At 46.5% G+C, this 121,172-nt stretch overlaps 5 protein-coding genes across 14 annotated transcripts; 2 read left to right on the forward strand and 3 right to left on the reverse strand.

Moving 5' to 3' along the window:
* Window positions 1–560: 560 nt before the first annotated feature.
* Window positions 561–14,510, reverse strand: MVK (mevalonate kinase). 3 transcript variants are annotated; one of them, XM_005236520.4, is made up of 10 exons: window positions 14,355–14,510; window positions 14,107–14,254; window positions 12,956–13,103; window positions 11,525–11,680; window positions 8,458–8,561; window positions 7,374–7,419; window positions 6,499–6,589; window positions 5,906–6,022; window positions 2,586–2,739; window positions 561–2,240 (listed from the first exon to the last, which is right to left on the reverse strand). In XM_005236520.4, the coding sequence occupies exons 1-10, from the start codon at window positions 14,430–14,432 to the stop codon at window positions 2,089–2,091; spliced, it is 1,194 nt and encodes a 397-aa protein (XP_005236577.1). In that variant the 5' UTR covers window positions 14,433–14,510; the 3' UTR covers window positions 561–2,088. The 3 variants fall into 3 exon arrangements, with proteins under 3 accessions (XP_005236577.1, XP_055653733.1, XP_027641164.1); XM_027785363.2 differs by having other exon boundaries at window positions 2,160–2,284; XM_055797758.1 differs by lacking the exons at window positions 11,525–11,680; window positions 12,956–13,103; window positions 14,107–14,254; window positions 14,355–14,510 and adding an exon at window positions 10,178–10,467.
* On the forward strand, window positions 14,492–19,442 carry MMAB (metabolism of cobalamin associated B). 2 transcript variants are annotated; one of them, XM_055797761.1, is made up of 9 exons: window positions 14,492–14,670; window positions 14,885–14,961; window positions 15,075–15,168; window positions 15,522–15,579; window positions 16,451–16,523; window positions 16,903–17,000; window positions 17,328–17,392; window positions 18,417–18,476; window positions 18,869–19,442. In XM_055797761.1, the coding sequence occupies exons 1-9, from the start codon at window positions 14,507–14,509 to the stop codon at window positions 18,954–18,956; spliced, it is 777 nt and encodes a 258-aa protein (XP_055653736.1). In that variant the 5' UTR covers window positions 14,492–14,506; the 3' UTR covers window positions 18,957–19,442. The 2 variants fall into 2 exon arrangements, with proteins under 2 accessions (XP_055653736.1, XP_055653737.1); XM_055797762.1 differs by having other exon boundaries at window positions 14,660–14,792.
* A 5,133-nt stretch (window positions 19,443–24,575) lies between these two features.
* UBE3B (ubiquitin protein ligase E3B) lies at window positions 24,576–49,436 on the reverse strand. 5 transcript variants are annotated; one of them, XM_055797755.1, is made up of 29 exons: window positions 49,299–49,435; window positions 48,471–48,626; window positions 48,302–48,406; window positions 47,594–47,763; window positions 47,381–47,501; window positions 45,997–46,056; window positions 45,504–45,608; window positions 45,307–45,403; window positions 44,707–44,792; window positions 43,961–44,043; window positions 42,927–43,032; window positions 42,150–42,270; window positions 41,339–41,516; window positions 40,768–40,937; window positions 39,004–39,171; window positions 38,010–38,181; window positions 37,126–37,244; window positions 36,370–36,484; window positions 35,867–35,966; window positions 35,158–35,277; window positions 34,642–34,818; window positions 34,439–34,549; window positions 33,705–33,842; window positions 33,210–33,275; window positions 30,757–30,815; window positions 28,962–29,144; window positions 28,429–28,540; window positions 27,971–28,063; window positions 24,576–27,486 (listed from the first exon to the last, which is right to left on the reverse strand). In XM_055797755.1, the coding sequence occupies exons 4-29, from the start codon at window positions 47,752–47,754 to the stop codon at window positions 27,295–27,297; spliced, it is 3,213 nt and encodes a 1,070-aa protein (XP_055653730.1). In that variant the 5' UTR covers window positions 47,755–47,763; window positions 48,302–48,406; window positions 48,471–48,626; window positions 49,299–49,435; the 3' UTR covers window positions 24,576–27,294. The 5 variants fall into 5 exon arrangements, with proteins under 5 accessions (XP_055653730.1, XP_055653728.1, XP_055653729.1 ...); XM_055797753.1 differs by lacking the exon at window positions 48,471–48,626 and having other exon boundaries at window positions 48,302–48,385; window positions 49,299–49,436; XM_055797754.1 differs by lacking the exon at window positions 48,471–48,626 and having other exon boundaries at window positions 48,302–48,385; window positions 49,203–49,334.
* A 28-nt stretch (window positions 49,437–49,464) lies between these two features.
* On the forward strand, window positions 49,465–62,434 carry KCTD10 (potassium channel tetramerization domain containing 10). 3 transcript variants are annotated; one of them, XM_055797759.1, is made up of 7 exons: window positions 49,465–49,594; window positions 51,229–51,442; window positions 55,939–56,108; window positions 56,937–57,026; window positions 57,719–57,771; window positions 58,493–58,688; window positions 59,280–62,434. In XM_055797759.1, exons 1-7 carry the CDS (start codon window positions 49,592–49,594, stop codon window positions 59,496–59,498), a joined length of 945 nt encoding a protein of 314 aa, XP_055653734.1. In that variant the 5' UTR covers window positions 49,465–49,591; the 3' UTR covers window positions 59,499–62,434. The 3 variants fall into 3 exon arrangements, with proteins under 3 accessions (XP_055653734.1, XP_055653735.1, XP_013153904.1); XM_055797760.1 differs by having other exon boundaries at window positions 56,940–57,026; XM_013298450.3 differs by lacking the exon at window positions 49,465–49,594 and adding an exon at window positions 50,530–50,683.
* A 1,100-nt stretch (window positions 62,435–63,534) lies between these two features.
* On the reverse strand, window positions 63,535–87,355 carry MYO1H (myosin IH). Its single transcript, XM_005236523.4, has 31 exons — window positions 87,203–87,355; window positions 86,096–86,211; window positions 84,931–85,129; window positions 84,336–84,416; window positions 83,707–83,886; window positions 82,567–82,665; window positions 82,124–82,237; window positions 81,427–81,498; window positions 80,735–80,854; window positions 80,316–80,383; window positions 79,869–79,974; window positions 79,252–79,332; window positions 77,326–77,417; window positions 75,741–75,835; window positions 75,457–75,503; window positions 75,145–75,225; window positions 74,582–74,687; window positions 74,202–74,319; window positions 73,796–73,909; window positions 72,801–72,877; window positions 72,173–72,241; window positions 71,441–71,525; window positions 70,719–70,878; window positions 69,769–69,852; window positions 69,237–69,330; window positions 68,372–68,427; window positions 67,743–67,878; window positions 66,930–66,997; window positions 66,406–66,503; window positions 65,323–65,422; window positions 63,535–64,383 (listed from the first exon to the last, which is right to left on the reverse strand). Exons 1-31 carry the CDS (start codon window positions 87,326–87,328, stop codon window positions 64,360–64,362), a joined length of 3,066 nt encoding a protein of 1,021 aa, XP_005236580.1. The 5' UTR covers window positions 87,329–87,355; the 3' UTR covers window positions 63,535–64,359.
* Window positions 87,356–121,172: the final 33,817 nt, after the last annotated feature.

Consider the following 121,172-nt stretch of genomic DNA (forward strand, 5'->3'; position numbering starts at 1 on the left):
AAGGCTGGAAGTTTGCAGGCAAAAGCATCCCTGGTCACAGGAACCTGCGGCACCCGAGGCCTCCACCTTCTGCCCTGACACAGCTGGAAGAAAACCAAAGCAGGGACAGCATACTCAAACGCTCCACTGGCAGCTCAGCAACAGGAGGCCCCTGCACCGACCTGACTTGGTCAGGTGGTCTGTTTCAATCACCCATTTTAATGATGATTGACACCAGCAAATCAAAATTTTTATTCTGTTCTTTCCCTCCATATTCCTCCAGCACTTGTACTGTGACTGTGAGGCCATCTTCCAAGGAAAGCAGCTAATGAGGATCAACCCCAGACACATCGTTTTGAAGCAAAGTTTCTTCACACTGAATTTGGCATTTCTTTGTGCGAACCGCCAGCAACTACAGACACATTTAAGTGTTTACAGAGTCAACACGCTCCCAGATACTCACATTGATTACACTGTATTAGAAAATGGTAAATTATTTATCAGGCTTTCTGACTTGTGATTAGCGTAAAGCCTTTCTTGGATGCAAATTGGAATTGTAATTAGACATGTAGAAACCCAGCATCTGAAACCTGTTTTTATTGAAGCAGTGTAAGGTACTTTTTTTCCTTTTGTATCCAGCATAATTATCAAAGAACACTTTGCACGTAAAAAACATCAATTTATTAAAACCAGAGACAGTTTTATGTCTGATCAGTGAACTAAAGCTGGTCATCACAATGCCAGGATTTTACAGCTAGTACATCTCAACTTCTTGCATTTGATTTTTTTTTATTTCTGTACTGGAAGAGGAATGCAAGCTCCCACCCACCTCTGCCAATGTATTACTCAGCTTTGAATGAAGCAATTCTTGAACAGAGCTACACTTAAAAAAAAAAAACAAAAACAACAAAACCAGACAAACAGAACAATGATAAAATCTCTTTGGAAGCTATAGAAGAGGCCACAGTCACTAAGAGTCAGCTTATTACTTCAAGATACTCTGGCTTCAGAGACTTACCTGCCAATTTCCTTTAGTTCCATAGTACAACTCATTAAAATTTCAGAGGTAAAAAAATGCATTTACATTTGCTAATAAGTTTAAATGCATTTAGGTTTTGTAGTTTGCCAATTGCAAGTTATGGTCAGCTTTTCAGAAGGTGGTGGGTTGTTTTTTTTTTTTTTTTCTACTTAAAAACAATTACTTCAGACTAAAACAAATTTGTGTTTGCTCTGTCACTGACCCCTCTCCATCCCCAGTCTCCCCCCACCCTGGCACAGTTTAAGTACCCAACAACAGGCAGCATGAAGGGCATGCTCGTTTAAGACCAAAGCGTGAGAGATCCCAGAACAGCTATTGCAAAGAGAAAATTTTAAGACTGCCCTTGCCTTCAGCCACTCTCCTTGCAGGTGACAGTACCTGTTTGAACCAGACCTTAAACATGAGTAGGACCCTACTTATCAGCCCAGGCAGAGATCATGGGAAAGTGAAAACTGGTAATATCACTAGAATTGTGCTGTATCTTCCATATTAATTATCTAATTCAATTAGTAGCAGGTAAGAGCTATTTAAGAGTATTTAAAGTTTCCTTTCCACTGTGAATTGCAGTCCAGGAGAAATGGAGACCTGAGTGTCAAGCCCTGAGCTGCCAAGACGCTTTTCACCCAAAAACGTCAAAGCGCTCTGCACATCCACCTTGCCAGCCTCCACTGCCCACCCTTGCAGGACGCCAGGGGAGAAGGGAAGAGACACCGCATGCATCTGAAGCAGCAGAACCAAGCAAAGTGTCGTTATCCATGTTGGAATCCAGCCAAGACCCTCTCTTCCTGCCCCTTGGGATTAGCACAGCAGTTGAGTAAGTAAATTCAAAACAGGATTTTCAGAGACTAGGTCAAACTTGCACCTAGCCCAAGTGCAAGCAGTTGCTGCCGGGTGCTCATGGCAGCCCGCATTCCCAGCGACAACCAGGCCCGAAACTGGCTCTGCACCCACATCTAGATGCCCTCAGCAACACAGGAGAGCAGGAGAGAAGTTTCCAGGCATCAGGGCACATAAAACTTATCGCTCCGAGGATATGGTGCCAAAAGCTCAGTCTGGCCAGAGGCAGAAGCTTAACTCTCCAAGAGCGCGTGCAGCACTTTGGCGTTTAAAGACGAGGAGGAGTGCAGGGTCACTCCGGGGGCCCCGATATTGGTCTCCCAGCATTCAAATCCACAGGCACATAAGTCTCGCTTGGCTGCTTCCACGGTCAGCGGGGAGGTGTCTGCCAAGAGGAAGGCAAGAGCAGCCAGTTAGTCAGCTAGGCCACTGCAGGGAGACAGAAACAGGACATCGCACGTTTAAACACATGCCCCCTGGAACAGGGCCAATGCCCTGAAGGTCTGACACACATAAATGAACGCACTGAATCGCCTCTGTCTCACACACTGCAAACCACACTGCCAGGCAGCTCTGTGAGACGCCATCCCGTACTCGTGACACAGCTTCACATCCCACTACAGCCCTACGAGGGCTAGCATTGTAACCTTCTGGCTCCCAAACCTGACCCCACTGGCAGGGTCGTGTGGAACAGGGGAAAGATGCCCATGGCAAGCAGAAGGTTACTGACCTGGTCTCAGCAGGGTGATGCCACAGCCGCCCCCGCCAGCTCCAGTCAGCTTGCTGTGCAGGCCGTGGGATGCCGTCACCCGGCACAGCCTATCCAGGGAGGGATGGCCAGCTCCAATCACGTTTAAGTGGTGTTGGTTTATATCAAAGAGTTCCTAAAAGCAACCGTACACACAGGAGATGAGCATGCATTGTGACAGAGGCTCTTCACAGCTGTGGTTCCCTTCCCAGCGAGGTGCAGGGGAGCTGCCCTGCTTTCGCAGCCACCTCTACACGGCCATCTCATTTCTGCAGGGAGTTAGGCCACCAGTGTGTCTCAGGGCCCAGCAGCGCTGGGCAGCAAGATCAAAGCCAGAGTCTGAACTCTGCACTGCTCATCTGTCCCTGTCCCCCTCATGACTTGGCGCTGCTGCTGCACACCACAGTGACAGCGGTATAACAGCTTCTGGACCTCCTGAGAAAATCCTGATCACTGCAAGCTGCCAGCAGGCATTTATTTCAGGTGCTAAATCAGAACTCCCCGATGCCTCCCGACAGCTTCACCTCTCCCCTGTCACACGAGTGTTGAGCAGGAGACTGTGCAAGCCCCCTTGCTGGCCGTGGGAAGGGCACTAAGCCAGCATCTCTCATTCCTGGCTGTCACCCTGCCCTGCTCTGCAATCCATCCAGCATAACTAAATCCAGGGGACTTCTGACACAGCCAAGCCTGAACGGCATTGCTGGAGAGGGGACATGAAATTACCTCCCCCTGTTTGCATTGTGCAGCACTTCTCCCTCCTCGCGGGCAGGCCCTGGGCTGTGAGCCAAAGGGCCACTCACCAGCACCACGCTGGGAATCTGGCACCCAGCTCAAGTGGGGTCGAGAGGGTCCTCCCTGGGGGGGAAAAGCAGTGCAAACCACTCTCCAAGCAAGGCCGCCCTCCAAGCAGAGCTGCCCGGCTCTGGTGAGCTGCAAGCGCATCTCTATCACGCTGTCCCAGCCAGCCACAGACACCACTGCTCCTGGAGAAAGCTGCCACAGCAGCAAAGTCCAAATGGCCAAGGAATGGAGAACACCTCACAGAGGTGGGGGTCACAGCTTCTCTCCTCCCAGTACTAGAGGTGAGGAGTTAAGGGGCAAAGGGAAGCGCTTGGGCCACCCTCAGAGTGAGCCTGGAGCAGGGCAAGGAACTGACACCAGGCCCCCAGGCACTGCAGTGCCCTTCCAGCTCATCAGCACCATCAGCAGAGAAAGTTCATTCTCAAGAAGGCTGGTCTGACACCCTGACCTGATCGTCTCCCAGGCATGTGGCAGCTGTTCCTATCACTATCGCAGAGGGTGTCACAAGCAGGGAGCCAGCTGAGATGGGAGCAGTCCCAGAGAGGTTCCCTAACAGGAACCCTGTGGCTCCCTCCACCAGCCAACGCCACCAAGTGCTTCCCTGCCTGTGGCGAGCCAGGAAGAACGCTGCACACAGGGAGCAGCGGGAGCCATGCTACAGCATGGCAGGTGTCAGTCACATCACCTTCGCTCAGCTCCACACAGGTCTCCTGCCAACACTACGCAGAAATAATCCCTCTTCCCCCCTCCATTTCTGTACCCCAGAGCATTCCTGTACTGCCTTTAAACAGATGTGGGGAGGCGAATTAGCCAGTCACATGCAGAGCGCATATATCACAAGTTCTGTGCTGGGTTGGACAGACGTCCATCTAGAGCCCTCTTTATATGCCTGAGTGAGGGCACAGCACTGCCTATGATGATCCAAGACACCTGTCATCTCCTGATCCAAAATCTGCCAGGAATTGGATGACAGCTTATGACACAGTAGACTAGTTCGATGGTTCAAATACAATGCTGTCCAGAACTGCACATTTCAGAAACAGCCAAATATATATATATATATATATATATGCTGCATATAATCAACTGTGCCTCTGTGGGCTCTTCAAGCACAAGACAAAACAACAGAGTCAAGACAGAAAGCTGCTCACTGCAGTGCTGCTTCCCAGGCATTGTATACAAGGCTGTTTTGACATCTTTCACGTGAGGATCTCGAAGCACACTTCAAATTAGCCCTCCTCTTCCCTGTCCCCCAACGTTTCCGACAGCCTGAGCAATACGGCATTAAGGTGGAGAAGAATTGTCTGAAGTTGTGCTGCAGACAGCCTCTGGATCTCTCCCAGCTGATGCCAGCTCAGCCCTCATTAGGGTCAGCCCACCCTGATGAGTACAGAAACCCACCACTCCCTTGGTGCAAAGGGAGCAGAAGGACTTTGCTACAAATCCCATGGAAGACCCTCCCGTGCTTGCTGCAGCCTCAGCAGCAGCTCACCCACAAGCAGTGAGGTGCAAAGCCTGAAGCAAAGAGAAGGCTGTACCAAGCATCTGCTAACAGAGTGGCCCTACGCTGCTGCCACGGATTGAGCTGGGACAGCAGCTCCCTGTCCCACCCCAGAGGCCTCTCCTGCACCTCTGCAGCATGCCACAGCTGTGGAGGGGACAACCAACCAGCAAGAGCAAGGACAAACAGAAGTCCTCACAGGAGAACCAAAGCGAGGGAGCCAGGTGCCAACAAGGAACTGCACTGCCAGTACCAAATGGTTCTCAATCTTCCAAGTCACTTGGCATCCAGAGCCAGGCCAGGTTTGCCTCAGCTGGGACACTGCCGCGCATCCTTACCCCACGGTTGCACGAATTGGTATTACAGCGCACTCAGCACTGTAAAGAACTTCTTCCACTTGGAAGCGCGTTTCTCCCCACCACAGCAGCCTCTCCTACTTTGAACAACGCCAAGACAAACACAGATCTTTGTATGCACCTCATGCATCAATGTCAGGTCAGCTCTGGGCACAACTCTGTTATTCTCTGGAGCCAGGATGAGCACAGAGCAATGGGAGCTGGCTCGTAACCAGTCCATCACAAACCAGTGGCTGCTGGGCTCTCTGCTCTTTGCTCCAGCCTTGGCAGTGACAAAGCAGTTGCTTCACAGGCAGTGACTGCCAGAACGAGCGTGCCTGGCCTGTGGTGCAGGGAGGCAGCATCTTGGCCTGAACTCACGCCACGTTTCTTAGCGAAGGGAAACAAAACCTCCAGAGCTACAGGTCCACAAAGCACCAGACCCGCTCCCTCCCTCCCTGTGCACTGCTGTGGAGAGACACCAGCAGCGTTTTCTCTCCCTTGGCTCCAGGAAGGGCATTAAAAGCAGCGCACACAGACCATGGTTTCACTGAGAACTGAACATTTCCTGCTATCAATTTTTTCTTAGACTTAATGTTCTTTAAATGACGTTTTGATGTTCAACAGTAACAGTGTCTAAAAATACTGGTGAACAAGCCCCTTACCTCCAGCACAGGGTAATACTCTGGTGATGGATTTTCAGGCATCGCTTCCAGAACACTTTGGCACTCCTGAGAAATTGCATCAATGGAGTCCAGCACCGGGTTCATTATGGCAGGGAACTGAGAACGGGGGAAGGCAAGACATGAGAAGAGTGCTTGCTAGTCTTCCAATACCACTGTGATGAACCCAGCCCCAGCCCCTTTGAGCTAAACTATTCCTCACACCATTTGGGGCTATCCATTCACAGAAAAACCCACTGCAGAGCAGGGCAATGGTAAGTTGCTCCCACCTGCAGAAAACGGAAGAGGAGAGGGAAACAGGCCAGAGGAAGGAACTATTCTTTTTGTGGTTGCACACTGGTGATTTTTGTGGCAAGCCCTGTTAATACTGGAGAAAGGGAGGAGGTGAGCTGAAGCCCTGTTCCCAGAGCAGCTGGGATAGCAACAGATAGGAATGCAGCGATGACAGGAGGGATCTCCCAAGAGATCCCTGCAAGACCTGCAGTCCCACATGAGGAGATCTGGGCTTGTGAGGGTTATCTCCCCACCCTGCACCAGCATGCATCTCCATCCCCACGACCACGCAGGTGCTGCACCTTCAGGATCTTCTGCTTAGCACCAGCCACCAGGACCTTGGTGCTTCGAGGGACTTTTGTGTTGGTCAGCAAGATCTTCAGCATCGGCACCCTGGAAGCAACAAGAGATCTCCTTGCCTCTTTCCTTCACAGTCCTCCAGAAGCTCCCAAGGCCCAGAGAGCTACAATTTGCTCTGCCTCAAAAGACCTATTTGAGCATGACACCCAAGATAAGGAGTCCCATTAGTTTTAAAAAAGTTAAGCAGGTGCTTAAGTGCTGGCTGGGTTCAGGCTTGTTCTTCTTGGATACAAGGAACAACTGTACTAGCGCTATAAATAGGACTGTAATGTATTTACTGAAATCCATGTTTTTCAAGCAAATTTTTCCTTTGAAATACTATCTATGAGACTAGCCAGCAGTAGCCATTAACTGCTAATAGAGCAATTTCATGCACTGTGAAAGATTTTAATGGAGTCAGATTATACTTCATTGGCAGGAGGCAGAGGGAACACGCAGGACCTGGATTTGTCTCTGTAGCTTGGTTTTCACACACTCTTAGCACCAGGTAAGCAAAAAGTTCCCCCTCCCCACAATGTCATTTTCTGCCAGGAGCAGATCCGTTCCTGCTGCCCATAATGCCATGAAATTAATATTGATCCTTTGTGCTGTGTTCATCTAATGTCAGATAATGACCAAACATTTCATTGTTCCCATTTACCCCAAACCAAGACAACACTCAAGCTACCCACACCTACAGCAAAACCTGGCTACAGAGCCCTTCCGCCACACTGTTAGTGATCCCCCATCAATCTCATGCCCTACAACATCCACCCAATGCCTCTTTGACATATTCCACCCACCATATGTAAGTGTTATTTTTAAACTCGACTATTACCTCTTTAATGGTGTGATTTTTCCTGATTGGTATCTCAGGGCTCCACCTAAAGTAAAATACATGCATTGTCTCAGTACACAGCAAGCAGAGGGATAACACAGTGTCGTAAGAGACAGAAGGTCTTTCATCTTTAGAACCTCACCCAGAGCATATGACAGTAATTGCAAGAAACACTAACTAAATGAACCATGTTCTCAGACAGCATGAATCTGCCTAACCCTGCTGACTTAATGAGAGGGTCTGGCCGGACATAGTTAACCCAGTGCCTTTCCCTTTGCTCTCCTCTACTCTGGGATCACATTAAATATTTTTTAAAAGGCAAAGACTTTGGCCACCGTTAAATCTTTACTGAAAAAAAAAAAAAGAGAATCAAGCAGTGATGCCCTGGGGCAGAGCCAAGCATACAGGTTTCAGACTGGACTGAACGTGTGCACTCACGTCAGCAGCTGTCCTTCAGTATGGAATTTCATTGTCCAGAAGGAATGTCTCACTTGGCTCCTACTTATACAGAGGCACTGCGATTAGGTCTCATTAGAAAGATTATTAAAAGTCTCCAAGGACACTTCCAAAACACTTGGAAGTCTCTGTTAATTGAAACTAAATGACAGCTGTCCAACTGCATTTTCTACTGCATTATCCTTGGGACAGGATTAGGTTTCTTTGTTCATGCCAGAATGTTTAAGTATCAGTTATTTGCAGCAGGGTCTCTGCTCCACAGCACCTGCCTGGGGGACAATCTCTGGTGTTACTGCAGCCAGTCCCCAACACCCCAGCTGGCTCCAGTCCCAGCTCACAGATGGGGCAAACCAGGACAGGGATCGAGTCCCCCTACTCAGGTCAAAATGGGGACCTGAATTTGGGAGTTTCTGGTCCCTTTGCTCTATGTACCTCAGCACAGTGAGGCAACCTGCTCCGTTCAGCGACCTGCAGCAACCCCAACCGAGCCTTATCGTCTGCAGAATTGCAGCTTCTGGGAAACTGGTGAGCAGATGCCACAGCTGATGCGCAGTCTGCAGTGCAGAATGGAAACACTCTCCTCAGCACCCATATTCAGTGCCAGGGAGCAGCAAGCACACACACATACCCCAGGTACCAACAGCATTATCCACACCCGACGGATTGCCATGGATCACCCGTTCCCCTTGGAAGGCCCAGCTGTTAATCAAAGTCAGCTCTTCTTCTGTCCACCTGAAAGGCAAGAAAATTACTCCAATACACAACCAAAATCAGCACACGCAGAGTGACAGAGAGAAGCATCAGAAGCCACAGGAGATACAAAAGCGGCAGGAACCATACAAGGTACCCAGTTGCTGTAGGAAGAGCCCCAGCACTGCACATCCCCTCTGTGCACTGCACTCTTTCAGTGGAGAGTGGGCACCGCTGTGTACAGCGCCTAACTGGCCCTCGGCACTTCTCTGCATGGCAACACGTAGAAACACATTCAGCCCTGCGAGGGGAACTGGCACTGCTCCTCGGACTGATACAGCATGGAGGGTACAACCACTACCCAGTGCTCCTGCTGCAGGCCAGCAGCGAGGGAGGGAACAGATTCAGGGAGGAGATCCTAGCCCTGGCCTAGAGAAGATCAAATTTAACTGAATGCAAGTCCAGACCCATTCCCGCCCCCCCGACACTGTGTGTTACCACACATCTTGGCCTGAAATCCTGCTCACCAACAGGCAGGATGATGTATTTGTAGATGCAGAAGGCACCATGTGAGAAAAGCATAGTAAAAGTTGCATTTCACACGTGCAAATACAGCCTCTAATTGCCAGCCGCTCAGCTGCAGAAACCTCACAAACTGGGTCAGAAGTAAATCAGTTCTAACCACACCACCTCTAGCAAAGAACTTTCATTTTTAGGGATTAACTCCGAACACTTCCAAGCTGCACCGGGTGCTGGCACTTAGAGCACAGAAGGGAACCAAATGCAGATCCAGAAGGTGTTATGCTAAAAACACAAACCCAGATCTTTGTTGTCTTAAAAGCAGCCACATAAATTGGTAAGTGCTTTGAGAGTTTAAATGCTAGCACAAAGAGTTTGGTGCTGGTCAGACTCAGCAAGGGTTGAGACCCCCAAGTGAACATGCTAATTAACGGGCTGCAGCAATACAAAAAGCAAACGCAGAGCTGCCAGTTACAAAGCAATTCACAGAATGGTCAGGGTTGGAAGGGACCTCTGGAGATGATCTAGTCCAACTGTCTAGTCTAATTGCTGGCTGCAACTTGACTGCAATTCCACCACAGCGATTTCTCTCCCAGCGCCTCTGAACACGCCACTGCTTTGGGCCTGCAAGGCATGCACCCGTGCACCCACCTTCAGAACTCACCAGTCTATTTCAAACCCACTCACTTCCACACTGAAGGACTCTCTCAAACCCTGTCACTGCAAGGGAAGCTCAACACCCACAGGGAGCCAGCCAGCCCTCCCCCTCCTTGCTGTAACAAATTTAGACTGGCACAGGCACACAAATACACATCTCTGATCCTCCCCTGCCACACCGCTCGGATTGCTCTGCGGTCCAGACACACAGCGCGTGTTCCAAGCCACCGTTCAAATGGCCTAATGTATGGTAGCATCGGATACCCCAGCATTGGGGATGCTCCACAGAGATCAGAGCTGGTGCTTGGTGCAGCGAGAACGTGCATTCGACAGGTTTTTAGAATACAGGGCCCAGAACAGGTATTACGTGACGGAGCAGAGGCACAAACATGGATTTTTGGAAAGCATCACATAGTCTTATATGAAATAATGAGAATGGTCACTGACCACTACTAAGGCAAGACAGAAGGTCTGAGAGCTACCTGGAAGCTGCTTCCTTTAACTCCCCCGCTTCCCTGGGCCTCAGCTGAATGTCTTTATCCATCTCCACACACCTTTCATTTCACTTGCCAATATTTAATCTGTGAAGCATTCAGAAAAACAGCTCACACCGCCGCTACTCAAAATAGAAGCGCAGTTTGCTGTAAACCACTTGTTTTTAATCCTCTTTGAGAGGCTGCGATTCTTCTCTACACAGGAGTCATTATATCACGCTGTTCTTTTCTTGCGACGTTAAGCAAAAACCTTCTGAAGTCTGACACCCCCATCTCTCACTTACCCTCTGCATGCCAGCTGGAAGAAAAAAAAAAAGTTACACTGTATTCAAGCTGAAGCTAAGAAGTACGAGCAGGGAATGAAGACACCCTCACTGCTCATTGCCTGGTTTGGAACTGGCCTTTTATTTCTCGTGCTGTGTGACTATTTGGGAGATTTGCCTGAGCAGGGTGTACAAACTGCTCCACTCCAAGAACGTGTTTCTGGGTCAGGCTGCAAAACTGGGTTTTGCAGCAGAACAGAGCTACTCCCTCTTGCTGTCTCACTTTTAGACCCCCACAAAAACCACAGAAGCCAACCATAAAAGGTTGCACCTGGCACGAAGCACACAATAGAGGGTTCTGCTGCTCCAGCTGTGATACGCATCTTTAAGCAGAGCCTACTTAGACACAGCAGAGCAAACCAGTTTTTCAAGACTGAACTCCACGGGAAAGCAACCCAATGGCAGGAGGAAAGAAACTCCCTTTCACCAGCCACTGATAAAGGGGAAGCTCAGGCAGGAGATCAGCAGGAAATGTACCACACGCAGAAAAAAAAATCATCATGAAAATGCACAAACCCCAGAAAGGATCAACTCCTTGAGGACTCAAAGCAAAAACTGGAAGATGCTCAGGGACAGAGAGGAAATAGAGGTTAAAAAAAACGCCACATCAGAGTATGTGTGGGTTTTTTGCTTGGCAAAATAAAGCGCTTTTTTTTTTAAAAAAAAAGTATATCTGTCTTACACTAGACAAGTGAAAGGGTGGAAGTTTTATGAAGTCTCTGCATCCAGTTGCTTTTACCAGGAGAAGCAAATTGTAAACACATGATTCACAGGTCAGAGCCCTGCGACAGGGCACGTCTCTGCTGCTGGGAACACACGGCAGCGATAGGAGAGGAAAGGAAAGGAGCTGGGCTCAGAGGGCCGCTGCTGCGGCCACAGCCCAGGAGTCAGCTAGAGAGATCAAGAGAGGTGCCAGCACCAGAATTTCTGCAGCTAGAAGGAAAGACAGAGAGCACAGCAGAGCCGCCGCAGGCCATGCAATCAAAGCAGGAACACTTCCTCAGTGCGTTACCTGGCTGTGGACTCTCCCTCCTTCAGAGGGCACGAGATGGCTCCGCACACTGTCAGCAGGGCCGCTGCCAAGCAAACAGCATAGGCGGCACTTGAACCCAGCCCAGCTCCCGTGGGCAGCTCAGACCACACCAGTATGTCCACGCTCGGAACATCTCTGAAACACAAACATACAGGATCTAACACAACGAACTTGAATTCCGTCTTGAGACAACATTTCAAAGGCAAAAGATGCCAATTAGGACTGATCGCAGGAAAAGCTAGCCAAAAACTGGCAACATCAGCACATGCATACGCATCGCATCGGAGGCACACGGGCTTCACGAGTGCTCAGTTAGCACAGCTGAGTAGCCTTGCTAAGCTATTGTACTAGAACAAAGCCTTGCTGAATTGGATCTATGATTAGCACAGCTTGTCAAGCTGCTAGCAGGGGCACTTAGTAACCAAATACTTGAGCAGCACCATAAAGAGACCCTTCAAAGATTGTTGTAAACACGATTTTAAATGTATTTCTAAATGAAGCATAAATATCCCAAATCCATAATTGCAGTTACATCCCACTGGAGCGACAAGCTGATGGGGAAGATTAAAGACGCACATATCTGTGCCCACGTGCCCCTTTTCTCCACCGAATGCATCTGGGTTGTGTTACAGACCCCAGTATCAAACCCAGGACCTTTTCACTGGCTGGTGAGTGACACTGACTACGAACTGATGGTTTTGGAGCAGGTTGATGACAGCCCCAGTGCTATCACCAAGCAACTCAGAGACTGCAAAGCAAAACACAATGCAGCTACGCATGGTAATTCTTTAACCTTTGATTTCTTTGCTATGAATATTGAAATCAGGTTCTACTTGGTTTTAAATAGCAAGCAGCGCTGTATCCGACATCGCCCCAAGCACCTGTCCAGTAACTTCCACTGGTATCATCAACAGTATTGGTCAAGTTTAGAAACTGGAACAGCTCTGAGCTGCGTTTACCCCAAGTTCTCCTATTTTTAGGGAGATTCAGCCCACAGGAGCAATCAGACTTAGCTCAGACAATGAATTCACAGCTCATTTCTGCAGCAGTTTTCCTAACCTGAGCCAGGATGAAATGAGCTGTCTGCTGGAGGGAGGGATGTCTGTGCCTGCTTCTGTTGACTGTGCAGGAACAACAGGATGAACTGCTTCAACTTAAGCACCTCAAAGCCAGATGCCTAAATGAGAGCAGATGATTCCCAGCCCACCTCCTTGGGGCACCCCAGCCACCAAACAGCTCAGCTCTGAAGAGTGTCTTCTGAGGCATTCAGAACCTAAATAAAGTGAGATTCCTTGTAATTTCTTATTTTGCCTCAAAGATTTCATTTCTTCCTGTGACCTTGTAGAAGCAATTAATGGTGAACAACACTCGAGATAACATATTTATTTTGGGGCAGGAAGATAGCCTTACCCATACTTAGCTGAAATAGCCAGGCACATATAAAGAAAGGCAAGAGTAGCAAGGCTCTCGGGAGCTGAGGCTCCAGCAGCGATTCCAGCAAACTCTTTCAGTGTATCCAGCTGTTCTACGCTGGGGGACTTAGATTCATCAAAGTCAGCTATGGAAGCAAGCAGGGAAAAATTTAACACTTAGAAACCAGGAAACTGTTAAACTTGAAAGTAGTATATAGAAGAACAACATCTCCTGTTACAGTGGGCAGAAACAGACTGAGCCAATTTCAGATTTCACCTACAAACCTTCTACCTAAGGATTCATGATAAAATAAAAGCAAAATCTCCACCAGTCACTCCGAAAACCCAGTGTTTCTACGTTTCACACCTAAGTTGTATTATAGCAACTGCCTCCTTGCCTACACTTCCCAGTGCACCCATCCATCACCAGAAGGGATATTCTGCTGTGTTTCACACAAGTCTGGACTCCAAATGGCCAGGAGCAGGCAGAGCATAAGAGAACTTTTGGTCAGTGCCGAGAGAGGTTACCAATGCTCCGACTCAGCAGACTTTGTTCTGTCTTCTGCTAAGGAAACGGTGCTCATGAGGACCACGAGTTAATGCCAGCTGCTCTGGAGGGAAACAGCACAACCACCAGTCAGGGACCGCACCCAGCATAAGATGCTGCAAAAGTTCCAGTGAGGGCTGGCAAAGGGGCAGGAAAACAGGCCCTGTATCCCTGCCTTCCCCAAGAGCTCTCAACTCAGACCAGATTTGGTAATACACCTGGATGTGGTCCCCGGCTGGCTCCTGTATGTATTACAGCACTGCCTGAGCCACAGCAGTACTAGAACAAGCCCTTAGGAACCTGAACCAGGAGGACACAGCCAGGGCAAGGGCCACTCTCGGGTCCCAGAGCATCAGGCAGGTCACAAGAGGCACAAGGAGGGAGCGTGCGTGCCTGAGCCGGCAGCGTGCAGGGACTCAGTAGTGAAACACACACTGCGCGTGGTCAGAGAGACGGCCCAGCGACGCTCTGCAGGGGCAACAACCAACGCTGCGGGGTTCCAGCGGGGCACCCATAGGGGCCCCAGCGCAGCCAGAGGGCACCGAGCAGGCCCGGGAGCCCCACAGACACAGGGGCAGCGGCTTCCTCCTCTCAGCGCTTGCCTGCAAACCCCCTCCGCAGGGCCTGCAGGCGGGGGGTCTCCCAGCTCCTCACGACGCCGACGCCGGGCAGGCGGACGCGGACCCGGCCCTCACCGCAGGGCCGCAGGCGGAGGAAGGTCCTCAGGTCCAGCGCCACGGCCAAGGCCACCTACGGACAAGGAGGAGCGGCGTCAGGGGAGCTGAGGGGAGCCGGGCCGGAGCCAGGGGAGCCGGGCCGGAGCCCCGGGAGCCGGCGGCAGGCTCCTTACCTTGCCGTGCACCACGGCGTGCTCCCCATGGAGGATCACCTTCCCCGGGGCGGACAGCAGCAGGCTCCGCTCCCACATCGCCCGCAAAGCCGCCGCCACCGCCGCCTCAGCCGCCTAACTCCAGCCACGCGGACTGACAGTCCTGCTCGCCAATGGGAGCCGCGCTCTGCCCCACCCTCCTTACCCTCGAACCAATAGTCGGGATCCTTGCGAGGGCGGGACATCGGAAAGGCCAATGGGAAGGCGGCGGTGCGGAGTGGTGCGGCGCTGGGGTGACACCGAGCGGGGGCGAAGGGAGGGACGGCGGCCGCCGAGGGTCAGGGGGCGGCGGCGGCGGCGGCTACGGCGGCCGGGAGGGATGTTGCGGCGGGCGGCAGGCAGGGGGCTGCGGGGGCTGCTGGCGGCGGGGCGGCGGTGGCAGCACAGCGGGGCGGGCAGGTAGGTGAGCGCCGGGATGGGCCGGGGGCCCGGCGGGGTAGGCCCGGCGGGGGAGGGCCCGGTGCTTCCTCTCACGACCTGTGCCCCCACAGCCCCGACGGCGACCCCCCCGCCCGCGGCCCCCGCAGCGACCGGGCCCCGAAGATCTACACGAGGACGGGAGACGCAGGTAGCGCCCGGGGGCGGCGAGGGGGGGACCTCGGGGCAGAAGCCCGGCCCGACCCCAGTGGCTCCGCTGGCCGGTCCTGGCCTCTGAGCGCCGCCCCCGGGCCCTTCCCAAAGGCTTCTCCAGCACCTTCACCGGCGAGCGGAGGCCGAAGGGCGACCAGATCTTCGAGGCCCTGGGAGCCACGGATGAGCTGAGCTCGGCCATCGGGTAACCCCCTGTCCCCGCAGCCCGGCCCGCCGTGGAGGCCTAGCCGTGGCCTGCCGTGCTCTGCGGGAGCCCTGGCCCCGGGCAGGCCGCACCGCTCTCCCCCCTCCCCGTGCCCAAGGGCCTGGGGACACACCCCAGCCCCCTGCTGCGGGGGTCTTGGGGCAGCACCTCTGTTCAGAACCGCGCTCCCAGCACCCATCAGGATACGCTGTGCCCGGGTTTCTCTGGAGGGTGGCACTGACAGCCAGGAGTGGCCAAATTTCCTTAGGAAAAACACATATACAGTCATGGTCATTTTTTTAATTTTCAGCTAACTCTTCTTTTCTTTTTTTTTTTTTTTTTTTTTAACATAGGCTTGCTGGTGAATTTAGTAGTGAAAAGGGCCACACGTTTGTTGAGCAGCTTCACAAAGTGAGTATTAATGATAATCCTCACCCACTGTAGTCACATCTGTGCTATTGAAATGTATTCTTAAACTCTTTAACATTTAGACACAATGTTCCCGCTGACACGCAGGAATTTAATAAATTTAGTACTGAAAGAAATATTTAAGACTCTGACCCTTGATTGCACTCTTAAATAAATTTCTTTAACCAAGAAGTAAACTGGTAGAACAGGTAATTAGTTTGGGGCAGACAAACGTATCACTAGGTTTATTCAGACCTGTTACTATACATGGTTATGGACACAAGTCTTGTCCCATAGCCTCAGATTTGAAGTCGGGGCAAAGTAACCACGTGGGCACGAAGGCGGGTGATGTGTTCCACTGTGGCAGTCTGTGAATTTTGGTAATTAGCTGTGCTGTGCACAAGAAAGCAGAAGGAGCTATAATCAGAGATTTTAAAAAGCTTTACCAGACAGTCTCTTTAAGTATACCAGACTATGGAGAGATGCCCATTTTGGAAGTGGATGTGACATCAAGCCAGTGCTGTCTGCAGCTGTTTGTCACTGCTTTTCTTCCAGAGGTTACTGGTTTGGTGTCCTACCAGCAAAGGGATTATGTGAGCACTCCCCAGCCTGCTTTCTGCAAAGTCAGCCAGGGTGGTTTAATGTGCCAGTGAAAACAAGTACATGTGCTAATCTGGCTTCTCATAAAGCAATTAGGGAGCACTTATCTGATCCCCCCTGCCAGCAGGCTGGGGGATGATGAACAACAAGGGTAGGATCTTCTTTAATCAGCACAACCAGCTGTCGCCTCCCAGATCTTGCTGCAGTTCTACCGGAGCATCAAAGGCTGGTTAATGAAAGCGCTTCTTATTTTTGTCCTGATTGCCACATCTAGGTCCAGTGTATGCTGCAGGATGTGGGCTCCAACATCGCGACACCTCTCTCCTCAGCCAGAGGGGCTCATTTAAGTAAGCCCCACAGTATCTTTCCTGGGATAACGTTTCTTGAATCACAGCTGTCTTTCTAGACTGGCAATGGGGAGGTTGTTCCAGTATGTGGTAGGTAGAGCTACCCGAGGGCTGCTCCGCAGTGCGTGTCTGGGTGCTGAATGAAGTCACGCACGGCCCCACAGGCTGCTGCGTTCCTGTGACTCAAGCGATACAAGCTGGTCTGAGGTGCTGCCCCAACACTGACACCCATCCTCAGCTGCTGAATGGGGAGCCAGCCCTGCTGTAGCAGGAGGATTTTTTGGGGATGCTTCCTTAGGGCTTACTGATCCAAGAAATATGACAGCAGACCAAATCACTTCTGCATTTCTTTTAGTTGATTCCTCTTTTCCCTCTGTAGAACGAACGTATTTTAGTGAGAAGCCGGTTCTGGAGCTGGAGCAGTGGATTGACAGTTACTCTGAGCAGCTTCCTCCACTCAGAGCTTTCATCTTGCCAGTAGGTACTGCTTATGCCTTTCGCTGACTAGGGAAGGCTCTCTTTGTTGGGGTGAATCTGCTCTACCACTTGCTGTGGGAAAACAGGTTCTGAGACCGTTATTTGCATGGACAAACAGCAAAAGAAAAACAGAGAGAAGGACCCAGTTGAGTTAAATTTCCCCATCCTACTGCATTCAGATACCTCTTCCCAGTTGCCTAGCCGTAAGACAGGGCTCAGTTGTACGCCTGTGTGAGATGTGATAAGCTTTGCTGCAGTTACACAATGAGGTGGATGGCTGTATCTGTTGTTAGCAGACATTGATGCGCTGTTTCATTGTTGTTTCAGTCAGGAGGTAAAAGCAGTGCTGCTCTCCATTTTTCCCGAGCTGTCTGCCGCAGAGCTGAAAGGTGGTGAGTGTTGGCTGTAGTGTAACAGAATAAAATTGATAAAAGGTGATCAGAATGCTGCAATGATAGCAAGTTGTTGCAGTCAGAGCAATCAACCGTAGCTGTATTGCACTCAGCTAGAGCTCGAGTTGAGCTTTGTATGTTTGTATTAGCCAAATTCCAGGAGTGCAGTCAGCAAAAAGCAAGTCTCTCTTCCCTCCCCTGAACTGGGTCATTCCAGCTAAGAACTTCAGAAAGAACAGACAGGTTTACACTGAGATGCATCTACGTGTTCAGCTCCTATCTGGTTTGCTAAATGTATTTTGTAGGCTGGCACACATGGAAGCTGGGGCACTGGCAGGGAAGCTTGTAGTGGCTTAAGATGTTACTGCCCACACCTACCTTGTCTCACTTCTCTGTTGGAGATGAAAACTCCCCTGGTAAGGTCCATAGAAGCCAACTCTTGCCTGCTCGTTATGTAAATCACTTCCACGGAAAGTCTCTTGTCTTAGCCTGAACCTGCTCATCAGCAGTTCTAAGTTGCTGGGGATTCTTTACTGCAGCTGCTGATGTGCAGGAAGATGTTTTTGTGGATGTGCTCTGCTGTGAGAATCGCTACTCTGACAAGATACACTGGAGCAGCATGATCTTAAAAAAAACTAATCACAGTCAGTGTTTTCTTGTCAAAAGAAAGCTAGAAAGAGCTGTATACCAGTCAGGAGGCAAGGAACAGCTCTGTGCCCTCAACAAAAGGGTCCCTGTTTACCTGCAGAAAAGGACCATTATCCTGCAAACTACTCCTATTGTTGAGTGATACCCACTAATGAGTATCCTTTAGAGGAGGGGAGCCATTACAAAAATTAGTTGCATCATTTAGCCACCACACATTCCCCTTGGGGAAGTAAACAGCGTTCACACCTGCTGTGGAGAGTTAGAATGGGGACTTCAGGTGAGGTTGCGGTGTGAAGGTTGGTGCTCCAGTGCATCGCAGTCCTTTGTGCATTCAAGAACTACAAAGCTAAATACACTAATTTTTTTCTTTTTCTAGCGTGGTTCCTTTAGTACAAGCAGGAGAAGCAGATCCAAACGTGGCCAAATATTTAAACAGGTAAAAAAAAACCAACCCAAATCCCAAAGCCTTGCTCTATACTACTGAAGCGTGCCTCATGTTGTTCCCTTAGTCTTGGGATAAAGTGGTGGGGTTTTACTTCTCAAGAAGCTTCCCTTCTAGAGTAAGATGTTTGAAGTTTCAACAAGCAGCTTGTTGAGAAGTATTCTTGCAAGGCCTGTATGTTTGCAGGCACTGCTGCAGGGCTGAGGGAGTAGTCAGCTTTCTTAACGAGGGCCATTTTGGAAATCTTTTCTCGTGTGGTCTCTGCCTTCCTTCACCTGCAGTTCTTGTGCTGTACTCAGAGTGATTTGCTGTGTAGTTGTGCATTGCTGGATACGAACACACCTGGAGTGAGAAGCGGTTTCATTGCTTTTTCCCTTGGTTTCCAGACTGAGCGACTATCTCTTCGTTTTGGCGCGTTACGCTGCAATGAAGGAAGGGAAGGAAGAGAAAATATATATAAAGCCTGAACCGTAACTGGGAGCTGGGATGTTTCTTTCCTTGATCATGGGAAGCTAAATCCAGCAGACTGCTTTCCCCCGTCAAGGAAGGGAAAGAAGGCAAGCCTGGACTGGAAATGTGAGCTGCCAAGAACTTCCAGCTTAAATAACTAGGACCTTGTTCATAACTACTGTGAGGGACACAGCTCTTCTGTTCACTGGGCCTTGTCCAAATGCCTTTGTACGACACTGCAGTGATGGCATCAGAGTTAGCTTGCCCTGGGTTGGAGTTGAGGCAGGAGACTTCAAAGAACTACAGCTGATTTTCGAGCGATGTCTTCGTTTCCCTAGGCAGTGGCAGGTGCTGTGGAAAAGCTTTGACAGGACTCTGAGGAATGAAGAAGAGAAAACAATCAGCTTCTCTTTGTAAGTCATAATGCTCATATGGAACAGCAACTGGGTAGAGATTCAGGAACTCTGTCCACAAGCTTTGAAATAATAAATGTGATTTACTTGTACCAAAGGGCCCTTAACTGTCATACTTTAATACTGAGCCCAGCGTGCTTTTCTTTTTTAAGTTGCTTTCAATCCATCAGCTCTGGCTGAAGCTGAGCTGGGTAGATTTACAGGAATGCACTAGGAATTCTTTGGCTCTGGCTGCCTCTCTTTACACATGTGAAGAATGTCTGTGCTGACAATCCAGTGCGTCCTCTGCCAGGAACTGAGGCTCACACAGGATCGAGGGATTAAAGGAGGAAGGGCCAAATCATACAGGTCGTGTCAAGCTCAGTTTAGATAGCTGGGGCTAACTCCACACCCCTTTGAACGCACAGGTTTGGTCACAGCATCCCCCTCTGGATGCAGGTACCAGCTGATGGAGTAGAGCCCTCGTTTAGTTTGAGTATCTATCTACTAGGGGTGACTCAAGCCACTGAATTTGCAGATAAAGGGGCTGTGAGGAGTAGCAGGGGCTTGGTGCCTCCTCAGCTGACAGCTAGAGGTGGAAGAGAGAGGCTAGCACCCAAAGGGGCTCGTATCACACATGTTAGCAGCCACATTGACCTCGGGAGTGTCACTGTCACGGAGTCCTCAACAGGGTAGACTAGAGCACGTCCTAGAGCTTAGAGAATCTGGCTGCAATTGTCACGATGGCAGAATGCAGAGCTTCAGCAGAGCAGGCAGAAGACATCCTCTGTTCCAGCTTCCTGATGGACCGAAGAGTGCCAAAAAACCATATTCTCTATGTAAACAAGTGTGGTACAGCCAGCTGAATGAGTTAACACCTTGCTACCCACGCTGCCTAGAGAACACAGACATTTACAGTTTTACAGGCAGGTCCAAGCCACTTCCAGCTTGGAAATGTGCTTGGGAAGAATACGTATCAGACGGGGTCGTTTAAGTCTTGCCTGTGTATGGAGGAGCATCGTGGCAACCCGTGGGCTGTGAGGTGATCCACACGCATCAAGAGCGCTTGCCCTGCTCTGAAGGTGCCAATTTTAGTGGTGAGAGCTTTTAAGCCAGTCATGCAGCTTGCTCTGTTCAATTAGTTAAGTAGAAACAACCTGAAACTTGCTTCCCGAAAAAAGTCTCTGGCTTTTGTGTTAACTTTTTAATCAGATTGGGGTCAGAGTGAAGAATGCCCAGCACTAATAGATACCGCTGTCTCATTACTCACCCTTTTTTTTTTTTTTTTAAAACAGATATTTCATGCCTATTGTTAATGCACATTTTTCACAGAGTAATTTTCCAAGCCTTAGCCTGTAACACATCCCAATGACAAATGCTCTTGATTTGGACTGTACCGTCAGCTGCAATGTCACATCAGACATTTTCTCAATGCCTGCTCCAGACAGGCCATCCAGTTTTATGATAGCTCTGTCTCAGTGATCACTATTGAACCTTAGGAATCTAGAGGCTTTTCAAGTTTAATTGAATAAAATTCTTTGCAATATAAATTCTTCATGAATGCTATATAAATCAGCTCCGGGATGGATTTATAGTATTTTCTTCTTTTCCAGCTGGGGGGAAGAAATCTCACTACTGTTTTGGGACCAAAGCTAGTATTGTTTTGTTTGCAAAGAGAAATAAATTTAGCTACTACACTTAAACATGATATAGAGATTAAATTTATTAGGGTGCACTCAGCTTCCAGCTCCCTCCTGTTCCGTTTCTACCCAAAGACATCTGTGCAATTGTTTTTGTGGGGCTGAAACGGAGGGAGGCTGGTGTCTGGGGTGACCCTGTTATTTCAGTTAAGCAGGCACAGTGGGCCAGGGCTTGAATTTAGGAGCGAGCAGAGCTCAGGCTGAGCGTGGTCCCAGCCTCACGCGCTGCTGCAGCTCAGCAGAGCTCTGCAGGGGCCATGCTCAGCCCTTGGAGGGGTCACAGCGCGCAGTGTTTGTCCTCTGCTTCACCACCTTGTCATACAGTGCTCGGCGGTGTAAAAGGGACCTTTCTGTCCTGAATCCTGTCCCCCGCGGTACGCAGGGGAGCTGCTTGCCATTAAGCTGCAGCAAGGCTTGGATCCTCGGGCCCCAGCGCACCCTCTGCACTGGGCTGGGAGCAGAGGCCAGGGGTGTGGGGACACTGAGGCTGAAGCAGGGACCTTGTTCACCAGTTCAGTGAAGAAGTTCCAGCGTGGCCAAGCTGGCATCTCCTACCGATCACGGAGCAGCGTGCAGTAATGCGTGAGAGCCTGGTGAGACAGCAGGAGTGAAATGTCTCTGAAATGAAATACAGGCTTTAAAACAAATAAAGCTCCGTTGCTCTGGGTTTGTTTTTCCAAGTCCTTTGTCCCCACCCAGCAAATCTAGCCATACAGCATAGGGATTCCAGTGCCTGCACCTCATTAATATAATGGGAGGAAGGCAGATGCTTTGTCCATACTGACCGTATGCAGAGCCCAGATACATTCCTGCCTAGCAGGGTTCCTTATTTATGATTACGTTGGAGCTGCCAGCACAGACATATGTTGCTAAGGGTCGTTTATTCTTGTTTGTAAAATATATGGCTGCTCCTAGCTTACACACTGTCAAAACTGGAAGAACTGGCCCCAAAATCTCTTGCTGCATGATTGGATCAGACGCCTGTACATCTGTTAACGCTGTAGGAGCTGTAAAATGAAATAAGTTTCACTATAACTCAAGCACCTCTATTACCGCCACGATGTGTAAGCAGCAGAACTGGCTGCTGCTCTTGCAGAAATGACACAAACATACATTTTGCCAAGTCATATGTAAATTCATACGAGGCAGCATTTCCTCTGCTAATGCACAGAAGGAAGGACTCGCACGTGTGTGCCCCCACCTTGACAAGATGCGCTGGCCCCGCAGCATGGGGCTTGGCGTGTTTTGGGGTGCACAGCCCCAGCAATGGGGAGCCAGCAGCAGCCCTGAGCTCCTCCCTTCAAGCTGGAGGACCAGAAGGGACTACATCTGCCATCAGGCCATGTCCTCTGCAGTCGCACACTCCTGAAATACCCATTTTGCCTGGAAGTGGTCAAAGGAAAAACCTCCCCACCCAAACAGCTTTTTGCTACAGCAGGACCTGGCTAGAAGCGGGCACCTCAAGGTGCCCAGAGCTACTGTGCCTGCATCAGACAGAAGCAGGGCTTGTTTGCATTGAGAATCAGCCCGGTTGCATCAAGGAAAGGGCTGTCTCGGTCCCTCAGTTCCACCTCTACGGCAGCCTGGCAGAAAGTGCCCACCTCTGTGCCCCGTCCATGCAGGGCATGCACGGACAGGCAGTGTGCCATAGCTAGTGCTCAAACCATGCCAGGGTGAAGCTGCAGAGGGGTCAGTATCGAAGAATTTGACCTTAGAAACAGCCACAAAAGCGTGTTTCTGAACAACCAGTGAAGTACCACTAACGCAGGAGGCAGTGGTGCCAAGCCAGTGCCACACAGGTCTGACCACTCCATCACCTGCGCAGGTTGCTGACGTGCTGCAGGAGCTGCTGCATGCCTCAGTAAACGTGAGCAAACACAAAAATAAGCCACAGGAATACCTTATCTCCTCCTGCTCAGGGATGTGGAGACCAGAGCTCAGCACACCCTCCTCCCTCTCCACCTGAACCTGCAATCAGCTCTGGCATGAAGCACCGGCCGAGAGGTTGTACAAACCCGTGTGATCCAACAGAAGGAATACCAGTCTGGCATGAGTTGGGGGCTTGGGACAGTCTGGAGGAGCAGAAGAGGAGCAGCATGAAGAGCTACCTGCTCCCCAAACACACCTGTGCCTACCTGCATGGCAGCCCCAACGGCTGGGACCCCCCAGCATCACTCCCTGCCGGCATCGCCACTGAGGGAGCACCAGCCTCCAGCGATGCTTCCCAGCTCCGTGCCCAGTGTGTGTCTGGTCCCAGCACCACGGCCACGGTCACACTTCGCCTTCAGCCAGCCCCACAGTGTGTGCAGAGCCAGCCCCGGCAAGACGGCGTGGCGCTGGCCCGCCAGGCAGAAGCAGGCATTTTGCAGGCCTGGCTGTTTGCTGCCAGCTTTCTGCCTTGGCAGCATCTGCTGTGGGGTTTCTTTTTGCTGTTTCTGACGGCGCCATATGCCTCAGTGTCAAAACAATGGCGCTTGCACACTGACTGGGAGCCCTCTCCCTCGCTCTCCCCGAGCTCCCTCTCCCTAGCAAAGCCCGGGCACCCATGGGGTGGCCCTGAGCACCATGGTCCCAGGGCGAGCGCAGCACCATCAGCGCTGCCACACACCAAACCTGAACTTGGCGGGAAGCTGGAGCAGCTGGCACAGCTCCTCACTCCTCCAAGGATGCTTACAGAGCCCGGCAAGGGGAGGAACACCATGCCTACGTTGGTATTAACAACAAACCCCATGTTGGCTCCAGTGGCTGGTCCTTAGGGCAACTTCTACAATACAGTATTATGAAAAATAATAATAAAAAAAATATTACAAAGCACAGCCTTGCCCCACAACCTCCCATCTCCCTAAGCCTCCCCAAGCCAAAAAGCTTAAGATTCCTCGGTGTGAAGATGCAGAGTTGGCCCCGCTGGCCACCCAAGCCCAGTTCCAGTGGTTGCAGCAGAGCCTGGGGCCAGCCAGCTTTGCCACCACCCCCCAGTTCTGCCTGCAGCAGAGCTCCTGGAGAAGAGCACTCACCACACGGAGCTTCTGCGCTGCACCCAGACACATGCTGCTCTGCTCTCCTTTGCTTGGCTTTCCAACCTGCTTCCCTCCCCACTCTTCCCACCACTGGGGGTAGAGCACCACTACCCCCAGTGCCTGCCCTGAGCCAGGCTCACCACCCGCTGCGCCCAAGGAGCACCGATATTCTTGTGCATATACCAACAACCAAAGGCACAGCAACCTGGAAGTCCAAGTAGCAACTCCCCAAGCATATTCCAAGATGCAAGAAGAAAACCTTCCAACAACTCTGCCAGGTCCCTTCAGGCTCAGAGACACTCACAGTGCCTGAAGGAGCTCGCCTCTCAGGGACAACCGGGCACAGGCACCAGGAACCAGCCTGGCCAAAGGGATTTCCCAAGGGACCAGCCCCCTCCATCCCCTGTGTTGCAGCCTCCTGGCAGAGGTACCGGTACCCCAAAGCTCTGCTTTTCCCTCTGCTGCACGCTCTGAGCAGAAGCATTACATCCAGCAATTTCCCTGCCCCTTGGGAAAGGAAGAAGAGACATCCAATCATCTTACTCATACCAGGTTTATTTTTTTCCTTTTCCCTGCATTTCTAATACAAGGGATGTAACCAAGGTCTCCACAGCAGCAAGTCTTCTATAGAAAAAATAGTCATTAATCTCCCATGGCAAACCCATCCCTGCCCTACAAAGAACACCCGTGCAGAATACAGCAGTGCAGGCAGGGACCGATACACGTTCACAGCCTTCTGCTCAGGTAAAAATGTATTAAAGCCTCCCAGTCATACAGAAATCAGCTACTCAAGAGAAATTGCTGCACACACAGCCACCAGGGCGTTTATAGACAATCACGTTTTATACGCTAGCTACAAAATTGGATGTAGTGTCTCGTAGTGCAATATTTCCCGGTTTGGAGGGACCTAGCTAAGTCTGCATTAAGATCTTTTCTAGGAATTGTACTCCTGAGGAATGAAGGAAAAAAAGGGGAGCAAAGATTTTATTTTGCTGCGTTCAACAATTCGCTTCATAGAACAATCATTGTGCTCTATTTAGACACACTGTATTTCCCTAGAAGAAAAAATGAGATTGTGTGCGATATTTTAAACTATGACTGGTACAAGTCAGTGACTAAACCTCTCCACTACACAGTCACCAACTGGTTAATGCTGAAATGTTCTAGGTAAAAAAAGAAATTAAAAAATTTAGTATCATTAATTTCTCTAGACTCATAGTCCAGCATCTTGGATCCTCTGAATGCAGATATTCCCATCCTCACTAACACTTCTGATCAGTATTACTGAGTTGACACAGAAAAAGGATCCTGACATTGCCTTCCAGATGCATTTCCAGGCTTTGGTTCTAAAAAAAAAAACACAAGGGTTACTTCTCTGAAAACCAGCTGAAGCAAGACAGAAGAGAAAAAGGAAGCAAAGGCCATCTCTGTACTCTTGGCTGAATGGTGCCAAATATTTTCTGGTCTGTTTGAAATGTGCAATGTATCGTGGAGAGGGTCTAAGAGCCCAGGGAGCCTTCTCTCCATGGAGACCTGTGCTTGCTGAGCACACCTGGGGATGTGAATCCCCAGGAGACGGACTGAGGCAAGCCAGAGGATGAGGTAGGGTACGGCAGCCTTGCACTCGAGCAGCTGCTGCGAGCTGACTTGTGCAGCAAGGCTCTGCAGCCAACCTGCCCGTATGGCACAGAGGGGCCAGGGCGCAGGGTCGCCACTGCCATGTCACGTAAGGAAGGGAAGTCCAGGGGAGATACTAGCAGCCTCTGCAGGAGCTTGTTTTATTAGTGAGCAGCAACAGAGCAAGGGGAGGAGATGCCCGGTTTTTAATCCTCTCCCGAACAGGAGAACATGCATGGCTTTCCTCTGTGCCAGAAACCCAGCAGGGACAGGAGAGGACAGCAGGGTCTCCTCTCACCTGGGCTGAGGCAGGACCTGCAGCAGCACGAGGGAGCAAGGCTGGGAAGCTGCAGAGACACTTTGCAAATCACGCTCTGGACTTCGTTAGAAATAGCAGGAAGGGTCCACACCTTCCCAACACACACATGTGCACCTCCCCCGCCCTTGCCTTTCAGAACAACCTGAAAAAGCTGCCTGCTACAGGCAAACATCAGCTGTTAAAAATATAAGGCTGGAGACAAAGCGACCAAAATAAATAGTTTGGCAACAAAGCAAATGCGGCTGTTACACAGAGGCCAAGTCCTGGTTTGAAACAGCACATCTCCCTAACAAAAGGGCCTGCAAGCAAAGTGAAAATTCTATCCAAGTAAGAGGAATTTTGCCAGCAGAGGTTTCCAGAGGCTCTCAGCAGGTCGACACATTCCCCTTCCAGAGATCACAGGGGGCACCTGCCCCACTTGAGCACTGTGCTGGGGGGTGAGGGCTGCTTGAGCTCTGCGCCAGCTCCTGTCCTCTGAAAACTAAATAAAATTAAACCTTTTCCGCTCCTGAGAAAAATCAGTCAACCACCCCTTTCGTCCAAAGCACAGGCCCTGGCAAGAGCTTGGCAGAAGCACAGTTGGCTCAGCACACTGACCTCCATGCCTGCTGCTCGAGCTCTTAACCTACAGCACTCTGAAACCTTCCTGAGAATGGCGGGGTCCATCTGCTTCCATTTAACCTGCTGCTTCTCAAGACTGGGCAAGTGGTTTATTCTCTGAGACAAATGCCAAGGCCTTGCAGAGAGCAAGGGCATCAGGAAGCCCCTGCGTGGTACCTGTCCTGAGTGAACGGTGCCCATTTCATGGCACATCCAACACCGCAGCCTCGTGCTCGTCTCCTCGTGGGCTCCGTCATCTTTCTGCCTTTGTGCAGCTTTCCCACAGACTGACTTCTACCCAGTAATAAACTGAACCATCTCCTGGGAAAGGAAAAAAACCACTCCCACAGCAGCAGCTGCCCAGGCTGCACAGCCTGCTGGGGGGTATTACGGTCACTAATCTGACTGGCACTTTTAATGTTCCTTTTATGCTCCCCTGGGGTTTGCTTTTTAAAGACGATTTACGTGGGTGTCAAGTGAAGTGTATTGGGTCAGGCCCATCACCTCCTTCATCCTGGAGCAGTGCCCAAGAGCCAGCCCTGTCTAGCCCAGCAGCTCTTCCCTGTAAGCCTCTATTATCAGCTGCATCTCTCCAGCCCTCGAGTGAGCAGTCACCTCCCGTGGAGCCAATCCACCCTCTGTGCACGAAGGCTTCCACCTCCAGCAGCAGTCAGCAGCTCTGAGAGCCCCCCATTGCGGAGTCCAGGGCCATGGCAACTAGGACAGCTCGAAACCAGTGTTCATGCTGATGGCGTAGCGCAGCTTCTCCCGCAGGATGCTCTTCTTGCTGTAGTTGGGAAGCTTGAGGAGGTTGAAACACGTAGAGGAGGTTGGGAGACGCCCACCTGGCTCTTTCTTGCGGATTGTGAAGAAGCCCCGTAGCACACTGCCCAGCGTGTCACCGGTGTCCTGGAAAAGGGCAGAAACACATCAGTTCTGCACTTCTCTGCTGTGCTGCTTCCAAGCGGGGTGCCTACACACAGGGCAGAGGCGCTAACACAAAACCCGTCTGCTGGGAACAGGGAGAGTCCAAACCTCCAAGCCCTGTCCCCCACGACAGCTAGAAAGGAGCTCCTCTTGTAACTGCAACCACCATTACCCCGGCAGGGCCCCTTTCCAGGGTGCACAGGGAACAGGGTAGGGGGAACGGGATGCAGGGAGGTCCCCCAGAAAACCCCACAACCCTGGAGACGGGCAAAAAGAGCCCAAGTGCTGCTGTGTGTGGGCTTGTAGGTGTGGCCATATGCATTACGATAAGGTTGTTTTCACCTTGCCCTGTAAAGCATCTGTCTTTATGCCTTAAGAGGTTCCTGGTCAGACAGAGATGAGGAATCTGGCCAGGGAAGGAGGCCTGGCAGGGGATGCATAAGACATGAGCAAGCAGGGTGCCTACCTGATCGTCAGAGACCTCCACGCAGCGGATGGAAAAAGGAGGCTTGAGGTAGGCAAAGCCCAAAAGCGGAGGCCTGGAGCAGCTGGTAACAAACTGAAAGAGTGACGGACAGTGAAAGACAGCAGCAGTGAGAGCAGCCTGGCTATATGAGACATGCAACTAACACAGTCGCAGCAGACAGCTGCTCGGACTGGCATTTGAGTACCCCCCAGTGCAATACTCCTGAGCTTTCGTGCACAGCTCTGCCAGCCTTTGAAAGCCGCGACCTATGCAAGCCTATTCACGGGGACACAAGAGCGTTTCTAGGAACTCTGCTTCCAGGGCTGCCCCTCCGCTGAGAAGCAGGGTGCAGACTTTGAGGTGCCAAGCATTCTGATACTCTGTTAGTGCAGAAAGCACTCAGCTAAGTGGCCCAACCCCCCCAGATCGTAAAGCTGGGCTGAAACGACTGCATTTACCTTGAGAAACATGGCTCTCTCCTCAGGGCTGAAGTCATTAGCTAGGATGTCCCACAGCCAGATGATGACCCGGTGACTCCCGTGGAAGCCCCCATAGTACACCGTGTGTTTTCTGGGGAGAGAAATGTTGCAGCAGGCTTGTGTCCCACTGCAGCAGGAGGGTCACAGCTGCCAGCTGCCAAGCGCTGGAAGGATCAATACCTGCCATGAGTCGGGGTTCACTGCTACAGCAGACACTGCCAGTACTGAGCCCCTGCCAGTACTTACTGGGCACTCGATTAAAGGGAAGGGCAGAGAGAAATTCTGCTCTTAGGAATCAGTGGAAGAAAGGGCCCTTCCCTTTCGTTAGTACTCTGTCCAAGTTAGCTTTAAGGAGCATGTTCTTCAGCTCCATTCGTCTGCTCCTCAGTTTTCAATTAGGAGGAGCAGAAAGTTGTGAAAAAGTCAGTCTCCTGCAAACCTTCAAATAGCTCTGCAATAAAACGGCTTGGTTTGCTGAGCGAGGAGACCAGCAGACCAAGTTGCTCACTTACTTTAAGTCCTCAAGGTCAATCTCAGCGTTGTCACCGGAGATCAGCCGCTGCAACTCTGGTGCAGAAAACATACGAATCCATTCAGGCTTAATGATCGACCTGAATCCACTGATAAGCGCTGCTGTCTGACTCTTGATCTGCGTGTGCATCCGGAAGTGAGCCATGAGATGGATGTAGCTGATCCTGCGCGTGACAGGGAAGACAAGACGGCAGTGAGGGAGCTGGAACAGCAGGGGATACCCACCTCATCGGTGCAGGAACAAGGTTGGTGACCTGTCTCTTCAGCCCAAAATGGACTAGCACTGCCTGGAGATTCATTATACTTTCCCTTCCAGGGCCCTGTAAGAAGAGTTGTTCTGCGAGGCTGTGCCCCCACCCGCCACCCCTGGGACTGCCTGCTCATTTCTTAGAGTTGCTTCTCAACCCAGGGACTAGCTGGTTAATGATCACTTCATCAACCTTGCCCAGACAGCAACTCAGAGGGGCGCATGCATCCAACTCCTCTTTAAAGGATGACATCCCCGTTCAAGGCACTCCTCTAGGTTTGAAAAAAACCCAACTGTCTGGGCTCTGACACCACCTGCACTGAAACCCGTGGCTGCAGAATCGATACACCGAATCAACATGCCAAAAAACACTTAGGAGATTTCCACCTTCCTCCCAGGAGTATGGAAGAGGTGCACTGTTTATCAGAGGGAGGCACCATCAGGCTTCCTCTTCGCACCAACAGTCAAAACAACCCAGCTTGCTGATTCTTTCTTCATCAGCTCCTAGGCAGACACCACCACGATCACACTGACTGGGTTTTCAGCTAGGTCACCTCGCTCCGCCATTAATAGACAGGACTCTTTCTAGACTGCTCCCTCCCAACTACCAATTTGTGTGCACATCTGCACAAAAGCTTCAAAGTTTCTGCTGTAAGCGAGTGGAGCAACATGCAGGACTTTCAACTTTCTCCCTGAGCTGCCTTCTGACAAGCCAGAGAAAGATCCTTTCAAATGCAAACTCCCTGGTCAGAGCTCAGGAAGGGAAAAGACTGGGAACATCAGATTGCAGAGCACGACTAACAAAGACAAATCCTCAGGTAGGATCCAGCTTTCACTTGCCATTAAAGAGAACAGCCCCCAGATTATCAGTTCAAACACACATCTGCTTAATAGATAAGATATTTTATCCTGCTTTTATGATCACTGAAGGGTATAGAGAAGAAAAAAAAATATGAAGGGAACAAAAAGGTGGGTTTGGTTTTCAGGCTGTGGAGTTGACATTTACGATAACTATCTAAAAGCTGGTTATCTGTGAAAATAGCTACAGGGCTCAGTGTCTCCTCTGATTTCCTGCGTCTAAAGTACGACTGTCGACTACATTTGAATTCACCACTGTCTCTTCTGAAGAACAGTGCTTTATACAACTGCCACATGTTATCATTCTGAGAAGATCTGTCTGCTCCAAGGTGTCTTTGAGCATCTGTGCCCTCTATGTTCACGACTGTGTGCCTGAATTGCTTTGAATCCATCTGTCTGTATCTATCACCATCATTAAATCCTGCAGAATCTCACAGACTGTGTGCCTTTGACCTCAGAAGCGCTGTTTCAAGAAGTAAATTGTCAATTTTTATTTTGCAAATCAAATTTAATACAATTTCTGCCGATGAACTGTAACCAGTAAATTCTATTAAGATATTTATGTGCTCCTTCTACTCCAGTCTATCTCAATTCATTCCAGATGCAAGCCCAAGGAACTGGAATAAAGTATTTTGCAGTGGTGACCTTAAAAATCTAATTGCTATACTTACTTATTTTCATTGGTAACAGGAATGGTCTTCCCTCCAGGAACAAGTTCATGGCAAACAAGCTGAGGGAAGAAATGATTGTATTGCTAATTACTGCCTGGAACCACAATGGAAAGAAATGCCATGCTAAGCTGTTACCTCCCCATAAAACATTTATTTTTACAATAAAACAGTAGGATTTAAAATTTAAGTAATAATCCTGCTTCTGCCTTGAACCAGTTTCACTTAACTATTAACATAGTAATTGAACAGTAGGGAACTCTGACTCTCCCACCAGTGGAGCCAGCCCCTCTTCAAGGAAGCCTCCTCTCTAGTCTGATCCATCACTGCTGAACTGCACACAAATCAATTCGAAGAGCCTTGGGGGACTGTCACAATCCCAGGATCCAGAGGCTGAACAAGCTCAGAGCCTTCACGTAGCTCAGTGTAACAGTGCAATCCAAAGCTGTCTGCTCCACAGGTCTCATCGGGGGCCACCGGAGTGACAGAGCTCCCTGGAGTTCACTGTCCCTCAAGCTGGGCACTCAAGGCGTGAAGCAGAGAGCACTCAAAAAGTGAGACAGCTGAGAAGTATCTCCTCCCTGCCCTGCCAAGGCCTGGTGCTGAGCTGACAGCGCTGCTCTGAGAGAGCGGCAGGCACCCTCTAGGTGTTTGCCACGGCAGAAGAGTCACGACTCCTCTTGCACCAATGCTACGAGGCAGAAAGTCATCACTTGTGAAGAGTGGGCTCTGCGCTCCAGTTTTCAGGTGATTTCCAAGGTCAGAAGGGAGCCCAGCACAGGGAATGAGCTCAGCTCCCCATGCCCAAACAGAGCTGTACCTTGCAGGGACACACAAGTTCATTCAGGAACCACAGGGTTACCCCACCTGGCCGCTTCGGCATGGCCAAAGCACAAGACAGACCTGGTTTGTTTGGAAGCTTTGCATGCTGCTGCCTTCAATGTCTTACTGCTGGGCTGCTTCCTACCTTTATTTTTCAGGTGGAAAAACCCCTCAAAGCTGAAATTTCAGCAACCTTGAGGCAGCAACGAGGTGTTCAGTTCAGCCCACTGTGCAGCAGATGCAGCCTCTCACTCATTCAAAGCAGGGCTGGATCAGTACTCAGCTGTCTTCCCATCCACCCTCGCAGCTTGGCGGGTGCATTTACACTGCTATCGCTGCTATCAGACATATGCAAGCTAGGCCCAAACTAGCCATTTTAGGAATAAGAAACTGCAGCATGCAAAGCTCTCAAGGACAAGCTGCCCCAGATAAACACTCTGTGACTTAGTGGTCTCAGAGCTCTGAGCCACTGGACCTACACTGCTAACAGTGCCCGGGCTTAGCACTAGCTGGAATCTCCCCACAGAATTTGCAGCAGCAACAGAGAGGGAAGGCATTTTTATCTTATCTATCCATATTTTCCAGCTATGCACACATAGCATCACAGAACCCAGGGCTCAAGTGCAACCAAGTACCTTCAAGCCTTCATAAGGGACTGACAAACAGCCTTTTCCTCTCAAGGCCAAGAGACCTCCTGACACGCTTCAAGTTTCTCTGACAGAAACTGCTACGTTCGAAGAAAAGGAATTCCTCCCCACTCACACAGATTCTTCTTTTTAAAAAAAGAGGGAAACCAGTTATGCAGGGAAAGCAGAGAACAATGTTTCTCAACTAGAAAGGAAAAAAAACCCCTGGCAATAGAAAAATTAAGGGTCAAGAAGGCAACCTTTTTCTGCGGAAAAAGCTGTTCTCTGCTCACAGCTAAATATTGAATGAAGTTAGAGAATCCTATGGCTGAGTTCAGAGAACCTCTGAAGCTGAGCCAGCCTTTCAGTGCGGGCTTTTTTTTTTTTTGGTAAAATGAGAGCAGAGCTAAGTCCTGACCACAATCAAACACAAGGTCATTTACTATTCAGTCCCCTCAGGATTCTTGTTCAGATGGGCTACACAGAGCATCCACCTGACATACTCAGAAACACAAGTAACAGAGTCAAAAGCACTCCATGCAGCATGAGCTTGGACAGACTGCCTGACTTTCAGATGCAAAAGACCAGGTCTCAGAAAGCTCAGCAGAGAATAAATAGCTGTCTTCTGCTGGCAAGTCAGACTGCAGGTGTATTTCTCTGCTCAAAGGACGCTAATAAAAGCTACAGCACCTCTGCTCAGGAGTCAAATCTAGTTCTGCTGCCAATTGCTAATATTCACAAGCTGCCACTTCTGGCACCACAGTAGTGGGCAATGATCCTCAGGATCCCTCCCAGTGCTTCAAAGGCTCTTCCTGGTAGCATCAGCCTGACAAGCAAGGCAGATACTCCCATGGCAGAGCAGCTACGCTCTATCCAGGAGAAACAGGGACTGCCTGAGCCAGGGCTGTGGACTCTGTCAGTGCCCAGAATTCTGCTCGCCACCACCAAGCATGAAGAGGGTGTTTGGAACAAAGCAGATATAAGATCCAACACTGAATGAAAACCCACCTGACCCATCACATCTTCATCATAGGACAACGTTAAGCCCAAGTCACTGATATCACCATCATACCGCTAGAGGAACAGAGAAAGGGAAAGAAGGTCAGTGTTCAGCAGCAGGAACAGCAGTTCTGTATTTCTGTATTACTCTAAGTAATTACTGTAAGTACACTAAGTGATCCTCAGCAGGCACCAGGCACCAAAGCATAACAAATACATGACTTGCTCTAGGTTAATGGGGAGCCTGCACAAGAACTGAGGCTAAAACTTGAGATTTCCCCGATTCCCAGTTCCCAGGTTTACACCTTCAGACTCCTTTCTCATCCCTGCTTGCCCCAGTAAAAACAGAGGATGGCCACCTCTCGACTTCCTTCAGAAAACCCAGTTACTTTCAAGGAGTTTTTAAAGATGATCGGTACCCCAAAGGCATTTGCAAATCTAGTATTTCTAGCAGCAACCAGTGATAAGGGAGTTGAACAACAATAAGAAAAGTAATGCTCAAACCTTAATTGAAGTGAGATTTTTATAGAACTCTGAGTCCAAGGAGGGAAGTTCATCTACGGAGCTGTAGAAGACACTGTGGTGGTGCCCAAGTAGCTGACTCAAAAAGAAGGAAGCAAACGGTACATCCACAACTATTCCCTACAGACAACAAAAATGCATAGGTCAGGTCCCACCGCATACTTGTTATGTGCAGCATCTTTAGTTACCTACGAGGCCTGCAGGCAGATTACATGTTGTGGAACAAGTGCAAAGATGCAAGACATCGAAATCAGCTAAGAAAACCACATCCTTTAAAAACTGATTAATTAGTGGAGCAGGTGCAAAAAGACACCAGGGGAAACTCATGTTTCCTTTGAAAGAACTACCTTACATGGAGAGTGTCATTCCCTCCTCCATTTAGCCACATGTCCCTTCGTGTAAGGTATCAACAAATGGATACTTGTTAAGGGGGTGACACCAAAATAACTATCCCAGCTAGTGTCCCTAGCACTGAGAAAAATAATCACAGTATATGCCAAGTTTTACTGCCAAGATTATTTTTAATACATGCCAGAAGAAGTGCCAGGCTGCTCCACCATCAGTATCTTTATACAAATAATTTTTTGAAACTCACCTCTTCAGTAATACCTCTGCAAGCATCTGCCTCTCAAAGGCAAGGGGCACCATCACAGAACTGCATCTGAATAGTACTGTACCAACAGTGACAACTGCCTAATATGATGCTTTTGGCTCACCTCATATACAGCCTTCCCAAGCATCTTCCCTACAAACTCGAAGAGCTGTAGGTAGTTCTCATGAATGTAGGATGTTGGGGATGGATACAGCCTCTCATCACCACTGGTTGTCTGCACACAAAGAGAGATAACAGCACAGTGAGCCAGTCTGTTTCTGTCTGCAATGGGTCATCACGGTCAGCATCTGCAGCCCTGTGTCATACCTTGAACAAGTTGAGGGCAGGGTCAAACACTTTTTTAATTATCTCTTCCAGAAACTCTTTGAAAACACCATCTTGGTCAATACCAGCCTCATCAACTCCCAGATCATTCACAAACTTCACTCTGATCACTCCTTTCATGGCATTCTGGGAAAGCTGCCGTAGCTGTTCATATCCATCCTGCACAGACCAGAAGAGCCAGAGGACAATCACACAGAGAGACATATAGAACATCCATGCAGGCATGCAGCAGAGACAGGAGACTGAAATCTGCATTAGTCATTGAATTTTGTCTTCAAAAAGACCAGCATTTTCGTAGCCAAACCTCCAGGTTTGGAGCAGTCTGAACTGAACTAAGGTCCAGCATTTTCCTGTAACATGACTTCATACAAAAGCAGACAGAACTGACACTGGGTCCCTCAACACCCACAGAGAAGGTAGAAACATATTCACACCCCATACTCTTATCAGGCCAAGTTACTGGCTTGCTGGTTGGCTTCTGCAAGCCAAGTCACTCACCTCCAGCATACGTGAGCGGCGGATAGTGATGTGTGTCACATGAGGTGATGCGGAGCTAGTTTCAACCAGCCCAAGCTTCTCCTTCTCCTTTGTAACCATGTTTCGGAAAAGCAGCACCCTCTTAAAAAAAAACCAAATATAAAAGCCTTCACCTACAAGGATCCTTATCCTCCAGTGCAGCGGGGCTGCCAGATGCTCCTGACACACACCCAGAACTAGCTCCTGGCTGTCCTGTTCCCATGTAGCCCCAATAATGTCACAGCCACCTACTCATTAGAAATAGTGGGATCTACCACCTTGTTCACCAGTGGAGCCGGGAAATCCTTGAAGCTCTGCTTTGGGAGGGACAGGGTATTGACCATACTGAAAACAAAAGCACCTTTCCTATCACCACATAAAAATCTGTCATTTCTGCAGATTTGCTACCTGCAAAAAGACACTCTTCTTTTTTCTCCAAAGCCATGTCACGCACTGCGGGATGACTCTATGCAGCTGCCCACACAAAATAAGCTCTTTCTCAGTGAGAGAAACCAAGACAGTTTAGAGGAAATATACTGGGGAGAATGGAGGTGAAGGAGAGGACTTCTGTTCAACTGGCACTTCAATCACAAGCTCTGTCACAAAATGCTCAAGATGCATGTCCCTTCCATCCCATGCCACCCAGGTCACTGGCTTTTCAGCCCCCACCCTCTGCCCCTGTCCCACTCACGTTCTTGTGGGGAATGACGTGTGGGATGTACTGCAGGAGCAGCTGGGCTCGTTTCCTGTCCTTGTCCAGCTCCTGGAAGAGCACGCTGGGTTTGAGGTCCCTTTACAAAGAAAGGCACAGATTCAGAGATCCCTGAGAAATGCCCAAGTGTAGTAAATAGCTGGGGGTAGTAGAGAGAAGAAACTTGTAATGATTTCAAAAACAATTCAGGTGCTCAGGTGGATGCATCTAAGGCGGCCAGAAACACTCGAGCTGTTAGGTGCCGAGTCAGTTTTCAAAGCACCACCCTCCATGAGCAGCAGCTAACCCTTACATCAGAGAAGAGAAGCACAATAGGAGAGGTATCCTTAAACGCAAACACAGGGATCTGTTCTCACCTTGATCTCAGGGGTAGGATAAGAGTCACGCAGTTTAAAGTAAGGTATCCCAAACCCTAAGGAGAGCTGGTGCACTGGGACAAGCACACAGCTACACACGATCCTTGCCTTGAGCTGGATACTTACTTGCGTAACCAGTGATCCTCGGGAGCAAAACGCCTGCGGCAGTCCCTTTCATACAAGACCATGAGCCAGCCATGGACAGAATGAAACAGCTCCAGGGTCTCCCCTCTGGCATTCTCTGAACAAAAGGAACAAAGCAGCAATGTCCAGGCACCCTAGGTAACAGGAGTGTCCAAGAGCAACACGTTGATCATCTGTCTCACACTAATAAGGCAGGTGTATTTCTCCTAATCTCCACTGCCTTCAGAGGGAAGGAAGAGATTTTGTGCCTCCCAGAAGACAGACAGCGTCGTCTTTGATCAAAGTGAAAAAAACCTCTTAGCCACATCAAAGCCATCACAACAGAAATGGACTATCTCATCTAATTATGAGAACTGAGTTGCACCCAAATTATACCAGCATACAGATCAACACTAGACGTCTAGAGACTCTAGCAAGTCTGCTCTGCTTTGTCAAAACACTATATTATTCTTATCCAATACATGGCCCAGTCATGCTAAACTTAAGTCTTTGGCAAAAAACAACATGCCCATCATGTCTGTTACACAAATTCTTACTGGAAATAGAAAAGTGTGCTGTATGCGGTGCCAAGCACGACAGTAGCATCTGGACACCAAAAGACTGGGACATATTCTCATGCCATACCACGTAATATGTTTTTTTGTGCAAAGTAATAATTAGCAGAAGCTTCACATTCCAAAATTAATGTAATTTGTTGTTCTGAGGTTAACATCAGCTCAAGCTACTAAAAGCACTTACCTACAATTCCATCCCAGATCATCTTAAATACAAAAGAATTCAGAAAAGATGAGATGGTAACAAGCTCTTCCAGTTTGAATGAAATCTGCTCTTCATAGACTTCTATGTCATCAAGAATCCTATCAGAGAAAACAAATGCAAATGTGCAAGTGTAAATTTAATTCCCTTTTGAAATTTTCATAAAGGCGCATCATCCTTTAGCAGTAGCTCTTATTTCTATGACAACTGACACCCATGAGGATCTGAAGTCATAAACAACTAAACCTTATTTATTGATTTTGATTGATATCTGATCCTAACAGAAGACAGTATGAAAGCTCCAAGACACAAGCACAGCCAGTATTTTGTAGTTAAAAGGAACTATGTACTCATCCCCAGGAAAACTTTATCATTCAAGCTAAGAAAACTGTCTCTACTGACCAGCAAGGGTAATTTTCCATCCCCTTCACATCCTTTGTGTTGTGTGAGTCTGAGCGAGACAGCAAAGGACTTTTAAACAGAAGCACATAAGCTGGGGAGCTTTTTTGCAGCAGTATTATAACATTTTTCTTCAAAGCTTATCCGGACTCAAAGTGTTTACTTTGGACTGACACAATCGTTGCCCGTAGGCAGGAGAAGAAACGTTTCTTTCCTCTCCCTAGCCAGTGCTGTAACATTTTCTTACCAGTTCAGCCAGCTGTATATTCCTGAAGCAGCACATGATTGAAGGGGAAAGTCCTTTTGAAGTCTTTTATTTCTCAGGACTATCCAAAAAGCTTGCTGCTTTACTCTGCCTAGCTATCGTTGTGCAAAGGCAGCAATACCTTAACTATTCCTCTTGAAACTTAAGGAATGCAACAGCTTCACGGTACAAATCTAGACAGCACCCTCTGCTTGCTACCTACGTGATAAGGTGGCGGGAGCAGTCACAGAAGAGCATCAACATGGCCAGCAGCCTCTTGGATTCCTCTGTGTCATTATTCAAGCACTCCAAGAAGAGTTTTAACCCACCCTGTGGTCCCAGCTCACAGATAAAAGCCCATAATTTGGGCAACAGATCATCCAGGTAAGTGAGGCCTAGCAATGGAAAAATACAAAGCACACTCAGTAAAGCTTGCTCTGCCTGCTCATTCATGCAGGGTTAGAGAGACGAACATGACTTGGAGCCAAAAGATCCTTTTGCAAAGCAACACCTCACTTGAAGGGAAGTTAAGCGTCGCATTTGGCTCCCGAGCCTGTCTGCATTAAACAGGAGATGTATAATCACCAGGAAAGCAGAACAAAGCTTTTAATGAGACATTAACTGTTTGCACATCTGAAGCTCTTTCCCACTAATTATTTTGCAGCTTTAGAAAAGAATTAATTCCCACGATCCAATCACCATTACAGCCATCTTAAGAGATGAGAACACAAAGAACAGGGTTGTACCTGTGGTCACCATTATAGCCACAAACAAAACACCCGAGGCTCTGGACTCATTTCTCTGCTCTAGCCACCAGACCAAAACAGTGCTTATCTCCTCCTCCATCCATTCCTAAGACAGGTAATTTGTTCTTGAGACGTATGAAAGCACTCAGTGTTTCCACCACATAAAGATTAATATTGCTAGGCTTCTCAAAAACACTGACTCAGTCTTAAGTTTGATACAGAGTAAGCAAGGTTTCATTATAGGAAAACTTGCTTCAATTTGTATTCTGGAGAGTTAATGCTTGATAAAGAAGTGATGAATGTTATTGATCAGATGTACAATTCAGGATGGAACAAGCCTTCCACCCAGCTAGTCAATAAACTGTTGTCAGTAATAAAACTACCAACAAGTCAACAGAATTTAATAAGAAAAATCTATTTTTCCCCCCCTCCACATTTCAAGTGATTGGAAAAGTGCAGATGTGTCCTGACCTGTGAGTATCTGCAGGCGGATCTGCGTGAGCGTTGTGAGCGTGGTTTGGTACAGCACACAGATACTGCACACCTTCTGCACTTCTGCCGAGTCCACTCGCTTGCCTCCGACAGGCTTGAGAATGTTGCGGACAGATGCAGACTTCTGGAAAGCTCTCTTGAAAAGATCTGGTGACAGAGAAGCACAGAAGAAGTGCTATTCAAAACCATTTCTTATGCTCAGCCACTCAGCAGCCTTGCAATAAAGTGGATTTTAGCAGACTGGGTCACTCCACAGACAGGAGGTTTTGGTGGACTTTTCTCAGCACAGCGCACAGCTGCTACCAATGCAAAAGCATACTGCAGTGGGGGTCTTAGCCTAGAAACTTCACCAAAACTTGCCATCAAATTTGCCAATGACACCGACCTCTGTGGTGCAGTCAACACACCAGAGGGAAGGGGTGACATCCAGAGAAAGCTCAGCAGGCCTGAGAGCTGGGCCCGTGCAAAACTCACGAAGTCCAACAAGGCCAAGTGCAAAGTCCTGCACGTGGCTCAGGGCAATCCCAAACACAAATCCAGGCTTGGCAGGGAATGGATTGACAGTATCCCTGAGGATAAGGACTTGGGGGGGGGGGGGGGGGGGGGGGGGCTGGTTGACAAGAAGCTCAACACGACCTGGCACTGTGTGTCTGCAGCCCAGAAAGCCAACCAAATCCTGGGTTGCTGCAAAAGCATGGCCATAAGTTTGAGGGAGGGGATTGTCCCCCTCTGCTCCGCTCTCGTGAGACCCCACCTGCAGGACTGCATCTAGCTCTAGGGCCAACAACATAAGAAGGATGTGGACCTATTAGAGGCCAGAGGAGGCCATGAAGATGATCTGAGGGTTGGAGCACCTCTCCTACGAGGACAGGCTGAGAGAGTTGGGGTTGTTCAGCCTGGTGAAGAGAGGGCTCCGGGGAGACCTCAGAGCACCTTCCAGTACCTAAAGGGGCTGCCAAGAAAGCTAGAGAACGGCTTTTTACAGGGTGTGTAGCGACAGGACAAGGGGGAATGGCTTTATACTGGAAGAAGGCAGATTTAGATCAGATATAAGGAAGAAATTCTTTACTGTGAGGGTGGTGGGACACTGGTACAGGGTGCCCCGAGAAGCTGTGGGTGCCCCATCCCTGGCAGTGCCCAAGGCCACCCTGGATGGAGCTTGGAGCAACCTGGGCTGGTGGAAGGTGTCCCTGCCCACGGCAGGGCGTTGGAGTGAGATGGTCTTTAAGGTCCCTTCCAACCCAAACCATTCTAGGAATCTATGATTCTAACTGCAATAAGTAATGACCACAGGATCTAGTGCTACAAGCAGCAGCTAGAAAATAGCCAGATTACAACTATCTTATTCCAAATGCTCTTCTGCAGAATCACCATGCACCACAGGCCCAGGAGCCAGCTTCACCTTGCTTTTCACCTGTGAAGCTGGTCTCCCATCTTGCCTTGGGAAGTACTAAGTTATGCAGTAAGCACTTCAGCTACTTGAGAAACAATAAAAAGATCTGCTAAAATAAGCAAGTATTTTCAAAGCACAAAAGTAAGAGACTTGCCCCAGGTCACAGAGACATCCTGAGCAGGAATTACAAATAGGAGAGATCATATCCCCACCTAAGCAGCAGCAGCCGCTGCAAGTAATTACTCAAAGCTTTTAGCATAAGTGGAAAAGTCAAAGCCCTGTGACTCTCAGAGAGACAAAGACACACGTGCACGCACACACACAAAATAAAGCAACCCTCCAGAACTGACTCTTCATAGGAAGGCTGTTCTGTGGGGAAACTGGCTGTGTTGGCAGCTGAGCTATTTCCTGATTCTCCAGCAATTTCTTGCTGAGCACATCACTGAAGAGGATGCGGATCATATGGACTCCCCAGAGATGCTGCAGTTGCTTTGTCAGCAGAGGCATGGACTCATTCAATCTGAAAGACAAGTCAGAGAGACATGTTAGAAGGCAGGCTGGAATAAAACACCAGACAGTGATACTTCAGTGCATCTAGCTCACAGTCAAAAATGGGAGTATGCACCCATCATACAGCTGGTCCTCACAGAAGAGATGACACACAGGTTCTACATCAGGTGTAGCAGCATGGCCACTATTTACCAGTCTAATTATACTAAATTAATTTCCTCATGTAATAGTCTGTATATGAATGTAACAGTTTATGCTGTATAGATATAACCTGAAATACCCAAGAAGTTTTTCTGAATAGAATCATGCTGTTCATCTCAAAACCTAAGATACACTGCAGCATTTAAAAAAAAAAAAAAAAGAAAAACAAGAGGCTTAATCATCTGTCACCATAAGGTCCTCCTCACTTACCCATAATCCACAGTCTGTGAAAACCAGCCCAGAACAGGATGCCAGTGGGTGAGGTTGGATTTCTTTTGTGAAACGTACTTCTGGCAGTAGGAGAGCATGTGAATGAGCACACCCACAAAATGAGCTGTCTCCTCCTCAAGAACTTTATCATTCAAGGAGCCCAAGTACACAAGATTACCTGGTAGAATGACCAGCACAGCAAGACTTAAAAGAGGAACAGATGCTGCAGGACAGTGGTTACAGACATAATAGATTAAATAACTCACACTCTTTTTCAAATCCAGGAGAGGATTTCTGTGAAGAATGACTATTAGAGCTACCCTGCAGCAGCCATTTCCAGCACACACCAACCACTAAAGTGGCATGTCATTCTGGCTGCCTTCTCATCTGTACCTCACCAACACATTCTACAAAGTACTATAAGCTACAGATGATCCATGGTTATTCCAGTGTTCCAACTGTTCCTCTTGTTACTTTTACAGAAACGTGAACTTAATATTTTAGTAGCATGTCTATTTAGGGATGTTAGATTCAAGTCTGCTACGCTACGAGACTTTGAGTCCAAGTGAAAAGCTAGTGGAGATAATACTTCACAGTTTAGGCTTGATGACATGTATGCAAGAGCAAGTCTTTCCATTTGCAAGGGCCTTAAACCATGTATGCAATATCCCAAAATACATCTCAGTTATTATTTAGAAATACCTAAATAGGGATAAAAGAATTATGATACGGAGGCAGCTTGGACCCATGGAGAGAGATCTGACTTAAGACTCTCAAGCACAGCAAAAAAAAAAGTGTTACAGGCACTCACCTAACAAACAAAGAGTGTGACTTCCTTCTAAGCACACGCAGACATCTCGGCATTGTGCTTCACGACTTAGAAATAGGATGAACTTGCGGAAAAGATCATGAGATTCTATCACTGCCAGACGCTGAAAAACAGAATTTAACTGCCTGTGAGGCTGAGAAGCACCACACAGAACAACCACGCCTGATCTGCTTTCAGCAGTTTGGACTATCTTTTCTTCCTAAATAAAGCAGCAAGCTGAGACTGCTGCGCTGAAGAGAACAAGTGTTTGACATGAAGCTGTTCCAGGAAATAAAAAACCTTGCAGGTGAATAGGCCATGAGCTGCAGACAGACCTTTGCAATTGCCTGTCTGCAAGAACACAGAACGTCCATTTGGCACAAAACTTGCCTGTCTGTATCAAGCTACACAGAGGAGCAGTCACATTAAATTGGATTAGTGGACAGCCTACTAATTAGCATCACAGATCCTCTGCCACACAACAGACCGATTTTTGCTTTTGTTCTGTCTATGGTTACAGAAATGAAAGAACAATAACATGCAAAAATATTTTATTTGTTTATTTTAGGGCAGTTCAGCCCATCATCCCACTGGTGTTAATAACTTCTGTGGTATTAGAAAGCCAGAGTATCTGGAGGATGTAAGGATCAAATGCTTCCACAACAGAGAGTTGAAACTGGCAGAGAGAGAAATGCCAACACTCCGTTCCAAGAGCTGATAAAATGGAATAACAAGGGGCCTTATGTGTGATATCCTGTGGACTTTTGGGTACTCACTTACCTCAGGTGTTAGAGTAGTAAGATGAGTCATTATAGCAGGCACAGACATAATGTGGATCAGAAACGACCTCAACAGATTGTCCGAAAACTGTGCGGCAATCACAGGGCTACAGAGAGACAGATACTTCAGTGCAAGTAATCTGACCTAGCAAAGTAAGATGCAGTCTTTAATCGAGCCGTTCAGAACTGGTTGCTGATTCTACCCTCATCAAGGGGCATCACTGGAAAAAGAACATTCACTTACGCTTCTGTTATCACAGCAAGTTCACAAAATTGCTTAGCACTCAAAGGAATACACAGCACATCCGTACCACCCAGAGCACTCTAAGGGTTACACAGTTCATCTAAGTTCCCCTTCTCCTTGCTGCTGTAAAATCAGTAATTAAATAGTTTTCCTTAAGAAATTAGGCAATGCATTCAAGGACATCCACTGCTACTCTACTGAATGTCACAACTTCACCATCCCAGCAGTGACACTACAGAAGGGAAGTGGCACACAATTAACCACTGAAGTCTTAACAGAATGCTCATTTGTGGCTGCAGATTTCCAAAGTGAAAGAGACATCAGCTCTGCAAAGATAAGGTCAGGACAATGGCATACTTCTCTTATTTTTAAGAGAACAGACTGAACCATCAGAAAGACCAGCAACCAGCTCTTGTTTCAGGGACCAACTTTGCCCCTGCAAACTGAGTAACAGGTCCAGCTGCATCAGCAGTTCATTGTGAAGAGGCACGACCATACTTACTTAGGGAATGCCAGTCCCTTCTGATGGCTCAACAGAAAGACATATCGATCTCGTACTCTGAACTGAATTGCACTCCAAAGCCTAGGCTCATACGAATACTAATTACTGACTTGAGAGCATTCTGATCTGAAAAAGGATGGCAGGAAAGCGAGCTATTTGCCTAAAGCAGCTTCTTTCACCAACGATACCCTTAATGGCACAAAGAGACTGGCAGAATGAGAAGCCTTCAAAAAACACAATAAATACAACTTTGGCTGCCTATCATCCCAAGCAGCTCTGGCTGCCTTACCGCAATGCAAGAGAGAAGATGGCAGTTAAAGAGCCTTTGGACAAGGAAGGTCTGGATCTTGCCAAGCCATTAGTTAGCAAAATCTGGAATAAAAAAAAAGAAAAAACAAGACCTCCTGCAGTACTCAAAGAATTACGATTACTCTTGAAAGACGTTAAGTTTATTTTCAGAGCAGAGAAAAAGAATGCCAAAGCAACCTAAAAACAAGTTACTACAAGTAATTTGGCAGAACCAGAAGGGCTTCAGGTTAATAATGGCATAACAGAGAAACTGCAATCAAATCAGACACTCTGCAATACTTACTTCTCTAGGACCTGTACCCAGAGGGTTCCCAGGCCTTTTAAAATTAACAGGCAAGGCTCATAGCTGCCAGTAATATAATTCTCATTTAAAAGAATAAGAAAAATTACATCAGTTCCTTTCCCCAACAGAACAGTAAACAAACCAAATCCATACAATATGTCAGTAACAGAGTTTGGAAGAAATAGTCAAGACTCTTTCCTGCCCATCTCATTATGGGATGGTTAAGAAGGATTTAGATCCAGCAGTAGCGACAAAAAGGAGACTGTGTATTTGGTCTTAGGTGGGGAGACTCTGCTTTATTGCCTTGAAGAAAAGTATGACCATACACAAATCACCAGTGTTCCACAACTAGCTTCTACCTGACACACCACCACAGAGATCATAAAAGCTTCCTCAGAACAGGGACCACAGCACAGACATAACTGTATCGGCCTAAGACTGACCTGCAGCACAGAATAAAATCCCTTCTGATTTAGATGTCCCATGATGTTTGCACAGATGTGGTTCATGGCAGGCCTCAGGGTTTCACCTTCCGGGTTAAAACACTGATGTTACTAAAACAGCATCACAGCTTCACTCTTCACTTCCTTACACACTATAAAACAGTTTATCAGTTCATAAGCCCTTCCTGCACAAAGTCCTCGCCCTTATATGCAAAACCACCATTTTAGCAGCATTTAACGTCAAGTCTTGTTTAAGGTACGAGTCTCATTTCCTTACGATGCTCGTCTACCTTCTCTGTGTGTATTTCCTACAAAACCCCAGAGCTAAAAGCGTATTCCATTACCCTCTGAACACTTCTTGTGTGTGGGATTTTGAAGCATTAGAAGAATGTTGTAACAACTGTTGCTGTTCCAAGGGAAATAGCCCGTCTAATCTCAGCGGAATCCTTGTTGCCCATTCTATGCTTTGTGCAAGCACAGAAACATAGTGAACCTTTGTGGCAAGCGTGGGGAGAAGACAAGGTGCAGAAACAGCATTCCATGGATTTTAATAGCAAGTCCTGAATCAGTGGCTTAAAGTATTAAATTGGATGCACCAACCTTTTCCCCGAAGGATTTTCCACGTAGAAGTGTCTGTGAAGGTGACAAGCATTGTGAGGTGCAAATTGACCAGTCTGGAGTCTTGTAGGATGTCAGGCTGTGATATCAAACACCAGTGTTAATAAATAAATTAGCTTTGTGCCAAACTACAGAACTGTAAATGCAGGGAGACAAAAGACCAAGAAAACATTCCTTACCTTAAGCTGCTTGAGAAATTCACAGCAAAACCACAAAATGTCTTTGATCTGTTTGATCCATAAGAGCGTAAGATCCTTGGAGAGTGCCAGTGACACATACCACACCTGAGGAAGGCAGGATACAAACAGGAGCAGCATTAGCATTTGTGCTACAGATTGGCAGAACACATTACCGGAAGTTTTTGACAAAACAACCTCCCCAGTGTCCTACTGAACCCAGCAGTTATTTCTCTCCCCAGAATTATTCACTGGTCAAAGCATACCACCCACCACAGAAAGAAGTTGCCCTTTAACTCCTATAGCTGTACACAAAGTAAAAATATTAGAGGAATACTAAAGAACTTGTCCAAACTTCCACCGTGGAGTATCAGCAGTGTTCAGGGGCTTTTGAAAGCTAAAAATTCAAATATCGCCAACCTAAATCCCCGCACATAGAATTGAAAAAAATAAAATAACCCTCCCACCCCCAAACAAAAAAACACATCCTGCTGACCTTGGGCTCATTCTCAACATCCATACTATTAAGAATACAACGGCACAGCTTTTCAAATCTCTGGGAAAAATAAAGAAAAAAAGAAAAAAAAGGTGGCATTAGTTCTAACTCCAGGAAGGGCTATTCCGGAAAAGCACTAGGAACAGCTCAGCAGAGGGAGCAAAATATCTCAACAACAAATGCTCCAAACACATTCTCTACAGACAGTGCCGATGGCTCCTTCCCCGAGAGTGCACCTACACATCAGGCTACAGCTGTGCAGAAGAGTCTCCTTCTTGAACAGAGTTTTCATCAACAAGAAGAATTTCTGCCTTCCCTGCTGAACTGCCTCCCTCAATAGCATGGGCTGAAGCCAGGAAAAGCATCTTCCTGTTAGGGTTCAGCTCGAACAGCTTAAAGCTAATGAGTGCAGCGGTGTGCTTCAAATTCCTGACCATGACGGCTCTCAGCAGAACTCAGTGATCGCATCCACAACTCCTTAATTATTCTTTCAGTCCAGTTGTATTCGCCACATGCCTGCAAGTTATAAAGCCATTCTGAGCTACAGAATTGGCTTCTGTGGTTATGCTGAGAGCAGTGTCCAGAAATAGAGTGGAATCGAGCACAGTCTAGTCCTCTGCCCAGCAAAGGACTGACTCGCTGCGGGAAGGGGAAGAGGAAGTAGAACAGATGTATTTCAGCAATGCACCCAATTACTCTAATGCTTCGAACGGATGCCAGGCACTTGAGAAGTTTATATGTAATAATCACCTTTTTTTTTTTTTTTGATGCTGTACATACAGAATACTGCATTTGCAGCACTTGCACCATCATCAACAGGAGTTCAAGGAACAGAGATTAATAAAAACAAAAAAGTCACCCACCGCTGCTGCAATTTTAAATACAGCCTTTCATTTTCTAATTGTTTTCCTTACAATTAGCCGCGAGTTTCCTGGGGCAAATATCATCATCCATAGACACTACAGCAAAGGGCTTCACTCTGAAACCACACATTCAGGGCACGGTCAGAAAAGCAGCTGCAATACAAACAGCCTGCATGCTACACTGTGCCAGAACAGCTCTTTGTGAGTCTGCCACAATGTACCTGCCTGGGGAACCGAGGCAGCTGACAAAATCTGCTCAGTTACTGAAGTTGGCACGATCACCAGGAAAAGCATTCATTAAACTACACCCTGAATATGGAACTGCTACTAAAAAATTCAAGGGTTCTTCTATTTCATTCCTACAGGCAGATCTCTCCAAGGACTAGGAGACAGAGATCACATTTCTGAAGGCAAAATTTATCACAGAAACCTACATGATCACTAGATACCTAATTAAACATATTTAACATGCCTAAATATGTCCTCAGAAGAAGAAAAGCACGTCAGAGTAGCAACCTTACCTCTTTGTCCTCTTTATGATTAAATACAAACAGCAGTTTCCTAGCAATTCTGAAGATAGAAAGAGCACTTCTTTTACTTGAACCAGATTCATTTGCCCCAAAGAAATCCTCTACTTCTCTCCTACCAAAGTGGGAAAAACAAGCACTGGTAGTTAAAAATCAAGCACACCTCTCCAGATAAGAGCAAAGCACAGCAGGTAGCATTTCACACACCTTATCTCCCTCTGCAGGCGGCATCGACAGAGAAATCTCCTGATCAAAGCTTGGATCTGGACTGCAGCACGCTCCCTCTCCTTCAGCTCCCTCCGCTCCTCCCGAGCCTGCCGTGCTTTGTCAAGGAACTGGGCTTTGGAGGACTGGCTCGCACTGAACATTTTTATAACCTACCAAAAGACCAACTTAAGGAAACAAAGAATCGTTCCAGGAAACACCTGGAAAACTAGGAGCACAGTGGACAAAACACACAGGCAAGCGTAATTCTTTATATTACTTCTGAACCAACTACTGCATCCAAGATTTAAGTAGGGGAAGTGGAATACCCGAAAACATAGGAAGAAGCGTGTGTAAAATACAGCCTAGGCAAAGGCAAAGTTACTTGTCAATGGGACCACAATAAGAACACACAAATACCGATACCATTTCAGCAAAGCTCACAACCTAATATGGGCAGATTTTAAGAGAAAAAAATATCAAAAAAATCAGTGTGTTATCATTGTGTTCCACTCCTTGTACTCCAACTCCCCTTTCCAGTCTTCATTATTTTCATTTTCTTGTTTACAGATAACATACGAGAACAATTCTATAGGCAAGGATACAAGGGAAAGGGCACAAGGGATGCTCGGAAGCTAATATATTGCCACTTAACAAGACAAAATGCAGAGAGTCAACAAAAGCTTTATAAATACTTGACAACGAACTTACCTGAGGGAGTTACTTCTTCAAAAGAAGCATATGATAATCATTTATACACAAACATGATCCTCATCCACTGGCTTTGGGCAGCTCCTGCACAGATAAGCACATTACCTACAGATGATTTGAGGATTTAGTCTTTACCTCTGCAGTTCTAAGCCGTTTTGGTGAGACTTACCTCTCACTATACCCTCAAGAAAATGTTAAATCAGAAAAGCTTCAGGCAAGGACAAGTGGTACCATCGCTCAGTTGTGATCACTGGCACAGGTAGCTCCTCACACTTCAGAGTGGAGAAGAAATAATTTGATAGGTGCCAAATACAGATATTAAGGCCTGTAGGCACAGGACAAGGGGTAATGGTTTTAAACTAAAAAAGAGGGCAGATTTAGATTAGATATTAGGAAGAAATACTTTACTGTGAGGGTGGTGGGACACTGACACAGGCTGCCCAGAGCAGCTGTGGGTGCCCCATCCCTGGAGGTGCTCAAGGCCAGGCTGCATGGGGCTGGGAGCAACCTGGGCTGGTGGAAGGTGTCCTTGCCCGTGGCAGGGGGGTGGAACTAGATGAGCTTTAAGGTCCCCTCCCACCCATTCTATGATTCTCTGGAAAGCAAAGGCCAGCCTCAAGCATGCCAGGGACCTCAACACCGCCAAGACCTGAGCAGCTGCCACCCCAGAGCGAGTGTTTCCCACCTCCCCAGAGAGCAGGACCCATGAGCCACCCTCACAGCGCCAGAACCGGCCTCCAACACTTCAGGACCTGTCGCAGCTGGTAGCAAAGCGGCCACCAGAGCCCCCCCTCGGCCCCACACGCCCGCCCCACAGCCCTCGCAGGCCCAAAGCGCCTGCCGCGCAGCCCCCCCCCGCCGGGCCCCAGGCGCCTGCCCCCTCTCCCCACAGCCCCCTCACCCTCGGACCGAGGCATGGCCGGGCCCGGCAGCCCCGGCGCAGCTCCGCCGCCCGCCAGCCCGAGGCCCGCAGCCCCGTTGCCCGGCAGCCTCGTACCCCGTGTCCGCGCTCAGGGTCCGGCCGGCAACCCGCGCTGCCGCTGCCGTTCCGCCCGACAGCTCCACTCGGCTCGGCACAGCCCGAACAGCCGCCTCAGGGCCCGCTGCTGCCTGGCCGGGCCGCGCTGCACTCCCCCTCCGCGCTGGGCCCGGCCCGGGGAGGCCGAGCGGGACAGCGGAAGGGTTTGGCAGCGCACCCGGGCGGGGGCGGAAGTGACGCCAGCGGGACGGAAGTTCCTCCCGCCCCGGCGCTCCCGCTCGCTTGGTCCGTGGGGCTGCGCGGCACCGTTCATGGTGAGGGGGGGCCGGGGCGCTGGGGGCGGCTGGGGGGGGCCTGGCCTGGCCCGTGGGGCTGGGGGGTCTGAGGGAGGCTGTGGGTAGCGGGGGCCTCGGGTGGGGGCCTTCGCGGGGAGCGGCGCGGGAGGGGGCGCCGGCCTTGTGCGGGGTGAGGTGAGGGAGGAGGTGGGGATGCGGCCCTCGGCGCGGGGTGCACGGGGAGGGGGGCCGGGGCGGGCTTTGGGGGCGTTCGGTCCCCGGAGGCGAGGTACTGGGAAGGGGGCGGAGGTTGCGGGGTGTGGGGGTGGTCCAGCCCCCAGGGTGGGGTGCTGAGGGAGCGGGGGGCAGGCACAGGGCTCCTGGGAGGGATTAGGCTCCCAGAAGTCGGGGTGCCAACGGTCTGGTTCTGATGTGGGGATGGTCTGGTCCTTAGCCAGAGGCCGGCATGTTGTGGAGAGGGCAGGTCAGGGGGGCTCGGGGTGCAGCCCCGGGGGGTGCCTTGGGGGTGGCAGGGTGCGGCCTGGTGCGCCGGGTCATACTGCAGGGCAGGACCCTGCTCTGGGACCCCGGGTTGGGCTCCGGGCCTGGCGGTGGGGTGTTTGGCTGCTGGAGGGATCCAGAGTGTGGAGCTGAGGCTGAGACTGGTGCCTTTGCACTCCGGAGAGCCCAGGGCCGGCTCCGTGGCAGAGGGCATGGTCCTCTGTGGCCATCTCTGCCTGATCCGCTGCCTCACCTTCTGAAACACAATGTGGACACGTAACTACAGCTCTGTTCAGATTTGCCATATGATAGTTCTGCTTTTCATGACAAGTGGAGCAAAAATCATTCAGTACAGGAGTCGGCCAGCGTTGTCTGGAAGTTGTAGGACTTGGGTCTGCCTGGATGGCAGAGCGATAATCATCCCGTCCTGTCACGTTTTGAGGCAAAACAGTTAACTGCAGAGATGCAGCTTGATTAAGGATTTGTTAGCTGCTCTCAGAGCATTTGCGGTGCTAAGCTTATATGTTCCTGTTACAGCGTGTGACCTTGTTAGCTGACTAATTAGGAGTTAGCTGACCAAATAGGAGTACGACTGGAGTCCACTTTGTCTGGGGACTGCGAGCAGAGGTAGTAGGGAATGTTAGACATTGGGGTTTGGTGTGCTGAGAAATGTGGGAGGGCAGGGAAGAGAGTGGGAAGTTTGTGTGTGCTCTCTGTAGAGCCTCATATGCTTTAAGGAAAAAAAAAAAAGCCTTAAGAAAATCTGTGGATAGTCTTCATTTTAACACGCAGGAATCATCTGCTCAAGCTCTGCGTATTGGGAATTGCCCAATTGCATACCAGATTACTGATGAAGTAAGAGCTTAAGCTTTAGAAGTTGTGAAAGAAATGAATGCAGTTTTGGTGGGAAAGTATTGGTTTTTGCAGTGTAAAAATACTGCTCAGCATTCACAGGGTTCTTTGCTGGTCTGGGTAGTTTATGTCACTGACAGAAAGAAGACACACTTAAACATCTAAAAGATTTGAGAACTTTACAAAGAGGCACAGAGGAGCCAAGGCTGGTAATGCCCAGCACATCTATGACTACTTCTGTGTAAAATAACCAATGGTAACACGAAGTGGGGTGTCATGCAGTGGAACTGCAAGTCTGACTGGTAATTCCTTGCTTTCAGGAAGAGATGTCGGGAGAAAGTGTGGTGAGCTCAGCAGTGCCGGCGGCTGCAACTCGCACAACCTCCTTCAAAGGGACGAGTCCGAGCTCCAAGTATGTCAAGCTGAACATCGGCGGTGCTCTCTACTACACCACCATGCAGACCCTGACCAAGCAGGACACCATGCTCAAGGCCATGTTCAGCGGCCGAATGGAAGTCCTCACGGATAGTGAAGGTAAGGGGCTGTTCCCCATGTCCCTTGCACTGGCTTCCTTTTCAGTGGAAATAGGGCAGAAGGGCTTGGAGAAAAATGTTAGAGAGCAGAGAGTGGCACCTGTATATATTTCTACATCTTATTAGTGTTAAAACTCATAGCTTGTACAGCTGAGAAAAGATGTGGAACAGAAGGCACATATGACTTCAACAGTTGAGTAAACAACAAAAAGGACAGTAAGGACTCCTAAGGCTTCCCATCCAGATAGCATGGGGGATCTTTTTCTTTTGAAATAGTAACACTAAAGCTCTAGAGCATATGGAAAATGGTCGGGCTAGTGATTGAGAAACTATGAGTCAGGACTTGCGTATTTACTTTGAAACTCAGAAGTCAGTTCCCTCATCTTGTTTTCTTACTTTAAGTATAAAATTTGCCCTGAACATAGGGGAAGGGTTTATGAGGTAAAAGCTGATATTTTGAAATGAAACTCTTTTCTTGTAAGAATGTTGATTGTTAGCTTCACTAAAACAGAACCAGTTGCAAAAATTTCAGAAAGTTTGCTATAGTATTACAATAAAAGGAGAGAATGAGTAAATAGGTCTCTCCACATTATTTAAAAATGTGTCTGGAAAGAAGGAATGTGCATTATGTCAAACTACAGTCTTCTAAAGGAGCAGCTCAAATACTTCCCTACCAGATACGTTGATTTTATCTTCTGCTGACATTCTATAAAACATTGTGATTAAATTAATAACATAGCTAAAAGGTGTTTGTGGTAACTACAGCTGGTAGCATAGTTTTGTATCGGCGCTCTCATTTGTGGGAGTGTCACTGAGTTTAATTGGAAGCACAGTTTTCTATATGCACTGACGTTTTGCCCATAACTATTTTATGGACTTGGGTATCCTGTCTTTAACAAGAGCTATTGCATCGCTGAGCCTAGAGGTACAAAACACCTCTTTTGGGACTGGTTAATTATTTTAAAATTTCCTTTGAACTTGCTGAAAGCATAGGAAATGTTGTATGTGGTTAGATGACTTGGACTTAGTTTTGAGTGCTTTAGAATACTCCGTGTTTAGAGGTCATGTGGAACAAGTGATGAATTTAGTAGGGCTTTTGTGGTAAGCTTTCTTGAGATAGGAGGAGGTGGATCTGGAAGAAAAAAATGTAACAAACACAACTTAATGATCTGAATATTCCTCTTTTAGCTACAAGTCCTTATATTTAAGCTGGAAAAGAAAGAGCTGCATTGTTCCAGGTGTTATACCATGCCTTTTTAAAGTTTCAGCTGCTGGAAAGCAGTAACATTGGCACTTTGGTTTGTGGGCTCCCTCGCAGGGATCTCTGCAGGTTGCATAAAAAAGCCAGCCTGTGGGTAAAATTGCAAAAACCCCCAAAACCATCAAATGGGAATCGGCACCCTTACTGGGAAGACTGGAGGGGTGTTCTAGTGGAAAGGTTTTGAACCAGTTCATTGACCTCTCCCCTTAACTTCAGGCGACTCCAGAAGTATCCTTCTGTCTCGCCCTAAAGCTGCTGTGTGTTTCACAATCGGAAATTCCAGATTAATTTTGGAAGCCCACCCTGGTGTGGTCTCGGGGCTTCCTCCGGGCATCCTGGGCAGGTACCGCAGCAGGGCTGGTATATCGCGTTCCTAAGGCTGAATCCATGTCAGCGCAGGTACGTTTTGCTGGAGAGCAGCTGGCAATATTACAGCAAATACAAGGCTAACTGGAGTTTAATCTGCTAAAATATCATGCTTGAGACATAAAATCACTAGTTTATTTTGCTGTGAATCCCACAGTGTCTGTGTGGGATTGTTCCGTTTAGCTGGTTTGTGTTTTAATAGGAATTCGATACTTCCTGTATGTTGTAACTGAGACACTCCCATTGCAGTAGTTCTTGCTTTATCTCCCCTTGCCTGGTGTGATGCTGGAAACTAGGACAATAGCATTATAGCTGTTAAAGGAAACTCTTTTTATCTGAAATTCTTCAAAATACTGCTAACTGGTCACACCCAAAATCTGGCACAAAACAAAGTGTTTCTTAGGAAAAGCCGCCAGACTTGAAGAGAAATTGGAAGGAGTAAAGTTTTTAAACAGTCTGTGGAATGTGTCACATGGGGTCCTCCTCTTTGTTTAGATGCATTCTTCTGACCCCAGCACCGGTCTCCCCAGCTCTTTCTCAAAGCTTAACAATTACGACATGCTGCTAGTTGGGCCGCAGGAGAACAAACTGGATGGAGTTCTCTGGTGGTGGGTGGCAGATGATTATTTTCAGCTTAGAGATTGTTCATGAACTGTAGCAAATCAGCATGTTTTGAAAGTGTTATTTTTATGTTAATGAGGAGATAGAAGGATGTGAGTTTTCCAGGTGCATCTGTTTCCAATTTTCTTTTCTGCAGTCTTTTCTGATATTTTTTTTTTCACCCCCTCACTCCCCACTGCTGTTAACCAGTTGATGGGGATGCATGTTTTTCATTCAGCTGCTAGTAAGACTGTTGAGCATCAGGCACTCTTCAGTGTCAGGCTACTGTTTCATCTGTCAAAGCTTGGTCAGAAAATGTAGTCTGCTTTAGTTTTGAGTGTTTGCGTGCTGTCCCTGAGATTTCTTGTAAAACAAAAGATTAGTTTCCTAGAAGTCAAATGTGTGTACATGCAGTTCCTGGGTTAGGTATTCCTGTCTCAGTAAATGGACCACGGGACATCTTTGTAACACTGCAATTAAAAAATAGCTTGAAAAGTCTATAGCTGGAACTCACTTCATAGGCTCTGCGCAGCCGTGACTGAGTGGCAGCAGGGTCGCTTTCCTGTGAGTCATCTCACTTTGGCTGTACACTTGGCTGCTTGGTTAAAACAGGAGGTTTTTTGAAAGCTGTTTTAGCAGTCACTTGTATTTTGCAATGCTGCTTGAAATATTTTCTCATCCCTCCCTTCCATGTGAAAACGAGCAATTCTGCTTTGGTTTCGCCATCTGTAAACAGAAAGTTGCAGCAGATTTTTACAGCCTACAGAGGGAATCACAGCAGCCATAATAACAAAGAAGTTTGGGGATCATAATTCTGCTCTCAGCCTGCCCTTTACTGCCTTACATCTTGGTGTACTCTAGTAAACTCTGTCAAAGGCTGCATTTGTGGAATATGGATGTCCTTGGTTATTACAGTGTCTTGTGCTCCCTCTTCTCTTGAAAATGGGAGATCTTGCTTTACATACCTCTGCATTGACAAATGGGCTGTTTTCCGCTCTGGGTGGATAGGTATGCTGTGTTCATTAGCTTGGGTCAGGTCTTTCGTTCTTTGATTTCTCTGTCTCTAGTGCTCCTGCCTCCAGCTTTCTAGTTTGTTATTACACTCTGTAAAATTACAATTGCGAGCACATGTTGTGTTTCATGTAGACAGGAGGGTAATGAGAGAGATAGAAAGCCTGTAGTGAACTGCTGGAGAGTGTCTCAGTTTTCCACGGAACAGCATGAAAGGGCTGTGTTCACTTTCCAAATTAAACCAAATGTTCAGACTTTAGTAGTAATTCCATTCATGCAGAACATACAGGGTCTGCTTTAACCTACTTTCCTTATTTGTCCAAAATATGACTCCTTCCCCACAAGCGTTTCCTTGCTGCATTCCTGAGCTGCAGCCTGTAAGAGTGGCCATCTGTTCATTTATGGAAACTCAAACCTCAGCATCGCTAGCATTTCTCAGGGTCCAGCCTGATTTCAGGCAACAGACTGGCAGCAAGAGGTGAAGCATGGATCCTTTCATCGCCAGCTAACTGGAAAGCATTTTGGTTTTAGCTCTGTTTTCTTTTCTTCACACCGTTGTCAGTACATAGTCGTTGCTTGTGAGCTCCAGGGCAGGGGGCTGTACATTACTTTCTGCTTACGCATGCTGTTGCTTCGTGCCTTTCAGCAGTTTAAGACATTATGCGAGTAACCACTTTGTTCTACCACATTAATGCACTTTGGGAATATACGGATTGAAACGGTGTTTGCCATGACACTGCCAAGTCTGTGCTGCCTTTCTCTTGCTGTGACCTTTTTGCACAATTGCTGGATCACATTGGTCCCCACATTGTGTTCAAGTACAGCAACCTTGAGATGTTCAAGTCTGGTTGGCTTTAGTAAACCGGCTGTAAGAAACAGCTACAGGTGTATGTAACAGGGCCCTAAGAGAGAAGGCAAGAAAATAACTTATCAGGACACAGAGTAGAGGGAGAACCGAGCTGGCTGGCTTGAGAATGACAAGTAGTCATTCCTCTGTTGCAGTTAATCATTTGTCAGTAACTGGGGAGCTGTGAGAAACAAGTGAGCTTCCTGCCGTACTCCCTTATACTCTGTGCTTGAAACATAGGAGGTGATAAATTCCCTGTGCTTTCTGCTGCTCTGCTCACCAGCTCAAGCAAGGAACTGGAGTTCGTCTCTCTTAGCAGGAACCTGCTTGGTACCACAGTCCCAGGGTGGTGTCAAGGCCTTTTCCACATTTGCCTCTGCTTCTTCTGTACTCTGGTCTTCCCTGTCCCTAGGTTGGATCCTGATTGACCGCTGTGGAAAACATTTTGGGACAATACTGAACTACCTGCGTGATGGGGCTGTGCCGCTCCCCGAGAGCCGCAGGGAGATAGAAGAGTTGTTGGCTGAAGCAAAGTACTACCTTGTCCAGGGGCTGGTGGACGAGTGCCAGGCAGCCTTGCAGGTAGGTCACAGTGCTAAGGAGCAGTCAGGTTAATTACTCTGGCTGCAATGACAGGTCAAGAAGAGGCGCGACTGTTGTGGGTGGGAAGCAGCATCTGGGCAGAGCAAGATTTTCTGATGGTCTCCACTTGGTGCCTTTTTGAGGCTGGGATGGAATTGAAATACTTGCTGTCATTGATCTGGAGTCTGGTCACAGCCAGGAAAACATGCTGAGTCGTTCTCAACATTTAGTGCTACCTTGTTACAGTGAGGGATAAACAGTTGCTTGGTTTCCCTCTGCTGACTCCTGGGAGTGCGCAAGGAGCTGCAACCTGGCTGCTCTGCACTTTCTTCACTTTCATCAGGGTCTTACGTGGTGAAATAGTATGTCATCAGTGTGAGCTCTGAGACAGAAGTTAGTTCTTCCCACATCAACCAAAATGGGGTAGGTCCTTTTGCCAGACCAGAGCAGCTTCTTGTATCCACAGGTTGCTGGGAGTCCAGTTTTGTTCTTCATTTTCCTCTGAGGTGCTCATCTTAGGTTTGAAGCCACTGTTACTGGTGTCCTGTCTGGAGTGAAGCCACATTCCAGATCCTGCCATTTAGATAGGTACCTAACATTCAGTCCCTGTGTTTGCAGAGTGGTAGAGAGCAGAAATGAACATCTCAGGTGGTCCCAGAGGAATGCTGCCTGGTACCTGGAGTGCCAGCCTGGTTCAGAGCATGGAGCAGTAATGGCCACTCAGTGCACACTGAACTCTTCAGCATAGATTACGCAGGATCTTCCCAGTTGCTGTGAGTGTGCCCTAAGGTCTACTTACATTCAGCTGCTGTTTGATTCTTGTTTCAGCAGAACAAAGATGCATATGAACCGTTCTGCAAGGTACCAGTCATCACATCTTCCAAAGAAGAGCAAAAACTTATAGCCACTTCTAACAAGGTAACAGAGGCCGGGCTGTGACGTGGCTTGGGCGGGTGCTGGCCTGCTGCCCAGGGCTTGCATGGGACCTTGACCAAGTATTAATGGTCTTTAGCTTTCAGCGATGGGCTTACCATGAAATACATGCCCTGCAACTGGTGAGCTACAAAGCAGTGTAAATCTACAGCAGACTAAACATTTCTTCCGAATTAAAAGCCAGTTGTTGCTCAGGCTGGGCCTGGCCGTGTATTTCTCCATGTAAGGTTTTCAAATAGAGGGTGTAGGCAGCAGCAGGCTGATAGAGCAGATCCTCAGGGCTGTTAGATCTTCCATGTATTTTGTTCACTCTGATTATTAATGACAGATGCTTTCTTTAGCTAATCAGTGAGTCCTGCTTCTGGAAGCTTGCTTGCTGTGACAGGTAGAGGGGAGAATGCTGGTAATAATGATTAGTCCTGGCAAAAAGGCAGGGGGTGGGTGAGAATAGATGATGATCTAGTCACAGGCAGGGTCAGAGGAGATTGCAGCCCCATTGCTAACCCATGCACCACAGTTTTGTAGCAACAACAGACAGAAACAACAAAATCCTGCTAGGCTTGGGCCTGGTGGTGTCGTGTCATGTTGCAGTTTCTCTGCTGTGGTGTCTTGGACTGAGCTGAGATTCCAGCCCTTACTATACTTCCTGTAACTGATACGCGGTTTGTTTTTTACAGCCAGCAGTGAAGCTGCTATATAACAGAAGCAACAACAAATATTCCTACACTAGGTAAGTGACTTCAGCTGGAGTTCTTTGAAGCTTTTTCATAGCCTAAAATCCATGGTAAGAATTTGCTTTTTCTTTGCTCAGAATCAGTGACAGATTGGTGTTGGCATGTACTCAGTTTTTTTCCCAATTAATTTCAAACTTTAGTCAGAAAGCCTACTGTCATCAATGGAGGGCTAAGCATGTGCTATTTCTGTGCCAGAGGAGTTCCTGTAATACTGAAGTGCAGCTGGCAGAGGCTCCTGGCCAACTGCTAGCTTTCATTCCCTATGGGCTAGAGCACATCAGTTGAAGATAGGAAGCCTTCCTTGGTGCAGTGTTCTCAATAAGTGGTCTGGGACCTTGTCCTCCCTTCCTTATGTCTATGTATATGTTTCATGACATAATGCTATTTCCATCCAGCTGGTGCTGAGCTTGACCTTAGGAATGGTTTTATTTGGGTGATAGCATTTTGTACACAAATGCAATGGCCTTGGACAGTATTATTCACAATACTGTTGATGTATTACTGCTTCTTCAGCAGCAGGTTTTCCTCCTTGTACTAGTCAAATGAATTATCCACTGCAGACCTGGATAACAACCGTAAACACTGCTTTGGTAGAGACACAGTAAGTCAAAGGAAGCTGCACGTATGGGTCTGTAAATACTCAGTGCCTGAACCCCCCTTCTGCTGTGTGTGCTGTCTTAATTACCCTAATGTGACTGCTGCCTCCATCTCTCACAGCAACTCTGACGACAACATGCTGAAGAACATTGAGCTATTTGATAAGCTTTCCTTGAGGTTTAATGGGAGAGTGCTCTTTATAAAAGATGTGATTGGAGATGAGATCTGCTGCTGGTCTTTTTACGGGCAGGGGCGGAAGATTGCCGAAGTCTGTTGCACTTCCATTGTTTACGCTACTGAGAAAAAACAGACAAAGGTAGGAGTAAACCCCTGAATGCTTCCAGCAACAGGCCCAGCTGCTGGCAGACCGGCATCCTGACATCTGTTCCGTTTTGAACACTTCTTTCATTGTTTAGCATCTCTGTGGAATAATCAATGCCATTCAAAGTGGGGCTCATCCTGTGGGTTTGTTAGGGCGGGGGCTGCTTGGCTGTGGCACTTAACATAGGGCAATTGTGGTATTTCATAATGCAAGTTCAGTCCAATTCTTTATCTTTAGACAAACTTGTGCCTTTAACAGCGTTTGGTTTACATCCCCGTGTAAAGACAGATCTTGGTGAGCAGTGGGGTGCCTTCCCTGTGCCACCTTTCCTTCTCCAGGAGAAATCTGAGCCTGCCCTGTGGGCAGGCCAGCTCAGAAAAAAAAAGCCACCCTGGTTGCTGGGTCTCAAAAGCGGAAAGCAAATAATAGAACAGAAACGATTGTGCTATAAAGGATTTTTATGGCTAGAGTGCAATTAAAAAAATTTAAAAATTGGAAAGGTATCAAGAATTAAAAATGAGGTAACCTGGTGCCTGCAGTGACTGGCAGTAGGCAAGAGTGACCTTCTCTTTCTTGGGTGGGCAGGTGGAGTTCCCAGAAGCCCGCATTTACGAGGAGACACTGAACATTCTGCTGTACGAGTCCCAGGATGGGAGAGGACCTGACAACGCACTCTTGGAAGCCACAGGAGGGGCAGCTGGCCGCTCCCATCACTTAGATGAAGATGAGGAGCGAGAGCGCATCGAACGTGTGCGGAGAATTCATATTAAACGTCCAGATGACAGGGCCCATCTGCATCAGTGAGCCGAGCGACAGCCGCAGAGTCACAGCTCTGCTTGGAAGGTGCTGCCCTTCGTCTGACCCATTACCTGCAGCAGAGGACCAGGCGGTTTAACTTCTGTTCAGCAAAGTCTGTAAATTACGTTTTGTAACAAACTAGATTATTTGGGGTATTTAAATGCAGTAGTTCTAGGACAAGAATAAATAAGGTTACTGGGCATATGATAGATAATGTAAGGACCTATTGAGCATCTGGAGAAATGCCCTGAATTTTTAGCACTCTCGTTTTTGGTATTTTGTGGCTAGGGAGGAAGAGGGCTGGCTTCCTTTGGCTTTAGTAATTATCCTGCACTTTAAAAACAAAACAAAAAACAAACAAACAAAAAGGTCAGTCAGCCATATACCTTCCCTCCGGGCACTCCTTGACCCTGACTCCTCCTAGGCGTTCAGGCGTGGGAGAAATGCGTTGATCTAACCACACCAGCGCTATGCAGAGCTGCCTTTCTCCCAGGCCTGTAGGTGGTAGAGTTGGTAGCTCAGGGTTGCCTTGGTGTGACTCCTGGAAGGACAAATGACACATGCTGACTGGATTCCTGTAGTGCTGGGAGGCAGAGGGAGCCCTCTTGAAGCGGTGGGAGGGAGCTGGTGGGAGGGAGCTGGGGGAGCTGCGTGGGCTTGGCTGGCTGTGGCTCCCTGCAGCTTTTGGGACCTGCTCTGCAAAGAGTTCAGCGGAGCTTCTACAGCAGTGGACTGTGGAGACCCACCCCTGCTTTATCCATACAGTTCGAGGGTGGAAGACGTTAAAATTCCTCCAAAAGGAGGATCAGGAGTAAATTGTACGCGATTGCTTTTCCTTAGGGTGGTGTTGCTACCCGGTAGCTCTCAGAACTTCTGCCTGACCCTGGATCTCAGCTGGGGAGTTTATTTCCATCAGATCACAGGTCAGTAAGCTGTGCTTTCTTTACTACAGGTAAAGCAGTAGTCATAACGGGTTCAAACACTCTGTGCCAGCCTAGCCTAGGTAGGAGGCCAGCAGCCGTAGTTCAGTTCTGTAACTGATACAGGAGCATCGTCTTGCTTTGAGCAAGGGCAGTGTGAGTACCATGGGGAAGAGGAGTAGACAGTGGCCCAGAGGCAGTTATTCCTTGCTTGACTCTATCCTGAGTGTATTCCAAGTCTTTTCAGAAATGGCAGCTGTGTGTGAAAGGACAGAGCTAAAATGTTGTGTAGAGAAGACCTCTGTAGTCTAGTTTTCTAAGAGTAGTTTTCTATTATAAATGAATATTTTATCTACCTCCTCATCTCTTGTTGCCTGTTGTGGAGTCAAGTAACAATTATAGTGGAAGATGGTGTGTTATTCAATAGGACTGGATGCTAAAGGATAATGAGCAGAGCCACAGGTGTAATGGTTAATGTAACAAATACTGAGAGGGAGAGAAACCCAACGTAGGAAGTCTTAAACTTGCAGTCAGGCTGGCACCTTGGCAGACACCACAGAGTACTTTGGCCTATTCTAGCAGGTTTTTGACCTTTCATCCGGAATATCTGGCCTTAATGACTGGACATCTGACACAGAGCAGCTGCTCTGTGTTCCTGGTCCTCAGTGAGGTGGTTTTTTGCTTTTGCTCAACTTCCTGCTGCAAGGATTCCTTCTCCTGGCTCAGGGCTGCTAATGGCATGTTAACATTTTAAAAACCAAAGGTGTTGCCAGCATCACCAGCTTTGTGACTCCGATGCTTCTATTTCAAATAGCAGTTACATCCCAAACTACATTTAGCTTGTTTGTAAGGCTAAAATAAAGCATTGTTGGTTCAGTGTTGCAATTTTAGATCATCAAGTAAAGCTAAAAAGATTTCAAAGTTAGGCTGAGGTAATCTTTCTAGTAACCAAAGACTTATTCTAAGTTACAGACTGCTGCTGTCTGTGGCAGATTTGGTTGTTGTACCTGTCTCCTCCACTCATTCTTCTTCAGCTACTGATTTCTAAGAGCTCAACAGTGAACAGTTATGCTGTAGTTCAGCAGCCTCGGCTATGCCCTGACAGGTGTGGGCTTCTGTTTTAAGCTGTGCTTAAACATGTTTGTGAGAAGCCCGTAGTGCAGATTGTTGCGAAGGTCCCAGTGCCTCTCCCTTCTTACCTTCCTGATGCGATAAGCTGGGGAGTGTGGACAGAAAGCCCTCTGAATTGCTCTGCTGCTGCAGCACAGTGTACTTTGACACTTTTGGCACGTTACTGGGCTGTTTTATGGGTTTCTGAGCGTCTGTAGCAGACCTGCTGCCCTTGAAAAGGGGTCTGGGCTCCGTGCTACAGCAAAGCCATTTGAGCTTCCATCTCTCAGCGGCCCTGCTGTGCTGCTGCCAGGCGTCAGGTGAAAGGAAACACCAGCCGATTGCTGTAGAACAGGTCAATAGTCCTGCAGCAAACCCTGCTCGCTTCGTTAACGCTAGAGAGCTGGCTCTGTCCTGTGAGAGAGGAGGGACAGGCCACCTCCGTCCTCAGCTGTGCTGAGCTCCCCGCTTTCCCCGTACAGTGCAGGGGAGACTCCAGCAACCCAGCACTGGCTGCTCAAAATCCAGTCACGTCCTGTGGTGCAGGTGCAGGAGCAGGTTCAGCTCCGGGAGGTGACACGTGTTGACACCAGTGCTAAGCACCTGACAGATCGCATCTATGTGATTAACTTCTCTGTAAATAGATTCTTAACTGGCTTCAGGATTTCCTCTTTCAGGTTTTGCAAACTAAGTTCTTAAAAACCAGGGGATGATTATTTTTAATCTTTGTACAGCGGTTTATATAGCTATTGATTTAGTAAGTCACTCCAGGAGAGTTTTGAGTAAGTTTCAGTTTTGTTACTGCATTTATAGGCAGACTCTGCCTTAACACACTCCTGACTTAACCCTCTGCGTGCTGTAGTTGTGTAGTAAAGTTGTACTGCTGTTGTATTAAATGTCCTTTACCTACTGGCCACTTGTCCTTGGTCTGTGGAGAGACTTTGTTAATGCCATTGCACAAATGCTCTCAGCTCTCGAGCCTTTTTATGGTAAGTGGTTTTGCCTCTACAGCTTCCAGGTGAAGGTGGGGTACAGGGCAGCTGTCCTGGTCACAAGCAGCTCTTTAGATTATCTGGTACTGTCTTGCATTAACGGGGAGTGCAGACCTGTCCAGTTCCATTCTCTGGCACCCCACGACAAACACTAACAGTGACAGTACAGCAGAGCAGAGCTGACTAACTTACTCGTGGAAGTGGTTTTGTCCATCAGCATAATGTACAAAAGCTGGACTAAAAATCTGCAGCTTGTAATACAGTTAGGGCTGTGTGGGGGAGGCAAGAGTGACCACCCACCCCTGGCCTAAAGGTGTTTTAACAGGTCAGGGTGTTTACTTCTGCCTGGATGAGTACAGTTGTGGCACCAAAGCAGCTACTCTTGTATTTACACAAGGCAGGCTTTGGGTCCTACCCCAGGCTCCACCTTAGAGCAAAGGGTAGGTAGAACCTTTCAGTCTTAATGGAGTCGTTCCATTTCATGGACAATAGCAGCAAATTCATCTGTGTTCTGTACAATCATTCCCTCCCACTTTATAATCATGCACAAAAAAAAAGCTTAAGCTGGATTTCAGTGTACGGTTGGTGTTTGCAATATGTACTTTTTTAAAAAAAATGTAACACAATAAATTAGATATTTCATATTTACATGCGAGCCATTTTATTACTTGTTTCGAAGCATGCTGTCCTCGTGGTCCATGGAGCTGGAAGGAACTTTTAGGAAGAAGTACCAGGCATCATCCCTTACCTCCCTGGGTGTTAAGTTTTACCTCCTGGCACTGCTCACGGCAGAGGCACCGGGGTCTGGCTCGGGGGCCTCTGTAGACCCCAGGATTTAAAGGCAGCAAGTCAAGGATCAAGTCTAGGATTCAGCCTAGCCAGAAGCAAGCTGCAGCGGGAGCTACAAACGTTTGCCTCAACATGAGGCAGCAGAGTAAGTGCTGTGAACAGTGTCCAGGCAGGAGGCAGCAGAGAATGCCTGCCTTCCCCCCCTGCCCTCCCCAGCTGCAGGGGGAACAGCAGTGCCTACCACACTCCTGAGTGAGCAGCCTCAGCTCTGTGGACAGGGATGAAGGTTCAGCAGCAGGAAACCGGCTTCTTCTGAACCAGACTGCACCAAGCCAGCACATCCCTCTTTTTAAGAGGAGGCGTTTTGGTCCTCTTTTATGGTTTTGCTTCCACTGCATTGTAGCTGCTGCACAGGGATAACCAGGACAGTGTTACTCAAAAAGCAAAAAGATCTCTGCCCATGTCAGAGCAGACAAAGCAGCTTACTGAGATTTCCAGGTGAGCAGCTTCATATGCTGATACACCGACAAAAATACCAGCACCAGCTACGTTTAACCATCTCCACATGCTGAAGGACGAGCTGCTGGTTTTAAAGGCTTTGCCAGTCTGCCCGAGGGAAAAGGTGGGTTTAGACCAGAGTTAGCTTCATTGATCAGCACTTGATGCAGGTCTGGTGAGTTGTGACTCAAAGTACAGCTAGAGAAGCCTTTTTGCTTCTATCTTAATCCTTCCTGACTGGCGAGAGCTCTCAGCTTTTAATTTAAACCAGAGATGGACATTTTAAGTGTGGAACCAACTTCTGGTATAAGCATTTCCCTGTGACTGTGTAACAAGCATCTATGCTCACTGGAACGTTACAGCAACAAAGTGGAATTTATTTAGCTATAGTTGAATAGTTTTAAACTATTAAAAAAGAGCCTAAAAGATGCAAGCAAACTCTCAAATCACAGCAGCCCTATGGCATCAGATTCCAGGGGAGATGAGTACTGGTCTCATCCTGCAGGCTCCTTTCTGTTCCCAGCCAAGACACTGACCAGGAACAGGAACTGTTTCTCATCAAAACATTGCCTGGGTTGACACCTGGTATGAGAAAAGGAAGGAGTCGTTAAATCATTAAAACAATAAGTGTTACATCCTTGAGGTGTCCTGTTTGTGAGAAAAGAGGTTGTGGTGTTTCTGTTTTAAAAATTGGCATTGGAAGACCACTCCCTCCATCTTGGGACTGCAAGGACAGCTAACCAGTGCCCCGAGTGTGTTACATCTTGGCGTGTAATTCTTCTTGGAGCTGTCAGCTAACTACCAAACGTGGTAAGGTAACTAGTGAAGCAGCAAAGACCCACATCTTTCCTTGTTCCTCCAGCTACACTGGCTATTTGCTGCCTTGCAGCTGCAAGCTGGTGGAGGCAGGTTTAGCACACCTCCCTGCCTGACCACGAGCAAGGGCAGAAGCAGAGCTTCCCTCTTTCCCAGAGCTACGTATGGAGCCAGAATTCATTCCCCCTTCAGTGGCAGTTCTGCCCAGACTGCCACCGGCTGCGGTGGATCCTTCCGTCTCAGATAACCTGCTTGGGTGACAAGGAATGCTTTCCACCCTCCAACCCATTTCAGAAATAACTTGGTTGAGGGAGGCAACAAGAGGTGGCAAACTTCACCTGAGTCCTCATTTTGCGGGTGCACATGGAATTTGGGCTCAAGCTAGATCCTCTAAACGACCAAGCCAGGGGAAAGCCTTGCTCCCTCTCCCCATGCTAACTTGGGAGAGCAAGTAGCGGTAACAATTCACGTGCAGGGTACGGGAGCTGCAACTCCCAACACAGCGGTGACCATCTATTATGCATTCTTTTAGGTAGGTCGATATTGATGGGGTAGTTCTGTCACACACCTCTGCTCTGTAAGGGGAATCAAGTCCTCTGAACTCCTAAAGAGCCCTTGCTAGAACTTAGCTGTGCTCTCTGCGGGGGCTGAGCATCAAAAGGAGAAAGCACAAGTCGTATTCCCGGGGCTTAGATGAGGTCTTACCACAGTTAGTTGTCCATTTTTGGCTTTGAAGACCTGAGGCTCCTGCCCGACGGTAAACACCATTGTCCCTTCCTTCCCAGAGCCAATTCGGAACTGAAGACTGCAAATACAGAATGACTTGTTAGATGCTTTCCTCACAATAGGCTTTACTTTAAGCCCCCTTTATTTCTGTTCCCTTGGCAAATCTCGTTGGATTAGAAGATCAGAGCCCTCCAGCTTGGGTAAATTTCCTAAACAATTGCATTATACCACACAAAACCAGAAGGGTTTGATGAATGGAGCATGCCTGCATTTGAATTTTCCTGGCACAATTAAGCACTAGAAGATAAGCAGATCTGACCTGGAGAAAACCACTGAACATACAGAATCTAATTACAATTGAAATGCAAAGGCCAGAGAGAAAAGCTGGAGCAGAAGTCCAGCTTTCATATGCCAGTTTCAATTCACGCAGAGATTTGAAAGACAGCCTGCATCCACCTGCCATTAGCTCGGTGGCATGGCTGAGAAGGTTCCTGTGCTCAGCAATCACATTTCAGGACCTTCTCAGTCTTTTAGGGAGAGGAGCATTTATCCTGAAGTGACCCACAGGCTCAGCCCAGCAGGCTTTCCTCAGAGCTGGTGCTAATGAGATCGGTTGTGAAACCACTAAACCCACAACCTCACGCCTAGGTCACAACAGCAGAAGCCGGGGGGGGGGCGGGGGGGGGGGGGGAAGTGTTTTTAAAATACAGTCACCTATTAACAAGGCCAGGGTTTAGGCAGATGGATCATGAGCAGCACACCTAGCAAGGTGCAACTGCAGCCGTCACGGAAGCAAGCTTCATCAGCGCAGAAAAAAGGGTGTAATGATTTTTAATATATTTTCTTCTTCCAGCACATCTCCCATCTCACTTCCCTGTGCCTATGAAAGGGAGCCTTGAAAACACCCATGCTGTTGCAGTAGACCTGATCAGCTTAGGGCACTGCCTGCTGGGGTGATGTTAATAGTTTTGACCCAAGTAGTCCAGGCCTAACAGTTTTTGAAGCGGGTTCTTCCATGAAATCCAGCCCGCGCAGTTCCACCCATTCCACTTCCTTCCTTACCTTCCCTGCACAACTTTCACGAGGTTTTGCTTATTGGCCAGCATGCAGAGCTTAGTGACCGTCTCAAAGATATGCTCACACTGAAGTATCACATCTCCCTGAAAACAAAAACAAAAGAAAAAAAAAAAAAAAAGGCATAAAGTGACATGGCATCACCCCAGCACGTAAAAGCCACGCAGCCATTGTGCAGAGAAACTCCTTTCTGATGCCAGAGCAGTGACTGCTGTGCAGAGGTGACTGCCAACAACACAGTGATGACTACCACAACGTACAAGTTTGGTTTGTTAAGCATCCTTTCTAGGGACTATTTAGGATTCATAGCAACTTCGACTCTTCTAAAAAAAAAAAAAAAATTCGAAGCTTTCATGGTGAGAGACAGCAAGAACGTAAAATATTAATTCTGTAATCAGCTAGACAACACCATTAATTGTGTAATCCCAGCATTTCGTAGGGAGACAGAAACATCAGCTACAAGACCTGCCTGCTGACCACAAGCTTGCAGTAGCTACATTACAATTTTCTACCTTCTGCTTGTTGTCCTCAGGAACATGAATGACCACAATCCCATCGCTCAGGTTACTGGTGGAAATACCTTCAAAAGAAATCCAAGAATTAGAGGGAAAACTACCAAAGCCAGTTCCACACCACCACCATTGCCTTCCCAGCACGAGGGTGCTGTTCCTGCAGGAACAGCCTGCAGCCCTGACTTGTTTGTGGAAGGATGCCACGTCCCTGAAGGAGGGCTCTGTACCTTATTAAGTGTGAAAAAACCGGCAACCCGCTAGCTTAGAGCCAAATGCAAAGCTGCTACTTTGAAGAACTGATCTAAAGTTGTCAAAATACCTTCTGAAATCCATTTTTCTGTCATCCACTTGTCCATAACGCATTTCCAGCACTGGTTATTTAAACACAGTGCATCGGTTGTTCGCTCCATACCTTTCTGTGCTACCTTTGTTTTGGTAAGGGAGGAGGCAGAAAGCGTGTGTTCTATCCCTGGACAGTTCAGACAACGGCAGGATTAAAAAATACCTACAAAATGGGGTAGGCAAGGTGGGATGTTTTTTATTGTTTTGTTTTTTCCTCCCCTCTATTTCAGCATAAAGGGATGTCTTCCTGCATTTAAGCATTTGGAAGAGCTGTGTCCTCGTACTCATAATTTATACTTCAAGGAACTGCATGCTGGCACACAGACCTTCTATCCATCCCCCAGGAAAAAAAGCGTTCTCAGACAGATCATTGCTTCAAGTATCTTGGAAAAACCAAGTTCCAGAAGTTTGTCTTTCCACTTCCAGGGTCACTGGCAGGAAGGGAAATCCCACACCGACTTCCACCGTTACCTTTCAGAGTGGCGTAGTCAATTTTCTGCTTGATCTTGGCCATTTCTACCACGTAGGCTGAGGACTGGGTCAGAACAAGTAACCGGTCTCGCGCTTTGAACCCGTTCCTGTCGTATTTTATCACGGGGGTCACATACTGAAAACAACGAGTTGGTATCAGCATCTCCCACTCCCGCAGGATCCTGTGCTGGAAGCAGCTCAGCGGGGAGCAGACCGTACCACAGAGCTGTGGATCCCAGCTGCTGCCAACCTCTGCTTATAACCATCTGGTTTCTTTATATTTGGAAATTCAGATGGTATAATCCTGCTCTGAGAAAGACGGTTTACCTGTGCCCTCTATGCCATAACCCTGGGAAGTGCAGTGCACACACCCGCACTTCTGCCCGTTACAGCCCAAATAGGCTTAGCGATGCTTGCAAAGCTTTTGATACAAGCAATCTTCAATTATTTTTGTCCAGGTGCAATTTGAGACTTGTGTCCAATTTAAAAGCGAGGAAGTCCTCTATGCTGCTCTTCAGTCTGCCCTGCCCCGGCAGCACGGCTGCAGGACAGCCTCAGGCATCACGGATCGTGGGTGATCGAGCGAAGCTGGTTCCAGAGCGGCTGAGCTCCCCCTGTCCTTCCCTTACCTTTATCATCTCACCGTGGATGAGCTGCAGTACTTTGGGGTTTATCTCATTCTCTTCTGAAGAGCAAACCAGAAAGAGAAACTGAGTGCAGGTGACAGACAGCTGCCACCCCCACCAGCAAACCACCACAGCTGCGTGGTCTTCATCCCGTCAGTCCCCATGGTAAACTCCCTTCTAAACAAGGGGTGTTCACTTCCAGCTCCTCCTAAACCCATTCCAACCATTTTTCCTGCCTATAATTCACACTGGCAGTTACTGGCTGATCTTGGTTCGGGCCCCGGCACAGAAGGATTTGTGCCGAGAACCAGGGAGAGCATTTTTCCTTCTGTGCCAGGCTCCAGCTGAAGCTCTCCAGGACCTTCCAACAACGACCCCAGCACCTCACCCACACACCACCGCACCCTGCCCAGTCACCCAGCTCCCTCGCCCTGCCAACACACTGCCAGGGCTCCCTTCTCACGTCTTTTATGTGCTTAACACCGACCACGTGGATTCCTAAGATTCCCATCTCTCCAACCCTTAGGACTGGATCCTGTCACCCCCGCTCAGCCTCCCTGCTCCATCCAGCACAGCAAGGCTGGGTCCGGACCCATCCCACCCGTGCCTGGATTTATGGCTCTGTCCCAAGGGGAATGCCAGGCACCCCCAGTTTAGGAACAGTCTGGCAGACTGATGGCCACATTTAGCATCACTAGACACGACCCAGGAAGGGCACCCCAGTGGCAGGGCCCAGGCTGGGTCTGACAGAGGCGATGCTGCCTCGGTCAGATGGGAATTTCTCTTGGAAACTTGAGTCCATTTGTCAAACGGACTTTTCCTGAGCAAGGAGCATGTGGCCGAGTCCTTCAGGGCTTTGTGTACTTACTGAGCCGGGTCTCCATGAAAGGCTGGTTGATGCTTTGCTGGTAGCCCTCCTTCTTCCCTCTGAAAACGGCGCTTGCTACCACTTTTTGCTGCAACTGTTGCAAGAAGGAACAGCCTTTACACTCCTGGAGTTTCCCCACCAGTAACACCAGCTGCTGTAACACAGGCACCGTTACTGCCACCACCATCCCTTCGCCCGCACAGCATCTCCCTGGCTTCTTCCGACAGATTTAGGGTTATCGCTGTGTTACACCAACTAATGGGGTAGTAGAGACTGAGCAGCCCTACAGATTTTTCTTATTTCTAATTACACAAAACGCTGTTTTCATGCCATAAGGTTCAGACCCACGTGTCTGTAGGAGAGCTGCGTATTGCAAGCGCCGCTGGCTCTGGGCTGTGGAGTGTTTGCTCAGCGAGAGGAGCAGCGGTGTGTCAGAAGGTGCTGTCTGTGTTTTGGACAGTTCACAGACAGCAGATCTCACATGTGCACAGCGTGGTTTAACTCGAACATTTGCATTCCACGTGTGAGTTACCTGCACTTTCCTCTCGGCACTAACACCTCGGCAGTATTTCCTCACTAGGTTCCTCACGCAGATTTTCTGTAGCATCTCAGATGTCTACATTAAAAAAAATAAAAAAAAATAACAAAGTTGTGCCAACAGCTCCTGCTGCAGTCCTGACAAATACATGCCCAGTGCAAGCTGTTCTTAACATCTAGTTACAAGTCCATCCGAGCTCCCCCAGCCCCACCTTCCAAAGAGCTTTGCTACCAGGGGAGGATCGATGCCCAGCAGCAGCTGAAGAACACAGCACACGGAGCAGCTGCGTCATCGCTAGAGTTGCAAACCCCATCCGTCACCCCCAGACCAGACCGCTGGGCTGCACACACAGCACACCATCAGCATTGCTCTTCCCCTTACCTTCCCCCTGAGCTTCCCAATGTCCTGGGCCACCTCACCCACCGAGCACTGGCCACAGCCAGCGTGGGAGCGAGCTGCTCCGGTCCTGAGCCAGGCTATGGGCAGAATCAAAGGGGCTGTAACAAACAACAGCAGCTCTTCCTAAACGAGGGTTCTGCTGGCAGCAGTTTGAGTTTGGCCAATTCATGCACTGAAGCTACCTGCCCCACCAAAGAGGATGAAAAGCAGCAGGTCTGCCTGGGCTGCAAGCTTCAAACATCGGGGGATTAATTTGGGCTTTAATTGGGCTCATGAGTTCAATTTTCTGTCAGCGCATCATCTTTTCTATTGCTAAAAAGCACAGAGCTCCCTCCTTCCCCTTGGAAAAAAGCAGTGGGTTCCTCCCACCCCCATCCTCCCCCAAACACCGGGATCTCAGGATCTTCCAAAAGCTCTGCCATTGTGCCCGAACAGAGGACAAGCCAGCAGGGGATCACTTCTTTTTTCCAAGATGAAGCGTGCACGCAGGTGACCACAGAACAGAGGTCTTCTTCACCTCTCCTGAAGCCTGCAGCAGCACTCACCTCTTCCAGGATGGACGGAGGTTGGAGCCAGCTCTTGTCCAAGACATTTTTTGGAATGTGATCTCTGAGCTTCATCAAATACTTGTACTGCACAAGCCGCACAAATCTGATGTTTTCTGGGCAAAGGGGTTTCTTCCGATTGATGAAGCCGTTTATGAACCTACAAAAAAAAAAAAAATCCGGACCAGAACTTCCATGTTACCTTCAGAAATCAAGGCACAGAAGGCACTGGACAGGCTAAGGATCATTAACCTAGGTACACCCTCCCCTGGGTTACAGCAAGGGAAATCTCAAGCTTTAGAATATTATAAACATTAACACTTTTTTCCAGGTTCTGTTGGCCAAAATACAGAGTTGGAAAAGAAGTGCGCTGCTCTACATGTGATGCAGTATTCCAGAGCTGGGTTTAAGGGAGCAGAGAGTGAGGACCACCTATACGAGAAGGGACAGGCATGCAAAGATCGGTTTGGTGATCCTCTGTGCCAATCTAAATTAGCAGAGTGACAGAAATTTGTGCTGTTCAGAGAACTCACGATGAGGTGACAGGAATTTCTGATCAACCCCGTCTGACAGCTGCCCTCCTAACTGCAAGGAGGGCTTAGAAATGGGTGTGAAGAAGATGGTTTCGACTCACCGTACTGCCAGTACTCTGGACTCATTGTCCAGAGACCACCACTGCGCTGTGACCCACCACCCACAACCCTCCCCACAGTGATAATTACTGCCTGATTATCCGAACTGCCCACGTTCTCCTCTTGGCCTCCTTCCGTGCCAGCACTCCTCGCCAACAAGCCTCCAGCTTGATAGCTGCAAGAATTAATCAGGTCCTTGTATTAGCGCCAGAGGTCCCGTGCCATATGATCCTTTACATTCACGTAGCAGAAGTTGTAACTGGCTCTTCTGCAGAGCTTCCCATCAGCTGATCTTGACAGTAAGAAGTTTAGAACATTTTCTTTGCCGTCATAACAGGTTGATCCAGTACCACAAAGCTCAGCACCAAGGCAGCGCCAGACCTTGTTATCACTCAGCCTCCTGCTGTCCCCCACGCACAGCAAGCAGCCCATCGCAGAAAGCTGGCCCGGGAGCCTGGAGCAATTTATATCCACTGCAATAAGAGGGTCTGTTCCCCCAGCAGCCCACGAACAATTCCTGGGTGCCCCAGTCCGTGCCCAGATGCACAGCAGAGGGTGCTGCCGCTGCGCAGAGCTGCTCCCGCAGCCCACACCTGGGTGAGGCCAAGAGCAGCGCGTGGTATGAGGAGCTAAACAGCACTAGAGACCTCGGTGAATGCTCTTCATGCAACCCTCACCTGCACCTCACCCCAACACCCACAGCCCTGCCGGCAAGCTGCGAGCGCTACCTGCAGCAGCATGGATATGTGACCTCCCCAAGCTGCAACACCTACTGGAAAGTATAGCCCTAGGAAGAGAATTCCTCGATTCCAGAGCCCATACCTGCTCCTCTCTTCTTCACATACTCTCTTTTCCCAAGGCATCCTTTATATTTGGCTTGTAGTCTTGAAACTGGCAAAAAGAAAAGGAAAAAAAAAAAAAGAAAATAAAAAAGGCAGAGATATTGCTCACATCTGTAGGATGATGGCATTCAGGAGCTGTGTTCCCAGCCATCAGACACCACGTGCCAAGGCACAGGAGGGGCTGCATCACCACCGAGGAACAAAGGTGCCAGAACACCAACAGGACAAAATATCACCTGCGTAGGTACACGTGCCCTGAGGCAGCCCCCTGCATTTATGCATTTCAAGCAGGTACAAAAGGTAACAGAAGGGTGAGACAGGTGGTAGCCCGATCCCAAGGGAAAGGTACTTGGCGCATCTAGGCACAGACCAACAGCCACTATCAGGACCGAGGAGCTCTAAAGGAGGTATGTGTCCAGGGCTCAAGCAATAAAGCTAGGGATTTCTCCCCACCCTGGAAAAAGAGCTGTTTTCCTTGGGCTGCCCAGACCCCAGGACAGGGGTCTCTGCTCTCACCGCAGTGCATCTGCTACGTGACCCTGGAGCCCAGGAACACAGTTCGCCAGGCTCTGCTTCTTATATACAGATAAAGGGAACCGAAACCATACCCAACACGTGCTTTCTGAATTCAAATGCATCTTCAGTAGCAAACAGAGTCTTTGGGAAACGAATGAATATTTTGGTTCTGAAAAAGAGACCATGAACAGCTTATTTGCAGCAAGCCATCGTTCCAGCTGCCCTAACGCGGCTCAGAGTCCTCCAGCTAGCTGTGACGTTAACAAGCTACACCTCCTTCCACCGCCAGATCCTCCTTTGGCTGGCTGGCACATGCTGAAAGGGTGCAGAGGGCTTGGCAAAGGGTGGCAGGGAGAGGGAAGGAAGCAAACCACCAGTTACTGCACAAGGTCCCCAGTGCCCTGGAAGAACTCGAATTCTCCATGCTGGGATTCCTGTGCGTTTCCCCAGGAGCTGTGAAGCTCAGGATAAGCAGCCAAACCCCAGTGAAAATAAGTTTCCCTGTCTTAGCCATAGGTTGAAGGTGACATTAGGGAGCCCTGCCTCGCCCCATGCCTTAGCAGGGACATCAAGGTTGCAAGTCATTGCAAATATCAGTTAAAAAACCCCAACCACCACGCCTAAGACAGAGAAGGTGCCTTGGGTTGCCCAAGCAAATGGGAGGACCTGGAGCTGAAGCAAAGCAGCCCATCTCCCCGACTCCCCCAACCCGGAGGGGCTGAAGAAACTAGGTTGGATTCAAGCTTCCATGGAAATAAAAAGGTAAAAATAAAAAGGAAATTTACGCAGCTGGGCTTTTTTGTGTCTCCTTGCTCCTGTGCGTGGTATAGCTTTGGGGGGAGGTTACTTTGGCCTGTTTTAAGGAAGTCACTAATCCAAAGCCATCAGGTTGGCAGACCCAGGCAGGTCCACCCCCTTCCCATGGCCAAGCAAGAGCCGAGCTAAAGGCACTGGTTCACACCACTATGCCTTGCAGCTCTCCGAGAAGCACTGCATGGTGGCTTGCAGTCACAGACAGGACAGAAGATCAAATATAGCAAGCACCACGCAGCTGAGCAGAGATGACAGCCAGAAAAAAGAAGTTTACCTTCCTAATTTGTATTCCTCAGGCTTGTAGCCAATATGCTTGATGAGCCTCTCCACACCCTCAGCTGCTGGCCCATGCCAATGGGGCCAGGTAGCTGGACAGAGGGATTTATATCTGAAAGATGAGCAAGACATCAGCACAAATGACTGACTTTGAGGAACCCCTTCCTGAAACTCTCCCTGCCAGATTCCTGCTGCTTTATTCAAGGCAGGAGATGCCAAGCAGACCAAAAGGGATACAGACGAAAGACACACACAAAGGTCACCTTTGGTGCAGAAGAGTGTCTGCTGACACCTCCACATTCTCCTGCTGCTGGAACTTGACATTTAAACAAACCTTGCCCTGAAGCCAGCCCTCGTGGGAGGCCAGGTCTACCTGGCTAGAGGGGTAAAATAGTTCCACTTACCTTTGCAAGAAGAGTTCGTACTTCCGCCGGTACGCAAAGCCAGCTCGTCGCACCCGCAAGTGTTCCATCAGACCCAGGTATTTCACTTGATGTCGGATCAGATAATCATCAAACTTCCCTGTAGGGAAAACACATCCACCAGTAAATACTGTCTGTGGAAGCTCACTCACTTGTCTGTGTATTGGGACAAATAAGGAAGGAATCAAGTCCACAATTACCCAGGGTGATGACTTTGCTGCTAGCTTAAATAAGATTTTTAAAAAAATATATAAATATATATATATACACACACATACATACACACACATATATATGCTGTACCTAGCTACAAGCTAAAGTCTCCCTCGCTTCTCAACTGCATCCTCAGCCCAATGCCTTACCAGGCTCCTTGTTGTCGTTGGGTTTAATGCATCGGATGTAAGACGGCTCCTTGGACATCAGGATTTCTATAAGACTCATCAGACTGTTCTTGAACTGGGTTGCAACCTAGGACAACACCGAAAGAACTTTCTCAGCTTTGGAACCCATCACTGCAGTAATCGAAATCAACTCATTCCTTGCGCTCCCTCCAAACACTCTAAGAGAAAGGCTGACGTATGCATTAGTAGCACAAAGCTTTGGAAGCCTAGTTGATCATACGTTACCCGGAATATTTGAACCCCTGCCATGCAGCAGTACACGCAAGGCAGCCCGTCAGTAAGTACCTACTGCTGGATGCTCGGCACAGGGCTCCTTGGAGAAGGATGCATGAATAACAATGCGAAGGTATGGCACGTTGCTAGCTGCTGGCTCAGCAACATCACTGTTTAACTACCAGGAAGCCAGCAGGGGTGTAACACCAGCAAAACCAGCACTGAGTTCAGGACCAGGGAAGGATCACGGTTAAATCGAGACTTGGGAAGTTGAGTTTATGTTCAAAGTTAAGACTAAAGATGCAGCTCACGGTCTCTGGTCGCCTCCTGTTGTCTAGCTCCGAGAGCAAAAAGCAGTCTCTCATGATGGCATTTTTAGAGTTGCACAGCACCTGGAAAAGGAGAAATGAAAAACTGCCGGATTTAGCAGCCACACGATCCCTACTGTGATGCTTCCAATTCTGAGCAGCACAGCTGTGAGGACGTGCACATGGGTGCCCAAAGAACCGCGCTAAGGAGAAACATACACTCTTGTTTGCTACAGAGATTAAAGAAGTCTTCTGCAAAACATTTCTGCTTCAAGCAAGGTAACTTGAGAGAACAGCAGCCTTTTCCATTCTTACCTCTTTCAGGTTTCTGTACAGTAGATCATTATTCTTCTCCAGAAATCCTGAAGAAAAAAAAAAAAAAAAGAAGAAGAAAAAAAAAGATTAATTCTTTTGGAGACTACACAAAACCTGGATGTTTATATCCTCAGAAGTCCCACTACATGCACGTTTATGAGTTCCAAGAAACGGTACCTTCAGAGGGCAGATATTTTGTAATTCATCTTCCCATCAGGTTATCACCTACCACATCGGCTTAAACGTCCAGGTAACTTCCCGGCTGGCGCTTCGCTCGCACTCACCCACAGCACAGTAAGTGACTTCTCCTGCGTAGTGAAGGAGGCGGAAATCCACCCAGTCAATGGATTTCCGTGTTTTCTGGTCTGCAAGCTTGCGACTGCAGGGGGGGAAAAACACACTAAGAAAAAGCAGCAAAAAGGCTTCCAAGGGGAAAAAGGGCTAAAAGGGCTTCCAAGGGGAAAAAGGGGAAAAAGGGCTTCCAAGGGGAAAAGGGGGAAAAAGGGCTTCCAAGGGGAAAAGGGGGAAAAGGAGAAAGAAAAAGACCTTCTAGAAAGTCACCTGCACAAAAAGCAGCTGGAAGCCTAATGTTTTCTCCTATTGATGCAGCTCTGACTGTACGGTTACAGCCCATAATCGAACCATCACCCATCTGTCCACTCTGAGCAGCCAGCAGCAGAGGATGGGAGTCAGCTACCCCAAACTGCAACCTATCCATTGCCGTTTGGCAACCATCACCCTTTCCAGAAGCATTAAGATTTCTTCCCCTAACATTCATTTAAATACATTCTCATTGCCTACGTGAGGAAAAGATCACCAGCTTCCTAAATTTTGAAGGGAAACGGGGAGGGGAAGGATTTTTTGGAGATGTTTTGCCTTAGAGCAAGAACTCATGTGCAAAGGAGGAATCAAAATTTCCAAGAACAGTAGGAATATTTTAGAAAGCAAGGGCTCCTGGGGAAAAAGAAGGAAAAAAAGAAAGAGCAACTTAACAGTTTAAGTTTCAGCTTTGTAAGCAGTTGTAACACCAGAGTCGTGTGTCACAACAGCACATTAGTACATCAAAGTTCCCTTCCAAGAGCATCACCGAGTACAGATCCCCTTTAAGTAGCTCTCACACTTCTATTTAAAGCTTTTAATCAGGCAGCGCAGCATTAAGGCACATTGCGGTGACAAGGAACTTGGCTACAAATTTCCTACTTGGCTGTGATGAACTCGAGACGTAAAAACGGTGACAATCCGGCAGCGTGACTCTGAACTGATGGCTCGTCAAAGCCTTTCCTCAGGCTCCTGCTGGGACCTGCCAGCGTGTTCATATGCCACCAAACCAGGTCAGCAAATGCCACACGCTGAGTATTAACCAAAACGCTGCTCATCTGGGAGACTCCAGCAGGAGCATGTTTCCTTCCTCTTTGTAGTCAAAGCTCACACCTATCAAGATGGACTTAAATATTTATGTCCCCCTCACAGCTTAGGGCATTAGGCTCCTTTTCATGAGCTCTTCAGCTTTCCCTGGAGTCAATGGGGGACAAAGCCACCTATGGCCAAAGCCACCTAACATTCATGGGTTAAAATCACAGGCCCAAGTCATCTAATATTTAGTTCCTAATTTTAGTGTGGAGTGAAGCCAGACTCAAAGATCAGCATCACACTGCTAAAGAGACAGGAATCCCCTCCCCCCATCACCACCACCTCCCCAGTACCCCAGGTCCTACTCTACCAGCGTAGCGCATCACAGTGTTAGACAGCCGATGGGCTGCTGGGTTTTCTTTGGCAAAAAGCAACGGTTGTTCCCTCCCCAGTACTCTGTTACAGGTAAGAGGTGGGAAGAGTTTCCTCTGCGATAGGATACAGAGTGTAAATGCATACGTCACGAAGTGGGGATGATCTCCTACTTTCTCTTCCAGCTTTTCCAAGAAGCTCAAGTCGGTTGCTTCACCAGGTCGTAAGCATTCTTCATCCTGGAACAGCAGACACCAGGTCAAACACTGCTCTGGACAGGCTGCTCCCTCCTCACTAACATTTGGTACAACTTTGTTACACAGAACCAAGGAGCTCGGTTACAATTTAAGACAAGTTCTATTTTTACACAAGCCATTTCCTAGGTAAATCTAGAGCGGTGTTTATCCGTTTTCAGTAGAACTGCCTGGACACATCAAGTTAAGTCAAATCTGGCTTTTTCTTTTAAAAATGGCAATGTCCTGCCTCATCCTTTATTATTTGTAGTTCATTTAAGCCAAACCAGTGAGAAAGATGACATCATTAGACACCAGAATCCAGAAGGACCCAAAGGACTCTCAGTCTGGATGAATTTGGATGTAATTGCAGAGTTGGAGGGGAAAGACAAGCTTATAGAATATTTTTTTCTGACCCAAGAAACACCACTCTTTCTGCTCGCCCGATTGTACTACGTGTAGAAAAGCCCTGCTTGAGAGAGCAGCCCATTGCAACGTGAAGCTAATGCTGAGCTTCAGCAGCACCTTTTCTGGATATTACTGATCCTTTGCCTCCTGTACCGAGGTGATAAAAATATTCAGCCTTGTGGACACGTCAGAGATGGTGGCAAGGGACAATTCAAGTTAACTACAAGTCTCTACAGGAAGATTATTTCTTAATTAGGGTTGGCATTCAAGGAAGCATCATCTCAGCAGCCAGCTCATGTCCTCAGCCCCATCCCCATGGAACCGCACACTTAACTGGAGCAAAAAGCTCAGCATTGCAGGACACGCTCCCGGTTAAAGGCTCTGGAGGGAGCTGCCTTCAGCCTCTCCCACGTCTCCCACCATCCCTAAGAAGGCACAAAGAGGATCTCTTCTGACCAAGTGTTTTAGGAGCAGTAACAACCAAAGGGCAAGGAAGCAAGAGGAAGGCGTGCGGCTCCAGAGGAGATAGGTGGCTCCCAGGGTTCTTTCCTAGCTGGGCCCTTCTGCAGCGTCCGACATCCAGGCTAGTGAGTCATGGGAGCAGATAGACGGGATGAATTGTCCTCTTTCATCTTCACCAGCATGTGGACATCAAGGACATCAAGGCTACAGAGAAGCATCCCGGCGTTCCGCAGCCTCCCTAACGGTACTGGGAAGAAGCCTGGCTCCCATGGCTGGTGTTGGCCACAGCCAGCTAGGTGACTGCAGGTACCTTCTTGCCCTTCCATGCCTCAGAGGCTCCAGGCAGTAAGTGGGGACAACAGTCAAGCTCTGCCTTCCTGAGCACTCGGAGTCTCAGTGGAGGCAGCACACAGCCTTTAAAACCCACAGCTTGCCAGCAAACAGATCTTCTGCATTAATCTGGGTCTTTGTTTACTGTTGCGACGGAGGGAAGACACAGTCACTCAATATGAGTGATCAGCAGACTTCGTTTATTGTCTCTTACAGTCACCTTTTATGCCTTCTTATAATTAGCTCATACATATTACAAAAGTTAAGCTCGTTATTGGTTAGTTGCCTAAATACCAAGCCCGCCCCTAGTTTCTCTTCTGTAGTTTTCTGTTCCCACCTGCAACATTCTTTTCCCACCGAAATCTTCCTGTTATTGTGTAACAAGAACAGCCAAAGACAGTGTATTTTTGCTTTACTTCAGATAAGCTGAGAGCGATGTGCATTTTTGTCCAGCCAGCTGGACTATGTCTATGTGACCCTTTTCAGCTAGCCAGTTATCCACAGTTTACAAGGTCTGTTTGCTCACATTCTGAATAATGTGGACCCATCACGTAATTAGAGGTAAAAAATATGATTATGGACCATTACAGTAGGGCATAGGCAAGCGTTTTAATTTAACTAGCACAAACTCTGCTCTTACCAGAATGGAGATTATTCCTTTGTGTTTCTGCTCAACCAAGTCGCAGATGATCTTGTTGTTAAAATATGGAATGGGTTCCCACTGGAAAAGGGAAGAAAGGAAGAACAACTTTAGAGGAAGGTCTTTTCTTTGCAGTTTTTATGTTCTTTGGAGCCAGGCTCCAATCCCACTAAAGATCAGCTTGGTGAATTGGGACCAGCTGAGCTGCTGGGGAAAACGTGACAGCACAGTGATCCATCCCACACTACAGCCTTCCCGCTTCCAGCGGCACAGACCATCCTTTTATTCTCTACATGAACACACTCCATCTTCCAGTGCCCGACACTGTTGTACTTCTTCATTTCTACAGGGACACTGTCACTGGGGTCCTTCTGAGTGTTGGGGAAAGCTCTACTCCTTTCTTAAAAGATGAAAATTAAGTCCAGGCTAAATTAAACTGCAGAAGGGTTACACAACAAGACCCGTGGCTGTTCACATGGGAAGTATAAGACAATGCAAACCAAAAGCAAATAAAAAAAAAAAAAAAAGCAAGCAGGACGCCTTCTTCATTGAAGACCAAAAGCATCCTGCGTAATGGTAGTTCAAAGAGAAAAGGGAAGGGGAAAATAGTAAGTTACCTCTATTCCTTCCACTTCATATTCCTCCTGCTCTGCTTTTAAGGTCATCTCAATCAACAGCTGCTGGAGCTTCTCATTGCAGTAATTAATGCAGAACTGCTCAAAGCTTCAGAGTGGTTAAACAAGCATTAGTTTTCATCTATTTCACGGACTGTTCTACTTCTCCCACCACTACCTGGTGTTTTGAAGCCAAACAACCCATTCCCAGACAGATCAAACCCATACATTCCCCCCACGCTGCTGTACCAACAGCTCAAATCCAGGCAAGAAGTCCAAGCTAAAGCTTTCCCCGAGGGCTCAGCTAAGCCGGCACACTTGGATTTTGCCGTCACCCGTAGCTTGCCTTGCTGGGATAAGAGTACACCCAAGAAGCCATGTAGAACTTCGGCACATACCCCCGCCTAGCATGAGGGCAGGTCACCCCCAAGCCTCAGGGACAGCTGTTACCTGTTTGTGTCCAGCACTTCAAACCCATAGATATCCAGCAGGCCAATAACTGTTTTCCGAGTTGAATCCTGTTGAAGACACCATTGCTCTGTAACTGCTGCTTCAGCTGATGCTTCTGCCCTGCACATTTCATGTCATTTTCTTCACCTACATTCTCAGCTTTCCCTTTGAGAGCTTCGTGTCGCATGCCAACGCAGTGGCCACTTTAAAGCCGGTAATGAACTGCTAAAACTAATTAACATACCACCTTCCACACCTAACTAAACAGTTTTCTAGCCCGGTGCTGCAGGGTGCCCCTCCGTAAATGATCAAGCACGCCAGATATTTGGTGAGGAGCGCTGTAGGACCTCGCTGGAGAAACTCAGCTCAGCCTGTTGGGAGCACTCTGCATCTAGGAGGACACTCAACAAGAGACCAACCTTGTTGGCTAGAGAGCCGTTAATTTTGTTGACTAGCCAAGTGAAAGTTCGTCCATAAATCGCTTTCGCTACAGCATCCCGAGCGTAGAATGCCAGATCCACGTTCAACGGGCTTAGGACCTAAAAATAAAGATACGCCAGAGATGATAAATGTTATAGATGATCAGAACAAACTTCTCCAAAGCCAGTTCACGTTTGTGGCTTGGAGAACCAGCCATATGGTCGTATGTCAGCGCTCAGCCTATGCGAACCAAAGCCACCTACAGCCTGACTCCCCATCAGAGTTGCTCCAGCCTGGTGTATCACTACACGCCAGCAGTGCTGGGGTACTATGTTTTGTAGACTACTAATTTAGACAAGAATTTAGAAAAGAACAGTTTTTACCAGGGCTTCCCGCTGTTTATCCAGCCCAGTTTCCCAGGAAGCACCCTAGGGTCCAAACAAAAGGAAATTGTTTGGCTCAAACAAATTTGACTCCCAAACTGTTTGGGAGTAAAACTCTTAATACTGGGAGTATGTTTAATGCCTCCGGCTAGAAGAGGAAGGCGATAACGGAGGGGGAGACAGACAGAGCAATCTGTTTTTACTGGAACACAGCTAAGAACAGAGCTCCTCATCTGGCACCATTGCTAGCTGGGGGGGGGGGGGGGAAGGGTCCCAGCTTCCTGGGGTCACACAGGACTGCTCCGTACCTCTTCGGATCTGGCTTCGATCTTGCGATGGGTGAGAGCTTCCTGCAGAATGGACAAGTGCGCGCCCAGCAGCTATAGAAAAAAATAAATATTTGCACTCAAGAGCATGGCTGGAAGGAAACTGTTTAAATCAGCAGTGTTGCATGGTCAGTAGGGCATAACCCCCCAGTCCCTTCCCAGTTATACTCATCTTTGAGCAGCAATAAGGAAGTTTCAGGGAGATGTGCTACAGAGAAGAGGGGCCCTACAAGTCCGAACAATTTATAACACAAGCTGGGTATTTATATAGCAACCTTTCTGCTTTTGGGAACAGAAGTTTTTGTCCTTAAGAGAAAAACACAGTGCAGAGGAATGAAGCTGGGTTAATTAGAATTGATAAAATACAGCTGTGGGTTGGCTTCAGGGGCAGCGGGTTGGCTGATGTAGATAAGGTGCAGCTGTGGCTGGTTCTGTTAAGTGGTTGAGAGCCAGTGAAGAGAGAGCAGCTGAGGAAGAAGCAAGAGGAGAGAGAATGCATGCATGCTCTGGATGAGGTGAGATGAGAAGGCAGCAGAGGGAGTAGCATGAAGAGTGTGGTGGTATGAGATGGTAAAAGACCTTGTTGCAGCTTGATAGTTTGGAGAGTGCTGTGACAACACAGAAAGATTAAGGTTCCTTCACAGAGCTTGTGGTGCTGCCGTTATCTCAGATAAGATACCTTTGAAATCCATTTGATCTGCGTGCCGTCACGAATGATGGCATGTCCATTGCTATCTTCTTCAAACTGAATGTTCCCAAGGTGCAAGACACTAGCAACAATTCCAAAGAGGTGCTAGTAATGAGAAATAGACCATTAGCAAGGGTTCCCACAGCTCTGGGGGGTGATACTAATCTTTCCTACGTGGGCTAATAAACGGAATATTGGCTAGGCTGAGGGAGGGGAGTCAGGCGACCTGCTGCAGAGACCTGCTGTCACCAACTGCCGTTGTGCTGGACCAAGCGGGAGAGATCATCACCCACCCCTCAATCCCCCCCAAATGATGTCCTATTCCATCCTTAATGGCTCTCCCAAGTAAGTCTGCTTCCATCACTTTGAAGGAAAGACAGCAGTGCGCTCCTTAAATTCACTTTGGCAGGCTCAGTCCCTTTTCATGTGCATACCTCTATATCTTTTTCAGTGAAGTCAATGATAGAAAAAGCTTTGCGGACTATTTTCCAGTCATTCTTGTCATTAATAGAAAACACTTTGGCACATCGACCCTATACAGCAAAACAAAGATTAATTAGCACAATGGATTGGCAAAGCAATTTTATTATCAGCAAGAGATAGCATACTACTGGGCATACTGCTTTCATTTCCAGTTTCTTCATCCTGTATAGATGCAGCCTGCAAGTAGCTAGCAAGTTTATTTCACTGCTGCTCATCCTGAAAGTGGCTCATTTGATCAGATCTTTTGGCTTATATTTAAAACTTAAATGATTTAAAGCGCTGAGCTTGGATGGTGGTTACCATAAGTGCCTAAGTCCCGTGAAGAGCTTGAGCTTGCAGCCTTCTGCCCGAGAATTCTTCACTACCAAGGAAGAAAGGAAACAGCAGTACCATGAAGCGAGCTGTATACTGCACAACCATACCTATGGACCTCTATAGTATAGGGTCCATAAATGCCATGAAACTCATTTTATAGCAGGTTCTGACACAGGAGCCTTAGAAGAGATGCCTTTATCCACAGTGTAACTTGCAGAGAGTACTCTGCTGTTCAGTAGCTCAGACCACTCTTCTCAATGAATCAAAAAGTGTCTCGACCACACTAGGGGGACCCAGGGTCATCAAATGGTTTGGTGAAACCTGCCTAAGAGTGTTTACATTCTCACAGCAGCAGTACCTATGGCAGCAGTAAGCTCTTCTGCACACACAGAAGCTGGGGAATTCACCAGGATTCTTGCTCGTGGCGTAAGTGTCTTTTTAAAAATACCGATGGCTTTGCTGTCACTGGGTCGTGTTGCCCAAAAGCTTGTTTCTGCCCCCACAACTATTATCAGCTGATCCATTAAGTTATGTTATCCCTTATAAGCCACTTCTCACGTGCAACCTTAGGCCATCCCAGCTAGAACTGTTCCTGCTACAAAAGCGCTCAGGGTAGAACGGTGTATGACAGCCCCAGGGGAAATATCCTGTAAGTTTTGCTGTAACAAAGTTTGCTTAACAGCTCGGCAGCGCACTCAACACATGAGGAAAGCTGCTTTTCACATCCCTACAATTCTAGATGTAAGATGCAGCGAGAGGGACAAACTGGCACTCACCTGGATGAGATACGCGTACTTCTGGGGGTTGCGCTCCAGCCCAAGCCAGCAAAGAAGATCCTTGTCTCCACCCTCTAATAACTGGTAGAAAATATGGAAATTCCTTTCTCCGTGGTTTTGGTGGACAACCCTGGATTTCTCAATTAGGTAACTGAGGATGTGCCCTCCTACTGGAGCTCCCTGCCAGAACAAAGCAGCCCGATATACCGACACCGCCAAAAGAGATAAACAACATCACTGTGATGGCTGATTCCTTACACCTAGGAACAAGCAGCAGCATCAGGAGAAACGTGTTTCCGCCGTTATTTACCAGCCATCTTTTGTTTAAGGGTTAGTATCCCATAACAGGACAAGCTGCACCTAAAGAGCTTGCTGTTGTCCTTCTGGTGCAGCTTGTGCTTTACAACAATCTACATTAGCTTTCCACAGAGCGCTGACAGCATTGCCAGTAATGTAGGAAGCTTTCAGGATGTATAACTAGTCACCTTACTTGCAAAATGCAAGGCCTGTAAAAATAGGGTCAGAAATCTGCAGTGTAAGTTTTAATAAATCCCGTGCTGCCTGGTAAGCGTCCAAGAGGTTCACTGATACAGCTTGTTTTAATAGCGGTCCATTAAGTTTGTTCTCACCTTAAAATCAAATTGGATATCCATGTATTTCCCAAATCGGCTTGAGTTGTCATTACGCAGAGTTTTTGCATTTCCAAAAGCCTACGGATAAACAGATAGATTAAGTCACATCTCATCTTACCCAGATCGTGGGTGGCCAGGCAGGACAAAATCCCAGTAACAAAGATTCACTGCGTCAGCTGAGTCCTACTCCTGAATTTAGTGGGATTAAAGAAACACAGAGCAATGTATTCCCCTACCTTTAATGTGGAATTCAGCTAAACAGATTATCGCCCTTTCTTATATGGCCTATAACTGAAGCCACGAGGAGCTGTTGTACGGTGTACAGTTTTCTTGTACTCCCAGGTTTCAGCTAGCCTCCACCCCAAACCCCAAGTTTACATTTCTAAATATTAAGTGATATTAAGTCTCAAGCATTCTTTTGGAGGCTGGGCTGCCAAGAGGCCAAATGGATGTTATTTACATTACACATGCCCATGCAAACACATGGAAAACAGGATCACAGGTGTGGGTGTGTGGGCTTGCACGAAAGCCTTGTGCAGCGATGCCAGTGACGCCAACTCTTTTGCGTTTTTTACCTGTATTTAGGTTTTACCTCGAGAACAGGATTGGAGAGTAGCAGGCGATCACGGACGATCTGCAGCTGCTCCGTAGTTGGACAAGTTACCGCGTAGTACTGCAAGATCTTCTTGGATGCTTCGGTCTTCCCGGCTCCACTCTCCCCAGAGATGAGGATGAAATGGTTGTTGTACTCGCTGCACATCACCCGGTAGGCGTTGTCAGCTATGGCATAGCTGAGCAAGGATCACAAGGAGCGTTCAGAGGAGAAGCATCCGTTAGAAATGGCAACGGGAGGCAGAGTACCAAAGGTTTTTCAGAAGTACTTACTCCTCATCTAACATTACAAGCGTCAGACACGATGGGAAAGCAGAGCTCGAAGTGTCTGACTCAAGGTCTCACAGAAAAAAAAACCAGTCTGTGTTTGAGGGGCAAACGGGGCTTGTTCTTTTTCCCCCCACTGTTGCTAAGGTCTTACACGGGCTGCATGTATGTATTCCTGGGGAATACGGTTTGTACACAGCAGGGATCTATACACACACTGGCTCCTCTTCCAAAGCAGAGGAGCCAGCTTTGCTTCCAGCAAAGAGAAGATCTCCACTTCTCCTGATGGAGACAGAAACAAAGACCACTGTTCTTTTATGCCACTTCAGGAAGGGAACAAAAAAAAAAGAAATCAGAAAAAAACTACTTGGCAAACTAACCAGCAACTTCCCACCATCAAAAATAATTCCAGCTCAGAGTTGGGAAGTTCAAGTTTCTTTTCCTCCGGGGAAGTCCCAGTGGAGGCTGAGTACCAGCACGCTGCTGGTCCTTTGGTTGCCTGCACAGAAACGGGGCCTCAGAGGACAAGGCAAGATGACCAGAGTGTTTTGGACAACTGAAGGGAGAGATGCTGACCGACTGGCACATGGACACGGTCAGGCAGTGCCCCGACTAGACCATGTGCAATGAGGAGGACACCCTGAGCACTAGCCTGCATGGTTATCTTCAAGACAACTCTTCCCCTACCGTTTCCCCAACATCACTTCTGCAGTCCCTTTTATTCTCCCAGACAAACACATCCTTACCTGCAGGAAGAGAAGAATATCAACACTCACCCAACCCAGTGACTATGGGTACACAACCTCGCTGCTAGTACACAGCATTACAGAGAAAAGCCGATTTATTAACATCAACTGAATCCTATGGGTTCTACTTACAGATGTGGTGGCAGTTCAAAAAAGTTTACCCCTCGATAAAGCTGCATCTGCGTCACTGTGTAGATATCCAGCTCTTTGTAAGGGTTGACAGATACAAGGAGAGTACCAATGTATGTCTGCAGGGAGAAAGAATGCATACAGGTGGGAAATCTGCTCCATCAATGGCTCCCAAAAGAGGAGTCAAGCACTCGAAGCACTTTTTTTTTTTTTGCAAGAAAACTGAAAAGGATGGTGCAGAGTTTGTTATGAGAGAAGGAAAGGGGAAAAAACCCAAAAGCAAATAAAACCCACAAAAAAGCCCCTTCCACAGGCTTCGCTATTTCAAAACTGACACCAAACTTCTCCAAATATCTACCTAATTAAGAGTAGAGCAGAACAATGACAGCCAGCTTAAAGCCTGACATTTTATAGACAAGGTTTTGATAATCATGACGCTTATGGGATTTTTTTCCCCTGCTTAAATTAAAGTTAACATAATAACGCATTTACTATCGCAGCTCTGTGTCACCACATCTTTGGAAGTGACGGATAGGTAATGCCCTGAAGAAAAGCCAAACGGGGTGTCCCACAGACAGCAGCTCAGCACAGAAAACTCCTTGACCGTGAAAGATGAACAAATAACTTATTTTAGCACATGTTCCCTTTCCCCTGATTTGTACACATCTTCAGCACATCCAAATGCCCTGTTCACCTTCTTTTCAATTCTTTCCCCGAGTGCTATGTGAGGATCGGCCCTCATCTGGCAAAGCATGTATTTGGATACCACTTGCCATAAGCCAACGTACACACCCCAGGGCTGCTGAAAAAAAGGAGACACGACTACAAAGCCTCCTTCGTTTGCACCAGCGCTTCTCAGACCAGCCAGGTGTCACATCCAGTGCTGCCGTGCCTTCAAGGACAGCCTTTCACTTTCCCATTCCCTTACTCTTTACTGCAAGTCTGAAACTGCGTAAGGTAACTCAGAGCAAGCCCAGGCTGTTACTTTCATTAGCTAAAGCAGACAAACTACTGCTGGGTGACAGCTCTGCTGGGTCCTGCTAACACCTGGCAGGGTCTGTTGCTAGGTACAGACACATGTGCACAGCTCTTCTTTCCAGAAGAACTTACGTAGATGAGGTTCTCCTGGTACCGCTTGCGCAGGTTGCTGAGGAAAGCGGCCTCGCTGGTGTGGGAGTCCAGGAGCACAAAGTCCTGCACCCCGACCCTGTCCCGGGCTATCAGAGCCCCTTCCATGTTGGCGTCAGCGTTATCTTCCACTTCTTCTTTCTACAAGACAAAAGGTGTAGGATAGAATTAGGAGAGAGCAGGCAAGGACCCTAAGGGCCAGCCAAGTCCTTCCCCACATCACGATGACCCCAGGGCCACATCAACCTCACAGGGCTAACGCCAAGGGATTATTATCCAACTGTTCTTAACACCTTGCCCAAAGGTGGCCGTTCCGTACCACGCGAGCCTGCGCTCCTGCTCCGCCACCGTCGAGACATCTGAGGCTCACGACTGCGGTCCGAGAGGAAGAGCAAGGTTTGCAGGCAGCCCTCGCTAACAGGGCAGCTGTGGGAGGCAAACCTGGCAGCCAAGATGCCGTCGCAATCTGGGATGCTTCACCGACCCAGTCTCGATAAAGCACTCGCCAGCACAAAGTTGGAAGTTAACAGTGGAAGATACCAGACAAGCAGTTTCTACACCACCTGCACCTACTTTATACAGATAAAACTAGAAAAACGGAGACTCTCTGGAAAAGGCTGCATTGGACTTGACCTTTTCTTTTTTTTTTGGGGGGGGGGGGGGGGCGAAACTAAATAATTAATGCTACAATACTATTCTGCACAAGACTGCTTCATTATTCCTCCACTTCTGATTCTCTATCGTGGGAATTGACTTTATATTGAAAATATTCACTACTGAGGATCAAGCTCTTGTTTCCCAGGCTGTAAGAATACATTTTTTAATTCTTTTATATATATATATATATATATATATATATATAAGAAAATATATATAGATAAACTTTTTACTTGATGAAACCAAGCTGATAATTCCATGCTAGCAAACAAACAGGATATTCTATAGTAGTAAGTGTGCCATAGTGGTGTTTTCAGGGTTTCTTTGGTTTTTGGAAGACACCACAATCCCACAGTTCAGAGAAAAATTCCTACCCTAATGCATAAAACACTTCCCCTGTGACAGGAATGGAGGCAATACATTTTGAGCAGCTTACCTTGCAAGGTTCCCAGGCTTTGCAAGTTGGGGGAAGGCAGCTGGCGGCACAGCTACTGGCCGAACACACACAGCGGCTCCCCGCTCAGACTCAGGGATGTGCACGGCAGCCCAGCACCTTTGTTATTCTCATACCGCCCTTCGTGACATTGGCTTTTTTAAATTTTGCTGCTCCACTGCTCAAGAAGATTGTGTGATTGTGTGTAAGATCTTGAACAAGCATTAAAAAGACAGTGATGGCCCATTTATGCAGTGCCACATCACTTCGCCCCCTCTATTTTTTTTTTTTAATTTTATTTATTTATCTGTTTTAAAGCAGAAGCTTTACAAATAATAGGCTCAATGTAAAATGTTTCTGCTAAGCTTTGGCAAACCCTGACTCCGGAGGTAAGCTTTTGGGATGAGCCTGCACAGCCCTGGTGGAAAATAACAGCACTTTGGACACTAAGGCTTGGTGGATTTTGAAGCAGGGTTTCACTAAAACAAGGAGCAAAAGACCCGACTGCACAATATTCTTTAGGAACGAGGGAAGCTCAGGACAGTCAGATTTTAAACAGGAATTTTAATGTTAGTCTCATTTTTAGTCCTTATGTTCATCTGTTTACCACACTGGAACAGTGATTTGAGCTTGGAGATTTACATCCAGCAGTAACGTTACCACAACACTCCAGAGAGAAAGATATTCGGAAAGCACCTTATTTAAATCCTATCATAGCTTAAACATAGATAAATCATACCTGCAACTAACTTCACATGCGGGTAACTGCCTTTTTTTGCCTTTTACATCCACTGCCTCCAGCTGACGGCATCACCCACCCTGGGTTGGTGATATTCCTCCTTTCTCCTGAGCCGTGGCATAACACGAATGTGATCGCTTCTTTCTTCTGCCAGAAAGATAGCTGCTTTTTTTCCTTTAACATTAATAACACTTTTTTCCGCCCCCCCCTCCTCTGCACATGGCTTATCTTATCCATTTGTTGTGTTTGTCCTTAGATCAGGTTCCATCAGTTTGGAGGACAGTATAAAGGATGCCTTAGCTTCTCAAACCAATACCTGTACTGCCCCTGATACCTATGTAGTGAGGAACATGGGGGGGAACGAAAAGAGTTAAAATAAAATATCTCCCTTTCATTGTCCTATTAAACATTTAATTTGATTCTACAGACTTCATGAACCTAACAGATTTCCAAACCACTAGTCATGCCCATTCCTACTTGCCTCTAAACCAAGTAGCCCGTGCAGTGCTTGCTAGTGCTGGTGTTCCCACATCACCAGTCACCCCAGCAGTCGTGACATCCCCCAGAAAGATTATTATAGCTTTGCAAATTCATGGGAAATCTTGACAGAACTGCTTTTCAGAGCGTAGCATGATGTGGGATAATAGTAATCATTTCAGTCTCCCTGTCCTAGACTCATACAGATGACAAAACATCCAGTCATACCTGGGTTTGGATGGAGCAGAGTTGCCATGGCAATATCTAAATCACAAATCTATTCTGCAAACGTTTTTAGCAATCTTGTAACTTCACTGTATTGCAAAGGAGACAAATGGGCAGCTATAGAGCAAATTGCCAGAGTAATCATTTTTATTAAGTGTCTATCCCATCCAAATAATATTCCATATTATTTGGCAGCCCAATTACAGATTTTTTGTTACCAAATGATAGGTGGTTTTTTCCTCTAAAACCACTTTATCTGCTCCGCATAAGTTGCGGCGAGGTTAATATTTTTATCTAACACAAACAAATATACATTTCATAAACAAAATGCCAGAGTTTAGAGGTAGAAATTTGTTATTTCTTTTGCCCTGATAGTTTCTTCACCATTTAGCACGGAAATTGTGTCTTAATCGTCTTGACTTTCTTGATCTGGCTACAAGGGCAGCTAAGCTTGGAGCCCAGTCCCTGCCAGTCAGGCGGACCCACTGGGCTGGGGGGGCACACAGCCTTCTTACAGCCTGACCAAGCTGGACAAACGTCTATCAGACTTAGTAGAGCGGGTGTTTGTTAGCTCCAGGTCAAGAAGAGAAGGAATTTACCCTCACCTGAGACCAGTAAAGCCATGCATCTCTCAAATCAAGCACTTTCAGGCTGCAATAAATCAGTATCCTGCAACAAAGAATTAAAAGCAATCCAATCTATGAAGCCAGGGCTGTTGAATGAGTTCTCAACCTCAAGCACATCTTACCAGGTAAGAAATATCTTTGAATTTCCTTGCAAAATCATTTTTAAAGCAGCAGCAGCAGCAGCAGCTTTGGCCTGGCTGCAGGAATATGAGCACCCATCAGACCCTCTGCCCCATGCATGGTCAGCGCTTCCCCCCAGCAAGCCAAGGCACCTAGTGCTTGGCGATAGCAGCCTTGGGTACCACACCACTATCAGCACACCGAAGCCATCACATCCTGAACTTGACCCGTCTAGACATCCCTGCCACACCATGTGCACACGTGTCCCACTGCCACATGTTCACGTGCCGTACGGGAGGAGCAGCCTCCTCTGGAGCATCCCGGACCACTTCATTTAGAGCTTACAGCATACAAAGCCTCCTGTCTTTCTTGACTGTTGGGTTTTTTTCCAGCTGTCAGTTATTCCAAGTTATTTTTGACAGTCTGAGTAAGAAATCACTTGATTTTTCTCCCAGAGCAAAGCAGATTTTTGGCAGAATCATTATCGGCGAAGTGATTATGTGGGCAGCTTCACTTGCTAAATACACACGTAGTATTAACCAAAATAATAACATCCCACAGCCCACCTTGCTCTGGAAATCCTGGACCAGGCTAAAGAAAGAATTTAAACTGAAAACTTTAAATTGAGGTTGACCTAAGGCAGTACAGAACTGAAACCATATCACAGCCTGAACTATTCCCCCCAAAACACCCTCCCTGCCCCCCCCCCACCCCCCAACAGCTGATGGTCATTTCTCGCACTCTGGTTTGGTCATGGCATAGTGGCTGCCTGAGAGTAGAGTTTGTTATTTCACTAGAAAGGAAGTCTATAAACTTGAGGTGGATTTGTTCTCCCAAGAAACCACTCAGGATAAGCTGGACAGGAGACTCGTACCTTCTCTCCAAGCTGAGAAGCATGAAAGAAAAAGCCTGAAACCCCCGTGGCCACCTACCCCATCAGGTTCCCTTAACCCAGTTCTCTCACTCATATGTTAATGCGTAAGTGACACTGTCCCCCATCAGACAAAAATCCCGAACTCTTTTCTGGGCTACTTTGTGCTCAGATTTTTCTCCGTATTTTGCTGTTGCTGAAGTCAGGCAATTTTATTATCACAGCACCATTCCCCAACCTGTCCCCCACCCCTCTTCTGGAAGTTTACTGGAAGTTTTGTGCTTACCTGGCATCACCACCAGTAAGACACCTGCCCCAGGACTCATCAGTGCGCATTACCCCAGCAAGACACTGCTCTTTTTAAAGGATTATTTTCCTTTCCTCATCACTTAAGAGTCAGGAGATTCCTTTCTTGCCTACTGAGATGCAAGCGCTATCAGAAAATCTCCCCCTCGCTACAATGAGGGCTTTTTCTTTTCCCACAGGGATTTGTCTATCAACATGGAAACTACAAGGAGCTATGTCGGATCACAACACAAATTCATGAGATGTGCAGTTCTTGAAAAAGGGCTCAAATAAGGTCAGAAGCAACAGGCTCGCTTCTTTAACAAAGTCTGTACCAGCCTGTAACAAGCAAGATCTGGCAAGGAACAGTTAGAAAATAATTAAAAAAAAAAAAAAAGACACTTTGCAAAATTACTTATCTTCACCAGAGGCTCAGGACTTCATTTTCCAACAGGCTGCAGAGTTTATTGTGATGTTTCATGGGTTTAACACAATAGAACAGCAGAGATTAACGTACTGGGGAAGAGGAAGACCGGTTATGATGCCACTGCTATTTTGGAAGCACTGGAAAAACCCAACCCAACCCATGCTACACATGCGAACGTGAAGAGATGACAGCTTCAGGTGGACACAACCTTTCCAGGAGCCCCTTCCCCACCCAGCCAGGGAAGCACCCTCACCTGCAGCGCAATGCCACACAAGCCACCAGATTTACTGGGGCCACCAATTCCCACCGTAACAGCAGAAAAAAAAAAAAAAAAAAATCTTCTCAGGGATCCTCCGCATCCCCCCTCAAACCATCCCAAGGTGTGCCAGAGATGCTGGATTTCCTCAGCACCCCCCTACAAACTCCGAAGTGGGTTTATTTCAGACATGTCCCCCCTGCTTTACCTGCTCCCCCCGCCGCAGCGTGCCATCTCCTGTCAGCTCCTCCAGCTCATGTTCCTTCCATGAAGAGTGAACAGGGCTGGAGTTAAGCCCCCCTGACACCCAGTAGCGTGTGTCTGGCCTCCCTCCTGGGGCAGGGATGTGGGATCCTGACATCCTCCTCCTTTAATGAATGATCGAACAGGCTGTCAGCGCTCAGGCTGTGACAAGGTTTGCGCTGATGGCACCGCTGGGTGGGATTTGAAGATCTCACCGCAAGGCTGGAGTTAGAAGATGAAGTGATGGACTCTAACCTTTCCCATGGACCATTCGAGCAAATCCAGGCACAAAATATGTCACCCCCTTGCCACAGCTCCCGGCTGGGCTTCCCACTAGAGGTCACTGCAAAACCCATTTTAATGTGCAGTCGCCACGATTATCCCTGTTTTCATACGCAACAGGCAGTTTCTCCCTCCAAAGATGACTTCTCAGGCTGGACTCAGCTTGCTGCCAACATCCCCCTTTCTCCTCCTCTGCCCAGCTGTCACAGACAATAACAACAAATATTTTTGCCCATGGTTGCTTCTCTGCGTAAACAGTTGTCAACAGATGACACCCCCTCCGCCTGGGTAGCAGGTGAGCCACAGGCAAGTGACCTCTCTGTCCTGTTCAACCATCCTTCGGATGATGCTTTCCAGCATCCTTCAAATCTTTCCTGGAAGGAGCTCCCTCTTAAGAGGCTCTACACCCAAATCCAACCTCACTGAGTAATGAGGGTGTCCTAAAGGGACTCGTAGTGGGACCAAGGTCTACAGAAGTGGAAGAGCCCTTCCTGCACCACAAGATCTCCTCGCCTGGTCTTGCAGCAAGATTTAGAAATTAGATCCCTTACTTCATGGCTCAATGTCATCGATGAAGAAAGACAAACAGCAGGACCCAGGGAGCCAAGTTGGGCCAAGGCATCTCTGTCTTGTCCTCAGCTAATAAACACTGATTACGAACAAGAACATTCAAAGCTTAAAATAAACCCTGCTCAATAATGTATGTGTTTATAGAGAGGCAGAAAGAAAAGCCTGTTTAACAGACAGTTTATTTAGAACCGTCCATTTCCCAGCAGAATCAGGTTTTGGTAATGCAAAGGTAGTTCTTACCAACAAGAACACACTTGTTTTATGATCTCTGCCAAAAAAGCTTCCCATTTGCACCCCCTCCAAAACCCAGAGCCTTATCTAGCACTGGGCACTGCGACCCTAAAGCACAGTTCAGTCTATTTGTTCAGCTTTGTCCCCAGCTGGCATCCTTGGAAATCTGCTGTGATACCAAACTTTTACGACCTTTTTGCCTGTTCTTCTGTTGTTACTCCCCCGAGACGTAAGGAAATTGAATTCGTGCCACGGGAATGTGGTGCAGTGAGCAGGCATCTCTGGAGCCACCCGATTTAAAATAGACACAAGAGTCTCGGGTTTGCCCAGGACAGACGAGCTTGGAGCAACGCTGCTGATACAGATTTCTTTCGAAACGTCAGAGCTCTGTTTTGGCAATAGTCCTTTGCTGCAAGAGGCAGCACTCCTTGACCCAGTCCTGCACCCCTTGTGCGCAACAGGAATTTGCTCATTAAGAGTCCTGCAAAGTGGATGGCAGCACTGCAAGGATTACAGCAAGGAAACCCCTTGGGCTCTGCCCCACCTTCCTGCACCTAAAGGTCTCCAGAGAAGCTGGCCAAAAGGGCAGCGACAGTGCTTGACCGTAAAAAAAGTGGCAGAGAGCGAGCGAGCTGTTCTGTAAGAGCCTGCTTGGCGAGGTCAGCAGGAGAGCACGGACAGGTCGCAGCACCCACGTCTCCGGCAGTGACCTCAAGGTCAAGATTACAGCATGCCGTAGGGCTGCTGGAAGGGGGCTACAGGCAGCTGTCTGCTCCAGGAGAAGCCAGGACCCCATCCCTTCATCCTCAAAGAGAATCCACACCATCCCACAGCTCTCTGCTTGGCAATAGGATGCGGAGCAATACATCACCACCCAAGAATAACAGTGAGCCCAAGGCGACAGGGAAACGCTGTCCTCCTCCTGTGGAAACTTTGGCGTGGCTCGTAAGAATTAATCTGTTCAGGGTAATTTGCAGATAAATGAGAACCGCACCATAAACCAGATTAAAGCAGACTAGATCTCCACCAAGTGGCCAAGTTACGGTCATCCCATTGCAGCAAAGCCAACAAAAAGATGAGATGATTTTTAGATATTTCAACGACCCCTATAACTCTGGAAACCTCTTTCCCATTCATAACAAAACTGCCACGCTATACATCGTGCTTGCAAAGGCAGCGGCAGCACCGTAGGAAAGGGACATCTCGGGTCTGTAACAAGGAACTTGGTGGAGATCTAGTTCCACTTTCCAAGGCAAGAGAATTCATAAACACAGCTATACCGCGGAAAAATCTACACATTGTAACCTAATTTCTTTTCAAAAGAATACAGAATAAGAGGGTTTTAAGGTTAATCAAGAGCCTAGGGAAACGCCAACAGTTCTTAAGGCTTCTTGTCTGTCTCCAGGGCATAGTCTGCTATAGACTTGTTAAAGGGTGACTGTCTGTCTTTCTCAATAGAGGAGAGGTCGAGGTGAACCACTTCACTTTCATAAATCAAAAGAAAGAAAAAAAAAGTGAGAAAATCTCCCGAGTTCAAACATTTCTTTAAAACCCAAACTTTAAATACTAAATGGGCTTCATGGCTGCCATTTTGAAAAACATTAGTTTGCCAAAGGACCCTTTTGATTTCTATTTGAAATGCAAGCGCTCACAGATAATCCATTGAGAATCAAACCCCCACAAAAGGCTTCCTGAAACAATCACGGCGCTGGTGAAGGACAACATTTTTGTGCCCAAAATAAAACATTTTAATGCGCTACAATCCATTACACATATATTCCTCCATTTCCTTTCAGTAATTATTCATTAGAAAACATTTAACGTCACTGCAGATTTCACACTGGGCAGTCTGCACACAAAGGAGAAGAGTTGGCCCATTTATAAGGGGCTGAGGCCGCCTTTTCTCATCCGAGAAACTCCAAGGCGGTGGGGGCTGCCGGACACAACGGGCAGGCTAAATTGTGCGGTTAACGGTCAAAGCCCCCCTGCCTACTTTGACACTCATTTAAAGATGACGGGGAACAATAGAGATTTGTTCTTAGCAACTCTTTCTTGTTACGCGGGGTCTACATCGGCCGCGCCGGGTGGTTCAAGGCTTGAAACCGGTGCTGACGTTTGGTTCCACCTGCCATCGCTCGCCCTGCTCGCTCCTCTCCCCCACTTCCCCTTTCCCCACTTTAACACAACGAGACAGGTAAAGAATTTAATTAAAAAGAGTCCCATTCAGCACGTCAGCTTTAATAAAACAATTGCCTGTCAGGTTAATGCGAGCAGCTCAAAATTTGGGGTTAGTGCCAGCAAGCCTGCTCTTCTGGACCAGGTTAGTGCAAACAGCCCTTCTCGCCCCAAAACACCGCGGTTCACCTCTGGGATTCCCGTTCGCACCAGCGCTGTCACCAGGCACCTGACCTAAAGGGTAAAACATTCCTCTATAACCTTTTAATTAACAACCGCTAGGCGAGATCCTTGGGTTTTATCAGCCCGCTTTGCAGGCGGCAGGGATGCTGCCCGAAACGCTGCTCTTGCCCTAGCGCCCCAGACGCGCTGGCTTGATGAGCAGGGAAAGCAACAGCAATCCCACCTCCCTCGGGAAATTTAAGACCATGGAAAAATCCAGCTACAAATCCTGTCAGGGCAGAACACAGACACTCAACTGCCCTCCCTCTCAGTCACTGCTTTTTAGGTATAAATGCCAGAGTTTTCTCCAGCACTGATGTGCTTAGATTTACTGCTGCTGCTGGACCAGAGGCAGCTCTTTAATAAATCCTGAATCTTTATTAATTGCAGAACAGGACATCTTATTAGAAAGCATAAATTGTAGATGAGCTCCTTTAAATGTATTCCCTAGCTAATAAGAGCACAGGATTTCCAGCTGGAAAGCTAACATCCAGAGTTAAAGCTTCTGGAAATAAGGGAGAGCTGATTTATTCAACTTTGAGGAAGGAGAAGGACAGTCCTGGAGTATCTGACAGCCCATACGTTACAGGGAGAGCAGCATCAAATGACACTAAGCTCATGCATTCAAAACTCTTGCAGATGAACAGGAAGAGCCACTTTGCCACAATGCCTTCTGCGTTGGCCGGAGCACGGCTCAGACCGGGATTTTTCTCCAATAACTACAGAGAACACACGACAGGACAAGGCCAGCCCTGAAAAATCCTCAAAGCAAGCCCTCCAACCAAGCTACAGAGAAGATGCAACAGGTATTTCCTCTGTCTGGATTAGGTCACAGTCCCTCTGTATTTACAGTTACTGCTTGTTTGGTCTCAGTCAGGACTTGGGCTGCTCAGAGCAAACAAATAATTATTCCCTTCTTGGCATAAGAACGGGAGACAGGGGAACCTCTCCAGCCGTGTGGCATTCCGAGCAGGAGGTCCAGCCCTCCAGCCAGGTTGCAGAGATGTCTCAAACCCTGGCCTTTGCCATTGGAACACAGGGGTTTTCACAATCACAAATCTTCATTCTTATGCTAGAATCCCAGATAGAAAAAAAAACCCCAACAAAAAAACCCCAGCAAAAACTCATGACCCCTAGTGCACTGCTGAGTTTTACTGAAACACAACTGAGCATATAAGACAGTCAGTCAGAAGAAAGAACTAGAGGAAAATTGTACCCAAACACGCACTTCTGGACACAGCAAGAAGGGCACAGATAAAGTAAGTATTGCTATCACATCCCCTGTAGCAGTGTTCCAACACAAACCCCAATGAGAAAATCCTTTGGGTGTCAGAAAACAAAGAGAAGCTGGCCTGTGTCATCACTCCTCTCAAGGGAGGTGACAAGTCAGAGTCAAAACTGAAAGCAGACAAGATGAATGACGCCTGGGATGACAAATTGTTTTCCAAAACAAGATTACAACTCAAGTTCTCACAGCAAAAGCCCGTCCTTATCTTTGCACAAGAGCCCCCCTCCCCCCCCAAAAAAAATAATCAGGGGCTACTTTGATAACTAACAACTATGAAACTTGCAGAGGCTGCAAGGCAAGGTCTAATTCACATGAATTACAGCCAAGGTCACCCAAACGCTCACGTTAATTTAGAGCATGCACTTACTCTGGGCCTGGCTCGTCAGGCTTGAAGTAGCATCAGATGCCAAGACTGCAGTTTTGGATGCAGGTAGGAGGAACTCAGAGGGCACATCTCAAGAGGCTGCAAGCACTGACTCATTGCCTAGTTGCAAATTTACTGGCAAGTGTAATATTTCAACAAAGCCTGGAGAGGCAGGCACAAAGAGTGGGGAACATTCTTGGGAGCAAATAGCAAACCTCCCTCAGATCGATCCAGAAAACATCTTTATCAGACCTTGTCGACTTGTTACAGCAATGGGGACAGGGAAGATGGAAAAGGAAGGAGCACAAAGGAGTACAGTGATTCCTCTTACAGCGTCTAAGTTATTTTTCACGCCATAGCAAGTATAAAAGGTGGTGGTGGGGATCTCCAGCATCCTGCGTGCAGCAGGACCAACCCATCAGGGTCGCCCGATAAAAGTTCTTATAAACAGTAATTCTGTTCCTGTTTTTTAAATAAAGATCGAGGGTCCTCAAGCAGTCATATACAAGTTACCAGGCATTCTGGTGCACGTGTCGCAAACTCCTTTCTCCACTGATCATAAAATAAATTCCTTTCTTCTCTAAGCAGGTGAAAGCCAGCTCCTTCCCTCCTCCTTCAGTCACACCATTCCCTCCAGAACACCCCAGAAACTGTTCTACCTCTCTTCCTTTGAAAGGGAAGAAAACCACTGCTGCCTACACAGCGCAAGCCAGGTACCAGTTCACTAAGACAGTTATCCTCCCTCATTTAGCCAGAAATTCTCATTTTAAAGCACACACAAGCATAAAACCTTACAATAAGCTCTGAACTTATCCCTGCTTCCTCCACATCATTAAAAAAAAAAAATAGCCTAAAACAAGCCAAGCAGGAAAGAGAAAAAACAAATTCCCTCCCCAAACACAAAACTACCCACCCTCAAAAAATATATGATCTTCAAAAAATATATGATATATTGCCACAGCAGAGCAGGCTGGAGGCAGAGGCGACTCAGCTGTTTGCCCTTATGGTTAAAAGGCTACGGAATGGCTGGCAGGGGGAAACACAATCATCTGAAACAGGGAATGCCTGTTCAAATAGGAAAAACAGGTGAGCAAAGAGGCATGTTTTAAAGAAGCAACAAAACACTAATCACTTTTGAGACTTCATCCTTAACAAAACAACCACTGTGGTACAATTGCTATAAAATCTTGTTATTTTTCCTCACCTAGGAAAGAAGAAAGGCAGTTTTGGTTTACTCTACTGGCAGTATTTATAAATGAAGCATGATGTTTTCTGTATGAAATTATTTTATTTGTGTTTAACAAGGATAAAAGAAAATATACAGAAATGTATATTCTGCTACAAGCACATTTTTGTGCACAATGCTTGAATTTTTAAACAATAATCCCTCTCCAAATAGTTTAGGTAACTGCTGTCAAAAGTTAGACGGTAACATAGCTGCAGGCTAACAAATATAAGACCGAATTTTCAGCAGATGCCTTTGTATTTTACTACAGCATATTAGGAGATGACACAAAATTCTTGAATTTAGGTGCACGTTTGAATCAGAAACCATTACTTGTTAAAGTACACATTCTTCATCTCGAAAATTACACCTGTCTCAAATGAGCAACTTTTAAAGAGTTTCATACAAAGGCATAAGTAGCTTTATACATTATTTATCTTGTATTTTATACTGACAGCTGCATGTTATTTGGGGAAGTAGAAATAACTACAGTGATTTAGAAGTAAATGCTTTACATCTAAAAAAATAAAACAGAGGGGGGCTTGGAGGAAAAAAATGTGTTGCCTTTATGAACCCGTGAGTCTTTCCTGTAAGAACTCTTCTCACAGAGGACTATTTACAGCGAATGAAAATTATCCTGGCAATCAACCCGGCTATTTCCTTGCTGCTAGGTGCTGAGCAAAGAGAGGAAAGGGAAGAAAAGCCACAGACGTGGGGAGAGAGGAGAAGCCAGGAGCCGTTCCTGCATTGCACCTGCAGCCATCGGTCTGTTCATGTTCAGGGCCCCGTGCAGCACAGAAAACGATGACGATTATCGCAGCAGCGAGCGCGCTCGGCCCCTTTGCTGTCCTTCTGTCTGGTGTCATTCATACAGTAAATAACTAGATAGGGAGTCCTGTCTAAGGGTACAAATAAAGGCCGTGCCAAACCCAAGCCATATGTAAGTTGCTGTTTGCTTCTCAGCAGCTCAAGTTGTAGAGAATGTTTTCTTTGTTTCGCCTTTCATTATGTTTGTAAAATCTCCGTTTCCATGGCAGGTGGCCATGTCCCGCCCCTGCTCCCCAAAAAGCCCCGCGGTGCCCCAGCCCAGCGCCCATTCATTCCCTCCAAAGAGGAAAGCAGGCTTGATTTCAAATTGGAGAAATTCCTCTACACCTTGCAGCTCCTTTGCAAATCCAGCATTCAATCCTTAGCAAACAGGAGGATGTTGCTCCTGTCCCCGGCAGATTACAGCCAGTTAATATCCTGTTCTGGGAACAAGGAGCCGGTGGCGTGCCAAGAGGGCTTGGGGACACCCGCGCACTGTCACAACACGAGGGCTCTGGAGCTGGTGAAACATGGGGTGGGGATAAACAATGGCTACTGCCCGAGGAATTACCCACGGATCCTGTTAGGATTACTGTGCTGATTTTATGGTCTTTAAAGCTGACCTTCCAAAGGATAAAATGAGAAGAAGGAGCAGGGTAATGCTGCTTTGGATTTTTTGAAATGCGAAATGCAGGTCCTGCCTGTTTTTTCCGGGAAGGATGAATAAAGAAGGAGCAGGTTTAACATCAGCAGGGCCAAAGAAGCTGCACGGTGTTACCTGACAAGAGCAAATGAGTTTTCCTTTGGACATTTTTTTTTTTCCTGATAACTGTAATTTATGTCAAATATCTATCACATAGTACAACAGTGGGATGGAAAACTTTCACAGCAAAGTTGCAAAAGCCCCCAGCTACCAAAAGCTGTTAATAAGTCTGGATCTGTCAAACAAATAGATATTAAAAGGGAAAGATAGGAATTAGAGTTTTTTTAAATAATTGAATAAAAAAAAATCTTTTTTTTTTCCCCAAGGAAGAAATCTTTCCAAGCTTCCTGCAACTATTATTAAAAAGAAATTCCTTCATTCCTATATCAGTTTAAAGCCTCAGCAGCAAGGTACCTAGCACATCCCATGGACTATCCTTAGATTTATGCTGAAGTTTGGATCACTGAACAGGGGGGCTCTGCTGTCTGATTCAGCTAGACCATGCACTATTGAGCAGCAGCACTGAAAAGCACATGCAAAGTAAAAAAACCTTTCAGTGTTGCAACAAGCAAAATTCCCCATAGATTTAAAGGGATCGTTGTGCAGCCAGACACCCACATCACCTCCGAGTTCAGCAGTCAGTACTTCAAGTCACTAAAATAGATCCCTTTGTCTCCCTCGCTGGTACTATGACACATTGAGGCAAACCCACTATTACTTCCTTTCACTCTGTGATATCACCAGACATAAGATGTGGAAGGAATTAATTATGGCTAATTAAAAATTAAATCCTCTCTTGCCTTTGGTCACTGTATTTCTCTCTCTAACGCAGCATATGCAGCTCAAACACTCTATTACATTCTGCATCTGTCACCTTCTGTTTGGGAATTCTTTGCTTACTTCTCTTTGGCTTCAGCATCAAGCTCTGTCATTTGGTCTTCACAGTGCCAGCTGCAGAGCTCCGGCCTGGCTCCTACCTCTGCTCCCTCTGCTCCGTGCCGCCGCCGCTGCCGCTGCTCACAGCTGACCACCTTTGCTTCGGCTCCTCTCCCCAGCAACTCAGTGTCACTCCTTACTTCAAGCCCCCCCCAGCCTGCAAGGGCCTCCCTCTCCTTCTATGCCAAGCTGACTCTCTCCAACGCAATCACTTGATGCAGCAGCTCCCTGCGAAGCTTTTCGACCATGGTTCCTCCGATGATACCACCTCTGCCGCACAGCTGACCTTCACACCATGCATCGTGCATGTGAACTCTCTTGTCCCTCCCAAACACCGACAACAATCTTCCGGGGGGAAGAGAAGAAAAGCAGGCACAAAGGAAGCTTTTTCCCTTTGAGCAGGTCTCGACACCCTGATGCTCAATAAATAAATGGAAGATTATCCAAGTTATTTTGCAGCAAGTGCAATGTTTGCCAAGCAGATCACAAGAATTTCACCATGTCATGCGTTGGCTTACGAGTCAGCTCTGGACCAAGAAATGCCAAGGTTACCTGGATGTCTGTCCTACAAAAACCATCACCAGGTTTCATAATGAGATTTGTCAGAGATTGCCGGAGGCAGAGTGCTGCACCAAGACTATGAGCGTGGTCCAAACAGGCCAGCTTCAGAACTTCCTAAGCATTTAGAAGGACTAAACAGGACTATTTAAGAGAACAGACTGTGTTAGTGATGCAGTACTGCTACAGAGGTCTTACAGAACTTTCCCTGGAAGTTTTGCTACAGTCTATGGCAAGAGAAAGTCATCATCAGACGTCAAGAAACCTGCACCTTAACTGCAAGAGCTGTTATAAAACTTTGCATTTTAGGATCTTGTTGGAAAAAAGTAGCTGGTTTCATCCTGGAGTTCCATCTGTCATCTCTTCTGTCAAGACTTCATTAGCATGCAAGTGAGATGTCACACCAGTCACAGCTTCCAAGAAATTTCTTTGTTGAAGTCCGCTAAATTAAAATAGCCAGCAGAGAGGGAAAGTGAACATTTCTGAGTGGATAAAAGGATAAAAGTTGTTCTTACTGCTGAAGGCATATTGTCCAAGCTAAACACAACACACACTTTTGCACCATGAAGTTTTTGAAATGAGTCTAGATATTTGTGACTGAACTACATCAGTTGCGTACTTTATAAAAATATTATTATTTCAAAATCATTTTACCATCATCTAGCCTATGGAAATGCACTACTCAAATATTTACTAATGCAGTTAATAGAAATGTCATATGGAAGTACATCTCTACCTAGCTGCTAATACTTCTATCACTATAGCCACTAATAATTAAAGTTACCTGGGTATCCATCTTGAATGCTGTTAAAAGTCAGCTGTTAAAAATTATTCCAGCTAAACCATTCAAAAGGTGCTTTGAACTTGTTTAAGGTCCTTCGTAACACTGTGCAGCTAGCTAGGAAACTACATTCTCACCCGAATAAAGTAGCATAAATAATTTACTGTGTAAGTCAGGGACTTTGTCCTATGGTACTTGCATACACTTAGTGGCCACTTTTCCAAGATAAGAACTAGAAACTGTATCTTCCTTGAGATTACGTTGCAGGCACCAGTGATCTTTGATGAGTCGGTATAAGCATTATACGATAATTACAAACTACCGAACTAAGGGCGTGCATCCATCTGCTGTATTAAAACAACCCCTGGAGTCATCCCAACCCAGGACCATGCCAGTGTTGCAGACCGGGTGGTGGGTGCTCATCTGCTTGTTCGGAAACCAGAATGTTAGAGGCTGTAGGAGCTGACTTGAGCTGGAAGCTTTGAGGTTAATAATGTATATTCTCTTGGTTATAGTATCTCTCTTCCCAGGCTGAGGCTAAGACGTGCTTAAAAATTAAAAGTGCAGATATCCTACAAAGGAGGAACAGATGCTAAGACTACACATTAATCTTTAATGTGATTCCAACTCACATACTAAATTTTACCAACTTCCCTGCATCGCTGCAGCCTCCACGATCTCTCCACCTCACTGTGCAATGTGGTGTTACTGTGCTAGGGCACAGGTGTGGGTGCAGACTAACCCTAACGAAAACAGAATCAAAACAGTGTTACAATGATTGAGTACTCAACTCTCACATTCACATATTGTATTCTCCCTTTTGCTCCTACAGGATCCTGACGTGTTGTAACCAGATCTGAGGAGAGGCAGTCCTGCCTCTGCCGGCATCCTCACACTCAGTCCCACGCACATTAGCTGATGAAAAATTAGACCTTGAGCTTCAAGCGATTTCTACAGCTGCTTAAATAAAGAGAAAGACAGAGAAAACATTTATGAAATTCTTTCAAGATTTATCTAGCAATGCGTTCCCCGTCACATATTGTGTGGCGCACATAAAATGCGTGTGCATATTTATGTAGGTGTCTCTGACCCACAAGAAAGCAGCAGAGTGCATAGCTATGCAGAATGAAGAGCGATGAGTACTTACATCAGAGAACTGAGCAGCAGCAAAGGTGCAGGCTAACAGCCCCATAGACTAATTTCCGTCACTTCTGTGTATGCTTCGTAGAAAATGCTGATAAAACACGGCAAAGCCACTCAGTTTAGATCTTGGGCACCTTCCAGAAAAGGAGAGGAAAAAAAATAAATAATGACACATAATACATAGATGAAAAGCTAATAACTGTGTATTATTGACCTCAGGGCAGAAACGCTGAAGAAAATTTATTAGTTTATGTAGGGCTAGCCATCAGAGTGAAGCTGAGTGTATGACTGAGTGTTAGATGGAAAAACAAAGCATGCTCATGGTCAAACTCTCAGAAGCACTGTAGTGATCCCTCGCAATCGCTTGTTTCTCTGATAAAAGCTTTTATGCCCATCCTTATCTGAAAGTCACTGTCTTTACACTGACAAGGCACTATATTTTCAGTAAACTGGCCTGGCCTATTTGATGTACTATGGTGCCGTTACTTGGACCACCAACAAAAGCACTGGTGCTCTTTCAGGCAGCTACAACTTCGAAGTTGCCACCAGATAAAATACCGAACAGATCTTTTCATGCTATCCCTTCTCGGCAGGGAATGCTGAGGAATTGTTTCACACAGAGTAGAAAAAAACCAAGCATGGAATTGACAGAAGGAAACAATATTCTTCGCTGACAAGTGCAAACTGACAAATTTTGGTACTTGTACTCAAGGTGCTATGATGGGCAGACATGAATGGAGCTCTTCAAACAGTCTTTGCAGCTCAGGCTTGAGAATTTAACCCAGGATCCTGCTTTACTCCAGCACCCACGTTGCTAAAAACAGAGATGAGAATACTGCATTGCAGTCCCATCTGCACAACAAAGCGGTTAAGTTCATTTCACAGATACGTCTCACCCAGGAAATCATTTTAATGTGTCCTGCTCTTCCCTGGACATACTGCAAGTACAGCACTCGGCTACCTGGCCTAATTGCAGAAGGAATATTTTAGCAGTTGGAAGTGGCTTCATTCCGCAGTACCTTTGTGTAGACAGATCACCTTCAGCGATTATTTATTTCAGGAGTTCAGATTCCTGTCTTCCTGTGACATGATGAATGACTTTTAAGTAACATAATATCTGGTTTCCTCCTCTTTCACACACCCATTTCATTGCCAGTTGTCTTCAGTGACCAGATCTGAAAGGATTGTTTGCAGTCAAAAGGGAAAGAGATTCTTTACCACATGCCCAGCCTCCTCTTGTTCATATTTAATTGAATTCTTGTTTGTGTTAAAATGGTTATCAATTATTCACCCCTGTACTCACTAATTCCAAACATCATAAGTAATAAATAGGACTGCTCTGTTAAAAATTCCAGCATAATTTCTTTTCCTTTTTAATCTGTTCTCCATGTAACTGCAAGCTAGCCAGTGAATTATACGGGGGTTTCCTGTATATATTATTTAAAGAAGAAAGCAGCCTAGCAGGCAAGGTACAATAGTGGTGCTGTGTCAGGAGGTAGCATGGGGCAGATCCATCAGCTTACGACCTGAGTCTCTCCCATCACTGCTGGGGCTGGTGATGGCTAAACAGCACTGAGAAAAAAAGTTCTCTCCTTTCAAACCAGCAGCTCAGACCTCTCTTTCAGCCTCAGTTTTAACATTTGAAAAGAGTATTTTTTGACTAGCTAAATTAAATCCTTGACATCTTTTGTTTATAACCCGCATTCTTTCTCAAGCCAGTTGAGAGGAAACAAACAAAGCAGACAAAAAGGAAAAAAAAAAACCACACAAAAACCCAGAGGGAACAGGAGATAATTTGATCCTGGTAAAATACAGCAAACCCACAACCTGCTCTCTGTGAGGCTCTCCAAACCACACCGCACTTCTGTAAGAGTACAGTCACACAAGATCAAATATTTCAAGATGCAAAGACCCTTCCCCTGTCATCGGAAGGTCTGAGTACACTACTTGCACGATGCATCTAAAGCCCAAGCAGCAACCTCAGCACTGCTGAGCAGGAGATGTGCCATCTATACATGACTGCTCAACAGAGCCGGAGCAGTCCCTCCAACAGTCAGCATGTCTTAAGCTTTAAAACCCTGCTGAAAAGAGACTGTTACAAACAGAAGCTTTTTTTTTCTTACCATTCTTTAATATCAATCCAGCATAGCCATAAGAACCCCTGAACCTTATGTAGCAATAGGGTGGTGGTGTAGAAGCCACGGAATCGTGCACATATCCCATTAAAACGTTAATCTCCACAAGGCAAATGAGAAATCACACAAATGTGATACATTCTACTGAACGATTTACTGAATGCCTCAGTTTTCCCACCTGTAAAATGGGACTTGTTTTACATTTGGCTTTTTACTGGCATCACTCTGAATGGTATCTGGAACAGGAAAATCCGCCTTTCCATGGCCTCGGTCTCAACTGGTATTCCAGAAAAAAAACCACCCTGGAAAAAATAATGTCTGATACAATATTGTCTATACCTTTTTCATTGTGCCATGCAATACAATAAACCCTTGCTTTTCTCACTTACTTCTTTTTAAAAAGAACATAGCTTTCTGTTTGAACTTGAAATTGGGAGGAATCTCATAGGACAAGGATTTAAAGTTTCACCCTAAACTGGAAAGCATTCAGACAGAAACTTAGCGAGCAAGCAATGTTGTCACTTGACTGGAGTACTGGAACATACAGAAGTTAATCACTACAACAAATATGGAAGTAATATTTTTGTTAACTTTGTTCTTCTGCTAACAATAGACGGAGTGACACGTGAAGCATTTTAGCTCTGTAGCTGAACGGGGTCATTATGTTCCCAGAGAAGGTGTCTCTCATCCCTGGAAGCTTTCTGCCAGCTCCATGCATGTCAGCTCCGGAGCCAGCAGCTCCAGTGTGAACTGCTGTGTGCAACCTCCCCAGCCTGGCACCGGCAGAAGGGCTCAGCAGGCAAGACATAGCTTTGTCGTGACAGAACCAAAACTAGGTGGCTTAAACAGACCAGCAAGATTCAATTTTCAAATACGTTCTGATAATAACTGGGAATGATAAAGCCATTTATTGCGATTTAATAAATGAATCTGTAATTTGCCCATCTAGGGAGCTTAAGCCTGCACAGAAAGAGGACTGATAGGGTAGGTCAGGATTTGTGACACCTGGATGCAGCTCTCTGCTTGGCCATAAGCCTCTGGTGTGAATTTACCCAGAAAATGCTTACTGCACACAGGATAACACCGTGCAAAGTAAGTGTGTGTATAAGGAACCTAGGAACTAGCCTGCTTTTCAGGATCAAGCCACTACCTCATCTCAATCTTTCTATAGCATTGAACTTTATCACATAAATCCACCCTCAAAGCTCCACATCTGTAAAACATGGCTAACAATACTTCCTCTCCCTTGCACGGTTACTGTGAATATTCAGACACAAATGGTTCTGCGGTGCCCAAATGCTAATGTACAATGCCATTAAAAATCCCAAACATAGATACATGGTTTCTAGGAGCATGGAAAGCTGTAGTAAATCTATTTCAATCTCACTTCTCATGCAGGTCACTAAATCTGTGCCTATAATATTAGGAGTGTGCTGGCTAACTGGCCACAAGCTATACAAAAGCCTTTTCTCTCCAAGTTCAATCAAAAGGACAACAGCATATGACAGACCCCTTGTATCTTTTGGTATTTTAGCCTGTCACAGCAGGGACCTCCTGCAGTGCTAGGAAAAGAGGGGTTTTCTGCTGGCCAAGCTAAAGCTAACAAAAATACCTAATGAGTAGAAGAGCCGAGAAGCTCATGCACTTAGCTATGTCTAAAGTAGCATGTGCATACTGAATGTGGGCATGAAAAATTAATTCCAGAGGTGCTATCAGGTATACCTTCAAGTGACTAGTTGGACTAAAAAAAAATAAAATACTGTTTTTGGTAACTATTTTTACTTCAATTAAAAATATTTGGGGGAGAAATTATACCATTCCCCCAAACCCTCTTTTTCTCTAGAACAAGGGAAAAGAAATTCTGCCCTACAATCACTGACTTGTGTCCTGCAAGCTTCTGGTCTAACTCTTCCCTTCCTCTCTCTAGCAATGGTTTCTCTCCCTGATAGTCACCATCCCTCTCAGCCATACTGCAGTTTCCCACCTGTCTGAACTACTCCCCCACCAGCTCCCCATCACTGACCCCACTGAATTTGCCAGGGTGGAAGATGGGGTTGTTTCAGGAGCTCTGTGCACTGTGGCTGCACCTCTGGAGAAGGATGCAGTGAGTTAGAGAAGTTAGAGAACTGAACATGCTGGAAACGCATATGAGGGTGATGGGCATCACGACACACCATACGCTGGGGTTTGGGAATGCAGTGTGGGGCACTGGAGCAGAAGAGCCTTCCCTGGAGAGCTGCAGATGGGAGAAGTGTGTGACAGTATGTCACACCAAATTTACCCAAGATTCCTATTAGACTTTCAGGATGGAAAATATTCCCTAATGTTGCTCTAAAACACAGAGTGCATCCCTGCAAATTAATAACTTGGAAAATAATTTAAAATGTCAAATGGTATCTACCAGTTGAAAGTGATAGTCACTCCCCGTAGGAAGAATGAAGGTATGACAGACCTTTCATCTGTGATGGTACCTTTGTCCCAAAAAAAAGCAATGCAGAGAGAAAAAGCCAGAGATTCAGTCCAGTATAACAGACAAGAAAATACTCATCCAGACGTTACTTTATGCTGCAGGTGTAACATGCTTCAGAAGAACCTTTAGAGGTAGCTACGAGAAGTAAGGCATAACTGACTTTTAGTCTGGAAAGGATGTCTATACCCAGGCCAAGGAAAGCAGTTAGAAAGGTACAGTGACCATAGAAACATTGGGTAATCCTTGTTCTTTTTCTTCAGGACAGTCCTAGCCTATAGGCTTGATGACATATAATTTCCATGATTAAGTATCTGTTAATTAAACACACAATATGTAATTACTAAATGCAAGCCGTTTGAGCTCTTAAGGCATCTAGAGTTCCTGCTGTTCCAAACAGAAGGATACTCATCTTGGATTCCTAAACACACATTTGTGAAAAAATGTCCAGTCTGATTACGTGTGTCACATCTCACTGGAGATGTGGCGTAGTTTTATTTATTTGACCTTCAAGCAAAGCTGAAGAGGGAGCTGCAACGAATGCAAATATATTATAGGAAATGTCCTTGGAAAGAAGTATCTGTTAACCTTACCTGTGCAAAGGGAAACCTGCATCTGAAAATCCAATATTTAATCAAAGCCTTCTGTAATTAGGAAACTTGGTTCCATCATCTTTAATCCAAAGAGGAGTATCGTTGATGGATTACCTGCTTCGATAACTCTGGCAAAGCTAAAGATTCAATAAAAATTGGCTTTGCCTTGCAGCCCACTGCTGACTCACTATATGCTGCAAAGAAAGAACACAGAGAATGATTTTACAAATTCTTCTGTGGCTGAAGGCTACTAGAGTAAGGGTGGCAAGATTGGCTCCTCCATCAGCATGGATTGGTATGGTCTTTCCCAATGAAAATTCAGTGCATGGTCTTTTATACTACTTAGAGCAACACGCACCTGTGTAACAGGATGGTTCAATTCCTTCCATATTCAGGGGCATCATTACAGAAAGGCACCAGCTGACAGTGACAAAAATGTTCACTTCATGACAGAAAAAAGGCCAGATGCTTTGCTACAAAGCAGTGAAAATGCCCTTGTTGAGGGATCCACAGGTACCTTCATCTTTAAATTCTGAATAAAACCTCCACTCAGGAGTTTTGGGAAAACTTTCAGGAGTTTCTTTTATTTGCATGACTGCAAATCTGTTTAAAACTATCTTAACTAGTGCATGTGAATCCATCACAGACACGCTGAGCTTATTAGAGAATAAAGAATTGTTCGTCCCCACCTTATGCCTACATTACGATTTTCAGTATAAAAGTGTATGTAGTGAAAAGGTTCAACAGGTGCATGATCAGGTCAGATTCTAATTAATGTATGTGTCATCGCGCAATAGGCAAGTTCTAAATAATGCAGAGCTCAAAGCACTAAAACTATGTAAAAGCAAAGCCTGGAAACAAAAACTGTTGTTTCATTAAACTTAAAATACAATTTGACTCTGTCATACCAATGTATATGAGCTATCTGCATTAAATTGTGTTTAATTTAACTCTGGAACTATAGGGCCCAATTAAAAATAATGAGGCCTGTCTCCAACTGTCAGGCTCAATTAGAGATAATGGGAACTGATAGCTCCTGGAATAGATTCATTTTTGTCTGATAGACGAACTGGGGCAGGGGTCTTGGCAGGGGTCATTGGAATAGACCTGGCAACAAAACGTGGGTCATTCAAGCTTAAGGAGCCTTAAGGAACCTAGTTATTAAATAAGGAAGTAGGAAGTAAATCAAATCCAAAAGCACATGAATAACCCCAACAGATTCTTTTTTCTGTTACATCCCCATATATTGGAATTCATCTAACGATTAAACTGCCCATTCTAAACCAACAAAATATATAAAACGCATAAAGGTTAAACCTATCTGACAAGACAAAAGAAAAACTAGAAATATACGTGCCCAACTTCATATTCCAGTACCAATTTTCAGGAGTTTAGCAGGATCAGTATTTTTCTCTAGGTAATGCCCCAATGATTGTAGCAAAATTGCTGTGCTTTTATTTTACATAAGCGTTATAAAAAACAAATCCAGGAAAGATAATGTGAATGTATTAAGAAAACCTTGCTGTCTCGATAGGAGTTCCATCAGATGAGCAGATTACTTCCTATTCAGCCTCAGCAATAAAAATAGGAAAAATCTGTCAGCTTTTGCTAAGCGCTTTCAAAAATGTAATCACACAGTCAAATTCAGAAACGCACCCGAGACCAATGAAACCGTTTGTCCTTGAAGAAACATGAATGGGCAATACAGCGCTTGACAACTTTTAGGTGCTAGACAGTAGCTGTCATTTTAGATGAGCAATTAATCTTGAACCGAGAGGGAGATGGGGAGGCCCTGTTGACTGTTTATTCAGCTAGAATGACAGTCAGTGTCTGTTAGCACCACTTGGACACTGCCTGGAATCGGGAACCTCTCCCAGGCAAAGCTTGCCTGTGCATCTATTGTCAACAGCAATGACTCTGAAGTTCGTGTTGGGCAATCCTGACGCGCCGTGCCTTGGCTCGCCTTTTGTTTCTCTGCGAAGACACTTTTTTAATCTAATGATATCTTTCTCAATGTCTAACGATGCTCGTGCAACGTGCCGCCAATGGCATTTTATCCTCCGCTCCCCTCCCCCCTTACATGTACAGGCCTGCAAAGCCATGCTTTGCATTTTAAATCGGTTCTCTGCGACTTCTGAGGCAAGAAAGAACAGTTGAGCATGTGAGCTTCTCCCCAGCGTGTCTTACTCTGAAAGAATGTGCAGGTTTATAATTCGACCTGTCGTTTTTCCTCATACTTCCCTTCTTGTACACAAAGAACCTCACAAGAGGACTCTCTCTGGCCACAGCAGAACAACACAAACATGTCATTGATAAAATACAACGTAGGGTTACTGGCAATACAAAGGACTAATGTTATTCCCTTCCTCCAGTGTCTTCCCTTGGCTGAAAGCACTAAGAGCTGGTCACCCCAGGCTCAGGGTGACAACCTGCTTGACTCGACCCTACCTCTGTTCACTACTCAATGGCTGTACTTAGACGGGAATCCACACAGGCAGGAACATCTTTGGAGCCTGAGCCACGACTATCTCTGTATCTGCGTAACACCCAGAACAGGGCACACATTTCAATTTCAGTCCTTAGAAATGATACAGTTTTAAGAAAACGAATAGAAAAAGTGTCTATTTCCTCTAGTCTGAAGTATATCTGGCTCACGGCATGCACCACTTGGGAAAAGAGAAGCACTGAGGTTTTGGAGAATTTTTGTTACTTGTAGCAGGTGTTACTTGTGCTCAGTAGAAAACCTGCTCTTAGGAAGCAGAGCTGTGTGTCTCTGACGGGACTTCAGGAATGAGGACAAGTGTAAGGATATGTGTACAAATCCATATTTTACGTGAACTGTCAACTGTGGAAGATACCTAAGAACTTACAGAAGGATCTCTGTGGCCTTGTGCTCATACACCTGTATACAAACATATATACATCTGTGTGTATATATATATACACAGACGCATAAATATGTGTACTTTAACCCCCCAAAAGCATTACTGAATATATTAATTGTTGCACCCTTCAGCTGGAAGAATCAAATGTTTTGCTGACTTCATTCTCACTTGACCCTTATGACTTTGGTCGATGCCAAGAGGTATATTCTGTGAAATTTTCATAACCCTCTGTCTTGATCTCATCCTGTGAGTCTTGTAGGCATGTAGCACCTTTGAAAGACAAATGTAAGCATGATGAAAAACTCTACAATGCAATTAACTTCCTTATGTCAGAAATGTGAAGTGGGTTCGCATATTAAGACATGGCTGAATTAAATTCACAACTTTGAAGGGATTTCAAGACATTCATAACACAAAGATGCTGCATTTCCTAGACAACTGATCCGCAAAAGGCTGCTTACAGTTCCATTTTTGCAACTTCCCGAAGCCAGAGCCTATTTTTCTGAACTGTGACCGTCAGGATTTGTGGAACTGGGCCAACTTGAATTAATATAATTACATCTTTTTCTGTGAGGAAATGTAAATGTTTTCCTTCATTGCAACAGAAAATGGTGATACTTTTGCATTTCTACAGCCTCTTCCATCAAAGTATCTGAAAGTTGTATAAAAACTGATGAATGAAGCCCTAGCACAGTAATAGAAAGGGTCATTATTTGTTTTACAGAAGAATTACCCAAGGCACAGATAACCCCATCTGTTTAGCAGAACTAACATAATTATTCATTTCAGCAGTTAATTACAAATAGTAAATTTTTGAGGAATTGAAGTTTACTTGTTCAGTGTCACGCAGTAAATTCTGTTGTTTCTAGTGTTGCTGTTTCTAATTTGTGTGTCTAGCTCAATTCAGAGCTTGGTATTCAGCAGCATTCTGAAAAAAATGAGTTACTAACTTACATCCAGTATTCAGAACTATATATATACTTCAGAAAACATGGAAATCTGTACTATGCAAGGCCATACACATGGTCTATGGTAGCGCTAGCAAAAGAGAGATTATTTTCCAACCACCGTTTTAGACCCACAACAAGTATTCCATACGCTTTGCCATGTTACTTGCAACCGTTTAAATAAGAATTTTACAACTGTTTCCAGCTATATTTTTGCTCTTTATCCAACAGCTCCTTTCCTTTCCCACTAGCCAGCTTCCTGCAGCTCTGCAGAGCTCCCTGCGCAGCAGGATCCGGCAGGAGGCGTGCAGCACGGCAGCCTGAAGCCAGCAACAGGGGATGGATGTTGCGGGATGGGAGCAGGCAGCGCAGGCTGAGGAGAGCCTGCTCCCCTGAGCTGCTGTACCCCGGAGACCAGGGCATGACTGTAGTGCAAATTCTTCAAAATTGCTTTTTCTATACAGAAGATAAAAACCGTGAGAAAGAATGAATTATCCAATTCCCTCTGCTGCTCAAAAATGACCCTCTGCTATACATACTCGGAGGGAATAAGAAGCAGCCTTGGCATCAGTTCTCACTATTCAAGGGAAACAGTGAAAAAATGAAAAAGATGATGAGAAAAGGCACTTGGACTAGATTTCTTTTTTTTTAAATCATAGCTTGAAAGGAAGATAATGAAACCCTACTATTACACACTAAAAGACACACTGTAAACACTGTGAAATTGATTAGTTTTTAGGGAACACTGAAATGTAAATATCTTTCAGCTTAAAGAAGTCATTCTTTTTGCTACATTCCTACGTTAATGGGTAAAATATGACACTATATATTCTAATCAGAGCCCCATGTAATGAACTGAACTACTTCAGACAATAGTGCACACTATGATGAATAAATGCTTAACCAAAGATATAGATGTGCATTCAAAACAATGCTTCAGCAAACCCTCCTGATTACTTCCTATGCTAAAATTTTAAGTTTGGAGCATTACATAGCATCAACTGAAGTGTTTCAAACTGTACTATAGACAGTTACAATCAGGGAGCAACAACCTTGGCAACACTTGTGAAAGTGCCAATGCTGTGACAAAATGACAAAAGCCAGGAAAATCAGATGTAATGTAGGAACTCCATGTTCACACGACACTGAACTGTTTTCATCTCACCTGAGGGCACAGTGCCATAATGCAGAATTGTCTGGAATTTTAAATCAGATAACTTAGCTTCACAGAAGGATACATGGCATTCAGAGTCATGCGTAGGGAAGCACTGAAATAATCCGCACAACTGGCAACCAGTAAAGATGAGAACGAATACATCAAACTCTGACTCGCCAAGTCAGCCAGGGATAACATTCTGATGCTAAGAAAAAAACGCCACGCTTCTCCATGCAGCTTGCAAAATGGTGCTACAATCCTGTGTTTATAAAGCACTGAAGTAAAAGCAAAGCCAAATGCCAAGTGCTAGATTTCAGTTTCCACGTATCAAAGCCTACATAGAAGGTAATTTTACTTATGGCTAGTTCTGCCTCTCTCATGAAACCAGAGATTCTTTTGACTTCAATGGCCAGGACTAGACCTTTGGTTTCTTTTCAGTTTCACAATAAAATCAGCTCACTGTAGCTTGACGGTGTAATCTTTCTTAAAGGGCTCAGAATGGGTACGCCTGACTTTCTTCAGCAAGTGCATCCCCTGAATCAATTTCTATTGCTCCAAAGAATGCCCTTAATTTGGAATAAAAAGTGAGATGTTGCTATCACTTAAATCTGAAGACTGTCACCGCTAGAATAATCAGGCGTTTATCTTACACTGCCATTTGAAGAGAATTCGAAATACAAAGAAACTCAGCAGGCAGTTGATTAATTCCCCCTGGCCCCATCTCAAAAAAAAAAAAAAAAAAAGAAAAAAAAAAGAAGAAACTTATGGAAGGAAGAGAAAGAGACACATAATCCATCTTGAAGATACCAGAGATTTTCTTTTTTTTCCTGTTGAGCAGTTCTGGTTTTGAACAGGCTATACTGGAGCGTATCGTAGCACTGGGGCACTTCCCATCATTCAGTTGGTCACCTATGTACTGTAGCAGAAACTGCCAAACAATCGGTTTATTCTCTTGTGATAGTAACCCAGGAAACAAATCTATGATGACACTGTTACATGCATTCGTGAACTTAGTGGCCTTGTAGGTCACTGGACAAATCTCTCTAAACTGAACTGTTGACAGTTCTTTGCAGGGTTCCCCACAGGAAACTGAAGGTTAATTGACCATTCTTTCAAACCATGAAATGCTTTTGAAAATGTTAGTTTTAAGTCCCGTAGCCTAAAATCTGATGAAACAGCGTGTCTGTACTGTGGTGTCTTCTAATTACTGAAATGAAGAATTTTGGTCAGGGAAGGTGCAGAAATGGTTTAATTAAGATTTCTGTGTCATGTAAACATGAAACAACACTCATCTAAACTGTGATTATTGTTTAGAACAGAGATGCTGAGGTAGCAGGATACCTGCTAGAAAAGCTGTTCATAAAAGAACAGACTACTTGATTATGTTAATTTGATGATGGCCTTATTAAGAGAAGGGATCTTAATTTTTTGGTCTTAGATCCTTAGAAAAATATGTACATGCTTATCTTCACTCCTGAGGATAGTCTCACTGATTTCAAAGGAATTACTACAGCATTGGTTGCTGCAGCACACTTCCACCTGTAAAGTTACAGTTGGGCAAACACTTGCATACTTCAAACCAGAGATCCCAGAAAACACACAAAGTTCTTGAATGACTGGCAGGAAAGTAGATTTGCTTTTATGAGGTACGATACATAAGTAAAAGCAGTTACATATACACCTAGGATTTACAGAAGCTAGGAAGGAAATGGAAATCGACCGTTCCGTCACAGATCATCAAAGTCCTTTATCATATGGCATTTGGGCTTTACACATTTAGAGTACTACCCTGATATCCTAAGGGTGTTATTTTTATATTTGAGATAAAATGCATCGGTGCATATGCTGAAAATATTGCAGAAATAGAAACCAAGAAAAAAATTGTGTATTTGTTATTAACTTTTTTCTTCAGAATCCTTGAAGAATACTCTACTTGAGTTTTTCTAGTCATGGTTAATAAGCCTAATGTGATCAAGGAGATTTGAGTTCTGCAAAATTCTGAACTAGACTTTGGCCTTTCTCTAGCTGTTGCCTTGTCACTGCACTTCTATGTAAGAAAGGGCAGTTAAAACATGGCCAGATTGTGATCTTCAGAGGATGCCTGTCTCTCTGTATGGCTCAGCATATAACATATGGGGCAAACTTAATTCTACTCTGCCAAGGTTAGACACTACAGCAGCCTTGCTGGGAAGCAAGGTGGACAAGACTGGGATCTCTCTGATGCTAATCAGTTATGCTGCAGGTGTCCATCACTGCGTGAAGCAACTGATTTAGTCTTTCAAAGGCTGAAGATTCAACTGTGCCTCCCAATTGTGGCAACGAATAGCCCCTCAGAGACAAATTTTCCAAAGTACTTATGCAGTCAATGTTCATTGCTTCTAGCACAAAAAGTTTTATATTTACTCAATGCTGGAAGCAGGTAGCTGTAAAATTTTCCTTTTTTCTTCTTTCCTAACTTTTCATCTACAAAGGGGAAAAGTTTATGTGAACATAGGTATAGGTAAAAGCATTCATTGTCATTATCTGTACAACACAATCCATGGAGATTAGCTGAAAACAAATCAGGAATATTATTTTCAGAAAAGCTCTTTACTATGGTGAACAAATAGGTGAGACCTACACACAATTCCCTGCAGTGTTCTTCAGCTGTAAATAAACTGCAGTCTACAAAAGAGCAATAAAGAGATCAAAACTAACAATTTTGTCTGCAGTGAGCTCAGTTGCTGAATTAGTCTCTTTCAATGACAAACCAGATTGTAAATGGTAGCAATAGTCAGCAGCATATTGATTTCCTTCTATATTTGAAAAAAAAATTAAATTTAAACTATACATTTTATCCCCAAAATGCAAAATAAAAGTGTTAATACTATGTTTACATAATACAAGGATTTGTTCTAACTTTACTGTCTAAATTTAGGACATAAAAAATACAAGATGACAATAAGTTTTTATTCCAACATTTTACACCTACGTATTCCAAGAAGGGAATATTACCGTCTGCACATGCTGATACTAATTGTCGTACATGGCACAATACCTACAGACAACAGAGTGGGTCACAGAAGCAGTTTTAGCTTCAGTCCCAATTTTTCTTGTTTCTACACGCCTGTGTTAGGCACTGTACTTCTGAAAGTAACTATTTTGCTGGAGGCTAAGTGAAAATACACTAAAACTACATTTCTCAGAAATCACTTTCTTGTTAATGAAATTTTGAGGGTTAAAATCTGCTAACAGCCTGTGATAAGAGCAATTATGTTGGACATTTGAAGTGGTGGAAAACACGCCAGCCAACCAGAATACCTTGTCAGAACACTTGCTTCATAATATTGTATATAATAACCATTGCACTGCACAATTACACTATCTATAAACTACATTTTGCCCCAAAATAGACATGTATCAAGGCAAAATATTCTTGCAATCCACTCACAAAGATAAAACTGTGCTATGCTTAGGTTTAAGTGGCTAAATTATAAACAGATTGTCAGGCTTTGTGTGTCCTAGTGATTCTGCCAGCTCTTAAAGTGCATATAATAATGGCTCTGCATTATTTCTGTTACAGGGGCATTTAGAAGCCCCAGACACATTTTTACGGGCACTCTACAAATGTACAGTGGTGAGGTGGTTTCAGGCTCAGAGGAAATTATATATCAAATGCATAGTTTGCTTTTTTGGAGTTATCTTAAGGCACATATAAGTATAATGAGAACAGTTGAGGTAAACAGAGTGACTACCCCCAACTAATTTTTTTTTCTAAACTTCAGGATTATTCAGTAACACCGCATTCTAAAAACTACATCTTAACCCAAAGAAAAATTAAGCTGGGATACCAGAAAAGCAGCTTCTCCTTCTGACAACCCACCTTACCCTGATGAACCCAGACACACTGTGACGGACTACACAGCATGATGGATTTTGTTCCAAAGTATTAACAATTTTACCTTAAAATCAGTGAGTAGGTCAGATGGTAGTTTTAACTACATGGCTATACAGGGCAGCAATATCAACTTCCTGAAGTTAAAATTCTCACAGGCCAGACTACCAGCACTTCACACAGATTTTCACTGCTGAACAGAGAACAACAGGCATTAGTTTTAGTAACAAGGGCAGTGACAGAAGCTGCCAAACTCCTTCAAAAGGAATCACCATTTGTTTGTTGCCTAAAGATGCAACAAAACAAAACAACAACAAAGAGATTAAGAAGAGCAGTAATTGCCTTAAAAAGTAAAAATGAGATCCTAAAGGGAGTAAAAAGCAGCTTTCCCTTTGTTTGTGACACATATGAAACTTTTTAACAGTAAAGGCATTTTAAATTGTAGCTTTTTCTGAACAAGCCAGGCACTAGGACCTCCAGTGTATTTTCCTTACCTTAGCTGTGAGGAAGGCCTTTTTTGTCCGTTACATCCATGCATGTAATCAGTGATTGTGCCTTTTGTAAAACTCAGATTCACCATCTGTATGCTCCCAAGTGGCTAGACGAGTGCTAAAACCCCATCCCTATGGGATTAATCTGCAATTTCACACTAAATGATTTTTAAGTATAACTTGTTACGATACAGTATGCTAAAATAAAAAAAACGGTCAGCGTTTTTGCATTGTAATAAAAGAAGAAAGCTTGTAAAGTTTCCTGTATTTAAAATGGGCTGTACAGAATCCACTTGCACATTAGTTTCATTCAGATATGAATGCACACATCTCAGGAAAAGAACCTTTGGGTAATTGAAATAGCTGCTTTTTCTCTCTGAGGGAAAGAATACAAACACAAACTTAGAATCTGTGCACTAGTAGAGGAGTGAAGTATAACATACTTCCTACCTTGTTCAGGGACCGAGAATCTGCATGATGAAGTTGCAGTTTAAAGTGTACATCGAATATTTCACTTTTGTACTGAGGGGAATGGAGGGATGAATTGTAAAGGCACTGGGTAAATAAAGGAGGAGCTAAAGAATCCACTCTTTCACATAAAACAAAGCTGGCTTGAAGTGTGCAAGGAAATTATTCCTTTTTATGAAGCACTAACCGCTTTTAGAAGCATCCCATTTCACTAAACAGAGGGTACTGATCTTAATTCACATCTATATTTTCTCCACACATCTTAGATGCTCAGCCGAAGAAGGATGAAAACTCACCAGAAAACATGGCAAGTGAGGAGTAAGAAGATCGAGGGTGAGGACATGTTAATGTCCTTTTACAATAAAGTTCATGAGTAAACATGCAGCTGCTTTTCAGCCATGCTGGGTTCAACATGGAAACCATGAGTCCCAGTCCAAATTGGTCTGAGGTGGGAGAAACACTTTGATTTTACAGCCTGACTAGATGGAACATAGAAGTCATCAAAGTCTTCACAGAGTTCTCATAAATCCCTGCTTTTGTGGGTTTCTCAACTCTTCTTGACTTCTTTTTTTCCTTTCTTTTCTCCTAAAGCACACTTGGAAGCATGGAAAATAAAACAAACTTGCTTTATGATGACCTCAGCTGGTAGCAAAATGAATTCAGTTCACCATCCAAAGGAATCTACTACAGTTTAAATGATAGTCTACAGACATTCAAGATAATTTCAGGAGAAATTCACATGCAAGAAAATACATACAAAGCAAATCTCTCTTTTGCCTCTGTTTTATTGCATTATTTATTTGCTACAAACTACTTACTCCAAAGAAAGGAAGAATTTAATTGCTGAACATTACAATACTTTAAAGGCTACATGTGATTTTACATGCCACCAAAATAAATTAGACAGAAATTGAATAAATAGAAATACCTAATACACTTTTCTCTGCTAATATTCTCTGCGAAAATAACTTCAGTTGTGCCAGGTGAACTTGCCCTACTCCTTAACTTAGTCTAGACTGTAAATGAAGGCAGCAATTGTCCATGTCCAGCTCTCTCATTTTAAATCACATAAAAGGAACACAGCTGACATATTTAAGAAAACAATACACGCCGATATTCTTTTTCATGCTACTCTCTTGGACAGCTTAATGTCTCCAGTGTAACATTAACAGGTGAGAAAACACCCAAAACAAAGAAAAAATGGCTACAATCTCTCTAAATCAAATCATCAATTTACTATTTACCTGCATTCAAACTTCCAGCTGATATAACACAGAACAGTCAAAGAATTTCTGAAAAAAATATATATGGAAGTAACAGCAAAACCATGCACAGTAATGTCTAAGGCCAGCTGCTTATTGAGGAAACTCTGTTTTTAATACTGATAATGTTCAGTGGTTTAGCTGGTAACTGGCAGACTCCACCACCTGCTCTGCTTAACAGTCACAAAAATCCCAGCCTGCAAATATTCATGTGCATGTTTTCCAAGGAGTAACATGTGCCACCGCTACAGAGTCATGGAGTAATTTAGGTTGCAAGGGACCTCCAGAGGTCTCTGCTCAAAGCAAGGCCAAAGCAGGTGGATTTGCACAGAGCTTTGTCCAGTCAAATTCTGAGTATCTCCAAGGGCAGATACTCGCCATCCCTCTGTGCCCGGTGCAACGCTGGACTTCCCTCATTGTGAAAACTTTCTTTGTAATATTTAACCAGAACTTTCCTTGTTGCAACTTGCTATGTACACTTCTCAGTGTTTGGAGAATTAAGCTCTTTATCCCTTCACATTTCAGTTTAAGCTCCCCTAGTGAGCAAGACGGGTATAAGCCACCCTTCTACTCCTTACCTGTTATAATCTGGCCCTTCCAAGCAGGAGGTATGCAAATCACCTGAAGGAGAGAAACAAATCTGTGCACTGAATGTATTGCTACAAGGAAACCAGTCAAGCGAAAAGTTCAACACAATAGCTTTAGCAGATTCCAAGAAAGCCTCAAAGGAATGGCATGTTTTATCTTTACCCCTCCTGCAAATATTAAGCTACAGGAATGCATTTAAAAAGGAGGGTGTTTTTAAGTTACAAATAGATAACGACTATAAGATGACCTTGTGGTAAGTTACAAAAATGGTACAACTATCACTGTAATTAAGGGAACACTTGCAACTGCGCAAACTCCGTGCCTTAGGCTTTAGCAGTACTGTGACTTTTTCTTTTATTGTGCTTTTTGGTTCTACAGATGTGCCTGGTATAGGCCTTGATGCTGAGAAGCATTGATTACTCTCCATTTCTATTAGCAGTAA

This window comes from Falco peregrinus, chromosome 2 (genome assembly GCF_023634155.1).
Source record: "Falco peregrinus isolate bFalPer1 chromosome 2, bFalPer1.pri, whole genome shotgun sequence".
NCBI classification, from domain to species: Eukaryota; Metazoa; Chordata; class Aves; order Falconiformes; family Falconidae; genus Falco; species Falco peregrinus.

What these genes read in the sequence shown, in the direction of transcription:
- MVK (XM_005236520.4), bottom strand. Translation starts at nt 14,432, where the DNA reads ATGTGGGAGCGGAGCCTGCTGCTGTCCGCCCCGGGGAAGGTGATCCTC. An exon ending in GCTATTTCAGCTAAGTATGG is followed by an intron (nt 11,681 to 12,955) that starts GTAAGGCTATCT and finishes TTTGTGTTTCAG; the next exon opens with AGATGTTCCGAGCGTGGACA. An exon ending in AAAATCACACCATTAAAGAG is followed by an intron (nt 6,590 to 7,373) that starts GTAATAGTCGAG and finishes TGTTGCTTCCAG; the next exon opens with GGTGCCGATGCTGAAGATCT.
- MYO1H (XM_005236523.4), bottom strand. Translation starts at nt 87,328, where the DNA reads ATGGAAGGGGCTCTGATAGCCCGGGACAGGGTCGGGGTGCAGGACTTT. An exon ending in ACGGCTCTCTAGCCAACAAG is followed by an intron (nt 80,384 to 80,734) that starts GTTGGTCTCTTG and finishes TGTCTTCAACAG; the next exon opens with GATTCAACTCGGAAAACAGT. An exon ending in GTGAAAGTTGTGCAGGGAAG is followed by an intron (nt 65,423 to 66,405) that starts GTAAGGAAGGAA and finishes CTGTATTTGCAG; the next exon opens with TCTTCAGTTCCGAATTGGCT.
- KCTD10 (XM_055797759.1), top strand. An exon ending in TTATAGCCACTTCTAACAAG is followed by an intron (nt 57,027 to 57,718) that starts GTAACAGAGGCC and finishes TGTTTTTTACAG; the next exon opens with CCAGCAGTGAAGCTGCTATA. An exon ending in CTGAGAAAAAACAGACAAAG is followed by an intron (nt 58,689 to 59,279) that starts GTAGGAGTAAAC and finishes TTGGGTGGGCAG; the next exon opens with GTGGAGTTCCCAGAAGCCCG.
- MMAB (XM_055797761.1), top strand. Translation starts at nt 14,507, where the DNA reads ATGGGAGCCGCGCTCTGCCCCACCCTCCTTACCCTCGAACCAATAGTC. An exon ending in TTGTTGAGCAGCTTCACAAA is followed by an intron (nt 15,580 to 16,450) that starts GTGAGTATTAAT and finishes TGCCACATCTAG; the next exon opens with GTCCAGTGTATGCTGCAGGA. An exon ending in TGCCGCAGAGCTGAAAGGTG is followed by an intron (nt 17,393 to 18,416) that starts GTGAGTGTTGGC and finishes TTCTTTTTCTAG; the next exon opens with CGTGGTTCCTTTAGTACAAG.
- UBE3B (XM_055797753.1), bottom strand. Translation starts at nt 47,754, where the DNA reads ATGTTCAGTGCGAGCCAGTCCTCCAAAGCCCAGTTCCTTGACAAAGCA. An exon ending in AATTTCTCAAGCAGCTTAAG is followed by an intron (nt 45,404 to 45,503) that starts GTAAGGAATGTT and finishes TTGATATCACAG; the next exon opens with CCTGACATCCTACAAGACTC. An exon ending in ATTGACCTTGAGGACTTAAA is followed by an intron (nt 28,541 to 28,961) that starts GTAAGTGAGCAA and finishes TTCTCTCCCCAG; the next exon opens with AAAACACACGGTGTACTATG.